This window comes from Odocoileus virginianus, chromosome 19 (assembly GCF_023699985.2).
Source record: "Odocoileus virginianus isolate 20LAN1187 ecotype Illinois chromosome 19, Ovbor_1.2, whole genome shotgun sequence".
NCBI classification, from domain to species: domain Eukaryota; kingdom Metazoa; phylum Chordata; class Mammalia; order Artiodactyla; family Cervidae; genus Odocoileus; species Odocoileus virginianus.
Window position 1 is genome coordinate 53,656,841 of NC_069692.1, and position 144,179 is coordinate 53,801,019.

Here is a 144,179-nt window from a genome sequence, read left to right on the forward strand (position 1 = left end):
CACAAAGGGGAAAGGATAGTTTTGTTAACAAATGGCATCCCACATACAGAATAATAAACCATGTACAAATATTGACTCAAAATACAAACTTTAAGAATTATGATTGAAAAAAAATTATGATTGAGAACGCCTAAAAAATGGGTAAAAATGAAAATTATACTGATTAAAAATTGATATCATGCTTAACATGAATTTGTTAATAAAATGCATTATATGTGAATGCTATCTAAGCCTATCACAGAATTTATCTATTTAAGTGACTGATGGAATTGCTCTCAGCAGAGCTGGTTTACTTGGAATTTCATTTCATTATTTTTTTCTTTTACATTCATCAGCATATACATTATTTTAATTGTTCTTCACAGCATTCTTTGAGTTTCCCTCTTTTTACTTTTTGTTATAATGTGCAATATATTATAATAACTACTCTGTACATAGACATGAACATTGTTTACCACACTCTCTCCAATGGCAAGAGTGTTATGTCTGCCTGCAATTCACTTTCACATTCTATGTGCTGTCATCATATCTATTCCTATGTTCAGACATCCCAAACATTCCCTGTAAAGGCCTGTCTTCCTTCATTTAATCTAGCAAGATCAACTTTTCACAAAATTGTATTCCAAAGGAAGTTGTCTCTATACATATATTTATAAATATAAAAATGAACAAGTATTTTTTAATTATTATTACAAAGGTATTAAGATGTTAGTACATGTAGTGAAAACTGAAATGGAAGGGAATAAAATAAGTAGTTCCCAAAATAATTTGATGATGAAGATACTTCAACTCTATCCCAAGGCACACAATTTGAGAATTGCTCATTTAAGTCTATGTAGACTGAATGTGTATTCTTTTAGCAATTACTTGGTCAGTTTGTAATACTTGGATTTAAAATTTGCCCTATATCTTTCTTTATGTGATTTTATATGTGCATGTGTGTATATGTGTGTGCATGTGTGTATGCTAGGAGATAAAACAATTCTGCCAACAGGAGACTCTTCTTCACCAATAAGAGACAAAACACAGCTTACTACTCTTTGGCATTAACAAACTCACAAGCGTGAAAATTAGCATGAAAGTGGCCATGAAGTTAACACAAAATATCATACATACATTCTAAAAAGAAGTGAAAGTGGATGGCAATTTATTTGTCTTTATATATTCAATATTTTCTATCATTCCACAGGTTTTAAATGCATCAAAGTAAACTATTTCTTGATTTTTTTTCATATTTCTGCTTGATTATTCCAACTCATTTCTGTATATTCTACTTTATTGAACACTATTCTTCACTCAGTACACTGCTATATAAAGTGAACCCTTCATAAATATTGTTCAGTAACTCACCCAATTAAATCCCACTGGGATTAAAATAACAAAGATAAAGGTTTCTTGTTGTTGATAGCAATAATATTAATGAATAGCAACAATATATTATAATTATATAATACAGTTATATTATTTGATTGATATATTAATTGATATATTATTAATAGTAAAAATATAGCATTATTTACTATAGATAGCTCTCTAATAAAAATTAATCCAAAATCTTGAAGCATAATGTAGATGAAAAGTAAACCATTCCCCATTCCACATTAAGAGTGAGATAATATAATTCTCATTATATTAGATTATTATATAAAGTGTCAATAAATTAACCAGAGATTAAGTCAACAAATGAAGCTTGTATACCATATATTCTAGGTGACAATTACACATTGCACTATCACTGGTAAGTCTTTTTGAGTGAATGAAATTATCCAACAAATTATATTTAAAGTGAACACATTAGACATGTTGGAAAAAATAAATACTAAATAATATTAATTTTCATATGATAAATGATCTGCTCTTCATAATTTAATTACTGTAAGCATGTACCAATTGTCAATACATTTAGTTTGCAGATAATATAAATTCAGGAAGCATTGGACCAGGAAACAAGCAGGGAGTGAAATTAAAAAGAACTACGTCCTTATCTACTATGTAGCTGCTAAAACAAGATACTACAAATGTTGGAGAATTGTCAGGTTGGTTTATTTCTCTCCCATGGTTATTGTCTCGTTATAAGAAAAATTTGAAACAACACACTAAAGGGTTTAAAACGACAGACAAGTTACAACTCAGTTACAGTTCAAACAGATCTTATATTAAATGGCCTTTTTCAAGACAAGACAGCAGGTCAAACCCAAAGGAGTTGTCATAACCATCCCTCCTGGCTTTCCCATTTTTATACTTGCCTCTCCTCCTTTTGGCTGTGCTCTGTGCAAAACGGGGCTTGTGTCCACTACAAGTCATGAAGGGGAAGGCAAATAGACATACATTCAAGGCTGAAAGACATTGCTAGTTGCATAGCAACAAATTTGTTGTGATGTCTTCTCATAATTCAGTTTATTAATTGTTTTTCAGTCCCTCAGTCATGTCCAACTATTTCTGACCTCAGGCAGCAAGCCGGCCTTCCCTATCCTTCACCATCACCTGAAGCTTGCTCAAACTCATAACTATAAACTTGGTGATGCCTTCCAACCATCTCACCCTCTGTTATCCCCTTCTCTTCCTGCCTTCAAACTTTCCCAGCATCAGAGTCTTTTGTGATGAGTCAGTTCTTCTCATTAGGTGGCCAAAGTATTGGAGCTTCAGCTTCAGCATCAGTTCTTAGAATTAATATTTAGGATTGAAATTCATTAGGATTGACTGATTCCATCTCTTTGCAGTCCAAGGGACTCACAAGAGTCTTCTCCAACACCACCATTCAAAAGCATCAAATCTTTGGTGCTCAGCTTTCTTTATGGTCCAACTCTCACATCTATGCATGACTACTGGAAAAACCATAGGTCTGACTATATGAACTTTTGTTGGCAATGTCTCTGCTTTTTAATAGGCGGTCTAGGTTTGTCATAACTTTTCTTCCAAGAAACAAGTGTCTTTTAAGTTCATGGCTGCAGTTACCATCTGTAGCGATTTTGGAGTGAAAAAAAGTAGAGTCTGTCACTCTTTCCATCTATTTGTCATGAAGTGATGGGACCAGATCACAAATTTTCCAGTTTGTTGCAATCTACACAGTCAAAGGCTTTAACATAGTAAATGAAGCAGAAGTGTATGCTTCTCTGGAATTCTCATGCTTTCTCTATGATCCAGTGGAAGCTGGCAAGATAGCATGATCTTACCTTTTTGAATATTGAGTTTTAAGTTGGCTTTTTTTCACTCTCTCTTTCATCTTCATCAAGAGGCTCTTTATCTCCTCTTTGCTTTCTGCCGTAAGGGTGGTGTCATCTGTATATCTGAGGTTATTGATATTTCTCCCAGAAAACTTAGTTCCAGCTTGTGCTTCATCCAGCCCAAAATTTCACATGATTCATTCTGCATGGAAGTTAATTAAGCAGGGTGATAAGATACAGCATTGACATACTCCTTTCCCAATTTGGAACCAGTCCATTGTTCCATGTCCAGTTCAAACTATTGCTTCTTGATCTGCATACAGGTTTCTCAGGAGACAAGTAAGATGGTCTGGTATATCCATCTCTTTAAGAATCTTCCACAGTTTCTTGATATCCACACAGTCAAAGCCTTTAGCATAGTCAGTGAAGCAGAAGTGGATGTTTTTCTGGAATTCTCCTGTTTTTTCTATGATCCAACAGATGTCAATTTGATCTCTGGTTCCTCTGCCTTTTCTAAATCCAGCTTGAACATCTGAAAGTTATCTGTACATGTACTGTTGAAGCCTCACTTAGAGAATTTTGAGCATTACTCTGCTAGCTTATGAAATGAGTACAACTGTGTGGTAGTTTGAACGTTCTTTGGGATTTCCCATCTTTGGGATAAGAATGAAAACTGACCTTCTCCAGTCCTATGGCCATTTGCTGAGTTTTCCAAATTTCCTGACATTTTGAGTGCAACACCTTCACAGCATCATCTTTAAGGATTTGAAATAGCTCAGCTGGAATTCCATCACTTCCACTAGCTTTGTTCATAGTCATGCTTCCTAAGGCCCACTTGACTTCACACTCCAGGATGTCTGGCTCTAGGTGAGTGATCACACCATCCTGGTTATCTGGGTCATTAAGATCTTTTTTGTATAATTTTTTTTTGTGTACTTGACACTTCTTCTTAATACCTTCTGCTTCTGTTAGGTCCACACAATTTCTATTCTTTATTGTGCCTACCTTTGCAAGAAATGTTCCCTTGGTATCTCTGATTTTTTTGAAAAGACCTCTAGTGTTTCCCAATCTATCTTTTTCTTCTGTTTATTTGCTTGTTCACTTTGGCAGGTTTTTCTTTATCTCTCCTTGCTATTTTTGGGACTCTTCATTTAGATGAGTACATAGTTCCTTTTCCCTTTGTTTCTCTTCTTTTCTCAGCTCTTTGTAAGACCTCTTCAGACAATCTTTTTGCCTTGTTGAATTTCTTTTTCTTGGGGATGGTTTTGATCACTGCTTCCTGTACATTTTACAAACCTCTGTCCATAGTTCTTCAGACACTCTGTGTATCAGATCTAGTCTCTGGAATCTCTTTGTTACTTCCACTGTATAGCCCTAAGGCATTTGGTTTATGCCATACATTAATGGCCTAGGGGTTTTCCCTACTTTCTTCAATTTAAGTCTGAATTTGTCAATAAAGGGTTCATGGTGAGAGCCAAAGCCAGTTTCTGGTCATGTTTTTGCAGACTGGGTAAATCTTCTCTATCTTTGCCACAAATAATATAATGAATCTGCTTTGGATATTGACCATCTGATGATGTCCATGTGTAGATTCATTTTCTGTATTGTTGGAAGATGGTGTTTGCTATAAGCAGTGTGTTCTCTTGGCAAAATTCTGTTAGCCTTTGCCTCGCATCATTTTGTTCCGAGGCCAAATTTGTCTCTTACTCCAGGTATCTCTTGACTTCCTACATTTGTATTCCTGTCCCCTATGATGAAAAGGGCATTTTTTTTTTTTTCGTGTTAGTTCTAGAAGGTCTTGTAGGTATTCATATAACCATAACCATTCAACTGAAATTTCTTCTGCATTAGTGGTTGGAGCATAGTCTTGGGTTACTGTGATACTGAATGGTTTGTCTTGGAAACAAACAGAGCTCATTTCGTCATTTTTTAGATTGGACCCAAGTACTGCATTTTGGACAATTTTGTTGACTAAGAGGACTGCCCCACTTCTTCTAAGGGATTCTTGCCCACAGTAGTAGAAATAATGGTCATCTGAATTAAATTCTCCTGTTCTTGTCCACTTTAGTTCACTGTTTCCTAAAATGTAGATATTCACTCTTGTCATTGCCCATTTGATCACTTCCAATTTACCTTGATTCATGGACCTAACATGCCAGGTTCCTTTGCAATATTGTTCTTTACAACATCAGACCTCACATTCACTACCAGACACATCCACAACTGGATGTTTTTTCTGCTTTGGCTCAACCTCTTCATTTCTTTTGGAGCTATTTCTCCGCTCTTCTCTAGTAGCATATTGGAGTGAGGTGTTCATCTTTCAGTGTCATATATTTTAGTATTTTCCTACTGTTCACAGGGTTCTCAAAACAAGAATGATGAAATGGTTTGCCATTCCCTCTCCAGTGGACCATGTTTGTGAGAATGCTCCACAATAACCTGTCCATCTTGGGTGGGCCTACATGGTCTGGCTCCTAGCTTCACTGAGTTAGACAAAGCTGTCATCCGTGTGATCAGTTTGGTTAGCTTCCTGTGACTGTGGTTTTCATTCTGTATGCCCTCTGAGAGAGGAGGATAGGAGGCTTGTGGAAGCTTCCTGATGGGAGGGGCTGGCTTTGGATAAAACTGGGTCTTGGTCTGGTGGGCAAGGCTATGCTCAGTAAATCTTGAGTCTGGTTTTCTGCTGATATGTAGGGATGTGTTCCCTCACTACAGTTTGGTCTGAGGCCAAAACTACAGTTTTGGTCTGGTAAAATTATTGTGTAACGCAGTCAGGTCCAATCCAGGCTACCCCATGGCCTGTAGCCCACCAGGCTCCTCTGTCCATAGGATTCTTCAGGCAAGAATGCTGGAATGGGTTGCCATGCACTCCTCCAGGACATCTTCCCAACCTGGGATCAAACCCAGGTCTCCCACATTGCAGGCAGATTCTTTACCCTCTGAGTCATTAGGGAAACCTAGGTGTATTTACATATAGAATATGTCTGAGCACTTAATTCAGCTGCCTAAGTTTACTTGAGAAAAACCTCTGGTTAGTTAGGGCTTGCTTAGGGCACATGTGCTGGAGTTGGAGAAGCCCCTTGATTAATTTGTATCCACTGTATGCCTAGGGTGCATGCGGAATAGCCAGAAAAGTTTCTTTGGTTATTTCTGTAGCATATCTGTAAGCTCTCCTGGGTGTGTCTGGATGGAGTTTAGAGATCAGCTTGCGTCCTTTTCAGCCAGGTGACCCCTCATTACTCATGCCTAACTTCCTACCTAATGATTGTGATTATAAATAAACCATTCACAAAATTTAGGGTGCTTCCACATTTTGAGGAAAAAAGCGGATTTGAGGTCACTCACTTTACAGGGAGTGAAGAAAAGGGGAAAAAATTGAGGGAGCTTTTGCACACACCAATTAATGAAACTTAACTTTTCTTTTGATTAGAATCACAGAGGTGACTGAAGTGATTGAAAAATTGTCATGTATTTTATTTATTTATTTTTAATTTATTTTTATTAGTTGGAGGCTAATTACTTTACAATATTGTAGTGGTTTTTGCTATACATTGATATGAATCAGCCATGGATTTACATGTGTTCCCCATCCCGATCTGCCCTCCCACCTCCCTCCCTGTCCCATCCCTCTGGGTCTTCCCAGTGTACCAGCCCTGAGCACTTGTCTCATGCATCTAACCTGGGCTGGTGATCTGTTTCACCCTTGATAGTAAACTTGTTTCAGTGCTATTCTCTCAGAACATCCAATCCTCACCTTATCCCACAGAGTCCAAAAGTCTGTTCTGTACATCTGTGTCTCTTTTTCTGTTTTGCATATAAGGTTATTGTTACCATCTTTTTAAATTCCATTTATATACATTAGTATACTGTATTAGTCTTAATCTTTCTGGCTTACTTCATTCTGTATAATGGGCTCCAGTTTCATCCATCTCATTAGAACTGATTCAAATGAATTCTTTTTAATGGCTGAGTAATATTCCAGAGTGTATATGTACCACAGCTTCCTTATCCATTTGTCTGCTGATGGGCATCTAGGTTGCATCCATGTCCTAGCAATTATAAATAGTGCTGTGATGAACATTGGGGTGCACGTTTCTCTTTCAGATCTGGTTTTCTCATTGTGTATGCCCAGGAGTGGCATTGCTGGGTCATACGGCAGTTCTATTTCCAGTTTTTTAAGGAATCTCCACACTGTTCTCCATAGTGGCTGTACTAGTTTATATTCCCACCAACAGTGTAAGAGGGTTCCCTTTACTCCACACCCTCTCCAGCATTTTAAAGGAACATGAATGTTATTTATCTTGATGTGTAACAACAACAAATTAAACAAAGAAATTAGAAACTCCAGGACCTAAAATTGACCCCAAATCATACAGCTTTTATCAGATTTTTGTATTCTATATATACACTACCATTGTAAGGATTAATATGAAGGTTGAAGCTCTTTATGAATGCCATCAATGGCATATTTATGTATGAAATTACAGATGGTAATGGGATATTAGCAATAGTCAAGTCTGATGACTTGCATTTTTATAAGCATCCTACAGGTGCCTGGGTATCAATGACCCTAAGAAGAAAGGTGCTGTAACTATTCAGAATATGAGTCATTTTTTTTTCTGATATTTTCATTGCATTTTAATTAAAAGATAAGATTATCCCCTGAAGGTATTCATATTTATGAATTAATCTGATTATGTCCACTGTCTTTCCACTATTTATTTGAAAATTATGATGTATACCTGCTTATCATTTTTATACTACCTCTTCTCCTTTGGGTTGTTTATTAGTTACAACCTCATTAAGTTTTTTTTTTTTTTTTTTTTTGTACTATTAACTCTCAGAAATTGAAGAGTTTGATTTCTGATGCTGTTGGGAAGAAGATTCAATTTACATTACAATTGATTTTTCTGCAGATTTTCAATGAAAAGTTGTGGAGAAGGTCATCAAACTTATTTTTAAAAAATTCTCTTTGATGGAGTCAACATAAAATAGAAATAGTACAAACTGAGTATCAGAGAAACCTGTGAATATTTGACTTCTTCTGCAGTGAATAGAGTTCAAGCACTAGTTGTGCAATAGGCTCTGTGCTAAATGGTATGAATATGAAAATTTAAAAAAAAAGTACAAATTACAATCAATATTTTCAATGCAAACAAAATAAGTTGGAAAGAGACCTATAGAACAGATCACTACTATTCAACATGCTAAGTGCAGTGTTTATAAAAAAAAAAAAAAAAGCTAAGAAAAATACTGACAGAAACTAACTACACATAAGTATTATTGGAAACGAGTGACAGGGAAGTTATGTCAGATGAGCTATGAAGATAAATAAGAATTTCCCAGTCAGAGAAAGGGTATCAAGGAAAAGAAATTCAATGAAGAGAATTGCACACACAAAGCCTCCCACAGTAGAGAAATATGAATTGATTTTTTTGAAAGAGCCACAGAAGGAGTTGAATATGTAGACCTATTAGAGAGCTCATATCTTAATCTCTGAGAGATTTCCAAATGTGCAGAGAATTTGAACTAGGATATTCATGATGACAGCTCCTAATATGGGTTTTTTAAGGCACTGATATTTCACAGAATCAAACTTTGTATTTTTATTCATTTCTTCAGAACCATGGAGATTTCCTACTGAATTCAGTGTTTTGTAAACTTTTAAAGTTTTTTGTTTGTTTATTTGTTTTATTCATTCATTACTTATTGAGAGAATGCCAATTGTTGAAGGCAAATGGTGGTCCAACTTTCTTTTATTTGTTTTTGCTTGAGTCAGAGATTCAGCGTATCTAAGAGTATGTTGAATAATTTAAAAGTACAGATTTAAAAAGTCACAGTCAATGAGAACTTTTATTAATTTTTAACTCACAAAATTAGTAAAATTTTTCAATTCTCAAACATGCAAGTACCAAAAGAAATGATGAGTCTGATATTTAAAGTTAGCTTTGAACCTCAGTTGAATACCAGAGATTATAACTGAGTTATTTAAGGTATTTCTCTCTGAGAGATTTCACTATATACAAACTGGTGTCCTTGATTGTTTCTGATCAGGAGAATGTGCGTATTCTACTAAATACAGATCTGAAAGAACTAAGATTATTTCTTGAATTTCAGATAAGCACATAAAAATTGAATATTCATGATATTTCTTTTCCATTGAAAGACTCATATGTGAATGATACAGTGCTAACATTTGTAATAGGATTCAAAATGCAGTTATTGAAATACCAACATTTTAGAAGACAATTTGCTTTAAAATTTATTTGCATCAAGTTATCTAATAAAGGAAGAACAGAAGTAAAAAACTGATTATGTATACATCATCACATCATATTAATATTTATTTCTTGTTTCTATAGAAAATCATAAATATATTTAAAATAAAGCATGACAGCCATCTTAAGAAAATGGGTTTTCAACATAATCCTCCTTAATGGAAAAAAAAAAAGAAATCCAAACTACACTTCTCTTTGACTAACACATCAAATGAATGAGAATACAAGTATTACACAACTTACACAATTCAAAATTAAGCATGCTTCTTATTATTAAATTTTCATTTTAAAAACTTTAAACACAGTCATTATAAACATGGTGTTATCATCTTGGTGACTTCACAAAATGTTCTCTTTTGAAAATAGCAATTATTACTATAGTATACAGTTTATGTAAGCATTTACAATTAGCACAAAATGATCAGTGTAATTGTAGAATATGTTCATCCAAAACAAGAAAATACAAATGAGAAAATTTGTTTTTCAACCTAATTTTCATGGCTCTGACTTAAGTACATTCTCAGAAACAAATTACAATCATACAATTCTACCCTTCGATAAACAATTTGAAGACAAATCTATTAATGAAAAATATTAGCTTAATAAATGTTATATTCACGTATTGATATACAGTTTTAAGTAAATATTTGAATATATTCTTCTAAAATGCAGTTAACATAATTAAAACTTCCTTTTTGGTTGACAACTTCCATTTTTCAAACAAATCTAATATCTAATCATAAAAAGATAAATCAAATTTATTTTCACCAGTATAAAGAGTTATGCAATCTCTTTTAAAGAAATAACCTCACTTCAAGAATACAATTTTCAAGTCAAAAGTATAAATAATTAAACAAATTAAAAATTGTGATGTTTATGCTTAAACTTTTCCCAAAGATCATTTATTAAAGAAATATAGTATGAAAAATCTGCCCGGCATTTTCTAGATTATTTTATGCTTAAATGAGATAAGATTAGGTTTAACTCCTATCCACCCAATAGGAGTTCTTCTACTATAAAAGTCAGGAAGTCTAACAGTTTTAGATAGTAGATATACTACTAAGGATACATGGATTTTTAAATAGTAAAGAATACAAGAGAAAAATCAGTTTGTTTTTATTTCCTTTTAAGCATGAACCTGGCACTGAAATTTTAAAAAATCTTGCCCTAGGGAACAATTTTGGACTAAATATGAAATGTTATATTAACATTTTTTAGATTGCATATTTTTCTTGAGAATGGGCTTATTTTTTTATTATTTTGTGGAAGACTCCCATAAATCGTTTATATTTGAAATGCTGATGTAACATCATAATCACTTTCCAACTCCCAAGAATGTCCTCAAAACTAACTAAACAGTAAATTCATCTTTGGTTAGTTATGCTTTTACAAGTTAAATGGCTGCTTTGATTTGACAAGTTAAGTACTTCAGAATTTATTATTGAGTCTTGGTTTTAATGGTGTAATTTCATTGCTGTTCTTTCAGTGATCATATAAAAGATAAACTGTTTTGATGTTTTATATAAGATTAAAAAGTTAAAGTGTTGATCATACTATCAAGGAAGATAGCTAGTAAACAAGCAGGATTTTTGAAGCAAACAGTTGCATCTTTGTAAAGTTTTTTCTTTATAAAAGCAATTTTATGTCATCAAAATAACTAAAAGTGTAACGTATAAAATAATCTAAGGTTGATTAAATTCATATGATGAATTAAATAAATATATCTTAATAGGCATCATGAGTTGAAATCACATTTAATTAAACCTGAGCTTGAATATAAACCTAGTGTAACAAACCTGACTCTCTGTTGGATCTATTCCTTTAGCTCTAGCTTTTGTGGGCTGTTGCTTGTGCTTCTTTGTGCTGGCTCTGAGCCTTTGTAGAAGAATATTGCCTATAGCTTGAACTATCCATGATAGCCCATTCTCAAGTTTCTGATCTTTAAATGTATAATACTTTCCCATTCATATAGAGGCAAAATGTTTCAAAACAGAGAATGGCACTGATTTTGTTGGAGTTTCATAGGAACATCATGACCTGACCTGTGTGAACAGCTGTAAGAAAAAGGGTCCTAGCACCAAGAAGTTTGCTACAACCAGCAACACTCCCTCCCCTTTTAATATTGAGGTGGTCTTTGGGCACTAGTCCACCATCTTCTTGGTCTGCTAGCCTTCTGAATAAGGTCACTATTCCTTGCCTTAGCACTTTGTCTCTCAGTTTATGAGCTATGTATGATCATGGACTTGGTAACAATAGAATTCATTTTCTTAGGACTCCAGGGTTCAGTTTACCTTGATTCTCCAAAGTCATCAGGGGAGAAATAGGTTCTAGTAGGGGAAATACTCTACTCTTACGTAACTGTGTGTATGTAACTACATACATAACCTTAATTTTTACTGCATTTCATTAGCTAGAAACAAAATGTGTCTTTCCATATACACTCAAATGGGAGGTACCATACAAAAATCACAAACACAAGGAATTGAGGTTTACAGGGGCTATCTTAAAGCTTGTATACCACACTTACTAATTTGTGTAAGATTCTGAGAAACTTTTATAATGAAAATAATTTTATAAGAATATGTATGTTTAATTTATTATACTGAAAGCTACTAGAACTTTCCTATTATGTTAGGGTTTATGAAACTCATTCACATAGCATCTTATGAAGTAAAAAAGCTGATTATTATATTTTATCCTCAGTTCAGGACCAAAAATAAATTTAGGTTTAGAAAATGCAAATGATTAGCATGAAAGGATGTAGCTTGTTACTGAAGAGGTCTTCTGGCTGTCAATAAAATGATGCAGCTCAGCCTTGGATACCCTGCATCATTGATCCTGCATTTGGGAAAATTTTAAGCAAATACATATTTCATGTTTTTCTTTTAAAGGTGACACATTTATTTTACTTATAATTGCTTAATACACTGCAAATTTCTTGGAATTCCTTACTTAAATTTTAACTGTTTAGTTGTGTTTATAACATGTTGTTAAGTAAAATAATATAAATAATAAGAATACTTTCATTAGAAAAGATTTTTCACTTTAAAAGCTTTAGAATATATTCTATATGACAATTGGATTACAGAGTATTTTGACAGGAGCAAGTTCAGCTTCATTTTCCAAAATAATGAGAAAAGATAGGGATAGAAACAAAGACATCTCTAGTTCCCCATGCTAATTTGCAGATAGTTAATTATGTGATAACTCCCTGAATGAATCGACCTTGTTTGGGGGCTCTTTGCATAGCCAGGGTGTTTGTATAATCTGACTTTTTGGGGTGCATTAAATTAGATCTCTATTATGGGAAAAGTTAGTTAAGCATTCAAAGCAAAAAAGCTAGCAAGAAACATAATTTTACAAGATAAGATCCTTTTGTATCTAAATTTGTAATACATATAAGCATTGTCATAGCCATCTCTGGTAAACATTTTCTTCCCATGTGTTTCATTAATCTTGGGTTTTGGGGGCACTTTAAAAGCAACTGAATATAATAATTCAGGTTGATTTTTCTATTTAAATTGTTAAACTTGGATTCATTTGGTGCCTCAGTTTCAGTGTTTGTGAGGAAACTATCAATATATTGAAATCAGGCCAACTTTCCGAAAAGCTTCTAAACAAAGATGCTATGCATGGCTCCAACAGGAAGATTTCAAGCTTATGTGGTGTGTTCCATTCACATCTCCCTTCAAATCTCCCACAGAAACTGCTTCTTTCAGGATAAGTCATGGTATCTAGATAGAAAGAGAAATAGAACATTTTTACTGAAGAATGACATAAAACAACAGGAAAATATGCAGCAGTCATGTAGCCAGAACTCAGATGGACAAATATAACCTGCAAACACCCTTGAAAACATTCTGTGTCTGCCTTATTTTGTTCAAACTTGTACTAGTTCCATTCATGTTCTTGCATATAATTCTAGAGTGTGTATCCTCATTGATATATCAGTTCAGTTCAATTTAGTCACTAAGTCTTGTCCAACTCTTTGTGACCCCATATGCTGCAGCATGCCAGGCTTCCCTGTCCACCACCATCTCCCAGACTCAGGTCCATCAAGTCTGTGACAAAGGAGAAAAGCATGGAGGGAAAGCAACAGAAATTTAAATAATGAATTATTTTTATTTTTTTCCATGGAAAAGGCTGAATCTCATTGCCACAAGAAGAAAACCAAAAAAGCACTTACCTATGGGACTCTAAGTATACAGGAACATTAAAAGTTGGGGTGGAATGACAAACTTTGGAATTAGAGTTTCTTTTTGAAACCCAGATCCTTTTTCTCCAACACCACATATTGTTGTTAGAATAGTCACCCACCATAAAAGAATAGCAGATTTTTTTTTCTTAAATTTTTGGAGTAGAGGGACTCTGCCTTTGAAGACTCAAGCCACATATGGAGAGTTTTCTTAAAATCAATAAATGCAAGAGTCTCTATTATAATTAACAGTATGATTCCCACCCATCATACTAGTCTTAGTTATCATGCGCAGGTATGGTAAGCCAGTTATGTCATGTCCAACTCTTTGTGACACAATGGAACATGCCAGGCTCCTCTGTCCATGGAATTCTCCAAGCATGGACAAATAAAATTTGCATAAGTGCATGAAAACACATTTATATTATTGATAACAGCTTTATTTGCATTAGTCTCTAGGTGGCGACTACCTAGACTTCCAGATGTTCAAGCAGGATTTAGAAAAGGCAGAGGAACCAGAGATCAAATTGCCAACATCCACTGGATCATAGAAAAAGCAAGAGAATGCCAGAAGAACATGACATCCAACCAGCTCATCCACTGTTGTCCCCACTTCTCCTACCTTCAATCTTTCCCAGCTCAGTCTTTTCTAATGAGCCAATTCTTTGCATCAGGTGGCCAAAAATTGGGGCTTCAGCTTCAGCATCAGTCCTTCCAAAGAATATTCAGGATTTATTTCCTTTATGATTGACTGCTTTGATCACTTTGCAGTTCAAGAGATTCCCAAGAGGCTTCTCCAACACCAGTAGATTCTTGCCTGCTTTAAGTTTGCTTGTTTATTTGTGTTTAATTTAACTAATAACTTATTTAAGGGAAAGGGTGACATTTCCATTGTGCTTTGTGATCACATTTCCATCAAAGGAATTTCATCATTTCTTAACCATGCTTCATTCAAACCTAGATACTCCAATAGTTATGTTTTTTAAGAACAGATTTTTTATTGTAACAATATGTAAATATTGTCATTATGATACATTTAGTTTTTGATAAAAAGTATTGAGTATTTCCATGAAAGTGTAAGATCTCAGCCTATTCCTTCTCTATTAAGATTCCCAGAATATCTTTATTTATCTTTCTCTTCCATGAAAGCATACACATTATCCTATTTCAAAAATAATTCTTCAAGTGTTCTATGAGACTTAATTTCAGTATATAAAAGAATTTTCAAAAAAAATATGATATAACCAATACTGACAAACATTTTGATGACTATGATACTATAGAAAGATATGTAAATGTAATGTTAGAAGAAATTATTTTGATGAAGAAGTAATTAAATTCATTGATTATTCATTGGAATATTCATTGTAAGGACTGATGCTGAAACTGAAATTCCAATTTGGCCACCTGATGTGAAGAACTGACTCATTTGAAAAGACTCTGATGCTGGAAAAGATTGAAGGCAGGAGAAGAAGGGGACGACAGAGGATTAAATGGTTGCAGGGCATCACTGACTCAATGGACATGAGTTTGAGTTTCAGCAGTTACTCTCTTTGCTCACACCAGTTATTTGCACATGGTAATATTAATAATTATGTATATACATTGCATTTGATTATTGTATGCATTTTATATATTTATTATGACCATTTCCCTTGCCCTTCCAGAACTGTTAACAATACAATTGATGATAAGTTAGGATAAATGAATCCTAAAGTTGGAATAAACAAAGTATGTGACTGAGTGGATACTTGAAGTCAGTACTGAATCTGCCATGCTTTTACGTGTCATACACTGCTAACAAAATAATATCTTCTTCCTCTCAATGAAAAGTGTGTCAACATGAACCTTAGCATTTTATTGCTCTGAATAGCATGACCACTCTGAACACAAATACCATGGAATTTACCTTGAAGAAGACACAGTAGAATTCAGGCATCTTTAATACTAAAATGAGAGGGGGTTTAGCTCATTGCTGAAAACATTTTGGTGGAGCAATCCTTCATTTAACTTGTAGCAAAAACAACAGAATACAACGGTTACAGTAAAGGAAAAAAACACAATGTAGAGTGAGATTTGTTCATCCCTATTGCACTCCCATGTGAAATCAGGTCTGGATGAAGCACAAGCTGAAATCAAGAAAGCCGGGAAAAACACCAATAATCTCAGATACATAGAAAGTGAAGAAGAACTAAAGAACCTCTTGATGAAAATGAAAGAGGAGAGTGAAAATTTTGGCTTAAAATTCAACATTCAAAAACTAAGATCATGGCATGTCGTCCAATCACTTCATGGCAAATCAATGGGGAAAAAATGGAAACAGTGGCAGACTTTATTTTCTCAGGCTCCAAAATCACTGCAAATGGTGACTGTAGCCATGGAATTAAATGATACTAGCTCCTTGGGAGAAAAACTATGGCAAACCTAGACAACACATTAAAAAGTAGAGACATTCCTTTGCTGACAAAGGTCCATCTAGTCAAAGCGATGGCTTTTCTAGTAGTCATGTATGATGTGAGAGTTGGACCATAAAGAAAGCTGAGTACCTAAGAATTGATGCTTTTGAACTGTAGTGTTGAAGAAGACTCTTGAAAGTCATTGGACTGTAGGGAGATCAAACCAGTCAATCCTAAGGGAAATTAGTCCTGAATATTCATTGGAAGGTCTGATGCTGAAGCTGAAACTCCAATACTTTGGCCACCTGATGTGAAGAACTGACCCATTGGAAAAGACCCTGATTCTGGGAAAGATTGAAGGTGGGAGGAGAAGGGGATGACAGAGAATGAGATGGTTGGATGGTGTCAATGACTGGATGGACATGAGTTTGAGCAAGCTCCAGGACTTGATGATTGACAAGGAAGCCTGGCATTCTGTAGTCCATGGGGTCACAAAGAGGCGGACATGACTGAGTGACTGAACTAAACTTACTGAGTGGCATAAAGTGAAGAGGAACTAAAGAGTTTCTTGATAAGGGAGAAAGATGACAGTGGAGAAGCTGGCTTAAAATTCAATATTAAAAAAAATAAAAAACAAACATGAAATCCTGTCCCATCACTTCATTGCAAATGGAAAGGGGAAAGTTGGAAGCAGCAACAGATTTCCTCTTCTTGGGCTCTAAAAATCACTGCAGATGGTAACTGCAACTATGAAACTGGAGAATCGTTGTTTCTTGGGAGGATAACTATGACAAAACAAGCAGTGCATTATAAAGCAAAGATATCACTTTGAGGCAAAGTTCCACATAGTCAAGGCTATGGTCTGTCCAGTAGTCATGTACAGATGTGAGAGTTGGACCATAAAGAAGTCAGAGAAGAAAAGAATTGATGCTTTTGAACTGTGGTGCTGGAAAAGACTGTTGAGAGTCTCTTGGAGAGCAAAGAGATCAAACGAGTCAATCATAAAGAAAATTAACTCTGAATATTCATTGAAAGGACTGATGCTGTAGCTCAAGCTCCAAAACTTTGACCACCTGATGTGAAGAGCTGACTCATTGGAAAAGACCCTGATTCTGGGAGAGACTGAGGGAAAAGAGGAGAATGGGGCAACAGAGGATGAGACAGCTGGAATGCATGACTGATTCAGTGGACGTGAGTTTGAGCAATTTCAGGGAGATAGTGAAGGACAAGGAAGCCTGGCTTGTTGCAATTCGTGTAGTCAAAGAATTGGACATGACTTGGTGACTGAACAATAACCTAAAACAACTGCTTTGCCTTTTTGCATTTCTTTTTCTCTGTTATAATTTTGGTCATTGCCCCCTGTACAGTGTTATGAATCTCTGTCCATAGTTCTTCCGGCTCTCTTTCTATCAGATCTAAACCCTTGAATCTATTCATCACATCCATTGTATAATCATAAGGGATTTGATTTAGGTCATACCTTAATTGTATAGTGGTTCTCCCTACTTTCTTAAATGTGCTGCTGCTAAGTCACTTCAGTCGTGTCCGACTCTGTGCGACCCCATAGACGGCAGTCCGCCAGGCTCCCCCGTCCCTGGGATTCTCCAGGCAAGAACCCTGGAGTGAGTTGTCATTTCCTTCTCCAATGCATGAAAGTGAAAATTGAAAGTGAAGTCGCTTAGTCGTGTCCAACTCTTAGCGACCCCATGGACTGCAGCCTTCCAGGCTCCTCCCTTCATGGGATTTTCCAGGCAAGAGTACTGGAGTGGCGTGCCATTGTCTTCTCCATCTTAAATGTGAGCCTCATGCAATAAGGAGTTCATGATCTGAGCCAAAATCATGTGTTGTTTTTGCTGACTGTATAGAGCTTCTCCATCTTCAACTGCAAAGAATATAATCTCAGTGTATAGGAATGCAAGGGATTTCTGTGTGTTAATTTTATATCCTGCAACTTTACTATATTCATTGATTAGCTCTAGTAATTTTCTAGTAGAGTCTTTAGGATTTTCTATGTAGAAGATCGTGTCATCTGCAAACAGTGAGAGTTTCACTTCTTCTTTTCCTATCTGGATTCCTTTTATTTCTTTTTCTGTTCTGATTGCTGTGGCCAACACTTCCAAAACTATGTTGAATAGTAGTGGTGAGAGTGGGCATCCTTGTCTTGTTCCTGATTTTAGAGGAAATGCTTTCAATTTTCCACCATTGAGGATGATGCTTGCTGTGGGTTTGTCATATATAGTTTTTATTGTGTTGAGGGATGTTCCTTCTATTCCTGCTTTCTGGAGAGTTTTAATCATACATGGATGTTGAATTTTGTCAAAGGCTTTTTCTGCATCTATTGAGATAATCATATGGTTTTTATCTTTCAATTTGTTAATGTGGTATATTACATTGATTGATTTGCAGATATTAAAGAATCTTTGCATTCCTGGGATAAAGCCCACTTGGTCATGATGTATGATCTTTTTAATATGTTGTTGGATTCTGTTTGCTAGAATTTTGTTAAGGATTTTTGCATCTATGTTCATCAGTGATATTGGCCTGTAGTTTTCTTTTTTTGTGGCATCTTTGTCTGGTTTTGGAATTAGGGTGATGGTGGCCTCATAGAATGAGTTTGGAAGTTTGCCTTCTGCAATTTTCTGGAAGAGTTTGAGTAAGATAGGTGTTAGCTCTTCTCTAAATTTTTGGTAGAGTTCAGCTGTGAAGCCATCTGGTCCTGGGCTTTTGTTTGCTGGAAGGTTTCTGATTACAGTTTTGATTTCCTTGCTTGTGATGGGTCTGTTAAGATCTTCTATTTCTTCCTGGTTCAGTTTTGGAAAGTTATACTTCTCTAAGAATTTGTCCATTTCTTCCAAGTTGTCCATTTTATTGGCATAGAGCTGCTGGTAGTAGTTTCTTATGATCCTTTGTATTTCAGTGTTGTCTGTTGTGATCTATCCATTTTCATTTCTAATTTTGTTGATTTGGTTCCTTTGTTTCTTAATGAGTCTTGCTAACGGCTTGTCAATTTTGTTTATTTTTTCAAAAAGCCAGTCTTTAGCTTTGTTGATTTTTGCTATGGTCTCTTTAGTTTCTTTTGCATTTATTTCTGCCCTAATTTTTAAGATTTCTTTCCTTCTACTAACCCTGGGGTTCTTCATTTCTTCCTTCTCTAGTTTCTTTAGGTGTAGAGTTAGGTTATTTATTTGACTTTTTTCTTGTTTCTTGAGGTAAGCCTGTAATGCTATGAACCTTCCCCTTAGCACGGCTTTCACAGTGTCCCATAGGTTTTGAGTTGTTGTGTTTTCATTTTCATTCATTTCTATGCATATTTTGATTTCTTTTTTGATTTCTTCTATGATTTGTTGGTTATTCAGAAGTGTGTTATTTAGACTCCATATGTTTGAATTTTTAATATATTTTTTTTCCCTGTAATTGAGATCTAATCTTACTGCACTGTGGTCAGAAAAGATGACTGGGATGATTTCAATTTTTTTTTTTTTTTTTAATTTCCCAGGGTTAGATTTATGGCCCAGGATGTGATCTATTCTGGACAAGGCTCCATGTGCACTTGAGAAAAAGGTCAAGTTGGTTGTTTTGGGGTGAAGTGTCCTATAGATATCAATTAGGTCTAGCTGGTCCATTGTGTCATTTAAAGTTTGTGTTTCCTTGTTAATTTTCTGTTTAGTTGATCTATCCCTAGTTGTGACTGGGGTATTAAAGTCTCCCACTATTATTGTGTTACTGTTAATTTCCCCTTTCATACTCATTAGCATTTGCCTTATATATTGTGGTGCTCCTATGTTGAGTGCATTAGAAAAAATAAGAATGTAATCAATCTGATTTTGGTATATACCATATGGTGACGTCCATGTGTAGAATCATCTCATGTTTTTGGAAGAGTGTTTGCTATGAACAGTGTGTTCTCTTGACAAAGCTCTGTTAGCCTTTACCCTGCTTCATTTAGTACTCCAGGCCAAACTTGCCTGTTACTCCAGATATCTCTTGACTTCCTACTTTTGTGTTCCAATCCCCCGTGAAGAAAAGGACATCTTTTTTTTCTATTTTTTTTTTTTGATGTTAGTTCTAGAAAGCCTTTTAGGTCTTCATAAAACCAGTCAACTTCAGTTTCTTCAGCATCAGTGGTTGGAACATAAACTTGGATTACTGTGATGTTGAACATTTTAGCTTGGAAACAAATTGACATCTTTCTGTCTTTTTTAAGATTGCACCCAAGTACTACACTTAAGGGGCTTCCCTAATGACACTAGTGGTAAAGAAGCTGCTTGCCAATACAGGAGAGGCAAGAGATGTTTGTTAAATCCCTGGGTCAGAAAGATTCCCTGGAAGAGGGCATGGAAACTCACTCTAGTATTCTTGCCTGGAGAATCCTATGGACAGAGGAGCCTGAGAGCATACAGTTCAGGGGTTGCACAGAGTCAGACATGACTGAAGCAACTTGGCATGCATGCATGCTCTGCATTTCAGACTCTCGTTGACTATGAGAGCTATTCCACTTCTTCTAACAGGTTCTTGCCCGCAGTAGAATATATAATGGCCATCTGAATTAAACTCTCCCATTCTCAACTAAATGTTGGTGTTTACTCTTGTCATCTCCTGCTTGACCATGTCCAATTTACCTTGATTCATGAACTTAACATTTCCTGTTCCTATGCAATATTGTTCTTTACAGCAGCAGATTTTACTTTAACCACCAGACACATTCACAAATGCATGTCATTTCCACTTTGGACTATCTGCTTTATTCTTTCTGGAGCCATTAGTAATTGACTTCCACTCTTCCCCAGTAGCATATTGGACACTTCTGAACTGGGGGTCTCATCATCCTGTGTCATATAGTTTTGCTTTTTCATACTGTTTATGGTGTTCTCTTAGCAAGAATACCAGAGTGGTTTGCCATTCCCTCCACCTTTGACCCATTTTTGTCAGAACTCATCACTATGACCTGTCCATCTTAGCTGGCCCTGCATAGTATGGCTCATAGTTTCATTGAGTTACACAAGACGCTTCACTATGACAAGGCTTTGATGCGTGAAGGGGACTATAGTGTGTGTGTATGTGTGTGTGTGTGTGTGTGTGTGTATATATATACTCTCACTGTATTAGAAATTAAAATTTATTTTGGAAAAAATAAAATAATTTTAAAATTATGATAAGCTCATTTCATGCTAACATGTATAACATGTTTATGAAAAAATAACTGTATTTTCCAGTAATGTTTAGTTATATGGTTAGCATTATTTTACAATGTTATAAATATCTTAAATATCTGACTTAGTATATCATAATTGGATTCTTTTCTCACTTTCTGCATTGACTCTTTTGCTGTATTTTGTTTTAATTAAAGTTCATGAAAAAAATCTTATCTGTTTTCAAAAACATGCAGTTGGAAAAAAAAGAATAATATTTTCATGAGCTTTTTGCACAATCATGGATATTCTCCTTTGTTCATGCTCATGCTCAGTTCATGCTTATGCTCATTCACTCATTTTTGTTCTACTCTTTGTGACCCTATGCACTGTATTCTGCCAGGCTCCTCTATCCATGGGATTTTCCTGCAAGGATACTAGAATGTGTCGCCATTTTTTCCTCTAGGGGATCTTCCCAACCAAGAGATTGAACTTGAGAATCTCTGTTCTCCTTTGTTACTGTATCACAATGCAATCTATGGTAGTTTTTTTAATGCTCAGTTGCAATATGAAAAGTGACATTTGATTAATTATGTTTCATTTTCTGTAACAATAAAAATTACTTGCTCTTTCTCACATTTTAACATCCCTTTTCCATGCTTTGATTGCTTGGGAAATAAGATTCAGTGAGTTATTTGATGCAGTTTTCCAGATGTTCAGACATCCTTTATCAGTATCAAAAATTCACGTTCATTAATATCACCATCAAACTTATCAGAAAGTCTTTGAAGTGTTGAGAAGCTGTCAAGCTCATAGTTTTAGATACAAGTTTTGCAAAATTCTAATTTAGGTCTGAATCTTGAGTGTTACCATTGGTAATGAATAATGTTATTCTTTCAAGTTTGAGAAGTGCCCAGTGATAAAAGTGTGTAGTTCAAATAAAAAGTTATTACACTACTATGAACTTAAACTAAGCAAGTAATGAAATAGTTGCAGTATAAGTAACTATAAAACTTTTAATATTCTCATTGCATAATGCAATTTGTAAAGGTCATCTATGTGCTTCCCAGATGGTGCTAATGCAGGAGACTCGAGTTCAATCCCTGGTTGGGAAGATTACCCTGGTGGAGGGCATGGCAACCCTTTCCAGTATTCTTGCCTGGGAAATCCCATGGACAGAGGAGCATGGGAGGATACAGTCCATAGGGTGGGAAAAAGTCAGATATGTTTGAAGCACCTTAGCACAGCACAGCACAAAATTCATCAATATCAACATTTTTGAAGTATGAATGAAAACAAATGAAAATAAAATTTCCAGTAAATATATATAATACTTAACCCACTATTACACTAAAAATGTTAATTATTTCCCAATTAAATACATATATAAGTTTTCCTAAATTGCCCAAATTGAGGTGTACACACACACACACACACACACACACACACACACATATGCATGTAACTGTGTGGAACACAATAAACTGGAAAATTCTGAAAGATATGGGAATACCAGATCACCTGACCTGCCTCTTGAGAAAACTATATGCAGGCCAGGAAGCAACAGTTAGAACTGGACATGGAGCAACAGACTGTTTCCAAATAGGAAAAGGAGTATGTCAAGACTGTATATTGTCACCCTGCTTATTTAACTTATATGCAGAGTACATAATGAGAAATGTTGGGCTGGAAGAAGCACAAGCTGGAATCAAGATTGCCAGGAGAAATATCAATAACCTCAGATATGCAGATGACACCACCCTTATGGCAGAAAGTGAAGAAGAACTAAAGAGCCTCTTGATGAAAGTGAAAAAGGAGAGTGAAAAAGTTGGTTTAAAACTCAACATTCAGAAGACTAAGATCATGGCATCCAGTCCCATCACTTCATGCCAAATTGATGGGGCAACAGTGGAAACAGTGGCTACCTTTATTTTTCTGGGCTCCAAAATCACTTTGGATGGTGATTGCAGCCATGAAATTAAAAGACACTTGCTTCTTGGAAGGAAAGTTATGGCCAACCGAGATAGCATATTAAAAACAGGGACATTATTTTGCCAACAAAGGCCTGTCTAGTCAAGGCTATGGATTTTCCAGTAGTCATGTATGGATGTGAGAGTTGGACTATAAAGAAAGCTGAGAGCCAAAGAATTGATGTTTTGAACTGTGGTGTTGGAGAAGATTCTTGAGAGTCCCTTGGGCTGCAAGGAGATCCAATCAGTCCATCCTAAAGATCAGTCCTGGCTGTTCATTTGAGGGACTAGTGTTGAAGCTGAAACTCCAATAGTTTGGCTACCTGATGTGAAGAGCTGACTCATTTGAAAAGGCTCTGATGCTGGGAAAGATTGAGGGCAGGAAGAGAAGGGGACAACAGAGGATGAGATGGTTGGATGGCATCACTGACACAATGGACATGGGTTTGTGTGAACTCCAGGTGTTGGTGATGGACAGGGAGCTCTGGTGTGCTTCGTTTCAAGTGGTCACAAAGAGTCAGACATGACTGAATGACTGAACTGAACTGAACTGATACATACATATATGCTGTTGACATAGCTCATACATATATAGGTATCTCAAGGAAAACCACATGTTGATAATTTTGTGAAAATTCGGCTTTCAAATTTGTATGGCATTAAAAATGAGAAAATGTCCATAGGCAGTTCAAAATTTGTAAAAAAAAAAAAAAAAAAAAAGAAGAAGAAGAAGAAGAAGAAGAAGACTGTTTTATTTGACTCATTAATTACATTAATTATATGAAATAAACTGTGTATTAAAACATGGTTACCCAACCTCAGGCCCAGACTGGTAGCAGTACCTGTTAGGAACTGGGCCACACTGCAGGAGGTGAGTGGCAGGTAAGCTAGTGAAGCTTAATCTGAAGTTCCCCATTGCTCTTCACCTCTCACATTTCTACTTGAAACTTCCAACCCCAGTTGGTGGAAAAATCATCTCCCATGAATCCAGTCCCTGGTGCCAAAATGGTTGGGGACCACTGTATTAAAATATGACATTGCTATATATATTTAATATTAACATGACCAAAATATTATGTGGTCTTTAGAAATCTTGTTTTTTGATAGACAAACTTTTATTAAATACGTACAATAGTAAAGAAAATCAACCAGATTGTCAAATACCATTTTCTCAAGGAAACCCTCTAATGTATATAATAGTGACTCATAATCAGCTTTGACATCTATTTAAGTTTATCATGACAAAAAAAGTGTTTCTTTGTTTATTTGAAATATTTTTCTCAGGTAAATATAAGTTTCATGAGGAAAAGTATTTTTACTGTTTATTCCTTTATTCCTAGCAGATACATAGAACCTGGTATCTGGTAGAAAGAATTGGAAGAATTGTTATGTTAATGATTAGATAAAAATTAACATGATATAAATTTGGGAGTGATAAAATTTTATTTTTTATAGCTTTCTGAGTTTTTTTTTTAACAAATTATTTCTCAGTACACTCTTTCACGCTGCAATTACTAAAACTGTATGTTTGATAAAGCACAATTTTTCCAACAGTCATTCCGTATCTTAGGCTTTTTTTTTTTTTTCAAATTGGAAAATTCTTTTATTACTCAGCGTAGGGGATGTTTGATTTCTAATGGAGCTCTTCTATATTCAACGTAAACACTTTAATTCTGTCTGTATTTAATTCCTACCATGCTTGTGTTTTTGCTTTTGTTTTTTTGTTTGTTTTTAGTTTGTTTGTTTTGCTTCTCAAAGGAGACGATTCTGTTTTTGCCATGAGGTAAGATTTTCTATAGCTTCGGAATTGCCCTCCTGAGTATACTTTCTGGAATGTCAGGTTATTATTGATTTCTAAACCTTTGCTAGGGCATTTTGAAGACATAAAGCACTGTGAATTTTTACTGTAATTACCCTGTGGTGTCTTTATTTTGCTTAGAAGAAAACCCCAGGTGGCACAATGGCCCATTGTTACTTCTCTGAAACACTGCTACATAACAAATGAAACTTCACACAAACTGACAAAGAGATCTTACTTTAATTATATGGTCATCAGGAACATTTTAAGCTTTATTTATTGCCTTGACAATATCATTTCTTATTAATTACAAGATAGTTTTGTAACTCATATAGATACAATGTTTTCCAAATTATCTCTTTGATATCCAGGGCATACATAGATTTAAAGGGATGTTTAAAGTTTATGCCATGTGTTAACTATCATGTTGCACTCAGATTTTACTATGTCACCTTCTTTAGAACACTGTTTCACACAACCCTTCCCCATAAAAATTCTAGAAATTCTAGTTGTCTGTATACTAAGCTGAATGTATTGAGGGATGGAGTGATCAAAATACTATAAAGTGGTCTGCCTCTTTCCTTATAGAATTTCCAGAGTTATATGCAGGGTCATCCTGTTAAAAACAAAGAAGAGAAACAAAGAGAGAGGCCTCTGAGCTCTGGACTTAGTGGACAAAGAAGCATCTTGAAACTGTCATCTGTTTCTGGCATGTGACTTAGGGCAGGTTTTCTCTGTTTCTATCATATTAACATTTTTGTAAAAATGATTGCTTTTTATAGGACCTGAATTATACATTACAGGCTATAAAGATTCACCCCTACCCACTAGATAGAGCAGTATTTCTTAACCCCCTGGATGGCAACCAAAATAGACTCTAGATATTGACAAAAGTTCCCTGACAAGCTCTTACAGCACTCCAGGTGAGAATCTCAACTTTAGGCATTAAAACACACAACAACAGCAAAACAAACAAACAAACAAACAAAAAAAAAAACTTTCATAATCACAAGGGTTTTCAAACTGAGGACAACATCAATTAAAGGTAAAATCACCATGGTTTCTTGGCCAACAGAATTTTTCAAAAGTTGGATCCAAGTATAGGGTTGAAGGTCCAGGTTTTGAAACTTTAATGTAAATACAACTTATCTAGATTTTTGTTTAAAATGAAGATGCTTGGACTTCCATTTGTAAGAATTTGCAGTTCAATAGCTTTTCAGTAGAATCTATCAAATAGAGTATTTATTTTTAAATAATGGGATGTATAGAATCATAGTGTAAATGAGTCACTTCATAGAAAGTTTAAGAAATTGAATAAGAGTTATTAAAACTGAAGATAAAAATTAGTGCAGTCAATAAACTGTGGGATTGGGTGGAGGTTCAGAGAAGAAGTGCCCTGCTTTAGTGGGTAGAAAGATTTGTTTTGTTTGTTTGTTTGTTAACCTGTGCATGAAGAAGTCTCAATAAATATGTTTTACTTCTATTCCTCTGGAGTAAACGAGGTGATTTAGAAATACAAGTCATGCACAAACAATGAACAATGATTTCTGTGGGGAAAATGATGGCTGTTATCTTGAAAGGTAAGATTTTCTTGACTACATTTAAAGTAACAGAGAGTGAATTGTCTTTTACACAAAGCTTTAGTTAGAAGCTATATCTTGTCATTGCAAAAGATTTTGAAGTTGAAAAGATATAACTGAATGCAGCACTTGCCAAATTAGTTACATTTCAGTGGGACATAAAAATAAACCAGTGGAGGCTTTACCTTGATTTTGTCTGACCATTCTCAGGAAGGAGCTCACTGACTACATTTGGAGTATTCAGTGTTCCTTCCCAAACCCCTGCTGACACAATCTCGTCAGCTCTTCAGAAATAGTGATCACTACACACAATCATCTCTGTCAGCTGAATACAGAGTTCTTTTAAAGGAAACATTACCCAAGATATTTCCTTCATGCTTCTTTTTTTCAGCAAGTAGTTATGCTGAAATTTCAACAAAGACAAATAGGACTACACTGAAGTGACTTTCTTTCAAGATATTGGACTAACAGTGTAGACTTTTCTTATTCCTCAAATTGTTTTTCAATTCAATAGCTTTGTTAAAAGGCAAACATCACGAGAATAGCATTGCTTTTAACCTGTTTTGTTTGCTGCTGTGTTTGAAGCTGTTAAAAAGAGTTCTAAGGCATAGAAGTTGCTAAAAAGAAAAAAAAAAAAGTGCTGAAGGAACAAATAAACAAACTCATTGTGTTGGATTGAAAAGGGGAGAAGTTATTTAGGTATCTCTCAAGCATTTCTGAGCAGACATAACTACAGATAAATACACTATGTGGTCATTTAAATCCCACCCTCCACTGGTGCCTGTCTCTTTGTTTGGAAGAAGGCAATGTTTTTATCCTATTGTGAAAAGAATTCAGAGACAATACAGGGAGATCAAGAAAGTAAAGTGAGGATTTATTTTTGCAAGAATACACTCAGAGGAAGAGTGAGTAGACAGGTGAGGAGATGCTGTCCTCCAGGGTTTTTGTTTTGTTTTGTTTTTGACAAGCCAGTTATGAGGGGTATATAAATGAAGCGGGGCTTCCCAGTAGTTCAATTGGTAAAGAATCTGCCTGCAATGCAATAGTCCCCAGTTCGATTCCTGAGTTGGGAAGATCCCCTAGAGGAGGGCGTGGCAACCCACTTCAATATTCTTGTCTGGAGACTCCCCATGGACAGAGGAATCTGGCAGGGTACTCTCCATAGGGTCACAAAGAGTCAGACATGACTGAGTGACTAATCACAGCACATAAATAGAAGGAGTGGATATTCACTGGAGAAGGAGGGGTTTGGAGGTTGTACTCCTTCATTTTCACCCCATCTCCACCTTCCCAAGGGGAGGAGAGACTCATCCTTATTTAGCTTTTATTGGAAGTGAAGTGGTGTTGGTGCATGTTGGAAATTTCTTATCTGTAAGGTTAATTTTATTGTAATGAGAGCATAATGAGCAATGGGTTATTCTTTATTTTTTTTCCTAATTTTTATTGGACTACATCTGCTTTACAATGTTGTGTAATTTTCTATTGTACAGCAAAGTGAATCAGGATGTATGTATATATGTATATCCATATGTATATCCATGCATATACAGGATTTTCTTCCCATTTAGGTCATCATGGAGCATTAAGTAAAGTTCCACTACTGGGTATATAGCCAGAGAAAACCATAATTCAATGAGACATATGCACCCCAATGTTCATTGCAACACTATTTACAATAGCCAAGACAGAAGCTATCTAATTGTCCACCAACAGAGGAATGGATAAAGATGTGGTACACACACACACACACACACACACACACACTGGAATATTACTCTGCCATAAAAGGAATGAAATTGGATCATTTATAGAAATGTGGGTGGACTTAGAGACTGTCATACAAGGTGACATGTTACATTGTGATGCAGGGGATTCCCCCCTCTCCCACCTTTCTTTATCTACCTCTAAGACCTTTTCACCCAAAATGTGTGGTTTCCTATCAGTCTGGAGGTTCCTGCTTTTCTTTGTCTGCTCATGGAAGCCTGTTGTTCAGAAGATGAGTGATTTCCTGAAACCTGGCTCCTGCTTCCCTTTCTATGCTTTTTTAGCTACCTGCTTACTATAACATCCTCACTTACACAAAGACATTGATTTCTGTCCCCTGATGCATCACTATCCTTTCCTTTTCTAGGGACCATCCAGATAATATACATGTGGGCTGTTTTACATCCTTGTGGGAAAAAAATAAAATAAAAGCTCATATAAGAGAAAGGAAAGACAAACCTTTCTCTTGTCCTCCCTTTATTCTCCGACTACATTCTCACTTCTCGTTCTATTTACAAAAAGAAGTGTTTGAGCTTTCAGTTTTAATTCCTCCCTACTTAGTTTTTCTTGAACTTTCTCTAGTCAGGAATTCACCCTTACAAATTCACTGAAGGTGCCAGTGTAGGTCAGCAGGTATGATGCTAAATCCTGTATGCAATTCCAGTTCTAACCTTACTTGGTGAAGTAACAGAAATATTTGTCAAAATCAATTTTTGTTAACCCTCTTCTCCTTGAAACATTCCTCACCTGGTCTCTAGTTCACAGAATTGTTAAATCTTACCAGGTTCTTCTCAACAACGTTTCTTGCTTCTACTTATCTCCCAACAGGTTAAATGTTCTAGCCCTCACTCCCTGGACATCATTTCTTTCTCTACTTGATTGCTCTACTTTGAAATCTTCATATTTTTCTGGTTTCCAGCTTCACTTATACACTGATGTCATCGCAACTTTGTCTACACCAAAGGGCTCCCCAGTGAATTCTTGGCTGTCTGTTGTGATGCCCACCAAGAACTGTGCCTGCTTCCAGATAAACTTTCAGATTCACAAGAATGTCTTGAACCTTAGCTGGCACCTACCCACATGGAAAGATGTGGGTCAGCTACCTCAGTTGTCCATCAGGAGTCTCAAGATCTTCAGAAAGATGTGCCCAGTAACCCCCCTTACTGGAGACAATTTATGTCCCCCTTTCTCTCACTAGTCAATCAAATCTCATATTCTATTAGGTTTATCTTCAAAACAAATCCAGAATTTAGTCAGTTTGTAATTTTTATCTCACCTGAATGTTTGCAGTATCCCCTTCAGCCTATTATGACTATTGCAGCTATGATGATTCTCTTAAAGTATCATCAGATTTTCCCTCACCTTCTCAGAAGTCTTCTGTAGCTCCCATATCACTCAGAGTAACAATCAGAGCAGTTAAACTGACTTTTAGGATCATAGGGAAATTTACCAGCATAGCTTCTTTAACCTTAACTCTTAACTGGGGATGGTTCCCCAACACCTCTTTGTGTTCCTTTTGAATGATCTAGTAATTTTTAATGAATAAAGAGGAGGCTCAAGAGGGAGAGGATATGTGTTTATTTATGGCTGATTCACATTGTATAGCAGAAACTGTCACAACACTGTAAATATTTAAACCAGCAAACAAAAATGATAAAAGAGTAAAGGATCAAAAGTGAAGTGAAGTGAAGTCGCTCAGTCGTTTCCGACTCGTTGCAATCACATGGATTGTAGCCTACCCGGCTCCTCCGTCCATGGGATTTTCCAGGCAAAAGTACTGGAATGAGTTGCCACTTCCTTCTCCAGTAAAGGAGCAAAGATTTTCTTAAATCTGGGGAAACAAACCATTTTAAAAGTCAACAATGTTTCAAGTTTAAAAATTCATAATAAATTATGATCATTTTCTTCTGTTTGCCTAGTTTCACGTAATTAGCTGATGTTTCACTTGATCTTTTGCTAGAAGTTTGATGAAGCAATCCATTTTTTATTAGGATTCTCTAACTTTTTACTCAGTTTAACAGTATGATTTGGTATTCACCAGAAATTTGTACTGTAGAGTGCTTATGGAACTTCTTTCCATGAATTTCTATGAAGGTGAAGCACGTGCACAGAGAAGGCAATGGCACCCACTCCAGTCCTCTTGCCTGGAAAATCCCATAGTCGGAGGAGCCTGGTGGGCTGCAGTCCATGGGGTCACTAAGAGTCAGACACGACTGAGCGACTTCACTTTCACTTTTCACTTTCATGCATTGGAGAAGGAAATGGCAACCCACTCCAGTGTTCTTGCCTGGAGAATCCCAGGGATGCGGAGCCTGGTGGGTCGCTCAGAGTCGGACACAACTGAAGTGACTTAGCAGCAGCAGCGGCAGCAGAAGCACTTGCAGGTAGACTTTGCAAAAGCATCTGAATAAAACAAGGTCTTTAAATTGTAAAAGACTCACATGTACATTATTAAAGATCTGACATTATAATGGAATTAGCAAGGAGCTTTGGTTATTTCTGTGTCAAACCTTTTACAGTAATTACTCGAATTATGAATGGGGAAGGAAATGACAACCCACTTCAGTATTCTTGCCTGGACAATCTCATGGACAGAGGAACCTGGAAAACTATAGTCCATGGGGTTGCAAGAGTTGGACACAACTAAGTGACTAAACCACCACCATGAATGATAACATACTAGGACATGTCCACATGTTAGGAATTTCATATACATTTCTAGAACACTTATGATATTTTGATAATATTTTACATGCAGTTTAACATACAGAATAAGCCTAATTAGTTTAAAATTTAACTTTTTTAAAGAGAGAAAAAAAGTCTTTTGAGGTGTTCCAGAAAGTGGTCTGGAAAATCCTAAAGTTATTTCTAGATCAACCAAGATTCATTTAGTATTTAATTTTAGAAAACTTTGTAGAAAATATTTTTTTAAAAATGCTTGACCCAATAAGATTATAAATAACTCTTAAACAAGATAGTCATCTATTTTATCAAAGTTACAAGGACTTTGCAAGCAAATATAGAAAGTTAAATATCAGTTAGCCCTTAAACAATATGGAGCATGGGGTTGAAGATCCTGCACACAGTAAAAAGTCCACATGTAACTGATGGACCTCTATGCATGCAGTTCCTCTGTATCTGCAGTTTTTCATGTCCACAGATTCAAACAAATGCAGATTGTGTGGCACTGTAGTATTTATGACTAAAAATATCTGCATAGAAGTTGAACCAATCAGTCTTTATTTTCCCTGTAGATAGAAATTATTTGTTTACATTTAGTAAATTTAATTGCTTGTTCTAGAATTCTTAACCATTAGAAGCGCTTCCCTGGTGGTCCAGTGATAAAGAATTTGATTGCTAATGCAGGAGATGCTACAAGATGGCAGGGTAGAAGGACAGCCTGTGTGCTCATTTTCTCCTGTGAGAATTCCAAAATTGCAACTCGCTGCTGAACAACCATTGACAGGAGAATGTTGGATCCCACCCTAAATAGACACCCTATGTCCAAGGGCAAAGAAGAAGCCCGAACAAGACATTAGAAGGGGCAAAATTGCATTTATTTATTTATTTATTATATTAATCTTTATTTATTTGCATACAAATAATTATATTTGTGTTTTCAGATTCACATTTATTAAATTCCTGGCAGAGTTAAATATATTTTTGTGGCTTTAGGCTGATTATTATTTCATGACTATTCTTTTTATTGATTGATTGATTGACTAATTGGTGGAGGCTAATTACTTTACAATATTGTATTGGTTTTGCCATACATTGACATGAGTCTGCCATGGGTGTACGTGTGCTCCCCATCCTAAGCCCCCCTCCCTCCTCCATCCCCATCCCATCCCTCTGGGTCATTCCAGTGCACCAGCCTTGAGCACCCTGTATCATGCATTGAACCTGGACTAGCAATATGTTTCACATATTATAATATACATGTTTCAATGCCATTCTCCCAACCATCCCACCCTTGCCCTCTCCCACAGAGTCCAAAAGACTGTTCTATACATCTGTGTCTCTTTTGCTGTCTCGCATACAAGGTTATTATTACCATCTTTCTAAATGTACTTCTTTCTAAATATGCATTAGTATACTGTATTGGTGTGTTTCTTTCTGACTTACTTCACTCTGTATAATAATCTCAAGTTTTATCTACCTCATGAGAACTAATTCAAATGTACTTTTTAATGGCTAAGTAATATTCCATTGTGTATATATACCACAGCTTGTTTATCCATTCGTCTGCCAATGGACATTTAGGTTGCTTCCACGTCCTGGCTATTAAAAACAGTGCTGCAATGAACATTGGGGTATACAGGTCTCTTTCAATTCTGGTTTCCTTGGTATGTATGCCCAGGAGTGGCATTGCTAGGTCATATGGCAGTTCTATTTCCAGTTTTATAAGGAATCTCCACACTGTTCTGCATAGTGGCTGTACTAGTTTGCATTCCCACCAACAGTGTAAAAGTGTTCCCTTTTCTCAACACCCTCTCCAGTATTTATCGCTTATAGACTTTTGGATAGCAGCCATCCTGACTGGTGTGAAATGGTACCTCATTATGGTTTTGATTTGCATTTCTCTGATAATGAGTGATGTTGAGCATCTTTTCATGTGTTTGTTAGCCATCTGTATGTCTTCTTTGGAGAAATATCTGTTTAGTACTTTGGCCCATTTTTTTTTTTTTTTATTGGACCATTTATTTTTCGGGAATTGAGCTGCAGGAGTTCCTCGTATATTTTTTAGATTAATTCTTTGTTAGTTGCTTTGTTTGCTATTATTTTCTCCCATTCTGAAGGCTGTCTTTTCACCTTGCTAATCATTTATTTTGTTGTGCAAAAGCTTTTAAGTTTAATTAGATCTCATTTGTTTATTTTTGCTTTTATTTCCAATATTCTGGGAGGTGGGTCATAGAGGATCTTGCTGTGATTTATGTTGCAAAGTGTTTTGCCTGTGTTTTCCTAGGAGTTTTATAGCTTCTGGCCTTAAGTTTAGATTTAATCCATTTTGACTGTATTTTTGTGTATGGTGTTAGAAAGTGTTATAGTTTCATATTTTTTTCCAAGTCATTGTCCAGTTTTCCCAGCACCACTTGTTAAAGAGATTGTCTTTTCTGCATTGTATATTCTTGCCTCCTTTGTTGCAGATAAGGTGTCCATTTAGAATCAAGCCCCACACCCAACAGACATGCTTGGAGGGCTCAAACAAAACCTTGTGTGCACCAGGACCCAGAGGCACCACAGAGACTGAGCCAGGCCTTCCCTTGAGGGGTAGAGTGTCTTAAACTATTTATTCATTTTGTATGAATAGTAAATCATATTTAGTTAACTTATATGCAGAGTACATCATGTGAAATGCCAGACTGGATGAAGCTGGACTCAAGATTGCCAGGAGAAATATTCATAACCCTAGATGTGCCAATGACACCAGTCTTATGGCAGAAAATGAAAAGGAACTAAAGAACTACTTGATGAAATTGAAACAGGAGAGTGAAGAAGCTGGCTTAAAACTCAACAGTCAGAAAACTAAGATCATGGCATCTGGTCCCATCACTTCATGACAAATAGATGGGGAAGCAATAGAAACAGTGACAGACTTCATTTCCTTGGGCTCCAAGGTCACTGAAGATGGTGACTGCAGACATGAAATTAAGATGCTTGCTCCTTGGAAGAAAAACTATGACCAAACTAGACAGCATACTAAAAAGCAGAGACATGACTTTACAGACAAAGGTCCATCTAGTCAAAGCTATGGTTTTTCCAGTAGTCATGTATGGATGTGAGAGCTGGACTATAAAGAAAGCTTAGAAGTGAATTAATTCTTTTGAACTGTGGTGTTGGAGAAGACTCTTGAGAGTCCTTTGGACAACTAGGAGATCAAACCAGTAAGGACTAAAGGAAATCAGTCCTGACTATTGGAAGGATTGATCCTGAAGATGAAGCTCCAATAGTTTGGCTACCTGATGTGAAGAACTGACTCATTTGAAAAGACCTTCATACTGGGAAAGATTGAAGATAGGAGGAGAAGGGGACGACAGAAGATGAGATGGTTGGATGGCATCACTGACACAATGGACATGAGTTTGAGTAAACTCCAGGAGTTGGTGAGGGACAGGGAGGCCTGGCATGCTGCAGTCCATGGGGTCGCAAAAAGTCAGACATGACTGAACTACTGAACTAAACTGAATGCAGGAGATGTGGGTTCAATCCTTGAGTTGGGAAGATCATCTAGAGGAGGAAATGGCAACCCACTCCAGTATTCTTGCCTGGAAATTCCATGGACAGAGGAACCTAGTAAAATATAGACCATGGGTTTACAAGTGCCTAAGCAACAATAGCAGCAAACCATTAAAAATTTCAATTTCTAATAAAAATGAAGTAAGCCAATGTGAACTGTTCATTGCATAAGGATTCTTTAGATTGTCATGTTTCATAATTTTCAGTAGCATAAATTTTCTCATAGATTTTTAAATGTGGTATGAGGGGTCTTTATTAGTAAGTCAATACACCATTTGTTCCTCTTAAGATGTCAAAAGTAGATAACAAAAAGATAAAATTAGGTTTATTAAATAATCAATGTTTCAGTATATTACATAGAAATGTTCTAAACCTTCAATAAAGTTTCATTTAATTTAATTATGTTAGGTAGTTAGAATAGTAAAAAGGAATCCAAAATGGCTGTGGCTAAAAGACAAAGAAGGGAAAAGCCTGTGAAAATGAAAGAAAATCCAAGGACCGGAGTGGAATGAGAACTTCAGGTGAAAAAAAATCCTTCCTGCTTAGCCTAATTTACATAGGGCAGGGTCAGGGGGAGAAGACAAAAGGTATAAAATGAGGAAGTCAAGATGAATTGAGGCCTCTCCCTTTTGGGTTGGCCCACCCACATGCCTCCAGGGTGTACTATCCATTGCTTGCTGAATAAAAGTGAGCTGTGACTGATATGTAACACTGGTCTACCACTTGAATATTTTTTGCTGTGGTGAGACAGAACCAATGAAATTACACATGTCACCAACAATTCTAAGGGATCTAAGAGGATAAGTTACTGAAGAGATTTGGGAAACTATTAGTAAACATACCATAAAACAATCGCTGCTAAAAAATTCACCCCAAAACTCGTATCTCAGTTCCATCTATTTAATTCATTTCTTAACAATCAGACTACTTGTGAAATTTGCATAATATATTAAAGCAATTGGTCTTTTTCTTAAGGATTTTTTTTTTTTTTGACAAGCATTGCAGCAGAGAAAAACATGAGTCCATTTAACTAGTAAATTCAAGTAGAACAAAGATTGTTTAACTGAATTATATTTACCACTGATGCTCTGAAGATACAGCCATATTCATCAAACCAACAAAACTTAAAGTTAGCTTTTATTTACCAAAGATTATCATAGATGGCATGAACTTAAATAGGGAAAAAAAAGCATTTAGATTAACTTTTATTATATCTCTGACAATTAGAAATAATTTATAATTGATTTTTATTCTCATTGAACAAAGTTCTTTTACAAGTTAATTTGGCAATGCTATCTGAAAGTAGAAAAAAATGTCTTATCTATAATGTACATACATAGACATACTTAAACACAGATGAGGGACAGATATCTCCCATTTTTATTTTAAAACTTTAGTCATGAATCTTATACAATGTACAACTCATGATGAATTTGGGGGATTATATAGTTGAGGGCTTGAAGTTAGGGGTAGTCAGTGAGGAACAAAGATTTAAGGATCTCATATTCTTCCTCTTTCATTGCTTCAAAATCAATCATAGGCTGGCATCATATAGTCCAATAAAGGCTACTGGCAGTCCAGTAGCCTGGTAGTTGAGTCCATTGTCTTTTGTGTATTGTATTGGAGCCTTCTTTCTGCAGAAAGAGAAAAACTACAAGGAGTAATCTTCAATAAGAGTGCTGTAAAGGTGAGCACCAGATACAGAATGTAATTAGCATAGAATTAAAGGATAATAACTGCAGAATGTAGCTCACAAAGAGTTGGGGGCAGAAAAGCAAACTTAGTTACAGACTGCAGAGTGAGCAACTGAACTGAACTGAACAGACTAGGAACAATTAAAGTGAAAACTATGATCAGGACTGTTCACTCTCCTTTATCTGCTTTGTTCTCAGAAAATAAAAAAAAAAGAGTGCATTCCTCTTTTTTTCCTTTCCACTGCAACAATTTTGCTTCAATATCCTGATCTTTCATATCTATAAGCATTTTGAGGGAAATGGGTGAGGTCTTTGAATTGATAAAGATAGGTGGATTTTGACTTATTTCTGGAGTTGCATTTTTGTTTTTGTAAAGAGTTCCAAGACAAAGACAGTCAGCTTCTGTTCGTTGTTGAATACTGGCTTCTGCTGATATATTTCTTGATTTTTTGTAGAAGAGTAGGAGGGCCTGGGGAATTATGAGGAAGTGGAATATTTTTATTTTTAATTTTCAAAGGAATTTATATTGGATCTTTAAGGCAAGTTTTCTTTATTTATTTCTTTCTTTTTTCCCACTTAATAAAGGTTTAAGCAGTAAGGCTAGCCTTTATATACTGTGTGTATGTGTGTGTGTTCTACTTTCAATCTGGTCCTCCTATAAGTACCAGTAAAACAGCTATTTAGGGTAAGAGTCTCAGGTTTGTTTGTTTGTTTTCTCTTCAAATATAATAAATTTAAAGAATCTACTACCAGTCCATTGATGAGTAGAAACTGATATCAATTTCAAATAGAAACTTAATCTGATATGCTTTATTTATAGCTTAACCAAACACACAAGAGGCATTTTACAGGAGTCTAACACTAAGTCCAGCACTAACAAGCAATGAAGGTTGAAATGATAAAGGCCCTTCCTTATGGACTATGATGCCGTATGGCCAATACCCAGAGATCTGGCACAACTGGACACAGTGCGCTTATGATTTTGTGTCTTGAAATCTCGGTCTATCTGACTGAGTAGACCCTGGTAAGTGCACCTTCTGAATGGTGGAGACTGGAGAAAATAGTCTCATTGGTCACAAAGCCAGGTCTTGAGACATAGAATAAGATGTAACAAAACACCTCATCCAGTTCCACATAGGGGGTCCTAAGCCTGACTTTCTAAACAGACACCAGTCTGTGAGGCTGGCTTGATTAGCAGGCTCATAATAAAAGGCCTCTGCCTACTGTTCTTCCTCATGGACATCATCCCCTTCCTTACAACAAAGAGCACAAGAGAGAAGAAGAAAATCAGTGATCATCTCTGGGAGAAAAGGATTAATCAAAAGTACTAGTTTACCAAAAAAAAGAGTTCTACATCTGAAGGAACCAATTCCACAAGTATTTTCTCCTGCTAATCTAAGTTTAGAAGAAGAGAAAAAGGACTCTCATTGTTACAGCAGGCAAGTAGCTAGGTATAAGCAGAGGCAGGTATCTCTGGGTTGTTTACAGTGGTGAAGGTGGACAGTGGGGAGTGGAGGAAGTCAGCAACTTTGTCCACTGAGTACTGATGGTCTCCTTCTTCAGGTAGGGAGGGTTGAAATCTCTGATACAACTTCATTTGAAACTAGAGTTGTATTCGAGAGGATGGATATCTAGCTAGGCAGTTAAAAATACAAGGGCCAGAGAGAAGGATGAGAATTACAGTCATTACAGAACCGAGAAATGGGAAGAGCCAAGTACATCCTGGGAACGACCCCCTTAACATCTTCAGTCCATTTTTGTTTCCCTTGATTATACCTACGTAGTGAAGAAGCCTGTTTGTAGAGTTCTTTCACATTTACTTTTACTTAACCTATGACATTATATGTGCAGCACGTTTTATTTATGACAATGTAAATCCCTCTTTGACTTGCTAGGAGATTGTCTAGGGCTTGATGGTTGTCAAAGGCCACCCTGCCAAGGAATCCAGGTATTTTTGAACAATTTTGAGAGTGTCTCCAGTTTTCTTTAGTGCTCTATCTAGGGAGGAGATTAGTTCCTTCAAGTTTTCCTCATGGTAGGCAAATTTTTTCCTGGGGGGCAGCTGTAGTTTCCATAATCCCTGTTAGCACCAGACCAAAGCCTTCCCTCTTTTTACCTTACATGGTAAATGTAACATGGTAACACTGGACTGGAGCTACAGATCCCAAGGTGCAATTCCATAATGAAGTGTGTTGTCTAGATGTAAGAGAGCTATGGCTTAGATCATTATGAGGTGGTTGTCTAAGGTCCCATATAGCCATAATAATCCAGGCACTGCTGGTAGGACAGTGTGATTGGTTTGGTTATACAGCTGTAAAAACATTCTGGGAGGTAGGAGACAGCTGAGGAGGGATCTCAACCATATTTTGGATTTAGTCTCTGATTTGGAATGTCAAAACGTGGGGGGAGCCTGTATTCAGAAAGAATTGTGGTCAGAGGGTGTTATATAATAGCTGGCACAAGATGTTTGGTTGGCATTAGTTTTTGATCTATCATAACATACATGCTTGTTGTTAAGGGTGCAGGGTGATGTGTAAATAGCAACTCACTATGTCACTCTAATTTATAGGCTTAAATGTATCTAGGGGCAGGCTTATGTTTCTGTTAGAGAGAGCCTCAGGGTCTAAAAAGAAGTCTATGTTACACCAGTGGGTATTTTTGCATCAAGGGGTGCATTTTAGGGTTTGATTGAAGATTAGGGATATTTTGGCAATATTTATAGCCTTTGGATTAGGAGGCACATTGTGGTGACAAAGTGGAAGTGCCCTCTCCCACATAGCAATTAAAAAAAGAAAATCTTGTCTAGAGTAATTAAAAGAGGATTTTTTAAAAGATGAGAAGACTTGGTTTTTGACTGGGTAAGCTTTGAGGGTGGTACGTATGTCTCCCAGGATGGTGAGTTGGGGATGGCAAATCCAACAGAAAGAGAGATTTTCCAGTTTAGTAATAATCTGGGAGTTTTTGACTATTATGTTGTCATTCCATGTTAAATCTTGGAACCAAAGAGATTGATAGAGAAGATGAGGACAAGCAAGAGTGGAGGTAGGGTCCCTGGCATCTTTCAGAAACGGAAAGGGGTTACAGCTTTTCTTGGACCATCTTTTAGGTTACAGCTTTTCTTGGACCCTGATGATTGAGCAGGTATCAGAGGCAAAGGGCCCAGCATAAGAAGTCAGGACACAGTAAGTGGCTCCATGGCCACTAGATATTGGACAAGCTTACTCGCCATGTTAATGGTCACCAGTGGCCCCTCCTGTGTGATGGTGTTTGTCTTCTCAGAAGCCTTTGAAGGTCCCAAGTCATGTCAATCAATCACCGCCATGACTGGTGTAGGGAGATTTCCTCACTTATTTTGTAACTGGGGGCATTTTCTCTTCTACCTTTTTGCATAGTGGGCATGGAATTTTGGGTGAAGACTGGGACCTGTTTTCTGAGCATTTTTTGGTCCAGTGTTAGGGGCTCCCACAGTTAAAAGTCTCCATTCCATGCGAGAAGTCTTCTAGGTGTACTTTTAGGGTGACTAAGAGGTGAGTCAGATCTTGTCAAGACAGCTGCCAAAATCTAAGCCTGTCATATTCCTCCTTTAGGTCATGTTCCCTCTTTTTCTCCTCAGACTGGTCTGATGCTAGCAGGAATGGTGGGAACCACAGCTGCAGCTGACCCCTGGGCAGAATTTGCCTACCATGAAGCAACCTTGAGGGATCTAATCTCCTTCCTAGACAGCACACTGAAGAAAACTGAAAACACTCTCAAAATTACCTAGATTTCTTGGCAGGGTTAATCTTTGATGACCAAGCCCTAGACTGTCTCCTAGAAAGCCAAGGAGGGGTTTGTGCTGTCATGAGTAAAACATGGTGCACGCGTATTAATGTCACAGGAGAAGTAGAAGTAAATCCTAAAGAACTCTACAAACAGGCTTCTTTGCTACCCAGGTTTAATCAAGGGAAACAGGAATCGAATGAAGATGTTGAGAGGTGGTTCCCAGGATATACTTGGCTTCTCCCATTTCTCGGTTCCGTAACAACTGTAATTCTCATCCTTCTCTCTGGTCCTTGTATTTTTAACTGCCTAGCTAGATATCTATCCTCTAGAATACAACTCCAGCTTCAAATGATGTCATGCCAGGGATTTCAAACCACCCCATCTGAAGGAGGAGACCATCAACACCTGCTGGACAACATTGCTGCTTCCTCTACTCCCCACTCTCCACCCCCACCACTGTAAACAACCCAGAGACTCCTCTCTGCTCACACCTAGCTGTCTGCCTGCTGTAGCATCACTTTTCCTTCTATCAGAACTTGCAAGCGGAAATCTGGGAGGCCGATGTGGTGAGAACTCCGACCCTCAACTGGCCTTTGTCAGAGGCCCCAGGTCTTTGGTTGTACAGCTTTAGGGCAGGGAGGAGCAGATCCATCAAGTACCCTGCTGACTAGACCAACTGCCGAGGAGTGAACACCCCGCCCCCACCTTGAGTTCTTTTGATGGTCTAATGATAATTAAATTACTCACTTTAAAATCAGGTTGATAGAAGAAAAAAAAAGAAAGGAATGTGCATGCTTCTTTCATAGAAATGGGACACCTGATATGGCCAAAACAAGACTGTTATATACCATTCTTAGATTAAAAAACAATTACTTGTGAAGGTTTAGCAAAACACGGCTTGTGCTTAGGGTAGTAGACTAATGAAGAAGTGATGCAAGTTTGCCTTCTTAGCCTTAAATTCCCTAATTCTGGTGATCATGAAGCTTTCAAGCCTCCTACTGTGAAAAGGGTATCTTTATGTGGGAGATTTATTCCACACTTACAGGTGGAAAGAGATGATCAGAGTGTTTTATTAAGTATTATTTTTTTCCACTGTTGTTTCTCAAGTAAGTTTAATTCAAAATAATTAGATATAGCCTTAAGGCATATTTAGGGAGAACCTGACCTGAACCCCAACCCTCCTCTACCCTCTCACACTGCCCTTCAGCCACACTGGCTTCTTGGTTTATCTGGAATATACATGAGAAGTTCCAGACTTATGCATGGCTGGCTACTCTACCTCTCAAATCATAGCTTGTTGTTTTCCCCACTCTACTAGCTGGTCTCTCCTTATCTCTCACTGCTTTGCACTCCTCCTTAGCCTTTATATATGTTTCTTGTTCCATATTTATTTATTTTTGTTTATATGCATCATATTGTATCTACATGAGGAAGGACCTTTTCTTTCTGTTGCAGGATTCTATGTGTGCCTGGGATCTATTAAGTGTTTGTTGAGTGGAGTTTCTGAAATTAAAAGTATATTATAGTGTTTAGCATACGTATATAATACATATAGCATGAATGAATAATATTGCCTGCCATGCCAGTAAACCCAAGATGTAGTGGACATCAAGCCATCATATTGCAGTTGTTGTGATGGTGAGCCCTGTGCCAACTCAGGAGAGAGACAAATGATCTGCCCAGCTGCCAGACACTCAACCACTGCAGACACATTCAACTGTGGATCCCAAGGGAATACAGGATGGAGAAAAGCAGAATTCTAGACCAGACAGCTGAGGTGCATATCAAAGGAATGATTTCAGTGAACCCAGACTCTTGAACCTTCCCATACATAGAAAAGTGTTAAATTATTTAATTTGAGATATCTGGTTTCCTTTCATTAATAATAATCTGTTGATGTTCTGACTGCCTGTTCTTTGTTGCACAAACTTACATATCCTGGCTCCCCTATCTTGCCTTGTCACAGCAGTCTCTCAGAGTTATCTGAGATGCAATGTGGTATCTTGGGCTTAAGTCCTCATCTTTGCCAGCTAAATGAAATATGTCTCAACCTCTAGGCTGTGCATTTTTTTTTTTCCAGTCAACAATAGTATAAGGGAAAGATGATAATAGTCTCAGTATAGTTGTAGCTTTAAATACCATGTTAATTGAAAGCATATTTACTATTATTATCATTTTGCTAATGTGTAATACAACAGTTAGTGTTTCTGTATTCATGAACATGCATATAATAGCATTAATCATTATGATTAGGTGCTGCCTAACATTAGAACCAGTTGTCTCTCATGGTCATAGGTGATATGTCAGGGCAAAAAGACAAACTTTGATACAGAAGAAGATAATTTCTTAGTGAAAGTGAAAGTGTTAGCTTCTCAGTCATCTCAGACTCTGAAATTTGATTCCATGAATTGTAGCCCACCAGGCTCCCATGTCCATGGAATTCTCCAGGCAAGAATACTGGAATGGGCACCATTACCTTCTCCAGGGGAACCCAACCCAGGGATCAAACTCAGGTCTCCTGCATTGCAGGCAGATTCTTTACCACCTGAGCCACCTCATTAAAGTTATGATTTTCCTTCATTCCAACAAAGATAGCAGATTCATGTTATGACCAAGCGTGCATGTTTATGTCTGTTCATGTGTTTTATGTGTGTGCTATCTTGCTGTAAGTGCTTATTAAAAGTGCACAAACCAATTATTAATGTAAGCATTAGAATGGCAAAGGTAAAAGGAGAAAGAGCACTAACAAAGCAAGCAAATTCTAAATTTGGGAACATGAAAACTGATAATAAGATTACATACAGTTGTCAAAAATATAACAGAAACCAAGTATCCCTTGACTTCTGATGTTTGATAGCTTTATAATGAATTTAAATTTTTCTTTTCAGGTGGACTTGGAATGTGTCTAAGTATATCAAGTATGCCTTGTGGAAGGCAGTTTTTTATCAAATGTCAGCCAGGAAGTTCACATGGCCATATGAACCATACAGGTAAATTTTCTGGGTAGGCAGAGTTCTCTGACTTCCAGTTTAAAACTAGATTTCCTTCTCATGCTAGATTGATGGAAGTGTATCTATGGACATCCATAGAAACCATGACTTATTGCATATTGGGTTCCATTATTCTCTGGATATAGATCTTAATGAACTACTGCTGCTAGAGAACATGATATATCTGACAATCCAACTAGGACCTAGACACACTGCACGTACTATATCCTGAGCATTTTTCTTATCATACATAAACCTGGCCTTAGGCCATGTCTGTACAATAGAATTCTGCCTCACTGAACAATTCATTTGGTATGATTTGTTGTGATCTGTCTGCACAGCTCTTGGGTAGAGGATGTCTTAATGAGCCACAGCAAATTGGAAGGACCAATTTCTAGCTTCTGTCACATACTATAGCCATGGCTGTAATTAAAGTTATAGATTGTTTCTAAGCATTATTCATTGTTAGTGACTCAAGCCATAGCTTGGCAAACTCTCATTAGTACCTTGATCAAATGGAGAACATACGTATCAGACAGTTCTGCACCAAAGGTATTACTCTACCTATTGCAATATTGTATAATTTGATTGACAGTAATTGCTGCCATATGCTTCCAATTTTCTAATTAGTGATTGCCACTACATATGCTACCAATTACATAAAGCTAGCATTGCTTTAGAGCTTCCATTCAAAACTGTCACTGAATCTCCGAATGTTGCACTGAGTCTGCCTTGAAAAATGCTTCTTGAATTGATGCATATGTGGACTATGAAGAGTTTTATTTGAGCTAATAATAATATTTTAAGCTAGCATAACTTTTTAGTTAGCATAAAATTATTGAAAATAAAATTTGAAAAGTGAAAGAGATGATACACATATTAAAGATAAATTCTAAAGCAATCTCAATATCTGTTTAACAATCCATAACACTAAGATTTCTGCCTCAGTTATTTTAATTATGGAAGAAGATTAAGGGGTTATTAGAACATCATGTTTTTCTTTTTTAATTTATTGATTTAATGAATGCATATTAATTAGGGATCATTGCACACAAAGTATTAGATATAAAAACAATAGCAGATATAAAGATTAAAGACAACTTTGTAACATATTGGACATCAACGCACAAATGTTATAAATCATGATGCAAAGTTTTAAAGATACAAGTACTAAACTATAGTCATTAGAGATTAGATTTAGCTTTATGGAGAAAAATATGTTTAAACTGATAGTGTAAAATTTCAATTCATGCTTGAAAAATAAAATTCCATTTGCTAAAAATAGGAGAAGATGAAGGTTGCTTCACCAAAAGGGAATAAGAAGGCAAAGGTGATTCATTTACAAATGATAAAATGACCCTGAATCACATATTCTGCCTAGCATATCAACCTATCCAAATAGCAACATTTTAGTAGTCTGCAAATCTAATGCTATTTATTTGAAAATTTTCTCTTCTTCATTTCTACTGTGTCTTGGGGAAATACCAGAAATATACAGTTGGTTTTTCATACTAAAAGCCAGTAAAATGTACAATATAAATAATAAAAATTGTCAGAAATCCTTGGGAATAGTGACATATATTCATTTTTATAACTGTTTTTGTTTTCCTTTTTAATTGGCATCCACTTATGTAATTCCAGTGTATCATAGCTATTCACTAAGAGACCATTATTTTCCTATTTCAATTCATATTTTATGCCACTTCCTGATTAACCTTTTAAAATAGTTTATGTGTTCATTTATACAACACTTATATACTGATCATCTATTGTGCAGCAGCTCTTTGCTAAAACTGGGAGGATTATGGCCCTGGTGGGCTAAAATTCTACAACTTGAACTTGCCATTCTCTTACAACAAAGGCTAAAATGGACTATCCTTGACTAGAGCAGTATTTTCCAGCATCAATTTCATTTTGAGTCATACTCCTGAAAATGTTTATTTTTAATAAGGCTAGTGGGTATTTTATTATGTGAACAACTGAAAAATGCACAACTTGGAAGTTGGGAGTTATGTTTTATTTAGTGTAAAGTAAATAGCCTCCAACTAATAAAAATAAATGAATAAATAAATAAATAAATAAAATAGGGAAAAAAAAGTCTGGGCTCACTGACATCATTTTTTTGATGTGCACCTCAGCTGTCTGGGGCCAGTATCCTATGCTTTCTCATCCTGAGTTTCCTCAAGATGCACCATAGAGGATGGTTTAGCTTGATGACTGCTAGATGGAAGGCATCGTTGGTTTCCTTCCTTCCTGTGTTCCTTTAGGACTCACAATCAGGGCAGCCATAATGTAATGGCTTGATGGGCATAGCATTCTCTGATTACTGATATGCTATGCAATATTTTAGTTTTCATAAGAAGGTTAGAGTTTTAATCTAATTAATAAGCTCAAACTAGGACCACACAACTTTAAGACTTTCATGCACAATAGGGCCTTCCATTTTATTTGCGTATGATATAAATTAGTTCAAAGTCAGTTTTGATAGATAGTTTTAAAAATTCCAGGGTATAAATTCCAGCTGAAGGGAAAGCTAATAATGCTAAAAGTTTTGGTTAGATAGGAAGGACTGTATGGAAAAATAATCATTTGGACCTGCAACAAGTGAGGATATTATGACTAGTAGCAGATACTAAGTTGCAGTCTATGTTCCTACACCAGGACCAATTGCTTCACACTCTGCCAGCTCAAAAGTCAATTCAGAAAGAACTTTTTGACAACACAATTATATTAAATACAACACAGGAGAAAAGTTAAAATAAATAATTATTTGATTTCACTGAAGCACAATTTCAAGAAATCTGAAAAACATCAAAATTATTAGGGGAACCACTGACTGAAACCACCCTCCCGAGCCAGACACAATAGTAACCACATGCATGAGTTTTCTTACAACAAGGTCCTGCTAAGGAACTTGAAAATAACAAGGTATCAACCAACCAGAAGAATTTGAGAAAGGTCTAAAGGAGAGAGGAGAGACAGTTTATATGTCTTACCAACCTCCCATCATCCTTCTCACTGGAATTCATCTTGGTTGAGTGAAGTATGCATCACTGAAAAGGATGCTGAGTCAGAATGAATGATCAGAAACAACCAGGAAACTAATCTTATTACCATAAAGCCCAAGACTGTGAGCCATATGGCAGAGTATTTCTCCTGAGTTCCCTCATCCTGTTCTCTGCCTGGGCATCCCTTCCTAAAAGTCTCTTGCTTTCTCAGCATGTGAGTCTCTTCGGAAAATTCATTTCTGAGTGTTAGGTAAGAGTTCATTCTTGGGCCCTGAAAAGGGTCCTCCTTCTTCGAACAGTGGCATGAAGCTGAAGGTATTGCTATGGACTGAATTGTGTGTCCTTATAATCTCAGTTATGCAGATGACACCACCCTAAAGGCAGAAAACAAAAAGGAACTAAAGAGACTCTTGATGAAGGTGAAAGAAGAAAGTGAAAAAGCTGGCTTAAAATTCAACATTCAAAGACTAAAATCTTGGAATCCAGTCCCATTATTTCATGGCAAATAGATGGGGAAAAAATGGAAACAGAGAAAGACTTTATTTTCTTGGTCTTCAAAATCACTGCAGATGGTGACTGCAGCTATGAAATAAAAAGACACTTGCTCCCTGGAAGAAAAGCTGTGATAAACCTAGCCAGGCAGAAGTCTGTAGAGTCAAAGCTATGGATTTTCCAGTAGTCATGCACAGATGTGAAAGTTGGACCATAAAGAAGGCTAAGTGCCAAAAATTTATGCTTTCAAACTATGGTGCTAGAGAAGATTCTTGAGACTCCTTTGAATAGCAAGGAGATCAATCCAGTCAATCCTAAAAGAAATAAACTCTAAATATTCATTAGAAGGACTGATAGCTTCAGCATCAGTCCCTTGGCCACCTGGTGCATAGAGAGGACTCTTCAGAAAAAAAACCCTTTTGCTGGGAAACATTGAAGGCAGAAGGAGAATGGGGTGATAGAGGTTAAGATGGTTTGATGGCACCACGAACTCAATGGACACGAGTTTGAGCAAACTCCCAGAGTTGGTAATAGACAGAGAAGCCTGGCATGCTGCAGCCCATGAGGTTGCAAAGAGTCGGACACGACTGAGTGACTGAAGAGCAACAATAAAATTCATATGCTGAAGCCCAAGCCATGTCTACCCACCTTTAGAGGTGACTCCCTGATCACTCAGATGATAGAGAACCCGACTGCCAGTGTAGGAGACATAAGAGATACAAATCTGATCCATGGGTCGGGAAGATTCCCCTGGAGAAAGAAATGGCAATCCTCTCCAGTATTCTTGCTTAGAAAATGCCATGGACAGAGGAGCCTGATGGGCTACAGTCCATGGGCTTACAAAGATTCAGGCATTACTGAGTGATTAACACACACTTAGAGGTGGTTAGATTTAGATGCGGCTTCCCAGGTGGGTCAGTGGTAAAGACTCTGCCTGCCTATGCAGGAGACATGGGTCTGATCATTGGTCTAGGAAGATCCCTAGAGAAGGAAGCAGCAACTCACTCTAGCATTCTTGCCTAGGAAATGGACAGGGAGGCCTGGCAGGCTATAGTTCATAGGGCCACAAAGGAGTTGGATACAACTGAGTGATTAAAAAACAGCAAAAACAGATTTAGATGATGTCTGGCATCTGGAACCTTCAACAGGCTATCAGGCCCATGTAGGAAGAGACACCAGACAGCATTCTCTCTCTCTCTCTCTCTCTCTCTCTATCTCTCTCTCTCTCTCTCTCTGAGAGGTGAGGACTCAAGAAGTTAGCTATGTGCTGACCAGGGAGAAAATTCTCAAAAGAACCTGATCATGCTGGTACCCTCACCTCAGATTTCTGGCCTCTAGAACTGTGAGAAAATAAATTTCTGTTTTTGAAGTCACCCAGTCAATGGCATTTTTATGGCATCCTAATTAGATTAATATAATTTTTATAATCTGGGATATGGCAAAGACCTGGAGCAAATATGTTACATTCTGTTTAAGATAAAATATTTAAACTTGAAAATAGATAAAATAATAAATAGCACTATTCTTGCAACTGCAAGAAAAAAATCAATCCATGTTTAGATGTAATGGGGAGAGAAGGATGTGACTAGTCATTAACAGAAGCATACATTTAGTTGAAAGAAAGGAACCACACACAATTATGCTGTAAAGATGCTACACCTTTAAGAATAAATTGAAAAGGAAAACAAAAATCAGTTTTTACAATAATAACAGCAACTAATATTTGCCAACTCAAGTTCATGAATGTATGGCAGGAAATAATCATAGTTATATATGCTTGAATTTCCAGTGATTTTGCTTTTATGTCAAGGTGCCAATTATGTGTTATCAATTTTGATCAAATTGTAATGCATTAAAATTATAATTTTTATTTTGTTAGTGAAGTGTATTTTAAGAAAGACATGAGATGCTATTTAACTTTTTTCTTCAAAATTAATAGATAAGCAATTTATTTTTTAGCAATTTATTTTTTAGCAATTTTAGTAATACTGAAGCATAACAGATGTTTATAAAATGTATCCAAAACCTCAAAAGTTGTAAGGGATTATTGTTTTAATTACTATAAAACTGTTTTTGAAATTTACATTGTCATTGGGGGTAAGCATTCTACATAATGGCATCTATGTTAGTCTATTATTTTCTAAAATGAAGAGCAGGCAGTGCTGAAAAATGTGTGGAAACTACATGAAAGTAAAGCACACTAAAAATAAATTAGGCACGAATGTGCTATATACTGATTATAACTTCATCTGATATTTCCTCTAGAAATTGAAAGAATCTAAAATATGCACAAACTTTTAGTCAGAATTATTCCTTGGAGAAGAGATATGTCATTCCCAGTTGGCAAAGTGGTACAGATAAGTACAATAGTCATCAATCTTTTGTTCTGCTGAGAGAAAAATCTCTTGGAAATATGCTATGTTTGTAGAAACATAAATTAGGTACATTTAAAAAAAAATGATGTGTCTAATGTATTTGATATGTTTCTTTTCCATGTGAAAATGCAAAGAAAGTGCTGTTCCTCATGGTCTCTTTTTATGTAGAGTATCTTCCATTTGTTGTGAGCATGTGTATTACAGCCTACCCCCTTTATGCATGGTCTCATGTTATGAAAAAGTGTACTGAATGTGTAGTTTTAAAATGAAAGAAGAATTATGTTCAGGAATTAGAATAAATTGAATCAAGAGAAATTGTACTTATTAAAAAAATGTTCACTTCTAAAGCAAATGACTGCAACCAAACAAAAAAGAGATGGGTGTATGTATTATATTGCAATAGGTTCCACAATTTTAAAGATGGTCAAGTTTAATTCTGAGCTTGTTGAATCTGAAAACAAGGTTGGAAGAAATTTTAGCTAATAACATGTAAACATAGAAAGTCCATGATTCCTGTAGGCCAAAGATACATAAAGCTAACTATCACATTTTGCTCTAACTCTGTTCATTTTCTATTGTTTTAGCATTATATTATTACTATTAATTTGAATAATTCAAGAGCCTTGTACATAAATAAGTTTGAATTTTTTTTTCACATTTTGTCAATAGAGTTAACTTTCCAAAAATTATTTTGATTAAATCTAATTTAAGGTTGAGAGACATTTTTTAATCAAATCAAGGAGGTTTCATTAATGACATACCTCTTATTATGAATAATAAATATATCAAATTATTTATTAAAGGAAAGTTTTTGCCAATATTTATGTTATTTTCTTCATTATTTCCATAAACTCAAAAAGTATTAGGTAAATATTTGTGTAAAATTATAAAACATAATCTTATTAAATACACCCTAATTACCACTGAGTTTGAGAGAGGGGTGTGTGTGTGTGTTTTAAAGAAGAATGGGAGGAAAGAGGAGAAAGACTTGTATAATACTGTAAGACACAATTTTGAGATTCAAATTTTAACTCACTATACATTGTACATAGACAAAAGACTCAGTCTAAGTGACTTAATATCAAAAAGGCAGTTTGCAAGTGGTTGTATTCAGTTTTCTAGAAATGATTTGCAGCAATTACTGCAAATTTGTCAAAGAAAATCATAGAAAAATCTCTCATTGAAAGTATTGTCTTGAACAAAAGACACTTAACTAATGTCCTCTCTCCTTGATGTAAGCAGGATATTGAACCATAGAGTCCATTTGCTAAGCATACCAAGATGCCAGGACAGTGTAGGGAAGGGTTGTGGCTGGGTTTCACTTTTGACATTAAATTGTCTTTATAATAAAGAACGATCTCCATGTAGACCTTAATATACAATAGCTTTATTTAAAATAACTAAACCACAAGACACTCCAAAAGTCACAGAAAGATACCACAAAAAATGCAGGGAAATTACATGATGGAGAGGAACAATAGCAGTGTTTATAAAATAGCCCCACTCTAGGCTTTTCCCCTTTCTTTCTTTGCAAGTGTTTCTTGCTAGGTTTTATTCAATCAGAGTGAAATTTTCAATTTTGTTATACTAAGTTATTACAAGTTGCTTAGCAAAAGCCAAGCTAACAGTAATCATATGGGGTACTAGCTAATGATGCTTTAATGCATGTTTTACTCTTTACTTGAATAGACAGATTTCCTCTCCTACCCTACCACTTTGTTTATTTATTTATTTTTCTTTTAAGTTATGTTTATCACTAGTTATTCATTTACATACATTAAAATTTGATTTCTGTGCCATTCATTTCTATGAGTTTGACATATAGACTTACAGGTTCATCACCACAGGCATGATACAGAATAGTTTCACCACATCAAAAATTTCCCTGTGAATCTCATTTTAACCAAACATCAATCATATTTACTACCTCTGGCAGCCATTAATCTGCTTTCTGTCCCACAGTTTTGACATTTTTGAAATGCTAGACAAATAGAAGCAGGCAATCTGGAGTCTTTTGGCATTGGCTCCTTGCATTTAGCAAAATGTACATTGTTGCATGCATTAGCAGTTTTTTCCTTTTTATTGCTAAAAATTATTACTATGTATAGATGGGTCATAGTTTTGTTAGGGGAAGCACACTGACTGAAACTGCCCACTCTGACCAGGCACCATAGTAACGATTTGCGTTAGTTGTTTCAGGACAGGAGGTCCTGGTAAGGAACAGGGAACTAATAAGCCACCACCAACCAGAAGAGTTCTAGGAAGGTCAAAAGGAGACACCACATGTCTGACCACCACCCCCCCAGAATCCTTCTCTCTGGCATCCATCTTGGCTGAACAAGGCTACACCACCAGGAAGGACTCTGAGTCAGAATGATGGGTTAAAGACAACCCAGAAACTAATCCCATCACTGTAAAACTTGAGACTGCAAGCCACGTGGCAGAACTGTTCTCCTGGGGTTCCCTTACCCTCCTACTCTCTGCCTGGGCACCCTTTCCTAGTAAAATCTCTTGCTTTTTCAGCACATGTGTCTCCTCAGAGAATTCATTTCTGAGTGGTAGACAAGAGCCGAGTTTTGGGCCCTAGAAGGGGTCACCTTCCTGCAACAGCTTGTCCATTCAGTAGTTAAAGGGCATCTGTCTTGTTTCCAGATTATGTTAACCATGAATAGAGTTGCTATAAACATTTAAGCACAGTTTTGTTTGTTTGTTTGTTTGTTTGTTTTTTCTGTAAATCTGTTCATATTTTTTTTCAAATGAATTTCTGGAATGAGATTATAGAGTTATGTGGTAGGTATTTGTCTAATTTTGTAAGAAAGTACAAAACCACTTTCCCAAGTTGCTGTACAATTTTGCATTCTCACTCACAAGGTAGGAGAATTCCAGCTGCTTCATGTCCTTTTAAGTATTGGTATGGTTAGTTTCAATCATTTTAAGTGGCATCTATTTGTGCTTATTTGGATTATCTTTATTTTCCTAAAAATATATGATGTTCAGCACTCTTATAACAGGGGAATTGGCACCCTGTCCAGCTCATTGTGTTCTGAATACATTAGAGGAATTTCCAGTGATTGCTTTGATTTATTTCTTATCAAATATATATATATATAATACATTTTCAAGAGAATTCAGTGTCTTAAAAATTACTAGATCCTTAAACTAATGTTGATAATTATTTAAAGAGATAATATAGTCAATAGGCAAAGCTATATTTTTGTAATTATTTTTTTCTCTCTTTTATTGTGCTATGGTTGATTAACAATTTTGTGTTAATTTCTGCTGTACAACAAAGTGATTCAGTTATATATGTATATACATTCTTTTCAAATACTCTTCTCCATTATGGTTTATCATAGGTTATTGAATATAGTTCTTTGTGCTATGGAGTAGGATCTTGTCATTGTTAATATGATGTCATATTGTGACAATATCATTGTTATGTTATACTTTTGGCATGCTGACTCTTAAGTTACAATGGTTTAAATAATTAATTTCCTGACTAAGTTAAAAGCATGCATAGAGGCTTGAGTCTGCTAGGGAATTCGAAAGCCAAAAGAGAGAATATTATTTCCACCTTAACAATGAGAGCGTCAAACAAAATACAAAGTAAGAGGTTTCAAACTACTGTTCTGGAGAAGACTCTTGAGAGTCCCTTGGAGAGCAAGGACTGTCATTCCTAAAGAAAATCAACCCTGAGTTTTCATTGTAAGAAGTGATGTGATGAAGTGATGAGACCGGATGACATGATGTTAATTTTTTGAATGCTGAATTTAAGCCATTTGCTTACCTCTTCTTTTCCACTCTCATCAAGAGACTCTTTAGTTCCTCTTCACTTTCTTCCATTATAGTGGTATAATCTGCATGTCTGAAGTTGTTGATATTTCTCTGTAAATATTGATTGCAGCTTGTGAGTCATAGAGCCTAGCATTCCCCATGTTGTACTGTACATATAAATTAAATAAGCAGGGTGACAATATACAGCCTTCATGTACTGCTTTCCCAATTTGGAACCAGTCCATTGTTCCATGTCCAGTTCTAACTGTTGCTTCTGGCCCTGCACACAGGTTTCTCAGCAGCCAGATAAAGTGGTCTGGTATTTCCATCTCTTTAAGAATGGTCCAGTTTGTTGTGATCCTCACAGTCAAAGCCTTTAACATAGTCAGAAAATAAGTAGATGTTTTACTGGAATTCCTTTGCTTTTACTATGATCCAAAAGATGTTGGCACTTTGATCTCTGATTCCTGTCTTTTATAAATCCAGCTCATACATATGAAAGTTCTAGGCTCACATATAATGAAGCTTAGCTTGATGGGTTTTGAAAATTACCTTGCTAGCATGTGAAATGAGTGCAGTTGTATGGTAGTATGAACATTCTTTGGTATTGTCTTTCTTTAGAATTGGAATGAAAACTGACATTTTCCAGTCCTGTGGCCACTTCTGAGTTTTCCTAATTTGCTGGCATATTGAGTGAAGCACTTCAACAGTATCATCTTTTAGGATTTTAAATAGCTCAACTGGAATTCCATCAACTCCACCAGCTTTGTTCATAGTAATGCTTGACCTGACTTCACAATCCAGGATTTATCTGGTTCTAGGTGAGTGACCACACCATCTTGGTTATCAGAGTCATTAACACCTTTTTTTTGTATAGTTCATCTGTGTATTCTTGCTACCTCTTCTTAATCTCTTCTGCTTTTGTTAGTTGCTTACCATTTCTGTCCTTTATTGTGCCCATCTTGGCATAAAATATTCCCTGGATAAATCCAATTTTCTTTAAGAGATTTCTAGTCTTTCCCATTTCATTTTTTCCCTCTATTTCTTGCATTGTTCACTTAAAAAAGCTTTGTTATCTCCTTGCTATTCTCTGGAACCCTGTATTCAGTTTGGTACATTTTTTTCTTTCTCCTTTGCCTTTTGCTTGTCTTCTTTCTCAGCTACTTGTTAGGCTTACTCAGACAACCACTTTGGCTTCCTACATTTCTGTTTTTTGGGACTCTGTCTACCAGATCTAATCTCTTGAATCTATTTATCAACACCACTGAATAATCGTGAGGGATTTGATTTAGGTCATACCTGAATGGTCTAGTGGTTTTCGATACTTTCCTGAAAAAAAAAAAAAAAAATAGAGACACAACCCAGAGGCTATCAGCTAATGTCTGCTTTTAATATTCTAGGACTTAGATAGAATAAGTATTGCAAAAAATAACATAATATTAATCTATCTTCAGATTTTTTAAATATTCCAATATTATCCTTCATTCAAATTTCTGAGAAAGACAGTTCATGAATTTCTATTTTTTGATCCTTTTGGGTTAGACCATCTAGAGTAAAGATTGGGGTCAGGGAACTCTACACTGCTTAACTTTTAAAAACAGTTTTCCTTTAAGTCATTGCATATTTATTTAGAGTGGATATGTGTGTGTGTGTGTGTGGTTTATGGTGATTTGTGGGAGGACACTTTTGTCTCCTTCTATTATTTTATGATGAGACACAATTGTCTCTAGTTTTGTAGTCTTACTTTTGTAGTTCTTCATCTAAAGTAAAACAAACAAACAGAAAGCAATTTCATACAGGAATATCTCAGAAATAAATTACGATTGTCCCAGACCATATCATGTGCCATTATCAGAATTCTAGGAGAGGGTTGCTATGATTGATTCTCCTAGGGTACCCACATAGCTTTGGCAAAGATTAATTCTCAAAATGAAAGAGATATGAACAGAAGTGATAGCAAAAATATAGAAGGATTGATGGACAGATTAACAGTGGGTATATACTATCAGTGATGCTTTCTTTTTAGAAAGCCATATTTCCCATGCTTTTCAATCTTGTTAAATTCCTTTTCCTTATATGCCTCAACCCCTCTCCTGGGTTGTGTTACTTGGCACCAGAAGAAGCTCTCTCCTCCAGGCTTCTTTATCAGGTGTCTTTGGAAAGAGTTTAATCAAGGCACTCACAAGGAATAGGAAAGCAGAAGAAAGAAAGAAGACTAAGGATTCCTCTCCTTCTCTCTTTGCTGTACTCAAAGTTCCTGTCTCACCCCTAAGGTGACCTTGGATCTCTTGGACTTTGATACCACTGCCTGGTTCCTTAGGTTTTTCAACCTGATGATGACAGTGACTTCTTGTTGCTACTGATCTCAAAGTTGCTTCACTATCTGGGTTTAATTAGCAACTCTTTTTAAAGGATAATCATTTCAGTAATTACATTTCCATTTTCTCATTAGATTGTGACTAATGTTATATATATGTTTTATTCCATAAGAATATTATCCATTCTTTAAAGTCCAACTTAAATATTTTTTTTTGTTAAAAAAAATAGTCTCTCTTAGCACTTTGTTCATCTCTGTGTTAAGATGAACACTTATGTTCATCTTAACACAATCTCATATTCATGCTAGTTTTGTATAAGCCTATTTTAATGACTCTTTGAAGAGAACTATACTTCACTTTTCTTTGTATCTCTCAATATGCAAAAATTATGTCAAAGTTGTACTGTCTTTCCAAAACTACATTCTTATATATAGTGTAGAGTTAACAAATGTGTACTGTAGCAGTGTATGGTACATATCCATTATATGCTGATGTCATAAATGAATGATAAATGATGCCAAGTTTGGAATTTCTTGAAGACAGAGACAATCATCAATTAGATTATGGCAATACCTAATTATGGCAATGTCTAATAATATATCAATATATAACTCAGATTATAATTTTACTTAGGATACTTTCAGTTTATGCTAACTTTTGCTGCCTAACTGGTAACTCATTTCATTCTCAAAAGTGTCCCATTTGGGCAGTAAAAGTATATATTACCCCACTTATAACCCAGAGCATTAAGTCTAATAGAATTCAATTTTATGTACAATATTTATACACCACAAAATGTATTTTAAAATCGTAAGGTCTGGGATCATGTTCAAGAATGGGCAATGAGAGAGAAAGATAAGAATAATGATTCCTATTTGTTGATGATTTTTCAAAACTTCTGAAGCTATTTAAAAACTCCTGAGTAAACTGAACAAAGAGAGAAAAATTGCTGTTGTAAATAGTTCTGATAAAGAGTATCTTCTGTTCATAGTAGATGGGAATTGTGCATTTGACTGACCTGCATATGTAGATGGCTTGGACAAGATTTGGGGAAAACAATAAATCAGAGAAAATTGAGAGCTACAGCACAGACCATGAAAGTGTTCCCTTACTGGATGAGGCAGTATTTATGAGTATCCCATGGATATGGAGACAGAGGTGAGGAAAAAATTAGAAAGTATAAGTGATCAATTCTAAGAGTAACTGTCACTCAGGTAATCTTCTTAAGATGTTCAATAATATCTAACATTCTGATAAATTCAATGATACCATTTCTATCATTCAATGAAGATTGTATGCCTACACAGAAGATAAATATGATGCCAGATGCTCAGTGTAGAGTATTGAATAAAGCAAGAATGATACCTTTCCTAGAAATTACCATCTCAGGCAGAAAATGTCACTGAATCAATAAACAAAGCAAAAGGAGTGATTATAGAATATGAAATGTACCTTCATATTTCATTTTAGTTGTTAACTTTCATTGATTAATCTTTGAATTGCCATTTGCACTTGGGGATTAAAAATAAATGAGATTCATTTCTCACACTGGTGATGCACATGTATGGAAAAAGTTTATTATAGAGTTTTTTAATTATAACATTGAATTTATTGAAATAAGAAATGGAGAAAAGACCATTTAAAAATATCTAGCAGAAGTGAAAATTCATATAAGGAATTCAAATCGATGACAGTTTTGGAAAAATAATGTAGTAGTATGATTTCCCAAGTTTCTGCATAAAATAAGGGCAAACAAAAATAGGAAGCATCTGCTCCAGGCACTCCCAGGATGTATGATGCCATGAAGAAGTAGAAGCCCATTTTAAGATAAAATTTGTTGAAAATAAGAAGTCCCTTGCCCAGAGTAAAAAGATAGATAGATGAATAAATAGATAGAGATTTAAGCAATGACAAAGGGATGCTTGTTTTGTGAAGAAAAGCTGAGGACAGAAGATAATGAATTTCGATACTAGTTATTAAGAAAGTTAACTTTACCCTTCTTTGCCTTCACTTTTTCTCCTGTCCAATCGAAACATCGATCTTACAACTTTTAGCTTTACCAGTAAATTTCAGAATATCTGTAGGGCAAATCCTCTGAATTTGATTTACTCAATGTTATTCAAAGACAAAGTCAAGGAGTTGGATCTCAAATCTCCTTTCCATTACATTCAGATGATGAGGTTTATTCAGAACTTCAAAAACAAAATACCATGGAATTAGATCCTCTTCTCTAGAACTCTGAAGTTCTTATTGTCAGGTTAAAATTGGAAAGTATTAGTATTTGAGTACCAGATAAAAGTGAATTTCCATGGATCTTAACTCAATTTGTATAGTCAATTTCTCCACTCTGACTTCTCCATCCTATACATCTGTTGTTGTTGTTTAGTCACGAGTCCACTTCAGTTCAGTCGCTGAGTTGTGTCTGACTCTGTAACCTCATGGACTGCAGCACACCAGGCCTCCCTGTCCATCACCAACTCCCAGAGTTTACTCAAATTCGTGTCCATTGAGTCAGTGATGTCATCCAGCCATCTCATCCTCTGTCATCCCCTCCTCCTCCCACCCTCAATCTTTCCCAGCATCAGGGTCTTTTCAAATGAGTCAATTCTTCACATCAGCTGGCCAGTGTATTGGAGTTTCAGCTTCAGCATCAGTCCTTCCAATGAATATTCAAGACTGATTTCCTTTAGGAATGTTTGGATCTCCTTGCAGTCCAATGGACTCTCAAGAGTCTTCTCCAACACCACAGTTCAAAAGTATCAATTCTTCAGCCCTCAGCTTTCTTTACAGTACAACTCTCGCATCCATACATGACTATTAGAAAAACCATAGCTTTGACTAGATGGACCTTTGCTGGCAAAGTAATGTCTCTGATTTTTAATATGCTGTCTAGATTGGTCAGAATTTTTAGTTTAGTCACTAAGTAATGTCCAATTCTTTTGCAGTTTTATGGGCTACATTCTTCCAGGCAATCTTGCCTCTTATGGAGAGGCAATCTCTCCATAAGATTTCCCAGGCAGGAATACTGGAGTGGATTCCCATTTCCTTCTCCAGGGAGTCTTACCAATGCAGGGATCAAACCCACATCTCCTGCATTGGCCCGGAGATTCTTTACCACTGAGCCATCAAGGAAGCCCCCCATACATCGATTTAGCCCATAAAATTGTTTCAAACCATTCCATCCCACAGGGCCCTTGCTTTATCAAAATATATACATAGCATTTACTATTTACATAGTATGTAAAATATGTTCTTATTCTACACATTTTTACACAGCATGTAGAATATACTCTTAATCATGACTCTACCATTTTTACTCATTGCTGTTCCATATATAATAAATTAATTTCAAGTAGGGTAGAATTCATCATTAATATTTTGGGGACTTATTTTTATCTATTAAGCAGGTACATTAATTTCAATCCAATTTTAAAAATATAAGTAGGAGTCCATGTATTGTTACAAGCTAATCAACTTCATTTCTTAGGTTTAACTTAAATCTCTTTAAAATTGTGTTCATTTTCACTTTTCTATTTATCTGCTTTATGAATTTAAATATATTTGCATTAAGATCTGTTTTAATGCAATATAAACATGGCAGATTACTCGTCACAACCGTTGACAATTTTGTAGTAATAAACAATTAAAGACAAGACTTCTCTGGTGGTATAGTGAATTAGAATTCACCTGCCAATTCAGTGGATATGGGTTCAATCCCTGGTTGGGGAAGATTTCTCATTCCACATACCATGGAGCAACTAGGACTGTGCGCTGCAACTATTGAAGTCTAGGAACTCTAGGACCCTAAGGTCACTACTACTGAGCTCAGATGCTGCAACTACTGAAGCCCATGGTCACGTGGAGCCTGTTTCCTGCAGCAAGAGGAGCCACTGCAATGAGAAGCCCGTGCAACATAACAAAGATTAGCCCCCGCTTTTCTCAACTAGAGAAAAGTAACGCACAGCAAAAAGACCCAGTGTAACCAAAAGTAAGTAAAGAATTAGTTTTTAAAAATGAAAAGCAAATTTGTGCTTTAATGGTAGCTGTTAAGTATTTAAATACCTTTTCTCACCACTTATCCCTCACATCTAACATGATGGTATTTTTTTCTATTTTTTTCTTATGCAGAAGTATATTTTTTTCCTTTTATTTTCTTTTTCTCAAATGATAAATTGACTAGAAAGTATGCATGGACAGTTGCATAAAAACATTAGCGACAAACATAAGTATAATTTCCTTAACTTATGCAGACACTCATGAATTCTGAGTGATTATTTCTGTTAAGTAGGGAGAACAGAACAAAGAAAACCCTCTGTAAATTATTTTAGTCTTATTTAGCAACTAACATAGCAAACACTGTTTATCTCAGATTATCATTCATGATTGACTTATGGTAGCAATCTAGCAAAAAGTGTCAGTAATTCTTTTGGTTTGAATCTCCTTTCCCAATAAGTTTCTTGTGGGAGCAGAAAGGTGCTGCCTTGGTTAGAAACAACCACAAAATCACAAAATACATTTAATCTGTATTTCATTTTATTACTCGGCATCAGTTACCATTTTTATAAAAAGTTCTTCATCATAGAGAAAAGATTCTGTTGTTGCTAGGTTTGCAATGTGATGTTTGATTTATTTATAAACATGTTTGTCATAATTGTGGAGCATATTTCAATATGATTATGACTGTGTATTTAAAGTATATTTTGTTCATTTTGAGCTCTTTGCAGCTTTAAAATATTAATAAATATAAAAATTCAATAAAATTGTTTTCAATTTTTCTAGAGAATGGCTTATGTGAAGATATGACAGCCAAACACATCTGTGAAATTTTGCCTAGTGGAGAGAGAAGTCAAGTGTCTTCCTTCTTTTTAGCAGGGTCCTTTCCATCATCACATTATGGAATATTCTTGATGTTATTGAGCAAACTTCCATCTTCAAACTTATCCAAACTGATTTTTAATCTCTTCCATCCAGCTCTGGATATTTTAAAGAGAAAAGTCAGTCAGTGATACACTGGTGCCAGCGCCCTTAGTATGGTCCACTCAGGAAGGAACAGAAATGCACTGCATCAAAGGGCCACCGTACCCAGAATATAGTTGCAAGCTATATGATTCTATAGTTTCACTGAGTTAGACAAGGCTGTGATCCATGTGATCAGTTTGGTTAATTTCCTGTGACTGTGGTTTTCATTCTGTCTGCCCTCTGATGGATGAGGATAAGAGGCTGAGTAAGCCTCCTGATGGAAGGGACTGGCTGAGGGGAAAACTGAGTCTTGCTCTGATGGGCAAGGCCATGCTCAGTAAATCTTCATTTCAAATTTCTGTTGATGAGTGGGGCTGTGGTACCTTCTCACAGTTTGGCCTAAGGCCAAATATGGTAGGGGTAATGGCAGTAACGGTGATAAAGTTCTTCAAAAGGACATATGCCAGCACACCTCGGCTCCCAGGACTGTTTTAGTCAGGGCCCTGACCTCACGGCAGGCTACTGTTGACCTACACCTCCACGGGAGATCCCTGGACCCTCAGAGGCAAGTCTGACTCAGTCTCCTGTGGGGTCACTGCTCCTTGTTCCTGGGTCCTGTTGCACACAAGCTTTTTTTGTTCCCTCCAAGAGTCTGTTTCCTCAATCCTGTGTAATTTCTGTAATCAAATTCCATTGGTCTTAAAATTCCACTGGGTGTTCCCAGTTCCTTGCTGGGTCTCCAGGCTGGGCCCTAGAACTTTTTCAACATGGTGGAAACATCTTTGGTATAGTTGTTCTCCAGTGTGTGGGTTGTCTGCATCGTGGCTCTATAATGGAGCTCATGGTGACCTCCTCAAACAGGACTTACGCCACATGCCACACCTCCTAGGTGTGCAGCATCAAGACCTCCTCTTCCTGTTGCAGGTTCACTGCTGACCTGGGCCTCCAGAGGAGACACCCAAACACTCAAAAGCAGGTCTTCTCAGTCTCTTGTGGAGGTCACTGCTCTTTCCCCAGGTCCTGGTGCACACAAGGCTTTGTTTGCACCCTCTAAGTGTCTCTGGTGGGTCTGAGATTTTATTTTAAATGTGATTGCACCTTCCTACCATTTTGTTGGGTTTCTCATTTGCCCTTGGACATGCGGTATCATTTTTTGGTGGGATCTAACATTATCTTGTCATGGTTGTTCAGCAACTAGTTGTAATTTTGGTGTTCTCACAGGAGAATATGAGCACATATCCTTCTACTCTACAATCTGATATTAGACATTTTCTAATGGAAACAGTGACAGACTCTATTTTGTTGGGCTCCAAAATCACTGCAGATGATGATTAAAGCCATGAAAGTCAAAGACACTTGCTGCTTGAAAGAAATCTATGACAAACCTAGACAGCATATTAAAAAAAAAAGACTTTACTTTGCTGATAAAGGTCCATCTAGTCAAAGCTATGGCTTTTCCAATAGTCATGCATGGATGTGAGAGTTGGACCTTAAAAAAGGCTGAGTGCCAAGAATTGATGTTTTTGAACTGTGGTATTGGGGAAGACTCTTGAGAGTCCCTTGGACAGCAAAGAGATCAAACCAGTCAATCCTAAAGGAAATCAGTCCTGAATATTCATTGGAAAGGCTGATGCTGAAGCTGAAACCCCAGTACTTTGGCCTCCTGATGCACAGAGCTGACTCTTTAGAAAAGATCCTGATGCTGGGAAAGATTGAAGACAGGGGGAGAAAGTGATGACAGAGGATGAGATGATTGGCTGGCATCACCGACTCAATGGACATGTGTTTGAGCAAGCTCTGGGAGATGGTGAAGGACAGGGAAGCCTGGCGTGCTGCAGTCCATGGGGTTGTAAAAAGTCAGACACAACTGAGTGACTGAACAACAACAGCAATATTTGATTCCAGGCTATCCTTGACCAAATTGCAAAATAAATCCCTTATTAGAGTGTTGATGAAGTTGAAGCAACCTGTTTAGATATTTTTACTTACATTCAAAGTTCATTAGAATGACCAAAGTAATTCTTTTATTAAGATTGATCATCTTTGACAATGATGGATAAACAAAAGTTTTATTTGTTCCTTGGATGTACTATATGTTTATGGGAAATAATATTAGACATTTGTTAGTAAATTTATGAAAGGGGGGACGTATCGATGACTCTGAAATGAAATATGACTACCACTTTACTGAATTTTTTTAAATTTTTGTTTGTTTGTTTGTTTTTTATTTCAATTCAGTAACAACACAGTGTAGGATTGTGTGAGGGAGGCTCAAGATGGAGAGGCTATATGTATATGTATAGCTGACTCACGTTGTTGTACAACAGAAACAAACACAACAGTATAAAGCAATTATCCTCTAATTAAAAAAAGAAAAGAAAACAATGTATATTAAGTAAGAAACATTCCATTTACTCACATTTTTATAGTAGATAACACCACAGAAACCAAACAAATGCAAAATAGATTTGCAAGTGAAATTAGTTATTGAAGAGTTTTTCTGCCAAAAAATGTTAAAATATTGACAATTTTACACCTTTCTTATCCCACCCTGAAAAATCAGTGCACTGGGATTTTTATCTCAAAAGACATATTAAAAATGCCAACATAATAATACTCTAAACATTTACATAAAATGTAATAGCTCATTCTGGATTATAGACCATGATTATGTGATTCAACTTTGATCCTAAATTCCAGACTTAAAAGAGCTTCTTTATCAAATACAGGGCTGCACTGATGTAGATATCTGTGAAGGATGGACACATCATTCCCAGAAGTAATAATTCATTTTAATGAGCCACATTACTGTGGTTAATTATATGTGTATCAGTGTGGTACTGTGAAAACTTCCATGAATCTTGTTGCTAATCAGAGTTTACTTCCACAATGGGCTCTGTCAGTTTTAAAATGATTGCCTCTTTTCAAATTTTCTTCCTCACTGGTGAGTTTCCCTGTGGTGAAGTTGAAATAACCTTTCCTTAAGCATCTTAATGCAAGTTAAGTTTTATAAAGTATTTAAAATGTCAGGCTCAAAATATGCTCTTAGCAAGTAACACTGTATTATCTTTTTACTTTATGAAAACATGCATATATTTAATAATTAAATTTGTCAGTCACTGACTTTCTAGGTCCTGTTAATGGCTGTATTTTCCTATGAGTTTGTTTCAAAAAATTAATTAGGAAGTAAGGTATTTGTACTAGAGAGTAAAAAGTTCCCAAAGCCCTTGGAATTAGTTGTTGAAACTGATAGCTGCTGAGAAGATGATATAAACTTGTACCAAGAAGGAGGGTGACAACTCTTGTGTGTATATGATGTGTATCTTCATTGTAATACAGGCATCAATTTCTCGAGTTAATAATAAGAAATCTAAGCAAATCAGTAATAAAGAATTTTATGAAAGAATTTTATTTTTACATGATACTTCTATGTCTGAATAAAAAGTAATTCCACTTGTGAACAAAATACTCAGTGAAGAATCAAATGGTTGTTATTTTAAGACAGGAATCAACATTATTTAGAAAAAAAATACATATTTAAGCAAATAGGAATTTTTTATTAGGGTGTAAAGTGATCAGTAATCACGGATAAACTAAAATTGAGCCAGATAGCTAGAATTTTTTTCAGCATTCACTTTGATTTCCTTTCTGTAGCCCTTTCTTATCCTGATTGCATAGATGTTGTGGGTGAAAGCACGAAAATGTGCCCCTCTGAGAGTTGTAATTCAGTGTAGTACATAATTGCAGTGTCCATCTGGCACAGTATCCAAAAAAAAAAAAAAAAAAGACACATTTAGCGGTTTAGTTATAAAAATATTCAGGTGACAGGATGCCAGATGTTTTGCATGGTTGTCATCTTTGTTTCCTCTTATTTTATCACCTAACAGAAGCTTAGTATAATGATCTTCATGTTCATATGCTTTCTACGCTTTCTTTTGACCTCCACAACATCAGAAAAATTAGCACTATGAAGGAAACATTTAAAATACAAACCTCCAGGCACATGTGATTCTCTTATAGCTCAGTCGGTAAAGAACCTGCCTCCAATGCAGGAGACCAGGGTTCATTGCTGGGTCAGGAAGATCCCCTGGAGAAGAAAATGGCAACCCATCCCAGTATTCTTGCCTGGAAAACCCCATGGATGGAGGAGTCTGGCAGGCTACAGTCCATGAGGTCGCAAAGAGTTGGACTCATCTGAGCAACTTCGCTTTCCTTTCCAGTATCCTTGCCTGGAGAATTCCATGGACAGAGGACCCTGGCAGGCTACAACCCATGGAACAGCAAGAGTCAAACAGGACTTAGTGACTAAACCACCACACTAGGCAGAAATCCTTACAAGTAGAGAAATAATATAGCTTATATTATTATATAACTTCTTATGTACTCTTGTATATATTTAATCATCCTCATTAAGAAATATGCTATTCCTTAAGTGGAAATGCAAAATGAATTAAATGTGGTAAACATTCTTTGTTGTATCCATATATCCCTGTGAAGTCACCTGAGTCTGGATAATTCTGGTAGTGATGTGCAGATAAAGTTTTGAATTTCGATCCTATGCAATTTTTCTCCAACCCTTTTTCTTTATTTTTCATCTTTGATCAGTATCAATAAATTTTATATAGCCATTATTAAGTCTATCACTAAGACCTATTCAAAACTAGAGTCTTAAATAGTCGGAGTCATGATGTTCCCTTTGCACAAAGTACCATCTACATGGGGTTGACTAGAACAGAATTAGCTGTCTCAAAGGAATAACAAATGTTATAGTGATCATAATTTATGTTTCTTTGTATTTAGATCACTAGCAATATATCTAGGAAACACCTTATGAGTTTTCCAAGTTAATAGTAATGAAATATTTTTTTTAATAAATTGCATCACTTTGCTTCCAAAGTTCATTCTTCATTTTGACAAAAAAGTCCATCTGGGTTATAATGGATTCCTGAATGCCTTTAGGCCTTCCACTTTCTGTACTGAAAATGGTGGCTGCAGAACTCACTGAAATGTTGAACTTAAAAATGGTCCAGCAGTCAAAGAAAGTGACACCGATAAATTTACTCTGTTTCTCAAGAATCTTATCTTGAGAGAGACACTGGTTATCTGATACTGGTCCATTGAAGGACAGTTAGCCCTATCAATCTGGGCAGAAGAAAAAAATAGTAGCTCCATACCCATCCATCAAGGGCTAGAAGTGGGTAGTGGTTTTGCTCTCACAGATAAATGTTATAAATGGTGAGTTTGTTCTTTCCTTTCTCTAATTCCACTTTTCATATATCTTAGGTACAGAACTGCTCTTCTTGCAGATGCTGTTCTGCTCACATTAAGTTAAAATAGAGAACAGTTTTGGGGCCTTGGAGAGATCAATAGTCTGCTTATTGTGTTTCTCTGATTGTTTATAATAGCCATGAAAATTTGGAGAAAATACTAAGCTTTACTAAGCATAATTTTTCCATCACAGGGAATATTTAATCAAAATAATACATTTATTTTTCACATAAATTATGTGTCTAAATGTTTGTTAGTCGTAGAAAAATATTGCAGCAGTGCCCCTGTGATATAAATATATCCTTTATACCTTCATTAGATTGCAAGAATTAATGAGCTACAGGAACATCAACCTAGAGCAAATTGTCACCTTTCCAGAGAATTTCCAACCTGGGTTACAAGAGTAACCACGTGAACTGAAATGGTTTATACATCTAGGGAATATATTAGGCTAACATACATTTGATTATTATGAAACTAAAGATTAATGACTTTTTCTAATCATTAAATTTGACCTAACAATAGAGGTTAATTCACCATAAATATCTATATAGTACAGTGCTTTAAAATTTATCTTGGGAACAAAAAAATTTCTTCAATTAGAATGGAACAAAGTAGGCTCCAGAAATTTGTAGCATAAGACAAATATTAAAACCAAAGCCAAGGGAAGCAAATGCTTATCAGTTGATATTAGGGTCTGAAAAGTGTCTTAACATTAAAAATCAAGAAAAAATGCTTCAAGACACAGGATCATCCATCAGTACTCTATTTGGAGCTAAGATACAAGTTCCAAGACTGAAAACATAATTTTAGAACACTATGAATTTTACCAAATAATAAATCCTACTCTAGAATAAATGTATTGGCTTGTTCCAAATCATACAGTTATTAATGACAGGATTGAAAGTAAAGCCTAGATCAACCAATTCAGATTCTAGTATACACTCTGCTATAGCATACATCATTCCAAGAAAGAAATGACATTCAGAATGGGTCCATCCCAAGTCTGCTACATGTAAGGGAACCTGAGTGGTGATCAGTTTGAAGACAAGGAAAATCTAGGGTAGAGGGCATGGAAAGGAAAAATAAGAACTTGAAATGATAGTTATTAAAGTGACTCTTAAAACACAATATAATTTTTACTAAGACTGTCCTGAAGTATATCACTTACCATTTGTTAGAGAATGAAATATATTGATGTATTATTCCACATTCTTTCCTCTTTTGTTCAGAGGTACTCTGCAATCCCCAGTAATCACAGCATCAACACAAATACCAAAACCCATATACTCATTTCCCACACATTATTTTGCTCTTTATGAAGCAATATTTTCCTGTGCCTAATTGCACATTTATAGTTAAAGTTTTACTTTTTATCAGTTTTATATCTGTGGCACTGTGGGGGAAAGGAGGATATATCTTCTTATCAATATATGTAATATAGTGGCAAGTATTGTGCTTGTGTGTATGTAGGTGTGTGTATATGTGTACATACTAGAATGTGTTTCTTCCAGTTATCTTTTGTATTGCATGATTTTTGAGAAAAATAGTTTTAAATATTGGTATGACAGCTTGCATTGTGTTATATATAAATTATGGTAGAGGGCAGTCTTATTTAAGAATATAATTACAATTAAGTAAATAAATTAAATAACTGATTTTTTAAAAAGTGACTAACACTTTCACTTTCAAAAAAATCTTTACTCCAACCAAAACACACTTTTATGTAGGGAAAAAAAAATTGAGGGCTATAAATCATGTTGAAAATTGGTTGAAGATGCCAAAAACATATATCTCAAAATTAATTTTGTATTTTTAAAACCAGGCATTATATTAAAGTATAAGTAAAATTATTCTATATAATAAAGGAAAACCTGCCATAAAGAAATTGTGAGTTGTACTGAAAGTCAGATTTACCTGGGGGAAAAAAATTTTTTTTTCTTAATTTTTCATCTTCAGAAGTCGAGTATACACACTAGGGATATAGACGACTATGTATTTTTTTCATGCGTTATCTAAATTCTTGATTCAAAGGGAAAACCTAGAAAGAAGGAACACTTCCAGAATTTGTAAACCTTTCTGTGGAATTTCAGTTTCATAAAACCAGAATATATTGTTCAGGTCTCATTTAAAAGCATGATACTCCTGTTTAATAATTGTGCATCATTTTAAATATAATTTTGTTTGTAAACTTTAACAAATCAGGGCAATTGATTTTACAGAACTAAAGACTTTGAAGAATGACATAAATATTATTGAATTACCGCACTTTCTGAAGAAATCTAATGCTTTAATTTGACTTTTTTTTTATGATTCTGAACATAAAAGAATAGTAAAGGAAAGGAAAGAGGAAAGTAAAAGGGATAGATATTTACAGGAATATGTTGAAATCAATAATTCTCTAGAATCAAAGGAAATAACTCAGGGAAAGTTATGTTTCAGGATAAAAAGATAAAAATAAGAAGACATAGGAAGATATAAGCTCCCAGTTTGATTAAAATCTACATCCATCCATGTACAGTAATTCTTAATTCAAGAAGAGGTTACATTTTAAAATATCAACTCTATTATTAACAAAATACAGAAAATGTAACTAAAATAAAAGACCAAAACCTTAAGCAAAGAGTAGAAGAGGAGAGTGCAGATAAAAAGGGTTTAACCATCATCAAATTACCAAGATGATTGTCCATAACATTATTATTATTATTATATATATTTTTTAAGATATGCACCTCCTTCTCATTACCACCACTTTGAAAAAAGGGCTTCCCTTGTGGCTCAGTTGTAAAGAATCAGGCAATGTGGGTTTGAGCCCTGGGTCAGAAAGTACTCCTGGAGAAAGAAATGACAACCCACTCCAGTATTCTTGTCTTGGAAGTTCCATGGACAGAGAAGCCTGGTGGTCTACAGTCTTGGGGTTGCAAAAGATCCAGACGTGACTTAGTGACAAAATAACAATAACTTTGATTAAAATATATTCTGAGAGATCTTCACAGCATTAGTCTATAACATTGTTTCTTGTTTTCCAAAAAGTGTGGATGAATTTCCCATGAAGAGCTCTGAATTAAAAGTTCTCGGGAATCTATAAATATTTTAAATTTATCAGACACAAAAGTGAGTAATTGGAATCATTCCAGAACTTGATTTCTCATCTAAATTTGGATTGTGGGGAAAAATACTTATTACTAGGTGACTGGTTAGAGTGCCAACAACAACAAAACAAAGCCAAACAGAAAAAGGGAAATGATTTTAGAGTGAAAATATTATACATGCTTCAGACACTGTAGTCTCTTCCTAGTACTGTGAAAGAATCTGCCTGCATATCTTAACTTACCAAGTATAAGAAATGAAAATATTTGTTAGGATTTGTCAGCAATCAGAACAAAACACACAGACAAACACACACTTAATGGGAACAAAACTTTGTTTTCTGGGTGTATTATTTTCAATATGCTAAAATGTTTTAATCAATATTTCCAAAAATTATATAGTATAGAATTTTATGGTCTGTATATTTTCTAATCGTGGAATATCCAGTATAAACATTTACTTATTCTTCCAGATGTATACAGAGATATACCCATACCCCTCTACACACAATGCATACATATCTTAAATACTCATCTATCAATGCATAAATACATGCCATAACAGGAATTCCACTCTATGTGTTAGACAGAGGAACTGGTTTGATATAAATTTGGATGTGAAGCTCAATTTTCAGTTGTGGAATGGCAAAAATAAACACCATTTAGGGAAAACTATTTTTTTAATTGTTAATTTCTGGAGTTATCTTCTTTATTTTTGTTCCAGTTTTGTTGAGGTTTAATTGACCTCAATTACAGCATTAAGTAAAATTGAGATGTGTAGTGTAGTGATTTCACTTAATACATCATAAAACAATTATCACAGTAAGCTTGGTGAACATGCATCATCTCATATAGATACACTGACCTGTATCTGTTTAGTTATGTTTGTTCATTTATTTTGTTGTTTAGATCCACATGTGAGTAAAACCATACAGTATTGATCTTTCTCTGACTTATTTCATTCAGCACACCAGGGCTCCCTGTCCATTACCAACTCCTGGACTCCACCCAAACCCATGTCCATTGAGTCAGTGATGCCATCCAGCCATCTCATCCTCTGTCGGCCCTCAATCCTTACCAGCATCAGGGTCTTTTCAAATGAGTCAACTCTTCACATGAGGTGGCCAAAGTATTGGAGTTTCAGCTTCAACATCGGTCCTTCCAATGAACATCCAGGACTGATCTCCTTTAGGATGGACTGGTTGGATCTCCTTGCAGTCCAAGGGACTCTCAAGAGTCTTCTCCAACACCACAGTTCAAAAGCATTGATTCTTCAGTGCTCAGCTTTCTTTATAGTCCAGCTCTCACATCCATACATAACTACTGGAAAAACCATAGCCTTGACTAGACGGTCCTTTGTTGACAAAGTAATGTCTCTGCTTTTTAATATGCTGTCTAGGTTGATCATAACTTTCCTTCCAAGGAGAAAATGTCTAATTTCATGACTGCAGTCATCATCTGCAGTGATTTTGGAGCCTAAAAAAATAAAGTCAGCCACTTTTTTCACTGTTTTCCCATCTATTTGCCATGAAGTGATGGGACTGGATGCCGTGAGCTTAGTTTTCTGAATGTTGAGATTTAAGCCAACTTTTTTACTCGCCTCTTTCACTTTCATCAAGAGGCTCTTTAGTTCTTCTTCACTTTCTTCCATAAGGGTTAGGGTTAGGGTTAGCACGGCAACAAGTTATTTTTTTATAAATGAGTAATATTCCATTGTATAGATATATTTTCAAGTTAGGTGATTTAGTGTTTTGTTTGTTTGTTTGTTTGTGTGTGTGTTTTTCAGATGAATACCCAGGAGTGTAATTACAGTACCTAGTGGTGGTCATATTTTTAATTTTTGGAGGAGATTCCATACTATTTTCCATAGTGTCTGTCCCAGTTTACATTCCCATCAAAAGTACACATGTTGACTTTTTCCTACATCTTTACCAGCACTTGTTATTTGTTGTCTTTTTCATAATAGACAGTTTGATTGGTATGAGGTGATGCCTAACTGTCATTTTGACCTGCATTTCACTGTTGATTAGATATATTTAGCATTTTTTAATGTACCTATTGGATATCTCTGTGTATTCTTTTGAAAAATATCAATTCATGTTCTCTCTCATTTTTAATTGGTTTGTTTTCTGATGCTGATTGTATGAATTTTTTGTATAATTGAGATAGTAACCCCTTTCAAATATAACATTTGCAAGTATCTTCTGACATTTATTAATTAGCCTTTAAAGAAATAATCTCCTTTGCTATGCAAATCATTTTAGTTAATGTAGTCATATCTGTTTATTTTTGCTTGCGTTTCTCTTTCCACCATAGATGCATCAGAACAAATATTATTAAGACTGATATTAAGACTTATGACTAAGAGTTTAAAGCCTATTATTTTTTCCTAGAAGTTTTATGATTTCATGCCTTACATGTAAATCTTTAATCCACTTGAGTTTATTTTTCTGTATGAGGCAAAAAAGTAGTTCAATTCCTTTCTTTTCATGTAGCTGTCCAGTTTTCACAGTGTCATATTTTGGAGAAGATATTTATTTCTCATTATATATTCCTGGCTCCTTTATCACATATTAACTACACAGATAAGTTTGGGTTCATTTCTGTGCTCTCTATTTTTTTTTCCATTGAACTGTGCAGCTGTTTTTGTGCCAATACTATATACAATACAATACAAAGTAATACTTTTTATTACTGCAGATGGTGATTGCAGCCATAAAATTAAAAGATCCTTGCTCCTTGGAAGAAAAGCTATGACAAACCTAGATAGCACAATAAAAAGCAGAGACATTACTTGGCCAATAAAGGTCTGTATAGTCAAAGCTATGGTTTTTCCAGTAGTCATGTGAGAGTTGGACCATAAAGAAGGCTCAGTGCCAAGAATGGATGCTCTTGAACTATGGTGTTGGAGAAGACTCTTGAGAGTCCCTTGGACTGCAAGGAGATCCAACCAGTCCATCCTAAAGGAGAGCAGTCCTGGATGTTCATTGGAAGGACTGATGCTAAAGCTGAAGCCTCAATACTCTGGGAACCTGATGTGTAGAGCTGACTCTTTAGATAATACCCTAATGCTGTGAAAGATTGAAGCCAGGAGGAAAAGGGGATGACAGAGGATGAGATGGTTGACTGGCATCACCGACTCAATGGACATTAGTTTGAGCAAGCTCTGGGAGATGGTGAAGGATAAGGAAGCATGGTGTGCTGCAGTTCATGGGGTCACAAAAGTCAGACATGACTGAGTGCCTAAACAACAACAAAAAGTCTAGGTTCTTTTCTGTGCTCTCTATTTTGTTCCACTAATCTTTATAACTGTTTTTTTTTTGCCAATACCATACTCTTTTGGTTACAATAACTTTGAAGTATATTTTGAAATAAGAACATGTGTCACCTACAGTTATGTTCTTTCTGAAGACTGTTTTTGGTCATTAAGGGTCTACTGTATTTTTATACAAATTTTAGAATCATTTGTTCCACTTCTGTTGAAAATGCCATTGGTATTTTGATGAGCATAGAATTGAACTTGTAAATTGCCTTTGGTTGTATGTATATTTTAACAATCTTAATTATTATAAACCATGAACATAGTATATCTTTCCACTTGTTTTATATCATCTTTAGTTTCATTCAACAGTATCTATTAATTGTCTAATTACAGATCTTTTACTTCTTTAGTTCAATTTATTCATAAATATTTTATTAATTTTGATGCAATGCAAATGAGATTAAACATACTTTTTCTGGTAGTGTATTTTTAGTGTATAGAAACACAGACTTCCCTGTTAGATAAACTGGTTAAGAATATACCTCCAATGCAGGAGACCCCAGTTTGATTTCTGGGTTGGGAACATCTGCTGGAGAAGAGAATGGTTACACCCTCTCCAATATTATGGCCTGGAGAATTCCATGAACAGAGGAGCCTGGAAGGCTACAGTCCATGGAACCACGAACGGTTGGACACAACTAAGTAATTTTTGCTTTCATAGAAACACAGCAGACTTCTGTATATTAATTTTTTATCTCACAACCTTATTAAATTCAGTGATGAATCCTAGTGACGTTTTGCTGATATCTTTAGGCCCTTCTCTCTCTCTTTTTTTTTTTCAATGAGTCCTATTACTATTATGTCATTTGTACAACAATATTTTACTTCTTCTCTTCTAATGTGGATTATATTTATTTCTTTTTCTTTCCCAATTGGTGTTCCCAGAATTTTCAATACTATGGTGATTAATATAGTATTTTATTGGTAATCTTTTGTTAAGGATTTATATCTGTGTCCATGAGTGATATTGGTCTGACATTTTCTTTTACATTATATATTTGCCTGGTTTTAGTGTCAGGTTGGTCCTGGACTCTTAGAATGGGTTTGAAATTGTTCCTATCACTGCAGTTTGGGGAGATATTTTGAAAAGGATAGGTGTTAACTATTCTCCAAATATTTGGTAGAATTCTACTGTGAAGCTGTCGAGTCCTGGACTTTTGTTTGATGGTAGTTTTATTGATTATATTTTATTATTGGTGGTTGGTCTATTCATATTTTCTATTTCTTTCTAATTCAGTTTTAGGAGCTTGTATTTAATGTCCATTGTTTCAAGGTTGTTATTTTTATTGGTATAAAGTTGTCTGTAGTAATAGCTTATGATTCTTTGCATTTCTATGGTGTCAATTGTAACCACTCTTCTCTTATTTCTAGTTTTATTCATTTGGATCTTATCTCTTTTCTTCTTGATAAAAAAGGCTTAATGTTTATCAATCTTTATTATCTTTTCAAAGAATTAGCTCTTAGCTTCAATGATGATTTTGTTGCTTTTTTAGTCTATTTTTCATTTACTTATGATATCATCTTTATAACTTCCTTGACTATGCTTGGATTTTGCTTTTTCTTCTTTTTCTAGTTCCTTTTCCATCAAGATTAGGTTGTTTATTTTAGATTTTACTTGTTCCCTGTACGTTTGTATCACTATAAACTTTCATCTTATAATTACTTTCAGTTTGTAATATATATTTTGGACTTCTGTGTTTCATTTTCATTTGTGTCCCCATATTTTTATTCCCTTTGTGATTTTTTCAGGGCTCATTGGCAGTTTAGAAGCATATTGTGTAGCTGTAACATATTTGTAATTTTTGTATTTTTAAATTTTTTTATTTCCAGTTTTATAGGGTTGTAATCAGAAAATATTATTGATATCATTTTCAATTTTCTTAAATTTTCTGAGTCTTGTTTTGGGGTCTTGCATGAAATCTGTATCGTAGAATATAATCTGCTGCTTTGGGATGCAATGTTTTATATATATACATACATATAGCTATTAATTTATCACATTTAATGTTTCATTTAAGGCCAATTTTCATTATTGATTTTCTGTATGCATGGCCCATCCATTAGCATAATTTTGATTTTACTGTCCCCTACTATTACTATGTTTCTGTCTGCTTCCAAAGTCTGTTTTTAATTGAATTATGTACTTAAGTACTCTTATTTGCATATATATTTACATGGACTTCCCTTGTGGCTCAGCTGGTAAAGAATCTGTCTGCAATATGGGAGACCTGGGTTCGATCCCTGGGTTGGGACAATCCCCTGGAGAAGGGAAAGGCTACAGACTCCATTACACACACACACACACACTCATATATATATAGATATAGATATAGATATACCTGTTATATCCTCTTCTTAGGTTTATCCTTTAATTGTTATGAAATATCCTTCCTTTTGTCTTGATACAATCTTTGTTTTCAAGGACATCTTTTTCTGATATAATTATTGCTCCCCCAGAATTTTTTGCTTCTATTTTCATGGAATATGTGTTTCTATACCTTCATTTTCAGTGCTTGTGCTTATTTCAATCTGGAGTGATTTTCTTGTAAGCAGCATATTTATGGGTCTTCTTGTAATCATTCAGCTATTTGATGTATTTTGATTATATTTATAGGGCTTCCCTGGTAGCTCAGCTGGAAAAGAATCTGTCTGCAATGCAGGAGATGTTGGTTCATTTCTGTGTTGAGAAGGGCCCTTGCAGGAGGACATGTCTACCCACTCCAATATTCTTGCATGGAGAATCCCCATGGACAGAGGATCCTGGTGGGCTACAATCCATGGGGTTGCAAAGAGTCAGACAGGACTGAGCGACTAAGAACACACATAGTAATTATATTTAAAATAACTTCATTTACAGCCCATTATATTTAAAATAATCTTGACAGGTGTGTACTTATTGTCATTTTGTAGTTTGGGGATTATTTTTGCAGTTCTTTTTGACACTTTCTTCTTTTGCAGTCTTCCTTTCAACTTGATGTCTTTGTTCAGTAGAATTTGGAACCCTTTCTTAGTTTCTTGTATGCATACTTGCAATAAACTTTTACTTTGTGGTAACTGTGGAATTCATATATAGCAATCTATATATGTATGTAATTCTTCAAGTTTCTAATCCATTAAATTCAAACATACTTTAACATTCTTACATTTTACTCTTACCCTATGTAAGAGTAAGTTTTCCACATTCTATTTCATATTTTATGCTTTATATATGTTTTAACTACTTATTATGGATATAAATCATTTAATTGGTTTTGTCTTTTAGGCTTCCTGCAAACTTTATAAGAGGCTGATCTAGTACCTTTAATGTGTATTTGCCTATACTGTGTATTTGCTTTTATCAATGATTTTATTTTCTTTTATAACTTTTATATTTTTGGTTGTGGCCTTTACCGTTTTGAGAAGTCCTTTCAACCTTCCTTGTTAAGTTAGTTCATCATGCTAAACTGTTAGTTTTTGCTTGTCTATAAAACTTTTTGCTCTTTTAAGATTTGGATAAAAGCCTTGTCACAGGAGTATTCTTGATTGCATTTTTCTCCCATTGTCACTTTAATTATATCATGCCACTCATTTCTGGCCTTTATCATTTCTTCAGAATGTTTGTGGACAGAGACACTGTCATATTAATTTCTAAGAAGTATTTTCTAACAATCAACATAATAGATGCAAGTATTTGCAAGTTGGCAATGATCCAAAGAAAAATGATGAAAGCATTTATTCCTTAAGCTTTCATTTTCTTAGAAAGCTCACATCTACATATAACCTTCACATATGAATCAAATTAGAATATAGATTTTAGCCTTCACATTACAACTGTTAAATTTGCCATTGCCATCCACACATAGCTGACTTTTACACTGCATCCCCTGACAGAAATTTCTGGCATAAATTTTGACAAATGGATACTCTATGGAATCATCAATGTAATCACATGTATACAATAGTTCCATTAGTGCACAGATTCCCTCTTGTAAATTTGCAGTCACTCTTCCCAAACACAAAGCCTATGGCAACATTTGATATTTTTTCTGCCTTCATAATTTTGATAATACAAAATGTTTGTAAACAGAATATACATATTATATTTATGAAAATTATATATATGTGTGTGTGTGTGTGTGTGTGTGTGTGTGTGTCTGTGTGTGTGTGAATCACTCAGTAGTGTCCAAATCTGCTGGAGTAAGAATACTGGAGTGGGTTGACATTCTATTCTTCAAGGGATCTTCCCAACCCTGGGATCAAGTCCCGGTCTCCCACAATGCGGGCAGATTCTTTACTGTCTGACCCAACAGGCAGTTAATATGTACATATGTTCATATAAAAATGGGCTTCCCAGGTGGCTCAGTGGGTAAAGAATCAACCTGATATACAAGTCATACAGGAGACATGGGTTTGATCTCTGGGTCTAGAAGATTCCCTGGAGGGCATGACAACCCATTGCAGTATTGCCTGAAAAAGCCCATGGGCAGTGGAGACTGGCAGGCTGCTGTGCATGGGATCACAAAGAGTCAGACAAAACTGAAGCAACTGAGCATGCATGAACATGTATAAATATATGTACATATATATATATAGCCTTTTCTCAGCTCGCTTTTTCACTTGTAAAACTACTCTCTTTTCATCCATTTAAGTTATTTTTTGGCTTTCAATTGTTGAATAATATTCCATAATATGGATGTATCCATTTGTTTAACCATTTACTAGATTAAGATTAAGGACTTTTAGACTGTTTCCAGTTTTTCATGGTTATAAATAGCATCATTGTAAATATTTGTGTTAATGGACATATTTCCTAGTTTCTAATTTAAAAACATTCCATCATTCATTACAAATTTTTATATTAGCCATAAAATTCACTGTTCATGTCTCTTATAATGTTAAAGACATTATTTTTTCCTATTTTCCTTAATGTTTTTATTATGATTGGATGTTCAGTTTTGTCAGCTATTTCATATTCCTCCACTGAGATGTTCATGTACTTACTTTCTTTAGTCTATTGATGCAATGTTAGATAGATTTTTAAATGTTGAATTAGCTTTGCATTCTCAGAATAATCCTCATTTTTTCTTGCTGTATTATCTATCCATAAATTTTGGAATTCTATTTGCTATTCTTAGTTGATTTTTGCATTTAAATTCATGAGGGATATTAATCTTATAGATGTATCTTTTTAGAATATTTTTAAAATTTTCATATCAATATGTAGTGGGCTCAAAAAATAAATTTGTATAGAATTGATATAATCTCTCAAATATTTCATAGACTTCTCAGATGAAGTGATTTGGACACACACACACACACTCACACACACACACACACACAATTTTAAACACCATCTATGAATTAAATTTCTTCAACAGGAATAATTACTTAAGATTTCTATTTAGTTCTCACTCTTCAGTTCAGTTCAGTCACTCAGTCTTATTCAACTCTTTCTGACCCCATGGGCTGCAGAATGCCAGGCTTCCCTGTCCATCACCAACACCCAGAGCTTGCTCAAAATCGTGTCCATCAGGTCAGTGATGCCATCCAACCATTTCATCCTCTGTTGTCCCTGTCTCCTCCTGCCTTCAATCTTTCCCATCATCAGGGTCTTTTCCAATGACTCAGTTCTTCGCATCAGGTGGCTGAACCACTGGAGTTTTCAGCTTCAGCATCAGTCCTCCAATGACTATTCAGGATTGACTTCCTTTAGGATGGACTGGTTGGATCCCCTTGCAGTCCAAGGGACTCTCAAGAGTCTTCTCCAACAACACAGTTGCAAAGCATCAATTCTTCTGTGCTCAGGTTTCTATATGGTCCAATTCTCACACCTATACATGACTACTGGACAAACCACAGCTTTGACTAAATGGAACTATGTTGACAAAATAATATCTCTCCTTTTTAATATGCTTTGTAGGTTGGTCATGACTTTTCTTCCAAGAGGCAAGCATCTTTTAATTTCATGGCAGCAGTCACAATCTGCAGTGATTTTGGAGCCCAAGGAAATAAAGTTTTTACTGTTTCCATTGTTTCCTCATCTATTTGCCATGAAGTGATGGGACTGGATGCTATGATCTTAGTTCTATGAATCTATGAATCTTGAGTTTTACACCAAGTTTTTCACTTGCCTCTTTCACTTTCATCAAGAGGCTCTTTAATTCCTCTTCACTTTCTATCATAAGGGGGGTGTCATCTGCATATCTGATGTTATTGATATTTCTCCCATCAATCTTGATTCCAGCTTGTGCTTCATCTAGCCCATCATTTCTCATGATGTACTCTATATGTAAGTTAAATAAGGAAGGTGACAATATACAGCCTTGACTACTCCTTTCCCATTTGGAACCAGTCTTTTTTTCCATGTCCAGTTCTAATTGTTGCTTTATGACCAGTCTATAGATTTCTCAGGAGGCATATAATGTGGTGTGGTATTCCCATATCTTGAAGAATTTTCTACAGTTTGTTGTCATCTACACTGTCAAAGGCTTTGGAGTAATCAATAAAGCAGAAGTAGATTTTTTTTTTTTCTGGAATTCTCTTGCTTTTTCTATGATCCAACGAAGGATGGCAAATTGATCTTTGGTTCCTCTTCCTTTCTAAATCCAGTTTGAACATCTGGATGTTCAAGATTCATATACTGTTGAAACCTGGCTTGGAGAATTTTGACCATTACTTTGCTTGCATGTTAGATGAGTGCAATTGTGCGGTAGTTTGAACATTCTTGGGATTGCCCTTCTTTGGGATAGGAATGAAAACTGACCTTTTCCAGTACTGTGGCCACTGCTGAGTCTTTCAAATTTGCTAGCATGTTGAGTGCAGCACTTTCACAACATGATCATTAGGATTTGAAATAGCTCAACTGGAATTCCATCAACCCCACTAGCTTTGTTCGTAATGATGTTTCCTAAGGACCACTTGACTTTGAACTCCAGGCTGTCTGGCTCTAGGTGAGTGATCACACCGCCGTGGTTATCTGCGTCGTGAAGATCTTTATTGCACAGTTCTTTTGTGTATTCTTGCCACCTCTTCTTAATATCTTCTGCCTCTGTTAGGTCCATAATATTTCTTTCCTTTATTATGCCCGTCTTTGCATGAAATGTTCCCCTGTTATTTCTAATTGAAGAGATCTCTAATCTCTCCCATTCTATTGTTTTCCTGTATTTCTTTGCATTGATCACCGAGGAAGCTTTTCTTATCTGTCCTTGCTATTCTTTGGAACTCTGCATTCAAATGGGTGTATCTTTTCTTTTCTCCTTTGCCTTTAGCTTCTCTTCTATTCTCAGCTATTTGTAAGGCCTCCTCAGACAACCATGTTGCCTTTGTGCATTTCTTTTTTCTTGGGGATTGTTTTGATCACTGCCTCCTGTACAGTATCATGAACCATGGTCCATAGTTCTTTGTACACTCTATCAGATCTAATCCCTTCAATCTATTTGCCACTTCCACTGTATTATCATCAAGGATTTGATTTAGTTCATACCTGAATGGGCTAGTGATTTTCTCTACTTTCTACAATTTAAGTCTGTACTTTGCAATAATGTATCTCTCTTATGCTCTCTTTTCTTCTGTCTTTCTTTTTGAATGGATGCTGTGTTTTTTGGCAAAAAAAAGCATACTACAAAATTTATTGGCATAAACATAGTTCACATTGTTCTCTGTTTTGCATTCTATAGTGTTTGTAGTGATTAGGAAGATGGTTTGGCTAGAAGTTTATCAAATGCATTAATTTTATTTTTTATTGATATTTTTATTATTTTCTGTTTTTATTTTTATTATTTAATTCTTATGTTGATTTGGGTTCAATTTTCTTTCTTATTCTGATGTGTCAAAAGAGAAATTTAAATAGTTGACCTGCAGATCCTAGGATGAGTCTCTGTTTCTTTTCCTATGTTTATTACATGCTTCAATTGGATTCATACTTGGAAAGAGTTAACAGTCATACTAAAATATTTTTGACATCCCTAGGTAGCATAATTCTATAAGTCCACATGGTAATTACATAAATATAAGCTGTCAGTATATGATTTCTTCTACCTGTAATATTTGGTAATTACATAATTTGGCATGATTGCAATTATAAAAAGAGTACATAGTAATTGACTAAAATTATTTTTTAGTTTTTTTCTAAAACTGAAAAGTTTTCTATATTATGAAAAGTAACAAAACATGCAATTAGAAGAAAATGCAGAGGAATAATCTATTATTCTTCAAAATGTGAGAAACTTATTTTTTCTTTTTATAATATTTGATCAAATGTATAACTGTGTGCTACGTCTATCTAAAGTTATGCATAATCTAATAAAATTTGCATAATTGTTCAAAACTTTGTTTTATAGAAGGAAATTTTTAACTTCTTGACTTTTTTTTTTTAACTAATGTAAAATTATTTTGGCATCTCAGAGAAACAAATAATCCAAAGAAAAAGCAATGATAAAGTTGACATTGTCACCGATAGCCACATGTTTTATACTCCTCTCATGAAACTTAAGGTTAACTAGTAACAGACATTAAATTTATCTATATAAGTCCTACTTGACCTTTAATATTATGTATTTGATGACTGGAATGGCTTGATTTTTAAATAAAAAATTAATTAAAAAATATTTGTTATAAGCAAAGGCAACTTCATGATTCTGACTTGCAGCTTCAACAAATAATTATGGACACACTGGAAACACACCAAAAAAAAAAAAAAAAACCAATATTGACAATGAATTGGAAGGTCTCTAAGAGGACATAAAATATATAAAGCAGAATTTGATGAAAACTTTATAACTAAACATGTGAGATATTTGAAGTAGATTCAACAGCATAATATAAGCAATAGAGGAAAATAAATGAATTGGCAGAAAGTTTGAGATCATCTATTCTGAATGACAAAAGAAAGTTGACTAGAAACAAAATGTACAGATCCTCAAAACCTGTGGAACTACAACAAATGATATGAAATTATTTTTATTGAAGTCCACAAACAGAAGAGAAAAAAAAGTACACTTCCTATGTTTAGCAAGAGACATAAACCAATTTATTCAAAAATTAGTTGAATATCAAACCAAAAGAAAATCCGTATCAAGACACTTCATAACTACTTACTTACATATATTACCTGAAAACTAAAGACAAATAAAATACATGGCGAAGAGAAAATGACACCTTATCTATAGGGGAAATCAATTTGAATGATAGCAAACTTTGTGGCAGAAAACAGAAGCCAGAAGGAAGTGGGAGAATATTTTTAAAGTACCTAATTAAAAAAAAAAAATGTCAATCCATAAATAAATACCAAGTAAAAAATATTCTTCTGAGATAAAGAATAAAACCAGATATTTTCAGAAAGAGAATTTATCACCAATAGAAGACACAGGTTCAGTCACTGGATCAGGCAGATCCCCTGAAGAAGGAAATAACAATCCAGTCCAGTATTCTTCCCTGGGAAATTCTATGGACAGAAAATCTTGGTGGGCTACAGTCTATGGGGTCACAAAAATATTGGACACAATTTAATGATTAAACAACAGCAACACCATCAATCAAATGAATCTAATCAGCATTTATAAGGAAATCTCCAAATCCTTGGCAACTTAGAAAATTCTGAGTAATGCTGAGTCAAGCAAGAATTTTTCAGATGTTATGAAAATAATATCATATTGTAAATTAACTGTACTTCAAATGTAAAAAAAAAACAGTGTATATAGATAGATAGATGTATATGAAAGGAAAAGAAAATATATCAAATTTGTGGAAACAGCTAAAGTTGAAAGGATCATTTATAGTTTTAAATACATATATTGAAAATAGATGAGAAGTGTCAAGTCAATATTCTGAACATTCCACCTCAAAACCTAGAAAAAGAAGAACTAGCAAACCCCAAGCAAATCAAGGAAATAATAAAAATAAAGGCAGAAATAAAATTATAAACAGGAAAATAATAGTGAATATCATATGAACAAATAACTAATATTAAAAAAAATGAAAAAAAAATTCTTTCTAGACTGACAAAGTTAAAAAGAGAGACTATGAAATTACAAAATATGAGGAACAACACAAGATATATCATGACAAGCTTTACAGATGCTAAAAGAATAACTAGGGAATACTAAGAAGAGCTCTGTACACTTTGACAGTCATGATGAAACAGACAAATTACCAGCAAAAATAAAACCAATCACACCCCACTTAATAAGAACTAGATAATCAGCATATCTCTGTAACTATTAAGAAAATTAGACTCCTTATTTTAAAATACCCATGAAAGAACATCACAGACCCCAATGATCTCACTGGAAAATTCCATCAATTGTTTGAAGGATTAACAGCAATATGGTACAATCTCTTTCAGGATACAGTAGAGGGGAGATATTTTTAAATTTATTTTCTGAAGCTATTATTACATCAAAATCAGATAAATGAAGTACACAAAAATGAAGATAAAAGAACATTTAAAAAGGAAGATATCAATGCCCTAGCTAATAGGGACAAAAATTCTTAACAAAATATCAGCAGAATGAATGAAAGATATAAGAATAATTATTCACTATGAAAAAATGGGTTTTATTCCAGAAATGCAAGACTGGTTCAATATTGAAAAAAATCAATCAGGACAATTACACAAGATTATTTTTTAATATATTTTAATTGGAAAATAGTTGCTTTACAATGTTGTGTTGGTTTCTTCCATAAAGCAACATGAATCAGCCATAAGTACACATATATCCTTCCCACTCCCCACCCCATCTCATCCCTCGAGATTGTCACAGAACACCAGGTTGAGCTCCCTCTGTTAAACAACAACTTCCCCCTAGCTATTTTACATATGGTAATACCTATGTCTCAATGCTACTCTCTCAATTTGTCCCACCCTCTCCTTCCACTACTCTGGCCACAAGTCTGTTAACTGTGTCCACATTTCTATTCCTGACCTGCAAATATGTTCATCAGAAATATTTTTCTAGATTCCATATATATGCATTAATGTATGGTACTTGTTTTTCCTCTTTCTGATTTGTTTCACTCTCTATGACAAGTCTATGCAAATGACCCCATATCTTTCCTTTTTACTGCCAAGTAATATTCCTTTGTATACATACACTATGTCTTCTTTTTTTATTTCTCTTTTGATTTAGGTTAGTAACCATTTAGGTTGCTTTCATATCCTATATGGTAAACAGTGCTGCAATAAACACTGGGGTGCATGTGTCTTTTTGAATAATGGTTTTCTAAGGGCATATGCCCAGAAGTAGGATTGTTAGGTCACATGGTAGTTCTATTTTTTTTTTTTTTAAAGGAATCTCTGCCCTGTTCTCTAAAAGGGCTGTATCAATTTACATTCCCATCAACAATGCAAGAAAGGTTTATTTATTTATTTTTAATTGGGTTGTTTGTTTTCCTGATGTTGAGTTGTATGAACTGTTTATGTGTTTTGGAGATTACTCCTTTTTCAGTTGATTCATTGGTAAATATTTTCTTCCATTCTCAGTATTATCTTTTCATCTGTTTGAAGTGCCATTTGCTGTGCAAAACTTTTTAATTAGGTCCCCTTTATTTAATTTTGTTTTTTTTCCACTACTCTAAGAGGTGGGTCAAAGAGGATCTTGCTGCAATTTCGGACAATGAGTGTTTTACAATTTCCTCTAAAAATTTACAGTTTCTGGTCTTACATTTAGGTCTTTAAACCAATTTCAAGCTTCCCTGATACCTCACTTGATAAACAAACTGCCTGCAATGCAGGAAACCCTGGATCAGGAAGATCCACTGGAGAATGTAGGGGCTACCCACTCCAGTATTCTTGGGCTTCCCTTGTGGCTCAACTGGTAAATAATCTGCCTGCAATGCCCAAGACCTGGGTTTTATCCCTGGGTTGGGAAGATCCCTTGGAGAAAGGAATAGTTACCCACTCCAGTATTCTGGCCTGGAGAAGTCTGTGGACTATGTAGTCCATGGGGTCATAAAGAGTCAGACACGACTGACCAACTTTTACTTCCACTTTCTTTCAAACCATTTCCAGTTTATTTTTGTGTATGGTGTTAGGATAACAAATAAGAGCATGAACAAAATTAAATATCACTAAAATTCAGACTTAAATTGATGAAAAAATGTAAAACCACTAGACCATTCAGGTATGACCTAAATCAAATCCCTTATGATTATACAGTGGAAGTGAGAGACTAGATCTGATAGACAGGGTGCCTGATGAACTATGGACAGAAGTTCATGACATTGTACAGGAGAGAGGGATTAAGACTATCACCATGGAAAAGAAATTCAAAAAAGCAAAATGACTGTCTGAGGAGGCCTTACAAATAGCTGTGAAAAGAAGAGAAGCGAAAAGCAAAGGAGAAAAGGAAAAATATTCCCATTTGAATGCAGAGTTCCAAAGAATAGCAAGGAGAGATAAGAAAGCCTTCCTCAGCAATCAATGCAAAGACATAGAGGAAAACAACAGAATGGGGAAGACTAGAGATCTCTTCAAGAAAATTAGAAACACCAAGGGAACATTTCATGCAAAGATGGGTTCAATAAAGGACAGAAATGGTATAGACCTAACAGAAACAGAAGATATTAAGAAGAGGTGGCAAGAATACACAGAAGAATTGTACAAAAAAGATATTTACTACCCAGATAATGCCTTAGAAAGCATCACTATGAACAAAGCTAGTGGAGGTGATGGAATTCCAGTTGAGTTATTTCAAATCCTGAAAGATGATGCTGGGAAAGTGTTGCACTCACTATGCCAGCAAACTCAGCAGTGGCCACGGGACTGTAAAAGGTCAGTTTTCATTCCAATCCCAAAGAAAGGTAATCCCAAAAGAATGCTCAAACTACCGCACAATTGCACTCATCTCACACGCTAGTAAAGTAATGCTCAAAATTCTCCACGCCGGGCTTCAGCAATACGTGAACTGTGAACCTCCAGGTGCTCAAGGTGGTTATAGAAAAGGCAGAGGAACCAGTGATCAAATTGCCCACATATGCTGGATCATCGAAAAAGCAAGAGTTCCAGGAAAAAAAACAACATCTATTTCTGCTTTATTGACTACACCAAAGTCTTTGACTATGTGTATCACAATAAACTATGGAAAATTCTGAAGGTGATTGGAATACCAGACCACCTGACCTGCCTCTTGAGAAAACTATATGCAGGACAGGAAGCAACTGTTAGAACTGGACATGAAACAACAGACTGGTTCCAAATAGGAAAGGAGTATGTCAAGACTGTATATTGTCACCCTGCTTATTTAACTTATATGCAGAGTACATCATGAGAAATGCTGGGCTGGAATAAGCACTAATTGGAATCAAAATTTCCAGGAGAAATATCAATAACCTTAGATATGCAGGTGACACCACCCTTATAGCAAAAAGTGAAGAAGAACTAAAGAGCCTCTTGATGAAAGTGAAAAAAGAGAGTGAAAAAGCTGGCTTAAAGCTCAATATTCAGAAAACTAAGATCATGGTATCTGGTCCCATCACTTCATGGCAAATAGATGGGGAAACAGTGGAAACAGTGTCAGACTTTACTTTTTGGTCTCCAAAATCACTGCAGATGGTGATTGCTGCCATGAAATTAAGAGACACACTCCTTGGAAGGAAAGTTATGACCAACCTAGTTAGCATATTAAAAAGCAGAGACATCTGGGTTGCTTCCATGTCCTGGCTATTATAAACAGTGCTGCGATGAACATTGGGGTGCACGTGTCTCTTTCAGATCTGGTTTCCTTGGTGTGTGTGCCCAGAAGTGGGATTGCTGGGTCATATGGCAGTTCTGGGAAGACCCAGAGGGATCGGGTGGAGAGGGAGATGGGAGGGGGGACTGGGATGGGGAATACATGTAAATCCATGGCTAATTCATTTCAATGTATAACAAAAACTACTGTAATGATGTAAAGTAATTAGCCTCCAACTAATAAAAATAAATGGAAAAAAAATAAAAAAAATAAAATGGGAACTATAAGTAAGCACTTTAAAAAAATAAATAAAATAAAAAAACTCTACAACTAGAAAAAAAATAAAAATAAAAAGCAGAGACATTACTTTGCCAACAAAGGTCTATCTAGTCAAGGCTATATTTTTTCCAGTGGTCATGTATGGATGTGAGAGTTGGACTGTGAAGAAAGCTGAGTGCTGAAGAATAGATGCTTTTAAACTGTGGTGTTGGAGAAGACTCTTGAGAGTCCCTTGGACTGTAAGGTGATCCAACCCATCCATCCTAAAGGAAATCATCCTGGGTGTTCATTGGGAGGACTGATGCTGAAGCTGAAACTCCAATACTTTGGCCACCTCATGTGAAGAGTTGAGTCATTGGAAAAGACCCTGGTGCTGGGAGGGATTGGTGGCAGGAGAAGGGGATGACAGAGGGTGAGATGGCTGGATGGCATCACTGACTCGATGGGCATGAGTTAGAGTAAACTCCGGTAGTTGGTGATGGACATGGAGGTCTGGCATGCTGTGATTCAGGGGATCACAAAGAGTCGAACACGACTGAGCAACTGAACTGAACTGAGACATCTGCAAAATGGAAATTCAACCTGCAATGGAGATATAAACACACATCACTGATATGAGAATGGAAGGCTAAAAGAAAAAATGGTGACAAAACCATATACTGACAAGAGAGTAAGTGACCAGGATCACTTATGTATTGCTGGTAGGAGTTGAATATGCCACATTCACTCTGGAAAATTATTTGGTGATTTTTTTTTGGTTATCTGGTTTTGATTTATAAAATTATATATGCATCCAAAGGCACTCCTGGGCACTTATTCCAGAAAAATGTGGAAATATAATCTCATAAAATCTGAAATATGAAAGCACTTCTGTGTAAATTCATATAACCATATATGAATTAATATTTATCATTAAATAACTGTACAATTTTAAATTTTAATTATTTTATTTATTTGGGCATTTTAAGCAATATACTTCCCAAAGTGATTTTTATCCTAGGCAAGATTATAGATTCACTTATTAAGAGTGAAATCTGGTTAGGAGAACTTAGGAGGAAAAATGTGATGAAAGAAACCAACAGAATGTTAATGGGACCACATCATATTCATTGAAATTAATGTGTTTTTTTTCTGCAAAATTTAGTTATATATTCATCAGAAGACAGCATTTGAATATGTGTAAGGATAGTATCTGTCAATAAACTATAGATGATAAGATAGAAAAATGCCAGAATTATTTTATAGCTAGTGATATCTATAATATTCTGATCTACTCTCATGGGAAGCTATTTCTAGAGAGATCATTCCAGCACACAAATGTATCACATGATTATATTCACTCTTTCTGGTAAGATGTTTTCAAATAATTTGATAAAATATTTAGGATACTTGTATTTGATTAAAAGAATGGGCAAAATAATGAATGCATTGAACATAATGTCATGGTCCCAAGAGATGTTAAATGTTTCAATGATCAGTTAAAACACAAGATACAATTAAGAGGAATAATATTAAACCACATGAAGCACCATACTATATTAAAAGTAGAAAGTAAATGATTAAATATCAATATATGTGAAGAAAATTAAGATATTTTAGGCTTCTAAAAAATATAAGTAAGTCACTATATATATTATGTTGCCCTTAAAAAATTAGGCAATTTTCTGCAATCTTAATCTAGAGCAAGAGAAGTACTGATCTCACTCTATTCTTCAAGCTTACTATTATCCAGAGCAGTACAATCATTTTTGGAACTTAGACTTAATAGAAGTCAAGGGGCAGCAATCAATCAACTCACCAACCAAAGAAATATATCTTGAAATGCTATGGCAAGGGGAATAATGGATAGAAGAGTATGCAAGAAGATTCAAGGGAACAGGACTTGAAGAACCACCACATAAATGCCTTTTTTATTTGTTCTTCATATTCCCAGGAGTGTAGGTTGGAATCAGTGGAGATGACATACAATAAACAGGCTTTTCACCCTACAATAAGGAAGGACAACACTAACAAATGGATATTTCCAAAATTATTTGACTTGAACTATCCAGAAATATATTATATCCCTTGTTATTAAAGTTAACTGAAAAGTCAGTTGAGGAAGATATAATCAGGGAGAGTTTAACTGAAACTGGGTGCATCTCTTCCAGGTGTTTTTTTAAAGGTTAACTAGTCACAGAGCATGCTAATTTTTCTACTAAAAAAAACAAAAAACAAAAAACAAAAAACCCTCACTCTATTCTTCATTCTATATATTCCTCTCCTGCTTTTTCCTCATAGAATGTATAACTGATCTACATACTATAGATGAATCATTGAAAAAGCAATAGAGTTCCAGAAAAACATCTATTTCTGCTTTATTGACCATGCCAAAGCCTTTGACTATGTGGATCACAATAAACTATGGAAAACTCTGAAAGAGATGGGAATACCAGACCAAGTGACCTGCCTCTTGAGAAACCTGTATGCAGGTCAGGAAGCAACAGTTAAAACTGGACATGGAACAACAGACTGCTTCCAAATAGGAAACGGAATATGTTAAGGCTGTATATTGTTACCCTGCTTATTTAACGTGTATGCAGAGTACATCATGATAAACGCTGGGGTGCAGGAAGCACAAGCTGGAATCAAGATTGCCAGGAGAAATATCAATAACCTCAGCTATGCAGATGACATTACCTTTATGGTAGAAAGTGAGGAAGAACTGAAAAGCCTCTTGATGAAAGTGAAAAAGGAGAGTGAAAAATTTGGCTTAACGCTCAACATTCAGAAAACTAAGATCATGGTATCTGGTCTCATCACTTCATGGCAAATAGATGGGGAAAAAGTGGACACAGTGGCTGACTATTTTTCTGGGCTCCAAAATCACTGCAGATGGTTACTTTAGCCATGATATTAAAAGACGCTTGCTTATTGGAAGGAAAGTTATAACCAACCTAGATAGCATATTAAAAAGCAGAGACATTACTTTGTCAACAATGGTCCCTCTAGTCAAGGCTATGGTTTTTCCAGTGGTCATGTATGGATGTGACAGTTTGACCGTAAAGAAAGCTGAGTGCCGAAGAATTGATGCTTTTGAACTGTGGTGTTGGAGAAAATTCTTAAGAGTCCCTTAGACTGCAAGGAGTTCCAACCAGTCCATCCTAAAGGAGAATAGCCCTGGGTGTTCATTGGAGGTACCAATGTTGAAACTTAAACTCCAGTACTTTGGCCACCTGAAGCGAAGAGCTGACTCATTTGAAAAGACCCTGATGCTGGGAAAGACTGTGGGCAGGAAGAGAAGGGGATGACAGAGGATGAGATGGTTGGATGTCATCACTGACTCGATGAACTTGAGTTAGAGTAAACTGCAGGCGTTGGAGATGGACATGGAGGCCTGGCGTGCTGCGGTCCATGGTGTCACAAAGAGGTGCACATGACTGAGTCACTGAACTGAATTGAACTTATACTATAGATTTTACTTATCTTTAAATTCTCTGCCTCTCCCTACAAAATGTAACCCCTTTAAAAATAGTTTTGCTTATTTGTCCTCTGCAGTACCCCTAGAAATTAGAACAGTACTTGACACATATTTTATATTTTTAATAAATGTAGGCATCCACAAAAGAATGGAAAATTAATGAATAAATACATACATAAATAAATAAATGGGATAAAAAAAAACATTAAGCTCCATTTCAGGTATGAAATTCTAAGATATACTTATTTTTAAGTTATTTTTTAAATGAAACAGATAATTGTTTCTTTTTTGTTGTGAATAGATCAATCAAAAGTTGTGCTGGTTATATTTTCCAAAACAAAAATATCTTGGAATAAAAATTATGCTTCTACCTATAATATATATGATTATGTATAAGATTTTGTGAAAAATAGATGTACAGATAAACATAGGCAATCATAAGAGTTTTGGAGGCTAAGATTGTATTAAATTCAGTATCTGTTATATGTTTATTAGTATATTCTATTTCTGTGTCTTTTTAATTATATATTTTATTTTGAGAAAATTTCTCATTTGTGTTTACTTAATGTAATGATATACTGATGCTGTTTAGTTACTAAGTCATGTCCAACTCTTTTGCAATGCTATGGACTGTAGCCCACCGGGTTCCTCTGTCCATGGTATTTCTCAGACAATAGTACTGTAGTTGGTTGCTATTTCCTTCTTCAGGTGATCTTCCAGACTCAGGGATTGAATCCATGTCTACTGCATTGGCAGGTACATTCCTTACCACTGAACCACCAGGGAAATCTAAAGATATCTATCTATCTATCTATCTATCTATCCATCTATCTATCTATCTATCATCTATCTCTCTCTCTCTCTCTATATATATATATATATATATAACATATATATACTATATATACTATATATATATGTGAATATTTAATATTTCTGCATTTACATAATCTTGTTATAGACAATTTTATACATATCTCTGGTATACAAATTTTCTCTGGCATACTTTAGTTTTGAGCCTACATTCCTGCTAGCATTCTTGCCATTATGCTTAAATATAGTATTAAGGAATCTTTTATTTTCATTAAATACTGTGTTTTAATGAACATTTATGTGAACCCTTTATGCTTCTTAGATTAATAATCTTTTCTTTGTGATATTCTATATATCATTAATCTTGTTTTAGCTTCTTTTCTTTTTCATAGGTCATGATCAAATGCTGTTGTTGATGAGCTAAAGAATCTGAAATTAGAATTTGTAAATGATTCGAGTTGTAATATACAATCATATTGTTAGCATGCATTTCTTAATTACATATATAGTTTCATTTATTTTATTATATTGGTGATGCATGTACATATGGAAGTGCAAGCTCAAGTAATGCTCAAGTATTTGAAATATAAGGTAAATTTCAACTTACTTACCAACTCCACAACGAATTGATGAAGAAGAAAAAGAAACTGAAAAGATTGGCCTAACTCTACATCAACATATACTTTAAATTTGCCATATTTAAGGTGGTGTGACACAGGTAAAGGCAGATCAATCAACCAACAGAACAAAAGAAAGGATCATAAGCATTTTGATGCCAGGATCTGTTTATATTCTTGGAAAATTACTGAAAAGTTAGAGAGTCTTTTTTTTCCCCCTCTATATTCTTTATATTCAAAACTAAGATAGATAAAAATTAAAACTAAACTTTCATTTATAGATGACAGTATGTATCCAAATGTATTGTCACCAATAGCATTCTTATAAAAATAACTGCTTTCCATAACAAAATAAACAAACATTTAAAAATTTTTGCAAATCTATTCAATGTCTACGTTAAGTGAGGTCTTAATAAGTGGCTCAGGGGTAAAGAATCCACCTACCAATGCAGGACACACAGGTTCCATCTCCTGGGTCAGGAAGATCCCCTGGAAGAGGTCATGGCAACCCACTCCAGTATTCTGGCCTAGAGAATCCCATGGACAGAGGAGCCTTGCAGGGTATGGTCCACAGGGTCACAAAGAGTTGGACATGATGACTGAAGCTTTTAGTACACAATGCACAGCTTAAGTGAAGGCAGCTAAATCCTTGTATCTATTTGGCATTTGTCAGCTGCTGTGTATTGTTTTGTTCAAAGTATATGAAGAAAATCTGGGCTCACAAAAAAAACATGTAATTGGAAAAAGAAAGACTATCTTAATAGCTTTTCAGATAATTATGAATAGTCTCCTTTGTTACCACAGGAAAATATAACCCACAGTACTTTCTTAATGGTGAAATGAAATAAGGAATCTTAAGCCCCCATAAGCTTCTATGACAGTAGTGGGAAAGTTCACCTTGTGAAAGGGGTCATCCTTGAAATAAATCACACAAAACCACCTTCTGATGTGGTTGACAGTTTCATATCCACCCTAATGTTCAGCTTAGGAGTTCTAATTTCCATAACAAACAGAAGGATTAAGAAGGCATTCATATTTTAGAAAGATGTCCTTCAGAGCTCACAATCTTCAGCAGAGGTATGCCCTGCTCAGCAGATGATTAAGACTGAAAACAGAAATTTTTAATGTTTGGCTTGCATTTATTTATTTATTTATTTATTTAAACTTGTGAAACACAGTTAGACTGCTCACAACAACAGAGGTACCTTTTTCTGGTATTTGTGTAGCAAATATAGTCTGCAAAGTAGAATGATACATGATTAGTACCATTCAACTTCTTAGCATCATTTCAGTTCACTCACTCAGTTGTGTCCAACTCTTTCTGACTGCATAGACTGCAGCATGCCAGGACTCCCTGTCCATCACCAATTCTGAAGCTTACTCAAACTTATGTCCATTGAGTCAGTGACACCATCCAACCATCTTATCCTCTATCATTCCCTTCTCCTCCTGCATTCAACCTTCACAGCATCAGGGTCTTTTTCAGTGAGTCAGTTCTTCACATCAGGTGGCCAAAGTATTGGAGTGTCAGCTTCAGCATCAGTCCTTCCAATGAATATTCAGGACTTATTTCCTTTAGGATAGACTGGTTGGATCTCCTTGTGTCCAAGGGACTCTCGAGAGTCTCCTCCATGAACATAACACAGAAGCATCAATTCTTCAGCACTCAATTTTTTTACAGTCCTACTTTCACATCCATACATGACTACTGGAAAAACCAGAGCTTTGACTAGATAGACCTTTGTCAGCAAAGTAATGTCTCTGCTTTTTAATATGCTGTTTAGGTTGGTCATAGCTTTTCTTCCAAGGAATAAGCGTCTTCTAATTTCATGGCTGAAGTCACTATCTGCAGTGATTTTGGGGTCCCCAAAAATAAAGTCTCTCACTGTTTGCTTCCCCAACAATTTGTCATGAAGTGATGGTACCAGATGACATGATCTTTGCTTTTTGAATATTGAGTTTTAAGCCAGTTTTTTCACTCTCCTCTTTCACTTTCATCAAGAGGTTCTTTAGTTTTTCTCTTTCTGCCATAAGGGTGGTGTTATCTGCATATCTCAGATTATTGATATTTCTCTGGGAATCTTGATTAGACCTTGTGCTTCATCCAGCCTGGAATTTCATGTGATGTACTCTGCATATAAGTTAAATAATCAAGGTGACAATATACAGCATTCATGTACCCATTTCCAAATTTGGAACCATTCTGTTGTTCCATGCCTGTTCTATTGCTTCTTGACTTGTATACAGATTTCTCAGGGGGCACATAACATGGTCTGGTATTCCCATCTCTTTCAGAATTTTGCATAGTTTATTGTGATCCACACAGTCAAAAGCTTTGACATAGTCAATAAAACAGAAGTAGATGTTTTTCTTAAACTCTCTTGCTTTTTCTATGATCCACCGAATTTTGGCAATTTGCTCTCTGGTTTCTCTACTTTTTCTAAATCCAGCTCAAATATCTGGAAGTTCATGGTCCATGTATTGCTAAAGCCTGGCTTGGAGAATTTTGAGCACTATGTTGCCAGCATGTGAGGTGAGTGTGATTCTGCAGTAGTTTGAACACATTTTGGCATTGCCTTTCTTTGGGATTGGAACAAAAACTGACCTTTTCCAGTTCTGTAGCCACTGCTGAGTTTTCCACTTTTGCTGTCACATTGAGTGCAGCACTTTCACAGCATCATCTTCTAGGATTTGAAATAGCTCACCTGGAATTCTATCACCTCCACTAGCTTTGTTCCTAGTGATGCTTCCTCAGGCCCACTTGACTTCATATTCCAGGATGGCTGGCTTTAAGTGAGTGACCATCACGGTTATCTAGTTCGTGAATATCTTTTTTGTATAGTTCCTCTGTAAACGCTTGCAACCTCTTCTTATCTTCTGTTTCATTTAGGTCCATTCCATTTATCTCCTTTATTGTGCCCACGTCTGCATTAAACTTTCCCTTGGTATCTGTACTTTTCATAGAGATTTCATATCTTCATAGTGTAGAGAATCCTAAAATTAGAACATTTGTTTGGGGAGAAGATTGATTAGGCCATCCTACCTGCCTCAATTTACCTTTTTTTTCCCATTACTTGGTAGAATGCAATTATGTTGAATACATATGAAATGTCTTAGGTAGTTTTTACTTTCCTCCCTATTTAATGACTGTGATTTGTATTTGCCAATTTCTTTAATTATTTAGATGGAAAATGCCATCAACACTTACAAAATTTTTGCATATACCTCCATATAACACAGTTGTAAAGCTAAATATGTTGATCTATTTTACCACAGTATCTATATATATACACACAATAATTATTAAAAAGCTTTTTTCCTATATTTATTTTGTAACTGGTGAAGTTGAAACCAGCAATGGCATATAAACTACTGTCTACATGTGAGTAATATTCTATTTATTTTCTTAAAATTTCTATAAAATTTTAACATAACACAATTTTAATTCTTTAAAGTTTATTGTTTTACTATATGAACAACATACTACTACTGCATAAATATGTAGTGGTAGGTCAAACATAGCCCTTATTTAATATTTGTGAGATATGAGCCATTCCACATGTAGAAGTTTTAATCTATGTACACTGGCAGGACAGGTTGAAGCAGTGATATAGAAGGAAAGAGAAAAAAAAAAAAACTTAAAATGTGAGCATATATACATATACAAGTAAAACATTTGAGATGAAAGTAGTTATAGTTTGCATAACTTTGAAGAGAGTTACAATTAAGGAAGAAAACATTGCATTTTGACTATTGCAGGAGTCCTTCATGAAGTGTAGTTTATATTCATTCTCTGCCCAGTACAAAGCCCATAGTAGGCCACTTCCACTATTCTGCTACCTGAACTATGAAATTTCTTTGCAATTATGCCTGCTGTGGAAACTATCAACACTACATAAGGCTTATTTTAGTCAAGGAGTAGAACAGAGCTGTGTGTGGTTCATTGGGTGACTGGGCTCTACCCACTTGTGTGAGCTGGTTATGTGGGTCCATATGAGTTTGCTGCATCTGGCCCTCTAGTACAGGAAAGTTAAATCTTAAAAGGAAGTGATCAGGAAGAAAAGATGCAGATGAAACAAGACAAGTGACCATAACCTGGGTCTTATAAGATGAGCTATAGTTTGTGAGGATGGATAGGTCTCCCCAGGCCTCCAGACCTCCAACTTTGATGATGGGGATGTCTGGCAGAAGTTGGTGATACTTATCAAGGCACAACTGGCTCAAGAGTAGAAGATGCTGAAGTAGGATTTGGCAGGATCTATGGAAGTTGTGGGCCTGGATTTTGCCTTTGTAAGTGGTTATGTGTGTGGATAAGCAATAATATCTTGTGACTTGCACAGACTTTCAGAGCTTTATGTATAGTTAGTTCAGTCACTCAGTCATGTCTGACTCTTTGCAACCCCATTGACCACATCACGCCAGGCTTCCCTGTTGGTGATGGTGGACAGGGAAGACTGGCATGCTGCGGTCCATGGGGTGGCAAACAGTCAGACAAGACTGAGCAACTGAAATAACTATATATAATTTATGTATATAATTACATCTATCTGTAAATATATCTGTTGCTTCATTGCTTCATTTTCATTCATTCTTTGAAATCTTGTGCAAAATGTCTCTTGTTCATACTAACATGAAATTATTCAGGGTAAGACATTTTGGAAAATGTAGTGTCTATGTAGCTAACATGACAAGATGCAAATATTCATATATTCTGTATTCTATTATGTGTCCTGATATCACAGCAGCTATTCACTTCCTGGTGGGAGGAGGGGGCAGAGGGCAAAGAATTAGAGCAGTATCATTTCTGTCTAGAATGCATGGTTTCTAAACTTAACTGGGTCCTCATCACCTTCTTTACTATCACTGGTCTCATTTCTCCCTCTACAGACCTTTATGATTCATCAAATTCTACCTACAATTTTCTCAACACCCCTGCCCGGCCAAGAACAGATGACTTTGTTATTTTCTGATGGGCAAATGGAAATCAGGAAGGACTTCAAATTCCTACACATCAGTGAAAATTTTTGTCAGTATTTGTACATTTCACCATATAAGATTAAGAAAATATTCTTCTTCTCCATTTCATAGCCATTTCCTTAAGGTTTCCTCTGTACAAATTCCATTTTTTTCCTGCTTTTTGATATCCACAATCTGCAATTAAATACTATCAATCCTGAATTATATCAACAGGTAATATTATAGTTATCTGAATATAAATTAAATTAAAATATTAAAACAAAATCAATGCCTGTGGACTGGTCTTAAGCTAACACTATCTTTGGTTGGGATTTAAGAATGCCACCTTTCAGGTAAAATATCTCTGAAGTCTGTCTGCTTTGACCAGGTTAGGTATAAATTACTCTGCCTGGCATTCAGAGCTATTTACAATATTGCAACATCCTAGATTCATGGACTTATTTTTAAGTGTGTATTTCACAATCACCAGTCAAAATCAACTTACTGCTCATCAGATATGGACCATGCTTTTTTTATCATAACTTTTGGCTAGTTGTAATGTGCCAATATTCATTCTTTAGCCAACAGACATTTATCAAATGCAAAGTGGCAAGTACTGTAGGCTGCAAAATGAACAGGGCAGAAATCTTGCCATAAGAGAGGTAACTGTGCAGTGACAAGTTATTCCTAAACGGAGTTGTCATTTAAAGTTTCTCAGACTAGTTAACTCTTGGGCTAAGTACACTACTAAGTTCTGTTTTGGTAAGCAAGGAAATTGGTAACAGACACTCAGTGTTTTCATCTGTGGGAAGTTTGCTTGGCTTATAATTTCTGTTTCCAGTATTACCTACTTTAGACACTTTTTCCTATGTCATTAATTCAGCAAGCATTCTCTCTATGTTGATTCCTTGTGACCTAACTTCATATGACCCTCTGACATATGTTAGCACTTGGCTGCATTTACCTTCTGATGGGTTGGAAACACACTGAAGCTCTTATATCAATTACCGCCCCAAATATTTAATAACTGAGCTCTTTTGTAAGTGTTCCTACTTATTCTTTTCACATATCACTTTCTAGTTTTTCTAGAAAATTATGCAATGTGTGAATGCAATCTGTATAATATTATGCACCACACAGGTGATTTGAATTGATACATTGTTTTTTTCAAAGTCAGTGTTTAAGCCTGAGGAAGAAGACTCTGAATAAGAAAATATAACAATTAGTTCAGGCAGTGAAGCAGGGGGTCTCCTGTAGCCTTGAAACACATGATATTAAGAACAGGCTTGTGTGCCTTTGTTACTGTTCCAGTGTGTTAATAATAGGAAAGTAGTGCTTCCATTGTTTTGCTTTGGTGTAAAATCCAGCATTTGAGAGTCACTGGAAACTGCTGAATGTGTTTTCTCACTTTTGTGTGTGTGTGTTAGTTTCTTTTTTTTTTCCCCCATTTATTTTTATTAGTTGGAAGCTGATTACTTTACAATATTGTAGTGGTTTTTGCCATACATTGACATGAATCAGCCATGGATTTACATGTGTTCCCCATCCCGATCCCCCCTCCTGCCTCCCTCTCCATCCCATCCCTCTGGGTCTTCCCAGTGCACCAACCCTGAGCACCCGTCTCATGCATCAAACCTGGGCTGGTGATCTGTTTCACCCTTGATCGTATACTTGTTTCAATGCTGTTGTCTCTGAACATCCCACCCTCTCCTTCTCCCACAGAGTCCAAAAGTCTCTTCTGTACATCTGTGTCTCCTTTTCTGTTTTGCATATAGGGTTATCGTTACCATATTTTAAATTCCATATATATGCATTAGTATACTGTATTGGTCTTTATCTTTCTGGCTTACTTCACTCTGTATAATGGGCTCCAGTTTCATCCATCTCATTAGAACTGATTCAAATGAATTCTTTTTAATGGCTGAGTAATATTCCATGTTGTATATGTACCACAGCTTCCTCATCCATTCGTCTGCTGATGGGCATCTAGGTTGCTTCCATGTCCTGGCTATTATAAACAGTGCTACAATGAACATTGGGTTACATGTGTCCCTTTCAGATTTGGTTTCCTCAGTGTGTATGCCCAGAAGTGGGATTGCTGGCTCATATGACAGTTCTACTTCCAGTTTTTTGAGGAATCTCCACACTGTTCTCCATAGCAGCTGTACTAGTTTGCATTCCCACCAACAGTGTAAGAGGGTTCCCTTTTCTCCACACCCTCTCCAGCATTTATTGCTTGTAGACTTTTGGATAGCAGCCATCCTGACTGGTGTGTAATGGTACCTCATTGAGGTTTGATTTGCATTTCTCTGATAATGAGTGATGTTGAGCATCTTTTCATGTGTTTGTTAGCCATCTGTATGTCTTCTTTGGAGAAATGTCTGCTTAGATCTTTGACCCATTTTTTGATTGGGTCATTTATTTTTCTGGAATTGAGCTGCAGTTTTCTCTATCAGAGTTGGATTTACAAGAGTTATTGAGGAGAAGGTTCAGGACACTCCTTTGCTTAGAGCTCTTCCCAAGACATTGGGGTGCTCTTTGGTGGGCCCACTATGGCTTAAAGCTCCAGTTGGTCAGGATTATTGTCTCTTTCTACCCCCAATGTATTCACTGTACCATTTTCCCTCAGAATTGAAATGTATCAAGACTTTGTGTGTGTGTGTGTGTGTGTGTGTGTGTGTGTGTGTGTGAGTGATATGGAAAAGGGAAATTTAGTGTGGTTTCAGTGAAATATCACTAGCAGTTCCCATTTTGCAAATACTTACTGTTAACCCTCCAGGTCCAGGTAGGGGACGGCTCCCAGGATACCTTGGCACTCACTGGGATGACTCACTGAGAATCATAATAGGAAAGTGAAGGACACGAAATTGAGAAGGATGAGAACAGGCCAGACTACACTATACATATTTGTGAATTGGAGAAATAAGGTCTGAAAGGTATGGAAACAGTAAATACCCCATGGGAATTTTTCCAGTCCTCAGATGTAAAATTGCAAGCAGATGATTATGTTCCTAGGAAGATTCTGTCAACTTGAATGTTCTCTCCTGTCAGAAAAATACTCAGCAATGGGGAATAAACAATCACAAACACGCCACATATTTTTCTTTGCTTTTTAATTGAAATTTCCTAAAATAAAATTGATAGATTTTCTATGATACCAGGATACATTTGAAACCATCCTATATACGGCAAATATGTTGGTGTGTAAACATACATATTTTATACAAGCCGAAGTATCAGGATTATTTTATAGAATACCTGACATCTCTTGTTGTTTTTCAGTTGCTAAGTCTTATCCAACATCTTTGTCACCCCATGAACTGTAGCCCATCAGACCAGAATACTAGACTGGGTGCCATTTCCTTCTCCATGAGATGTTTCCAACTTAAGGATCAAATCCATGTATCCTGCATTGGCAGGGAGGTTCTTTCTCTCTGAGCCACCAGGTATATCTCTTAAAGTCATTAAACAAAAGACAGCCATGAAAATTGCCTCTGAAGTAACGAAATAATGCAAAGAAACAAGTATTCCACTAACAAAATTTCTACACATATTCACCAGGAATTCAGTATAAGTATTGTAATTACTCCTAAGCTTAATACAACATGGCTTAATTTTAAAATTCACTAAAACTGGTTTTAACTGATTATAATTAATTTACAATTAATTTGGCATTTTTATCAGAATTGTTGGAATGTAGAATTATTTTCAAAGTTCTGATATGGTAGAAAAAGAAGAATCTTACTGGGAGAAAATATATAAATATAAAGAAAATACTTCCACAGAATAAAATTTCTAATTTTGAATCATTTCATCTTAAAAGAGCTTCCACAAATTATATGATAGTTCCACAAAACCCAGATCCAACTATCCTAATTGTATGTCTTTCATGTTTGATATTAATAATAAAATTAACTCTCAAAATTTGACTGACACATTAATCCCACTAGGATAGTGATAGAAAAATCAGATTGACCCCAATAATTTAAAAGAAATGAGTTTTTTGAACATTAAATTAATTTGCCATATCTGATTGCATTTTTTCTAAAAGACTCTTTATAATACAAGAGAAAAATCAATCATAGAACAAAAGTAAAAGAGACATATACACATATTTTTATTGAATTTATCAAAATTATGAATCTTTGAGTTTAACTTGAGAAAATGTTAAATTATAATATTGGCTATTTATTAAAGATCTTAAAGAATATTCTCAATTTAAATTTTAAAAATATACTAGTTATTTTAAACAAATAAGATATAAATAGGTTAAAATTACTTTGTTTTAATTCACTGTCTTTTTATTTTATGAAAGTGTTAATTGCTCAGTCGTGTCTGTCTCTTTGCAATCTCAAGGACTGTAGCCCACCACTGCCACCTGTCCATGGGATTCCTTAGGCAAGAATACTGGAGTGGCTGCCATGTCCTTCTCCAGGGATTCTTCTGGTCTCAAAGATTCCTCCCACTGCAAGGATTGAACCTGGTCTCCCACATTGCCAGCAAATGTTTTACTGTCAAGTCAACAGGGAAGCCCAATTTTATATTATAATTAAGTATAAATTTATTATCAAAAACATATTTCAAATACATATTTTTCTAGACTATTAATGTTAAAGTAGTTTATAACTGTTTCTTTTATTTTCTGTAAAATCTGGAGAAGAAACTCTATTTAATAGTAAAAATGATTTGGAATATAAAGAATGCTGTCTAATATTTTTTAAAACTAGAAAATCTTAGAAAGGTTCACAGTTTAAAACTAAATCTGTAACTTTTGAAAAATTGTTCATTTCCATTGCTCCACATGTGCCTTATTATGCTGAACTACTCAAGACACCAGCTTGAAGGAAGAGCTGTAAAAATTCAGCTTCCCAGCTAAGGAGAAGCATTAAATTTAAAAGTACTATTAAATTCAAGAAGGTTGTATGCAAAGAATTATAAAGAATACTTTGAAATGTGAAAATAGATCAAGATATTACAAAAACATTTTTTCTGTGATTTCATTGACAGGTTTCAAACTATGATACACTAATCAACCTGAAGTCTCTTCCAGAAATTAAACACATTGACAAAGCATTCTCTTGAAATTTGCCTTATGCATAAAAAAATAATCCAGACACCAAGCAGCACTGCATTTACCTATCCTCTTGAGATCCCTTCATTTATTTATTTATAATTCCTTTCCCACTTTTGTGTCAGTTTTTGTTGTTGTTGTTTTTCTTGATGTTAATTATTCTGAGCATTTGTATATTTTATTGCCTAAAATTTCTAAATTTTCAAAGTTTTCATTTTACAGCAGTCAGCCACTTTTGTGATTACAGATGTTATTGCATTCAGTGATTATTTTGGAGTTTGGACATCTTGGGTCTCTGATCTTATATGTTAACTTGGCATAATATCAAAGATGTCCCCTACTGTTTCCATGTTTCAGATCTTTAAGACTTATATTTCCTTTTTAAATTTTTGAATTTGCTTAAATTTATTTGCCTAATAGTTGATCATTGTAGTGAGCCTAGAGGATGTACACACCTGCACACCCAGGGAAGATATCCTGAGAAGGAAGTGAGAAAATCAGGGGAAACAGATGAGCTTTTGTCTGGATTTTCATTTGATTATCTGATAGGCAATTTCATTGAAGGCTGTCCTTTTCTTGCTACAATTTGGGCCAAGTAGATTTATGTACAATATGATGTGGTGTGTGTGTGAGAGAGATACTACTCAAAAGAGAGGAGATCTGGGAAAGCTTGAGATTTAAATAAAAGATGTTCACATTTTCTACATGTTCAGAGAAATCATGTTGAGAAAATTTCAGTATAAAACCTAGTTGTGGTGTGAGCTTAGTGATCCTGCAGCCTGAGCCTCTTGAATTCACCACTCAAGACAAAACAAATGAATAAATAAAAAAACAAATAAAAGATATAATCCATATTATGTCAGAGTCAGTAAGAGCTGAAGAAGGTCCAACATGGGGGAGACAGTCATCAGTGGATCACAGAACAACTGAAAAAGAAGACAAGTATTAGAACTCATATTGCCCAGAATTCAGCATCAGGCACAGAAGAATCCATTGATACAATTCAATGTCAGACACCAGTATAAAATTCACATGTTTAAGCAAATCACACAAGGGTCAACTAACCCAATATCCAGAACACTAAAAACCAAGGATCCACTGAATAGTCCATCTTTTGGGCTAGATGGTTACACACAATAAAAAGTCACACACAATGAAAGTGTGTAATTACTGGTGAAAGGGAGATAGTTTTTAGGTGAGTGCAAACTGGGCTTTAAGAATTAGATATAACCTCAGCTTTTTAGAACTAACAAAGCTTTAACATCCATTTTATCTAAAGAAAACAAAGCAAAAAAAAAAAAAAAGATTGGAATTAACATGAAGATAAATTTTAGCTTTTTTTCAAATCATCTTCCAAGTGTTCAGCAAATGAAGGCAAGTACATATTTACTTAACCATTTCCAAGAAAATGATGACTTTTAAAGATTCCTAATTCAATAATGGAAGCATATAATGTGCTACAAAGGATGCCACTTAAGTGAGTTTTTTTCTTTCCTTCCCTCATTGTTTTCTTTACTCTTACTTTTCTTTGCATTTTCCTTTTTGTTCCCATTTAAAGTAACAAAAAAGGAAGAGCTACTAATTAAAAAAAAAGTCTAATTTTATTTTTAAAAACCAGATTATAATTTTCATAATATTCATTGTTGGAAATATTTGCTTCTCATTTTTTTTCCCCTTGTGGGAAAACTCAGAACAAATATGACAATACTATCTCAAATATTTACTGGCTTTATCATATCTCCTCTGTATTACTTTGCTATTTGGCCAGGGGTGCCATAACAAAATCAAAGACTCTGCTGCTTAAAAAAGAGAAAGCTATCTTCTCATAGCTATTTTTTCCCTTAGTTTGGATATAATTGCTTTACAATGTTTCATTCGTTTGTGTTCTACAGCAAAATGAATTAGTTATATTTAAAGGTCCATCTGGTCAAGGCCACGGTTTTTCCAGTGGTCATGTATGGATGTGAGAGTTGGATTGTGAAGAAAGCTGAGCACCAAAAAATTGATGCTTTTGAACTGTGGTGTTGGAGAAGACTCTTGTGAGTCCCTTGGACTGCAAGGAGATCCAACCAGTCCATCCTAAAGGAGATCAGTTCTGGGTGTTCATTGGAAGGACTGATGCTGAAGCTGAAACTCTAGTACTTTGGCCACCTCATGCGAAGAGTTGACTCATTGCAAAAGACCCTGATGCTGGGAAGGATTGGAGGCAGGAGGAGAAGGGGACGACAGAGGATGAGATGGTTGAATGGCATCACCGACTCGATGGGCATGAGTTTGAGTAAACTCCGGGAGCTGGTGATGGACAGGGAGGCCTAGCGTGCTGTGATTCATGGGGTTGCAAAGAGTCGGACACGACTGAGAGACTGAACTGAACTGAACTGAACTGAACTGAATACATGTAGATTCTTTCTGTCTTGGACCTCCCTCCACCCCTACCCCATCCCATTTATCTAGGTCACCATAGAGCACTGAACTGAGTTCCCTGTCCTATAGAGCAGGTTCCCACTAGCTATCTGCTTTACACACAGTACTGTATATATGTCAATCCTCACCTCCCGATTTGTCCTCTTCTCCTTCAAAGCCAAACAAAAGGACAACCCTCAGAATGGGAGAAAATATTTGGAAATTGAGCAAGTGAAAAGGGTCTAATCTCTAAAATACAGCCCATAAAACTCAATATCAGGAAAACAAACAAACTAATTTAAAAAAAAAGGCAGAAGACCTTAATGAACATTTCACCGAAGAAGACATACAGATGGCCAAGAGGCACATGAAAACATGCTCAATATCACTAATAGAGAAATTCAGATCAAAACTACGTGAGGTATCACCTCACAATGATCAGAATGGCCATCTTGAAAAAATTTGCAAACAGTAAATGCTGGAGAGGGTTTGGAGAAAAGAGAAACCTGTTGCACTGTTAGTAGGAATTTAAATTGATAAAGCCACCATGGAGGACAGTAGGGCTTCCCAGGTGGCACTAGTGGTAAAGGACACACCTGCCAATGCAGGAGACATAAGAGATGCAGATTTGATCCCTGGGTGAGGAAGGTCCCATGGAGGAGTAAACAGTAATCCACTCCAATATTTTTGCCTGGAAAATCCCATGGACAGAGAAGCCTGGAAGGCTACAGTTCATAAGGTCCTGAATAATTGAATACTATTGAATCAATTTAGCACTCATAGAGAACAGTTGGAAATTTCTTAGGAAACAAAAAAATAATAATCTAAGCATAGAGCTACTATACGACCCTACAATCCCACTCATGGCTAAATACCCTGAGAACAACATAATTCAAGGATACATGCATCCCAGTATTCATTGCAGCACTATTTACAATAATCAGGACATGAAAACAACCTATCCTTTGCCAGATGAATGGATAGAGAACATATGTTAATATATGCAATGGAATGTATACAATGGCTATATATATATAGTATTATTTGTAGAGATGTGGATGGACCTAGAGAGTGTCATACAGAGTGAAGTAGTCAGAAAGGCAAAAAACAAACAAACAACAAAAAAACTTATATTAACACATATAATTGAATTTCTCATTGTTCTTGATGATAGAATTCATAAATCAAGGTGACAACAGAGCTGGTTTCCTCTGAGGCTTCTCTCCTTTGTGTGCAGACAGCTGCCTTCTTATTGCTTTGTCCTCACCTGGCCATTGTTTATGCAGGACACTTCCCTGGTGTCTCTTTCTGTATCTGACTTTTCTCTTATAAGATCACATGTCATATTGGATTAGGGCTCCAGTCTAAGGCCCTCATATTAATTTACTTACCTCTTTAAATACCTTGTTTCCAAATATGGTTGTTTCTGATGAACTGAGGATTAGAATTTCAAAAATTATAATTTTAAAATGACACAATTCAATCCCAGACATCCATTCTTAATTTTATCTCCTGCAGGCTATATCTCTTCAGTTCTTTCACCTATTCAAGGTAAAGTTTTAAGGCCTTTTTCTCCCCAAGTGAATTCACTTTTATAGACAAATGATAATTCCTAGTGTCTCTCATATAGATAAAATCATACACAGGAATCTAAACAATACTGATGCTTGATGAGGGAATAGGGAGGCAGCGACTTTTTTACGAGAGTCAATGATTGTATGTTTCATGGAGATAAGCACATTGATGTGATTTTAGTCAGACTTGATTGTGAAAACTTTTTCAGTAATGAAAGACATAAAGAATCAGCAAGTCATTTGGAGTCCTCTAGAAAACAGAAGGTGCACCAACCAACTTCACATGGGGGGTTGCAATCATAATACCTGTCTTGGTGCTTGACACATCATGAATATACCAAAATTAGTGAATTCTTCCACTTCTTTCTCCTCACTTATTGTTACTGCTTTCCTGCCATGTTTCTCTTGATAATTGTGACCAGCTTCTCCCATCTCTCATTCTATTTATATATTTTCAGTGAAGTCAGGCCTTCTCAATCATAAACTTATATTACTTTTTTAAATTAAAGGCAGTTTTTTAATCCTATGTCTTTACTAGTATCTAATGTTATCATTTATTTTATGTATCTATGCTACCACATTGAGGTTTTCATACCTGTGTATTTATATAACCCATGTATACAAATATAACTGTATATTCCTAAGCATGATATTGTACTTGAAAGTTTTTGTTTTGCTTTATTTGTTCAAGTTGAGCAAATCCCCTTGTATTTCCAGTTTTCTGTGAGTTTCTAGGACATACAGGTGTTGTATTTTGACAAATGTTTTTCATATGTTGAGCCAGCCATGTATTCCTGGAGTAAAACCCACTTCGTCATGATACATAGTGTCTTTATACTTTCTTCACTGTGATTTTTTAATAACTTGTTAACAAATTTAAGACTAAAATCATTCAAAGAATCTTTTTCAACTACACTAGAAAAAAAAAAAAAGCATAGAAATTGAAAACAACAACAGCAGGAATACACGGAAATTAATCAACACACTTTTAAATAACCATTGGATCAAAGAAGAAATCAAAATAAATGTAAAAAGAATCTAAAAAATCTCAACACAAACAAAAATAAAGACACAAAATACCAACATTTATAGGGCAGCAGAAGCAACATTAAGAGGGAAGTTTATAGCTATAAACATGTACATAAAAAAAAGAAAGAAACTTAACTAACTGAATAATCTCAAGAAAGTAGCAAAAGATTGAGCTAAGCCCAAAATATTCAGAAGAAAGGAAATTATTTAATTGGAGCATAAATAAATAAAAGGAGGCTTTATAGACAATAGACAAGAACAAAAAACTGAGTTTTGTTTTTGAAAAGATGATCAAATCAACAAACCTGAGCAAGACTGACCAAGAAAAAAGGAGAAGAGACTCACACAAATGAATTTAAAAATGAAAGCAGTTACATTACAATTGATAACACAAAACAAAGCAAACTTTAAAAAATACATATAAGGGCTATTATGAATAATTATACACCAGCACATTAGACAATTGGAATGAAACAGATAAATTTATAGAAACATACAATCTACCAAGGCTGAATCAAGAATAAATAGAAAGCCTGGACAGATCAAGAATGAAAAAGGAGATCAAATCATTAAGCAAAATATCCCAACAATGAAAAGCCCAGGACAAGATGACTCCATAGATGAATACCAAACATTTAAAGAAGAATTGATGCCAAACCTTTTTAAACTCTATCCAAAAATAGTTGAAGAAGAACACTTCAAGACATACATTATAAATCCCGTGTCACCTGGAAACCAAAGCTTAATGATAACAACACAAAAGATAACTATTATACAATATCCTTGATATACCTGAGTGAAAAACTCCACAACAGATTTTAGAAAACTAAATTCAATAAGACATTTAAAGGGTCATTTAATAGACCAGTTGGGATTTATTACTGGGACACAGGATGTGCAGGATGGGTCAAAATCCCTAAATCAATCAGTGTGATACACCACACAATAGAATGAAGGATAAAAGCTACGTGATTGTGTTGATACAGAAGAAGCATTTGATGAAAATTCAACACCCTTTCACGATAAAAGCTCTTAACAAATTAGGCTTAGAAGGAACTTAACTACAACACTCAAAAGGCTGTATATGAAAACCTACAGTTAACATTATACTTAAAGGTGAAAAAAAAAAAAAGCCTTCTCTCTAAGGTTTATAGCAAGACAAAGATATCCTCACTCACCTCTCCTATTCAATATAGTACAGGGTACAAATCAATTTAATAAAATCAGTTTTTTTACATACAATAACAATGAGCAATCAGAAAATAAAATTAAGGAAACAAATCCAATTACTATAGAATCAAAATTAATAAAACATTTAGGAATCAACCAAAGATATAATGTCTTTTACACTGAAAACTATAAAATATTGATGAAAGAAATTAGACACAAATAAATGGAAAGACATCACATGCTTATAATTATTAATAATTAAAATTTAAAAGTTAAGTATTAGTTATTGACTGGGGGAAGTTTTCGGCATTCTAACTGGGAGGAAAAATTAAACAAGGCCCACAGATTACGTGCCTAAAAGCAACTCCCAGCAGAAAAGTACCCCAGACGCCCGTACCCGCCAGCAACAAGCGGGGCGGAACGGAGAGGAGCGGGCGGCATTGCTTAGGGTGAGGACCGGCCCGAAGACCCTGAGAGCAATCGGAGGGAGCTTTTTTAAACTGTGGGATAGCAAGGGACAAAATTAACTGGCCCGAACACACTGCCGGTGGTTCGCAAAACAAAGGAACTGAGAATCTCCAGAGAAGAGCCGGCCCATCCCCGCTGGAGGTAGGAGGTTGGGGGGAGGGGAAAAGGGCAAACTCAGCCCCTGAGAAGCCACCCCCTCCCACACTGCAAACAGGCCTCCGGGTTCTAGCTAAAGACTTCCTGAGACCCGACTGGCAGTGCGTGCTGGGGCTGCAGAGGGAAAAAGCGTGCCGTACCCGGGGAGATTGCGCCCAAGCCTCTGGCTGCCTGGGCCGCTCGCGGCGGAGGGAAAAGGCGCGCTGCACCCGGGAGAGTACGCCCAAGCCTCTGGCTGCCTGGGCCGCTCGCCGCGGAGGGAAAAGGCGCGCCGCACCTAGGGAGAATACGCCCAAGCCTCTGGCTGCCTGGGCCGCTCGCTGCGGAGGGAAAAGGCGCGCTGCACCCGGGAGAGTGCGCCCAAGCCTCTGGCTGCCTGGGCTGCTCGCTGCGGAGGGAAAAGGCGCGCTGCACCGGGAGAGTGCGCCCAAGCCTCTGGCTGCCTGGGCCGCTCGCCGCGGAGGGAAAAGGCGCGCTGCACCCGGGAGAATACGCCCAAGCCTCTGGCTGCATGACCTGCTCAGGCCGGGAAAGGCACAAAACGCAGGAGCAACCGAATCTGCGATTTTGTGGAGTGCCCGAAAACTGGAACCGCACTCAACGCAGGGCCCGCTCCATATAGAGCAGCCGGGAGCCTGAGCAGTGTAGACGGCGAAAGCACTGACACCCGTGAGCGGGGCAAACCCAGTGTGGCCGGAACACGGTGAGTGCTATCCACACAGAGCGGTATCTGTCTGCAGCGCCCCGCCCTCCCCGTAGCAGGACTGAACTGAACTAGAGAACCTAAATAAGAGATCACCTCCGCCCGCCTGTGTCAGGGCAGAAATTAGACACCAAAGAGACGGCAAACAGAAGCCAAATAAACAAAGGGAACCGCTTCAGAAAGGACCGGTGCAACAGATTAAAATCCCTGAAGTGCTGTATAGTTGGAGAAGCCTTGAGACTATTGGAAGAATAAAACTGAAATCCAGAGGCAGGAGACTTGAGCCCAAATCCTGAGAAAACCAGAAAACTCCTGACTACACGGAACATTAAGGAATAAGAGACCATCCAAAAGCCTCCATACCTACACCAAAACCAACCACCACCCAAGAGCCAATAAGCTCCAGTACAAGACATACCACGCAAATTCTTTAGCAACGCAGGAACATAGACCTGAGTGTCAACATACAGGCTGTCCAAAGTCACACCTAACACAGAGACCCATCGCAAAACTCATTAATGGACACTCCATTGCACTCCAGAGAGAAGAAATCCAATTCTACGCACCAGAACACTGACAAAAGCTTCCCTAACCAGGAAACCTTGACAAACCAATCGTCCAACCCTACCCACTGGGTGAAACCTCCACAATAAAAAGGAACCTCAGGCCATAAGAATACAGAAAACCCACTCCAGACACAGCAATCTAAACAAGATGAAAAGGCAGAGAAATACCCAACAGCTAAAGGAACATGAAAAAAGCCCACCAAGTCAAACAAAAGAGGAGGAAATAGGGAATCTACCTGAAAAAGAATTTAGAATAATGATAATACAAATGATCCAAAATCTTGAAAACAAAATGGAGTTACAAATAAATAACCTGGAGACAAAGATTGAGAAGATGCAAGAAATGTTTAACAAGGACCTAGAAGAAATAAAAAAAAATCAATTAAAAATTAATAATGAAATAAATGAGATCAAAAACACTCTGGAGGGAATCATGAGTAGAATAACAGAGACAGGAGATAGGATAAGTGAGTTAGAAGATAAAATGGTGGAAATAAATGAAGCAGAGAGGAAAACAGAAAAAAGAATAAAAAAAAAAAATGAGGACAACCTCAGGGACCTCTGGGACAATGTGAAACGCTCCAACATTCGAATCATAGGAGTCCCAGAAGAAGAAGACAAAAAGAAAGGCCATGAGAAGATACTCGAGGAGATAATAGCTGAAAACTTCCCGAAAATGGGAAAGGAAATAGCCAACCAAGTCCAAGAGAGTCCCAAACAGGATAAACCCAAGGCGAAACACCCCAAGACACATATTAATCAAATTAACAAAGATCAAACACAAAGAACAAACATTAAAAGCAGCAAGGGAGAAACAACAAATAACACACAAAGGGATTCCCATTAGGATAACAGCTGATCTATCAATAGAAACCCTTCAGGCCAGAAGGGAATGGCAGGACATACTTAAAGTAATGAAAAAGAATAACCTACAACCTAGATTACTCTACCCAGCAAGGATCTCATTCAGATATGAAGTAGAACTCAAAAGCTTTACAGACAAGCAAAAGCTGAGAGAATTCAGCACCACCAAACCAGCTCTTCAACAAATACTAAAGGATCTTCTCTAGACAGGAAACACAGAAAGGTGGTGTAAACGTGAACCCCAAACAACAAAATAAATGGCAACGGGACCATACCTATCAATAATTACCTTAAATGTAAATGGGTTGAATGCCCCAACCAAAAGACAAAGGCTGGCTGAATGGATACAAAAGCAAGACCCCTATATATGCTGTCTACAAGAGACCCACCTCAAAGCAAGGGACACATACAGACTAAAAGTGAAGGGCTGGAAAAAAATATTCCACGCAAACGGAGACCAAAAGAAAGCAGGAGTTGCAATACTCATATCAGATAAAATAGACTTTCAAATTAAGTCTGTGAAAAGAGACAAAGATGGACACTACATAATGATCAAAGGATCAATCCAAGAAGAAGATATAACAATTATAAATATATATGCACCCAACATAGGAGCACCGCAATCTGTAAGGCAAACGCTAATGAGTATGAAAGAGGAAATTAATAGTAACACAATAATAGTAGGAGACTTTAATACCCCACTCACAATTATGGATAGATCAACTAAACAGAAAATGAACAAGGAAACACAAACTTTAACGGACACAATGGACCAGCAAGACCTAATTGACATCTATAGGACGTTTCACCCCAAAACAATCAACTTCACCTTTTTCTCAAGTGCACATGGAACCTTCTCCAGAATAGATCACATCCTGGGCCATAAATCTAGTCTTGGTAAATTCAAAAAGATTGAAATCATTCCAGTCATCTTTTCTGACCACAGTGCAGTAAGATTAGATCTCAATTACAGGAAAAAAATTATTAAAAATTCAAACATATGGAGGCTAAACAACATGCTTCTGAATAACCAACAAATCATAGAAGAAATCAAAAAAGAAATCAAAATATGCATAGAAATGAATGAAAATGAAAACACAACAACCCAAAACCTATGGGACACTGTAAAAGCAGTGCTAAGGGGAAGATTCATAGCATTACAGGCCTACCTCAAGAAATAAGAAAAAAGTCAAATAAATAACCTAACTCTACACCTAAAGCAACTAGAGGAGGAAGAAATGAAGAACCCCAGGGTTAGTAGAAGGAAAGAAATCTTAAAAATTAGGGCAGAAATAAATGCAAAAGAAACTAAAGAGATCATAGCAAAAATTAACAAAGCTAAAAACTGGTTTTTTGAAAAAATAAACAAAATTGACAAACCATTAGCAAGACTCATTAAGAAACAAAGGGAGAAGAACCAAATTAACAAAATTAGAAATGAAAATGGAGAGATCACAACAGACAACACTGAAATACAAAGGATCATAAGAGACTACTACCAGCAGCTCTATGCCAATAAAATGGACAACTTGGAAGAAATGGACAAGTTCTTAGAGAAGTATAACTTTCCAAAACTGAACCAGGAAGAAATAAAAGATCTTAACAAAACGATCACAAGCAAGGAAATCGAAACTGTAATCAGAAATCTTCCAGCAAACAAAAGCCCAGGACCAGATGGCTTCACAGCTGAATTCTACCAAAAATTTAGAGAAGAGCTAACACCTATCTTACTCAAACTCTTCCAGAAAATTGCAGAAGAAGGTAAACTTCCAAACTCATTCTATGAGGCCACCATCACCTTAATTCCAAAACCAGACAAAGATGCCACAAAAAAAGAAAACTGCAGGCCAATATCACTGACGAACATAGATGCAAAAATCCTTAACAAAATTCTAGCAAACAGAATCCAACAACATATTAAAAAAATCATACATCATGACCAAGTGGGCTTTATCCCAGGAATGCAAGGATTCTTTAATATCTGCAAATCAATCAATGTAATACACCACATTAACAAATTGAAAGATAAAAACCATATGATTATCTCAATAGATGCAGAAAAAGCCTTTGACAAAATTCAACATCCGTTTATGATTAAAACTCTCCAGAAAGCAGGAATAGAAGGAACATACCTCAACATAATAAAAGCTGTATATGACAAACCCACAGCAAGCATCACCCTCAATGGTGAAAAATTGAAAGCATTTCCCCTGAAATCAGGAACAAGACAAGGGTGCCCACTCTCACCACTACTATTCAACATAGTTTTGGAAGTTTTGGCCACAGCAATCAGGGCAGAAAAAGAAGTAAAAGGAATCCAGATAGGAAAAGAAGAAGTGAAACTCTCTCTGTTTGCAGATGACATGATCCTCTACATAGAAAACCCTAAAGACTCTACCAGAAAATTACTAGAGCTAATCAATGAATATAGTAAAGTTGCACAATATAAAATTAACACACAGAAATCTCTTGCATTCCTATACACTAACAATGAGAAAACAGAAAGAGAAATTAAGGAAACAATACCATTCACCATTGCAACAAAAAGTATAAAATACTTAGGAGTATATCTACCTAAAGAAACAAAAGACCTATACATAGAAAACTATAAAACACTGATGAAAGAAATCAAAGAGGACACAAAGAGATGGAGAAATATACCATGTTCATGGATTGGAAGAATCAATATTGTCAAAATGGCTATACTACCCAAAGCAATCTATAGACTCAATGCAATCCCTATCAAACTACCAACGGTATTTTTCATAGAACTAGAACAAATAATTTCACAATTTGTATGGAAATACAAAAAACCTCGAATAGCCAAAGTAATCCTGAGAAAGAAGAATGGAACTGGAGGAATCAATCTGCCTGACATCAGACGCTACTACAAAGCCACAGTCATCAAGACAGTATGGTACTGGCACAAAGACAGAAATATAGATCAATGGAACAGAATAGAAAGCCCAGAGATAAATCCACGAACCTATGGTCACCTTATCTTCGACAAAGGAGTCAAGGATATACAATGGAAAAAAGATAACCTCTTTAAGAAGTGGTGCTGGGAAAACTGGTCAACCACCTGTAAAAGAATGAAACTAGAACACTTTCTAACACCATACACAAAAATAAACTCAAAATGGATTAAAGATCTAAATATAAGACCAGAAACTATAAAACTCCTAGAGGAGAACATAGGCAAAACGCTCTCTGACATAAATCACAGCAGGATCCTCTATGACCCACATCCCAGAATTTTAGAAATAAAAGCAAAAATAAACAAATGGGACCTAATGAAACTTAAAAGCTTTTGCACAACAAAGGAAACTATAAGCAAGGTGAAAAGACAGCCCTCAGATTGGGAGATAATAATAGCAAACGAAGCAACAGACAAAGGATTAATCTCAAAAATATACAAGCAACTCCTCCAGCTCAACTCCAGAAAAATAAATGACCCAATCAAAAAATGGGCCAAAGAACTCAACAGACATTTCTCCAAGGAAGACATACAGATGGCTAACAAACACATGAAAAGATGCTCAACATCACTCATTATCAGAGAAACGCAAATCAAAACCACAATGAGGTACCATTATACGCCAGTCAGGATGGCTGCTATCCAAAAGTCTACAAGCAATAAATGCTGGAGAGGGTGTGGAGAAAAGGGAACCCTCTTACACTGTTGGTGGGAATGCAAATTAGTACAGCCACTATGGAAAACTGTGGAGATTTCTTAAAAAGCTGGAGATAGAACTGCCATATGACCCAGCAATCCCACTTCTGGGCATACACACCAAGGAAACCAGATCTGAAAGAGATACGTGCACCCCAATGTTCATCGCAGCACTGTTTATGATAGCCAGGACATGGAAGCAACCCAGATGCCCATCAGCAGATGAATGGATGAGGAAGCTGTGGTACATATACACCATGGAATATTACTCAGCCATTAAAAAGAATTCATTTGAATCAGTTCTAATGAGATGGATGAAACTGGAGCCCATTATACAGAGCAAAGTAAGCCAGAAAGATAAAGACCATTACAGTATACTAACACATATATATGGAATTTAGAAAGATGGTAACGAGAACCCTATATGCAAAACAGAAAAAGAGACTCAGATGTATAGAACAGACTTGTGGACTCTGGGAGAAGGCGAGGGTGGGATGTTTCAAGAGAACAGCATTGAAACATGTATATTATCTAGGGTGAAACAGATCACCAGCCCAGGTTGGGTGCATGAGACAAGTGCTCAGGCCTGGTGGGCTGGGAAGACCCAGAGGGATCGGGTGGAGAGGGAGGTGGGAGGGGGGACTGGGATGGGGAATACATGTAAATCCATGGCTAATTCATTTCAATGTATGACAAAAACTACTGTAATGATGTAAAGTAATTAGCCTCCAACTAATAAAAATAAATGGAAAAAAAATTAAAAAAGTATTAGTTATTAGTGATAATTAGTATTTTTTAAATGTTCACACTACCCAAAGCAATCCACAGATTCAATTCCATCCATATCAAAGTTTCAATGGCATTTTTTTAGATAAATAGAAGAACCACTTCCAAATTTCATATGTAATTACAAGAAAAGCCAAATAACAAAGCAATTTTAAGCAATACAAACAAACCTGGTGGTATCACCCTTCTGGTTCCAAAGTACATTACAAAGTTATAATAATAGAAACAATATAGTAATACCATAAAAATAGATATATAGACTAATGAAATAGAATAAATAGACTTGAAAAGACCTCATATACATATAGTCAAATGATACTCAATGAAAATGCCAAGGATACACAATGGGCAAAGGATAGTTTCTAGAATAAATGGTACCAGAAAAACTAGATATGCACATGCAAAATAATAAAATTGAATCCTTATACTATAGGCACAGTTAACTCAAAATGAACTAAAGTTTAAACATAAGTCTTAAAATTGTAAAACTCCTGGAAGTAGACATGGGGAAAAACCTTTTTGACATTGGCTTTGGCAATGATTTATTGGATATGACACCAAAAGAAGAAGAAAAAGCAAAAATAGAAAAGTAGGATTATATTGATCTGAGAAGTTCCTGCTTGACAAAGAAAGCAATCAACAAATTGAAATAACAACTTATGGATTAGGAGAAGATAACTGCAACCATGCTTATGATAAACAGGCAACATCCAAAATATATAAGGTTTTCTCACAAATAAACAGTAAACAAAGTAAACAACCAAATAACCCAGTTAGAATAGGAAAAGTGACTGAGCAGATATTACTCCAAATAAAGCATACATATGTGTAACAAGCACATGAGAAGGTTCTAAATATCACTAATAGTCAAGGTAATGCAAATCCAAATAATTATGCTTCAATAAAAACAATTAATTAAAAAACCACATGCAGAATTTATCTCACATCTGTCATTGTGGCTAGCACCAAAATCAGAACAAAACAAAAAGTTAACATTGTATTGATGAAGATATGAAGAAATTGGAACCCTTATACACTATTGATATGTATGTTTATTGGTACAGCCAATATGGAAAAACGTACAATGTTTCCTCAAAAAATGTCTTGTAAGTCCACATTTGGATATGTATTCAAAGGAATTGAAATCAAGATTTGAAGTGATGTCTGTACTCCCATATCCATTGCAACATTATTCACAATAGGCAGGATAAGGAAACATAACTGTCTGTCAAAATATGAATGGATAAAGAAAATGTTGTATATACATTCAGTGGAATATTATTCAGTCATAAAAAGAAAAATCCTGCCATATGTTACAATATAAATTAAGATGTCATTTTGCTAACTGAAATAAGCCAAATACAGAAGGACAAATACAGCATAATATGTATCCTATGTTGTGTTTTCATCATGAGTAACAATACCAATAATAATAGTAAAAATAAAAATGATGAATGGAAATTTTGAGGTGATAAATATAATTTAAAAAATTGTGTTGATTGTTTAACAGATGTATACTTTTCTCTAAACTAATTCAATTATATATATTAAATATGCCAAACTGTTTGTGTATCAATCTTCTGTCAAAATTTGCAAAAGGAAAAGGAGGTTAAACCTTAGAAATTGTCAGAGACAAGAGACTCACTGTAGCATGGTATCTTGTATGAGATCCTGGAACACAAAATCAATATTAGATAAAAACTAAGTAAATTTCAATGAAGTATCAGTTAGTCAGTCAGTTCAGTCATTCAGTCATGTCTGACTCTTTGAGACCCCCATGGACTGCCCCACTTCAGCCCTCTCTGTCCAATTCCCAGAGTTTACTTAGCCTTATGTCCATTGAGTCATTGATGCCATCCAATGATCTCATCCTCTGTCATCCCTTACTCCTCACATCCTCATTCTTTCCCAGCATCAGGGCTTTTTCAAATGAATCAGCTCTTCCCATCAGGTGGCCAAAATATTGATGTTTCAGCTTCAACATCAGTCCTTTCAATGAATATTCAAGACAAATTTCCTTTAGGATGGACTGGTTGGATCTCCTTGCAGTCCAAGGGACTCTCAAAAGTCTTCTCCAACACATCATCAATTCTTCGACAATCAGCTTTCTTTATAGTCCAACTCTCACATCCATGCATGACTACTGGAAGAAACCATAGCCTTGACTAGACAGACCTTTGTTGACGAAGTATTGTCTCTGCTTTTTAATATGCTGTCTAGGTTGGTCATAACTTTCCTTCCGTGGAGTAAGCATCTTTTAATTTCATGGCTGCAATCAGCATCTGCACTGATTTTGGAGCCCAAAAAATTAAAGTCTGACTCTGTTTCCACTGTTCCTCCATCTATTTGCCATGAAGTGATGGGACCGGATGCCGTGATCTTTGCTTTCTAAATGTTGAGCTTTAATCCAAATGTTTCACTATCTTCTTTCACTTTCATTAAGAAGCTCTTTAGTTCCTCTTCACTTTCTGCCATAAGGGTGGTGCCATCTACATATCTGATGGTAATGATATTTGTCTTGGCAATCTTGATTCCACATTGAGCTTCCAGCCCAACAATTCTCATGATGTACTCTGCATATAAGTTTAATAAGCAGGGTGACAATATACAGCTTTGACATACTCCTTTTCCTATTTGGAACCAGTCTGCTATCCATGTCCAGTTCTAACTGTTGCATCCTGACCTGAGTACAGGTTTCTCAAGAGGCAGGTTAGGTGGTCTGGTATTCCCATCTCTTTCAGAATTTCCATAGTTTATTGTGATCCACACAGTCTAAAATAGAAATAGATGTTTTTCTGCAACTCTCTTGCTTTTTTGATGATTCAGCAGATTTTGGTAATTTGATTTCTGGTTCCTCTGCCTTTTCTAAAACCAGCTTGAACATCTGGAAGTTCATGCTTCACATATTGTTGTAGCCTGGCTTGGGTAATTTTGAGCATTATTTCACTAGTGTGTAAGATGAGTGCAAGTGTGTGTTAGTTTGATAATTCTTTGGCATTGCCTTTCTTTTGGATTGGAATGAAAACTGACTTTTTCCAGTCGTGTGGCCACTGCTGCATTTGCAAATTTGCTGGCATATTGAGTGCAGCATTTTCACAGAATCATCTTTTAGGATTTGAAAAAAGCTCAAATGGAATTCCATCACCTCCACTAGCTTTATTCATAGTGATCCTTCCTAAGGCCCTCTTGACTTCACATTCCAGGATGTCTGGCTCTAGGTGAGTGATCACACCATCATGATTATCTGGGTGTGAAGACAATTTTTGTATAGTTCTTCTGTGTATTCCTGCCACCTCTTCTTAATATCTTCTGCTTCTGTTAGGTCCATACAATTTCTGTCCTTTATTGAACCCATTTTTGCATGAAATATTCCCATGGTATCTCTAGTTTTCTTGAAGAGATCTTGTTTTGCCCATTCTGTTGTTTCCTCTATTTTTTTGCCTTGGTCACTGAGGAAGGCTTTCTTATCTCTCCTTGCTATTCTTTGGAACTCTGCCTTCAAATGGATATATCTTTCCTTTTGTCTTTTGCTTTTTGTTTCTCTTCTTTTCACAGCTATTTGTAAGGCCATATAAGACAGCCAATTTGCTTCTTGTATTTCTTTTTCTTGGGGATGGTCTTGCTCCTGTCTCCTGTACAATGTCACAAATCTTTGTCTATAGTTCTTGAGGCACTCTGTCTGTCAGATCTAGTCCCATAAATCTATTTCTCACTTCCACTGTATAAGAATTAGGGATTTGATTTAGGTCATACCTGAATAGTCTGGCTGTTTCCCCTACTTTCTTCAATTTAAGTCTAATTTTGGCAATAAGGAGTTAATGATCTGAGCCGCAGTCAGATCCCAGTGTTGTTTGTGCTGATTGTATAGGGCTTCTCCATCTTTGGCTGCAAAGAATATAATCAATCTGATTTTGGCGTTGACCATCTGGTGATGTCCATGTGTAGAGTCTTCTCTTGTGTTGTTGGAAGAGGGTGTTTACTATGACCTGTGTGTTCTCTTGGCAAAACTCTATTAGCCTTTTCCCTGCTTAATTCTGTACTCCAAGGCCAAATTTACCTGTTACTCCAGGTGTTTTGTGACTTCCTACTTTTGCATTCCAGTCCCCTATAATGAAAAGGACATTGTTTGAGTGTGTTAGTTCTAGAAGGTCTTATAGGTCTTCATAGAAGCATTCAACTTCAGCTTCTTCAGCATTACTGGCTGGGCATAGACTTGGATTTCTGTGATATTGAATGGTTTGCCTCAGAAACAAACAGAGATCATTCTGTCATTTTTTATATTGCATCCAAGTACTGTATTTCGGACTTTATTGTTGACTATGATGGCTACTCCATTTCTTAAGATTTTTTGCCCACAATAGTAGATGTAATGGTCATCGGAATTAAATTCACCCATTCCAGTCCATTTTAATACACTGATTCCTAAAATCTTGACATGAAAGAGGAGACTGAAAAAGTTGGCTTAAATCTCAACATTCAGAAAACTAAGATCATGGCATCCAGTTCCATCACTTCATGGCAAATATATGAGGAAACAGTCACAGACTTTATTTTGTGGGGGCCTCAAAATAACTGCAGATGATGATTGCAGCCATGAAATTAAAAGATGCTTACTCCTTGAAAGAAAAGCTATGACTAACATAGGCAACATATTAAAAAGCAGATACATTAATTTTCCAGCAAAACTCTGTCTAGTCATGGCTATGGTTTTTTCCAGTGGTCATGTATGGATGTGAGAGTTGGACTATAAAGAAAGCTGTGCACCAAAGAATTAATGCTTTTGAACTGTGGGTGTTGGAGAAGAATTTTGAGAGCCCCTTGGACTGCAAGGAGATCCAACCAGTCCACCCTAAAGGATTTCAGTCCTGAGTTTTCTTTGGAAGGACTGATGTTGAAGCTAAAACTCCAATACTTTGGTCACCTGATGCAAAGAACTGACTCATTGGAAAAGACCCTGATGCTGGGTAAGACTGAAGCGAGATGGAGAAGGTGCCGAGAGAGGATGAGATGGTTGGATAGCATCGCCGACTCAATGGACATGAGTTTGGGTAAACTAAAGAAGTTGGTTACAGATAGGGGGCCCTGATATACTCCAATCCATGGGGTCTCAAAGAGTTGGACACTACTGAGCAACTGTACTGACTGACTGACTCTTACCATCTCCTGTTTGACCTCTTCCAATTTGCCTTGATTCATGGACCTAACATTCCAGGTTCCTTTGAAGTATTGCTCTTTACAGCATCAGCCTTTGCTTCCATCACCAGTCACATTCACAACTGGGTGTTGTTTTTGCTTTGGCTCCATCTCTTCATTCTTTGTGGAGTTATTTCTCCACTTATCTCCAGTAGCATATTGGACATCTACTGACCAGGGGAGTTGATCTTTCAGTGTTCTATCTTGCGTTTTCGTACAGTTCATGGGGTTCTCAAGGCAAGAATACTATGGTTTGCTATTCCCTTTTCCAGTGGACCACATTTTGAATGAAGTATAGACTTTGGTTAATAATAATGTGTTAACATTTACTCATTAACTGTAATAAATGTATTATACTAATGTAAAATAAAACAATAGTATAAATTAATTGTGAGAATATGGGAATGCTGTGCAAAAAAATCCGTGCAAATTTTCAATAAATATGAATTAAGACATGTGCATACATATATATGCTGTAAATATTTGAACACTCTGCAAATGTACACTTACATATCTATCTATCTATCTATCTATCCATCTATCATCTATCTACACTAGAGAGAGTGAAAGTACAATTTTCAGGCTTCGTTGTGGAACTTTCTTTTAACCCCCTTCAAAGACATGCAAAATATTTTTTTGAGTAGTTATGAGCCAGAGATATTCTAATCCATTGTGTGTGCATGCAAGGTTGCTTCAGTTGTGTCTGACTCTGTGAGACCCTCTGGACTGTAGCCTATCAGACTCCTCTGTCTTTGGGATTCCTCAGGCAAGAATACTTTGGTAATCTTGGGGTTGAATATTTGACGTTGTCAGGCCCTCCTCCAGGAGATCTTCCTGATCCAGGGATCAAACCCACATCTCTTATGTCTCCTGTATTGGCAGGCAGTTTCTTTACCACTAGTGCCACATGGGAAGCCCATTCTAACCCAATAAATAAGCCTGAATCCAAAGACAAAATTAATAGAAATACAATTTCAGAAGCATTTTGGAATTTACTTTTCTGTGCCAGTGTTTGGAATAAGCATAATTATTTTTGAAAATACAACATAACCAAATTTTGACTGTGTTTAACATGTAAACTGCCTGTTAAAACCAACATACCTGTCACTCACAAAAGTTCATACAGCCATGAACTTGAATGAGCAAGGAGGAATGTGTGTGACTTAAATAGAGCCTACTTACCTCACTCTGGCTTGATTCCTAGGAGAACGGGCTTCCTCGGGCTGAAGGTTACTGACTCACATCACCATAAATGCAAATTTGCTAAATAGCAGTGTGTATGAGTTTGGACATCAGAGCTGCATGAAGTTGGGAAATATATTCAACCTCCTTGTGCCTCAGTTTAAAATAATGCTGAGCACACAGTAAGTAGAAGTGTTCAAAATTATCTTATGACCTCAATATTACTCTCCCTTCCTGTTGCTACTTTTACCATTTTATAATTTATTTAACTCTTATTTGTCAAATGTTTGTAAGATATCATGTCTGGCACCGTGGTAAGCACTTTCAATATATTAGATCATTTACCTTTATAGGAACCTAGGCAAACACAAACTTGTGAGCTTACAAAACTAATATGCTATACTAACATATGAATTTGACAAAGACAATAGTAAGGGAAATATTCTTTTGTCTTTAAAAGACCTGCAACTTTTCAAAGTGAATTTAGGGTGAAATAGAAATATCCAGAATGAAGTAACTGGAATCAGATATCTGGTTTTAAAATGTGTGTGTGTGTGTGTGTGTGTGTGTGTGTGTGTGTGTGTGTGTTCAGTCAGTCAGTCATCTCCAACTTTTTGCAACTCCAGGGATTGTAGCCTGCCAGGCTCCAGGCTTCTCTGTTCATGGGATTCTCCAGTCAAGAATACTGAAGTGGGTTGCCATTCCATTCTCCAGGGTATCTTCCCAACCCAGAGATCGAACCTGCGTCTCCTACACCCTGCGCCTTGGCAAGCAAATTCTTTACCACTGAGCCATCTGGGAAATCCCAGGTTAAAAATATAATCTACTGTAATTAATTAATAAACTGGTAGTCTGGAGCAAGTCAACTTATCTCTCTGTGCCTCACATGTCCTTTTCGAGAGTAAAGCAAGATAGGGCTGTAGACATCTAGATCAATGGCTCGATATCTAAATAAAACAATAAGAAGACTGCCTGGTATAGAGTAAGGTGGGCTATCATGATTCTTATAAGTCTATTTACAATTATTTAAAGATAAACTTAAGCAAAGAATTAATATACTTATTAGAAAATTGCTGACAGAAAAATACTTTCTGTAGCTTGCCCCACACTTAAAACATATTATGTCATTTCCAACTTGTATGGATTGCTTGTCTATAATGTCCAGTAACTTCCTCTCTACCTTTATATATACTACTATTGTAATTGTCAAGTTCTTCCACAAAAGCCCACACTATCTTGTGTCCTAAATTTATTATATCCCTACAGTACATATGGCCAAAACAACTTCTCATATGATGTTTTTGAATTGCTATGTAAATTTTGGACTGGTATTAAAAGTTTTGAATACATTTGTCATTTCCCCTTTAACATTAAAGGATGTCCTCTGAAGTCAGAACTCTACCTGCTCAATTATACAAACTTTCAGTATTTTGTGTGTGCAAATCAATTGACTATAATTTAATGGTCAAGTCTTAAACTCAAATGGTTTAGATTTTTTATATGTTGTCTTTAACTATTTTAGCATTTATTACATATATGCCTATGAAATAATGATATACTGAATGTAGAAAAAAATTGACTAGAAATAATAAGAATGGTAACAATAGAAATTGTTGCAGAATATTTCTTGATTGCAAAAAAAAAAGAAATCTTTTAGAAACTTTTTTATACTCGTCTCATCAACATCAGAAAATAAAGGCTCTGCAGTGCCCTACTGTGCTTATTCATACGCCACAAGTGACAACTTCAGTGTCAGATACATCATAGATATTTAGGTCAATAAATTGCTCAGTTGAGAATGACTAAAAAATTATATATGTGTGTATACATATGCTTATTATATATGTGTAATATATATATATATATATATATATATATATATACACACACACTTCATTTTGGAATAAATATAAATTATGTGCATATATGTAGGTTTGGGGTTTCCCTGGTGGCTTAGCTGGTAAAGAATCCTCCTTCAATGCAGCAGACTTGGGTTCAGTTTCTGTGTTGCAAAGATCCCCTGCAGAAGGGAATGTCTACCTACTTCACTATTCTTGCCTGGAGAACTCAATTGCCAGAGGAGCCTGGCAGGATGCATCCATGGGGAAGCCAACAGTCAGACATGACTGAGTGACTAGACACACACACACTTATGTAGGTTTAATTTAGAATAATTATCAAAGTAAAATATGTTCAAAATACAGGAAAATATATATAATTGTGTGATAGAAGGAAAATAGATTTTTTTTCTAATCATACTTTTGTATAAGTCTGTAATAATCAACCTTGGGCTTCTCATGTGGTGCTATTGGTAAAGAACACACCTGCCAATTCAGGAGACATAAGAGATTCTGGTTCCATCCCTGGTTTGGGAAGATCCCCAGGAGAAGGAAATGACGATGCACTCTAGTATTGTTGCTTGGAGAATCCCACGGGAGGAGGAGTCTGGCAGAATATGATCCATAGGATTACAAAGAGTTGGACACAACCGAAGCGACTCAGCACATAGTGCAGCACAGTCAGCATGAGACCTTTGAAATTCACTGAACTTTTCTTCTCATGAATAAGTTTCCCTGTTTATACCATGTTTACTGTATGAGTTTATCTATGAGATCTCTGAAAAAGGTCATTTTTTTTCTCTTAAGAATGTAGTAATGCATTCTATCAAATCAGTATGTTTGTTAATTTTACTAAATCATTTCTTAAATTTTGTGATAGTCTTGTCCATATCATTGATATGATAAAACTTTGAATGCTTTGGTTAAGAAATTTTAACATGCCATACAAAGAGAAAACATTTTGTGATTCAAATGAAATAACCAATCATCACTCTGGATTTTATTTTTGCTGTGATCCATGTCCCCATCATCCTAGCATGATGTTCTGCCCAGTATTAAGTCCTACTGAATAAAACCTTTCAGAAAAATCTCCACATATTGAACTTGCTTTTGATATCAATGTATGATAAACAAAATTATAATTTAAAACAAAGCCACATTAAGCAATTATCTCTAACATAAGCAATACAATATCAACTTGATTGAATACATCATAATAATCTATTTTAAAACCTGAAGCATAAATTGAAGACAGTTCTGTTCTCAAACTATTTGGAAGATGAGCTACCCAAATCGGAGCTTGTAGCCTAACTCAATATGTCAAACTTCTTAGATTGCTGATTTTAACATGAAAATATACAGAACCTCTTAAAAATATATCCATCTAAAATCTGCATTTGTGTATTTTTAAAATCACAACTATTTTAAAATATATACTTCCAGATTTGTTAAGGACACTTTTTTCTTGCTGATTTATGTTAACTGCAAAAGTATCAGATGTATAGCACACCATAGCATATCTTTGAGAGCATGTGACCTCAGATAGAATGATTTATATTTCACTTTCATATGGCTGATAATATACAAAGTGAGATTTGTCACTAAAGTGTGCAAATTTTAAGTGTATTCAGGGAATCCTCATCAATAGTATCCTTAAAATATTAGGGAGTCCAACTCCTTAACAATGCCAAGAATGGGGCAGCTCAGTCATGGTGGTGAGGAAATGAACTAAGGTAGCATATTTTCACATCTTCCGGTGCCTCATGAAATCTATAAAGAATTATAAAGGCACTTGATGTTCACATATTTTCAACTTTCACTATATCTCCTACATGAATGCTATGTGATTGAACTATCATCTTGGCCCACATCTCGACTTTAAATTTTAATGTTGTTAACTTTTATTTGGAGTTTGTTAGATTATGGGAATCTAAGTGGGGATAACTTATAATCATAGCAGCTGTCACAGATGGATCTGAGTTAAAACATGCCTTTCCAGCAATATCTATTATTTTTATGTGTATGGACTAAGAGTATACATGCTGGCATCTTCACCAAGTTATTATAAGGTCAATGTAAGTTTCAATGGATGGAGAATGCTCAATATAACAAAAGAGTTTGTGAAGTATCAAAATTTCTTTTGGGCAAGCAGATCATTTTGAATAGACAAAATCTCTCAAGCACAACCTAGGAAATCTGTATTGCACAGCACACTTACAAAGAATGTAGCTTTTAATTTTCTTAATAGTGCAAAATTGAAATATGCAGCAAATATATTCATTCAGATCATTAGTTCCATCTTTTTTTCTGTCCTGGTTCATAGACATAAATAGGACAATAGCTCAGCTTAGTAAAACAGTATGCTTTCTGCATGAAAAGCTTATAGACACTGCTCTAGATTCAGGAATAGTGTATGCTCCCATTCCTAGTGGCTCTTGTTCCTGTGGAGGGAGCAATTATGTTCTGGTCTCAAGTTGCAGCCTCAGAGCTGCCCCCAGACACTGGCAGAGGAACCCAGGTCTTTGCTTGTTGTAAAATCTCTTTACAACTGCTGGGCTTCAAATCCAGATGCTGCACCACCCTGTGGATCTAATTAGGCAAACTTTATTTATATGAATAAACTTTATATATTCAATTTAATTTCAATTTTAGCAAATTGGTGCCTGCTATCTAAGAGATGCATGAAGCTAGGCACTTCCCAAAATGGATCCATTTTTTCAGTTAGTTATCAACTCTACAAACTCTCTTTACACAACTCGTAATTTTATGTGCTTGATGTGAACAAAGGGGTAAAAGTTAAGCCTCTGAGGGTATTGGTGAGATTGTCCTTTATAAGCACTTAGATGAATAATGCAAATTACCTGTAATGAAACAGCTACCTGGTATTTCCTGGCTTAAATGATATTGAACTATGTTACTTGCTTGAGAATATGTTGTTGGTTTAACAAAGTCAAATCATACATCAAAAGCAGTGTTTGATTAACTCTGACATGAATCTCCTGAGTAGTTATCTACAAAATTAAGCAGGCAATGCTTTCTATCTCCACGGACCCAAAATAATAATGATGTAAGATATAATTTATTCAGATACCAGCAGTCTTCTAGCCTCAGTGCTATTTCTATTCCTGTAAGTCCCCTATACATGAATGAATTTTGTTCCAAGAGTACATTCATAAGTCCAATTTCTTTGTAAGTCCAACAAAATTAGCTTAGGTAACCAACTAACATAATCAGCTATATAATATTATACTGCAGTAGGTTTATAATACTTTTCCCACAAATAAAAGATAAAAAACAAACATTAGTAGGAGTTTGATGTATGACACAGGGAACCCAAAGCAGGTGCTCTGTGACAACCTGGAGGGATGGAAGGAGGAAGGAAGTGGTGGGGGAGTTCAGGAGGCAGGGGACACATGTATGCCTAGGGCTGATTCATATTGGTGTATGGCAAAAACCATCACAATATTGTAGAGTAATTATCCTCCATTTAACATAAATAAATCAAATTTAAAAACAAACAAAAAACACTAAAAATAACAATTTTTAAAGTTATAGTACAGTGCCTTAAAAAGTACATTAGTATAGTACAACAGCTGGCATACAGATGCTGGCCTGGCATCATGTAAATAGACAAGAATAGATACTGAATGGAAGAGGTGGGAAATGGTAAAGCTGAAGGATCATCAGCAATAGGAGATGGAGGATAAGCTGCAGTTCATTCATGTCTGACATTGATGGCCCAGGTTCTGGTTCCTTGCTAGATTCAATTCTATCCACACTCTTGAAAAAAACTGAACCAGTGTTTTCTGGGAAGTACAGTACCAGCTACACCATCACTGCTTTTATATTTGCTTCTGGAATCTTGGGCTTGAAATAAAGATACCACACTACGGTACTCTACACAGTATTTTACAGTAGAGTACGATCATTTACAGAGGATGAACTCTTGTGACAATAAATAAACTACATGATTGGGTATGCAAATACATGCATCTTTGAAAGTTCACGACTTGAATGTTCATATGTAGTGGACTTATACTTTTCATTGTTTCAAGGTGCCAACAACCTAAAAGTATATAACAAAATGAATGCACACTTTGCCATAAACATTGATAATAAAATTATTTAAACTTATAGTATATATTAATAAATTGATTGTATGAATAATTATCTTATACCCCTGGTGGCTCAGTGGTAAAGAATTTGCCTGCCAATGAAGGAGACGTGAGTTTGATCCCTAAGTCAGGAAGATCCCCTGGGGGAGGAAATGGTAACCCCCTCCAACAGTCTAGCCTGCGAAGTCCCATGGACAGAGGAGCCTGATGGGCTACAGTCTATGGAGTCACAAAAGAGTCAGACACAATTTGGTGGTTGTGTGTGTGTTTAGTCACTCAGTCATGTCCAACTCTTTGTGACCCCAGGGACTATAGCTCACCAGGGTAAACAACAACAAAGTTGATTATATGAATATTGATATCACATAGAATAGAGCATATAATTACATATGTTTATTTATGCAATAGTTATTATGGAGTGAGACTCAGGGTATAATCCATCTTAAAGCAAAAATTTTATCCATTTATGAACCTGTCATACCATAAAACAAGTTATCTGCTTTCAAATTAGAGCAGTGGGACAGGCACAGAACAGACATGCCCATTCTGAAGTGAAAAATTGGAAGGATAAAAGGGATCATAGATCCCAGGCAAGTCCAAAAGTCAGCAGGGCATATTATTATATTTTAATGTTTGAAAATATTCCTCTGTGGGTTGATGGTCTTTTCTCTGGGCTCACTGGGGAACTGGCCCATACTGTCAGCCCAGAAAGGCACCCTCAGTTCAGCCTTCTGAATCTGTGGCTCTGCCTCTACAGTCTTCCTTTATTTCATCCTAGCTCTGTCCCTTTCTGTCCAAGTTATCAGTGTTTACCCCTGTCCTTCTCTCATGCCATTCCTAGGAGTCCATGCCATTAGACAAGAAGGTCCGTGCAGACTTCTCACGGATTACTGCTTTTATCCTTGGCTTATTCTCAGATGCTTGATCATATACATGAGTCATTCATCTAAAGACTTTAACAAAAGATTTTCCAGCCACACACTTGGCCTTAATTCCAGACCATGCTGTCTGGATAAGCCAATGTTTTTTCAAATCATCAGGTGCTGTTTCCCTCTTCTTTAATAATCAATTCCTCAATTTATTATTCATTTTGCATTTTACTCCAAGAAGCAAAGAGTAAAGATTGAACCTTCTATATTTTGCTTGGAAATCTTCTCATTCAGACATTCTGTTCATAATAACATATGTATTCTCCAAAACAATAAGAACATCAACTACTGCTCTTCCCTGTTCTTTCTGAGTCCTCACCAGAATTGCATTTAACATCTCTATGTCTACCAGTAGTCTCTTAAAGAAATATTGCATTATTTTGGCATTTCCTAGATTCTGATAATAGCTGGCATGGCAAAATGACTCTATGTGGAGGGAAGGCAGAATTATTTATTATTTACAATTTCAAGGAGAAGGTTACCACATACATGGATGGGCATAGGGTGTTGCACCTAGAATGGGTACAGCAAGATGCAACCATAGGCTAGTTAGTGTGGCTAGTGTGGTTGGTTAGCTAGGCTTTGCAGGCTTCTTGTGGACTCAGTATTCTAAATGATTCCACAAGCCCAAGGAGTAAAATGTCATTTCTAGATGTTTGGCATATGTGCCTCTTGCCCTTGAGCTGTATTTTTGCAACCCAAGACTGCTAGAATCTGATAAGGCAAACAGCTGAGGCATGAATTCACAAATTCAGAAAACTGCCCACTAAGGGAACTGAGAATTATTTATCTATGATCTTAAAACAGGGTCAAGATGGCATTCATGAAATATCACAAGGCAATCTAGACTTTTTTTTTTTTTTAATCAAGGGCCTCAAAATTATTCTGGCCTCTATGCATCACTGACAAATGTCTGTATAGTGAAGCTATGGTTTTTCCAGTAGTCATGTATGGACGTGAGATTTGGACCATAAAGAGGGCTGAGCTTTGAAAAATTGATGCTTTTGAATTGCAGTGTTGGAGAAGACTCTTGAGAGTCCCTTGGACTGCAAGGAGATCAAACCAGTCAATCCTAAAGGAAATCAACACTCAGTATTCATTGGAAGGACTGATTCTGAAGGTGAAGCTCCAATACTTTGACCACCTGATGTGAGGAGCTGACTCATCAGAAAGACCCTGATGCTGGGAAAGATTGAAGACAGGAGAAGACGGAGATGACAGAGGATGAGATGGTTGGATGGCATCAGTGACTCAATGGATATGAGTTTGAACAAGCTCTGGGAGATGGTGAAAGACAGGGAAGCTTGACGTGCTGCAGTCCATGGGGTCACAAAAAATCGGACACGACTGACTGAACAGCAACAACAAAAATCCATCACCCAATTTCAAAGTCACTTTTCAATGTTCAGTATTCATTACAATAGCTCTCTATTTTCCAGTATCAAAGTCTTTCCTAGTTCCTGAGGGCTGCTGTTACATGTGGCAAACTCAGTAGCTTAAAAACATTTTTCTCTTAGGTTCTGGGGATTTGACGTTCAAATCAAGTTTCTACAGGGCCATGTTCTCTCTGAAGAACAAAAGAAGAAACTACCCCATGATTCTCTTAGCACGGGCAAGAATCCCTGGTTTGTATCTGTATTATGCCAATCTCTGCCTACATCTTCATGTAGCATTCTTTGTATATCTAAGTGTCTGTGTCCATGTATATAAACAGAAGTATTTTACTTGAGACCCACTGTAATGATCTCATCTTAATTTGATCAATATCAAGATATATTTCCAAACAAGGTCATATTGTGAAGTTTTGGGAAAGGCATGAATTTGGGGGGAACATCATCCAATCAGTGTGTCTATAAATAGATATTTGTCCTTGAAAATATTTTTCAATAGAAATAAAGCACTCAGGTAATTTTAAAGAATGTATTATTTTTCAAGTTTAAATATTCAAGCTGGAAACTCTAAGACCTTGTTTGAAGTCCTATTTGTTTTCACCTACCTTGGGTAACTTAACTAGATCATAGTTCCAATCCATGTTCATTATTGTTGAAAGAAAAAATTATGCATTTTTTGATAAATGCATGTTTAACTTCTAATACTAAGCATTCATTCATGTTTTAGCTGTTACTTGTCACTCACTGAAGACTTTTAGATATTGTTTAGGAAGAAATATTTACAATTACTCAATTAATTTGAAATTTTATTATTTATTGTTTCTTACATATGCACCTATCTTAAAGATTTATGTGCTTCTTTACTGCAGCAGAATCATGAGTTAATCTTAAAATCTTAATATCCTTAAAAATTCTAACGAATTATCAATCTCTATAATTTACAATGACATATACTGAAGTTTGAGAATATATAAAAGTAAATAAAATAACTATTAGAAAGCTTATATTTCTGGATAGCATGTGGATAGACACACTGAAGAAGTAGGGAAAAAGATAGATACACCATCATACCTCTTCCCAACACTGGGAAGCCCAACACAGAGAGACACTGTCCCAGGAGAAGAGGATGAAGTAAGTGACCCACATCAACACAGATGCCAGGCTGATCAGTCCCAACACCTGACTGACTCCTGTGGATTTACATGGCTTTCAACAGACTCATTTAACCCACACCCTTCAAATCACACCCAGCTCTCTACCGTGGCTTTGGAGTGCTCCCAATCAGCATTTCTATATACTAATAATAAACTATCAGAAATAGAAATAAACAAAGCAATGGCACTTACAATAACATCAAGAATAACAAAATACTTAGGGATAGATTTAACTTAAGAGGTGAAAGTTTTGTACATTTAATATTACAACATATTAATGAAAGAAGTTGAAAACATTAGAATAATGCATATTGTTAAAAGTCCATACTACTAAAAGAAATCTACAAATTTCAGAGCAAACCCTGGATTAGATTGACTTTCAAAGTTAATCAATGGAATTTTTCAAAGAAATAGACACACACACACACACACACAATTCTACAATTCATATGTTTTGTGATTACAAAATACCTCCAGTAGACAACACAATCCTGAGACAGAAGAGCAAAACTGGAAGCATCACACTTCCTGATTTCAAACTTTATCACAAAGCTATAACAAATGGAGGGGGGACCGGGATGGGGAATACATGTAAGTCCATGGCTAGTTCACTTCAATGTATGACAAAAACCACTGCAATTTTGTAAAGTAATTAGCCTCCAACTAATAAAAATAAATGGAAAAAAATCATTTACATAAACAAATGGAATAGAATCAAGAATCCAGGAATAAACCCATGTTTATACAAACAACTAATATCTGAGAAGGGAAACAAGAATACTCCTCCAGTGTCCTTGGGAGAGGACATTCTCAGTGGAGTTGGGAAAATGGGATAGTTATAAACAGAAAACTGAAATTGGAGCCCTGTCTTATACAACTCTCACACACACACACACACACACACACACACACACCAGCTCAGAATGGATTAAAGACTTAAATGTAATAACTGAATCTGTAAAACTACTAGAAGAAATCAGGGGGAAATGTGTTCTTGATGTTGATTTGGCAACAAATTTTGGATATGACATCAAAAGCAAAAATAAACATTGGGACTGCATCAAATATAAAACTTATGCACATCCAAATAGACATTTAATTAAATAAAAGGCAACCTATGAAATGGAACAAAAGTTTTCTGATGTGCTAACATACAAAATGTATAAGGAACCAATAATATTCAATATCATAAATGAACAAACAAAAGACAATCTGATTTAAAAAGTGGTTAAATAATTTGAATAGACATTTTTCCAAATGGCCAACATGTACATGAATAGATGCTTAGCATAAATAATCATCAGGAAAATGCAATTAAAGCCAAAATGAGATACCACTTTGTACCTAAGAGAATGGCTATTATCTGATGAAACAGGAGCAAGTGTTTATGAGAATGTGGAAAAAATTGGAACTCTGAGGAATACTGGAAGGAATGCAAGTTTGTACAGCCACTATGGAAAACAGTATGGATATTTCTCAAAAATTAAAACTAGAACTACCATATGATCTAGCAACTTCACTTCTGGGTAATATTTAAAAGGAATGAAATCACTCTCAGGAAGGGATGTCTGCATCCCCTCATACTAACTGCGCATTATTCCAAATAATCAAGGCATGAAAACTACCTAAGGGCTTATGAATAAATGAAAGAATAAATAAATGTTATGTGTGTGTGTGTGTGTGTGTGTGTGAGTGTCTGGGTGTGTGTACTCAGTCATGTTCAACTCTGTGATTCCAAGGACTGTAGCCTGCCAGGCTCCTCTGTCCATTAAATTTTTCAGGCAAGAATATTTGAGTGGGTTGCCCTTTTCTTTTTCTTCTTTTTTTTTAAATGATTTTTTTTCCATTTATTTTTATTAGTTGGAGGCTAATTACTTTACAATATTATAGTGGTTTTTGTCATACATTGACATGGATCAGCCATGGATTTACATGTGTTCCCCATCCCGATCCCCCCTCCCACCTCCCTCTCCACCCAATTCCTCTGGGTCTTCCCAGTGCACCAGGCACGAGCACTTGTCTCATGCATCCAACCTGGGCTTATGATCTGTTTCACCCTAGATAATATGCATGTTTCGATGTATTCTCTCAAAACATTCCACCCTCGCCTTCTCCCACAGAGTCCAAAAGCCTGTTCTGTACATCTGTGTCTCCTTTTCTGTTTTGCATATACGGTTATCATTACCATCTTTCTAAGTTCCATATATATGTATTAGTATACTGTATTGGTCTTTATTTTTCTGGCTTACTTCACTCTGTATAATGGGCTCCAGTTTCATCCATCTCATTAGAACTGATTAAAATGAATTCTTTTTAATGGCTTAGTAATATTCCATGGTGTATATGTACCACAGCTTCCTTATCTGTTCATCTGCTGATGGGCATCTAGGTTGCTTCCATGTCCTGGCTATTATAAACAGTGCTGCAATGAATATTGGGGTGCACGTGTCTCTTTCAGATCTGGTTTCCTCGGTGTGTATGCCCAGGAGTGGGATTGCTGGGTCATATGGCAGTTTTATTTCCAGTTTTTTAAGACATCTCCACACAGTTCTCCACAGTGGCTGTACTAGTTTGCATTGCCACCATGAGTGTAAGAGGGCTCTCTTTTCTCCACACCCTCCTTCAGCATTTATTGCTTGTAGACTTTTGGATAGCAGCCATCCTGACTGGTGTGCAATGGTACCTCATTGAGGTTTTGATTTGAATTTCTCTGATAATGAGTGATGTTGAGCATCTTTTCATGTTTGTTAGCCATCTGTATGTCTTCTTTGGAGAAATGTCTGTTTAGTTGTTTGGCCCATTTTTTGATTGGGTCACTTACTTTTCTGGAATTGAGCTGCAGGAGTTGCTTGTATATTTTTTAGATTAACCCTTTGTCTGTTGCTTCATTTGCTATTATTTTCTCCCAATCTGAGGGCTGTCTTTTCACCTTGCTTATAGTTTCCTTTGTTGTGGAAAAGCTTTTAAGTTTCATTAGGTCCCATTTGTTTATTTTTGCTTTAGTTCCAGTGTTCTGGGAGGTGGGTCATAGAGGATCCTGCTGTGATTTATGTCAGAGAGTGTTTTGCCTATGTTCTCCCCTAGGAGTTTTACAGTTTCTGGTCTTACATTTAGATCTTTAATCCATTTTGAGTTTACTTTTGTGTATGGTGCTAGAAAGTGTTCTATTTTCATTCTTTTACAAGTGGTTGACCAGTTTTCCCAGCACCACTTGTTAAAGAGGTTGTCTTTTTTCCATTGTATATCTTTGTCTCCTTTGTCAAAGATAAGGTGTCCACAGGTTCGTGGATTTATCTCCGGGCTTTCTATTCTCTTCCATTATCTATATTTCTGTCTTTGTGCCAGTACCATACTGTCTTGATGACTGTGGCTTTGTAGTATAGTCTGAAGTCAGGCAAGTTGATCCCTCCAGTTCCATTCTTCTTTCTCAAGATTGGTTTGACTATTCGAGGTTTTTTGTGTTTCCATACAAATTGTGAAATTATTTGTTCTAGTTCTGTGAAAAATACTGTTGGTAGTTTGATAGAGATTGCATTGAATCTATAGATTGCTTTGGGTAGTATGGTCATTTTGACAATATTTATTCTTCCAATCCATGAACACGGTATATTTCTCCATCTGTTTGTGTCCTCTTTGATTTCTTTCATCAGTGTTTTATAGTTTTCTATGTATAGGTCTTTTGTTTCTTTAGGTAGATATACTCCTAAGTATTTTATTCTTTTTGTTGCAATGGTGAATGGTATTGTTTCCTTAATTTCTCTTTCTGTTTTCTCATTGTTAGTGTATAGGAATGCAAGGGATTTCTGTGTGTTAATTTTATATCCTTTTCTACTCCAGGGAATGTTTCCAACCCCAGGGGTTGAACCTGCAACTCTTGTGTCTCCTGCATTGGCAGGAGGATTCATTAACATTTCTATGCTTATTCTTTAGGCATAAAACTTGTTAACACAAAATTATTTCTATATTAACTGGAAAACAGTGAAGAATATAGGTGCATTTGAAAAAGATATCATTTTTTCTTCTGCTGTACTATATTATGGGCAATCTTTTGTTACACAATTTTTTTGTTGTTACACAATATTTTTAAATAAATTTTTAAATAGCTCACTGAGGGCAAGTGCTACTTGATGCAAAAATGCAAATAAAATAAGATTTATTACAAGAGATACATGCAATGTGACATATCACAGAGTTTATATGATTTATATTGGGGTAAGACAAGCCTTCTTAATTGTGAATTTGCTATAGATAAACCTAGACAACTGTAAGTGAATAGTTATTGGGATTACCTATGCTATGAATCTATCAAGCTAGTACAAACATTAACGTATCAAGAATTATTAATAACCTAAAAAATTTAACTTTATTTTGTTTGTTAGGACAAAGATGTCAGAAAATGAGATGGACTCATTTATGATTGTGATTCTTATTAGGTATTTCAAAATAAGATCAGAAGTATACTAGTAATACATAAAAGTATGAAAATATGTTTTATTCCAAATAATGTCAAACTTCTGGATAGGGTAAATGGTTATCAACCTAAATCACTCTTCTGTTTAGTTTTGTATTTTTGGAGTTGAGTGTTATACTTATTACTTTGATTGTGGTGATGGTTTGTTTCATAAAGTGTTTTCATATATACAAACTTATCAAATTACATATATATGAAATATCTTCAGATTTTTACATAATAAAGTTGTGAAAAATCAATATAAAATAAAAAGGATTAGGTCGTGTGGTTTCTAAGACTAATTCCATTTCCAAAAATCATTTAATATGTGATTCTGTAATTCTATTTCTGTGTCAATATCTATAGGTTAGATTTTCCCCATATATCACAAAACCTACCTACCTCTCTGCCATGATGTCCAAGTTGTCCAGTCTTTTCAGAACTGGTTAATATCCAAGAAAGTGTTTAGATATCCTTGAATACTTCCCAGTCCTCCTGCCACTTTTATGAAATATTTCCAGAGTTCAGCTTGATCCATGTAGGCAGATAGACGTTTATTCATTTATGTGTGCACTTGTTTTTTGTTATTTATACATAGATTTGTTTATCTTTCAGTTTTAACTACTATATAGCAGTTAAGCTGCTATATAACTGTATATCAGTATATAACTGCATATGAGTATATAACTGCTATATAGCACTATATATGTATAATGTGTACAGCATAAAAATTTAGCTTACATACATCATGAAATCATTATAGCAATAAGATTAGTGAATATCCATCATGTCATATAGATACAAAATTAAAGAAATGGAAACAAAAATTTTGTGATGAGAACTCAGGATTTACTCTCTTAGCTCTTACATATAACATACATCAGTATTAATTATATTTATTGTGTTGTACATTACATCCATAATACTATTTATGTCGTAATTGGAAGTTTTTACTTTTTAACTGTCTTCATGCAATCCTGCCTTTGTCCAATCCCTGCTTTTGGAAACCACAAATCTGATCTCTCTTCCTATGAAATTCTTTGTTTTTGCTTCTTATTGAAACGTAGTTGAGTTACAACATTGTATTACTCCCTTGTACACAACACTGTGATTGAATATTTCTGTACATTTCAAAATGATGTTAAGTCTAGTTAACACGTCACCATACAGATATATTGCATATTTATTTACCAAATTCCCCACATTATATACTTCATATTTGTGACTCATTTGTTAAGTCTGTACCTCTTAATCTCCTTCACATATTTCTCTTCTTTCCTACTTCCCCTCCACTCCGACAACCACCTATTTGTTCTTGGAATCTATAGCTATGTTTCTATTGTGTTACATTGAATCCCCTTCAATACAGTGATATATCCTTAGCTTGCCATGTATTGAAGCATAAAGGAAATGGGAGTGCACTTATAGGATCATTATTTCTTATTTTTCTTCTTTTGGTACCATTCTATACACTAAATAATTCAGTTTGCTAGTCTGATCAACAATGGTTTTGAAAAATGCTGGCTCAAACCATGTGTGTAATGTGTGCATATAAAAGTTTTGCTTGAATGACTATGTGATGGACAAATCGACTCTCTAGGCTTTACTGTTTAAATTACCATTCCGATAAAAAAGCAGAGAATGAGTGTTGAAACATAAGTATATAGTCAAATAGTGTTTTTCCTCATTAAACTAAAAACCTTGTTTTCTTTTGTTTTTTAACAAGGTTATTTCTTACAGATAAACAACCATATTCTATCATACTAATTTCCTGAGTCTAGAATAAAAGTTGTATTTATTGAAAGAGTGAAGAGATAATCCTTTAGAAGTCTTAAAATACATGCTGAAATTTCAGGGTGGCAAAGGTAATAGCTGGTCCAGGGGGCACGAATTTAAGCATTTGAAATGAGACCAGATATTTTTGTAGAAAGTCTGAAGGAGTATACAGAAGATTGGGATTTTGTGGAAGATGTGTCTTCAATTCCAGTCTCTGCTCACCAAAGAAAAAGTCATTCTTTTGTTTTGCTTCTGATTTTTCTACTTTATTTAGTCAAACTGGCCTATCAGGAATTAAAAAGGAGACTCTGAATGGCACTTTGTCAACTGGCTATATTTGTTCCTATATAAAATTGTTTCCTGATTCACAAAAGACCAGATGATTCTAGAGTGAGGAATCACAATATTTCAAAAATGTTGAGATAAATATTGAATGGACTATATCTAAACTAGATAAATTGCATGTCTATATTTTGTATTATGTTTTCTACTAAATTTTGCTCTTCATTCTAACATACTGTTCATAGCTATCATCCTGGAATTATCATAAAAGGCATGACCATGGAAACAAATGGGAAAAAAACACAGAAAATATAAAATTTCTGTTTAATGTTTACCATTGTGTAGTGTTTGAGAATTCCAGGGAGGGATTTATTAATATTATTTGTTTCATATACAATTTCCTTCCTTGACACCTTGGGAGCTATGAGATGTGTAGTTGTTTCTTCTTCTGTACATGTGTATGTATCCAACTGACAGTAGTCTGGATCTGACATAAAACTAAAATGTTTTCTAATTAATGTCAACTTAGTACAAAGATAGCATGCATAGAGAAGTTCACATAACAAAATGTTTGCTTTAGTCAGATGAAAATGTTGTTAATACTTTTTTATATTTTCTTCATTTTTCAAGAAAAAGGAAATCTGCTGTGCTAGTGACTTTATTATGGTATATTTGCAAATCAATTATGCACAATTGAGCAATACAGCCATGTGATGTATGGTAAAAATGTAAATATGTCTCCTTATGTATCTATATGCATATCCATATAACTATAATATACATACTTTAATATGCATACACAGATTTGTTTGTTATATTGATTTAAACTATGAGGTACACATCATAATTGTGTTATAAATTTCTAATTTTGCTCAACTGTGGGAGTCTTGATTGAGCCTTTAGGGGCTAATGTTGATCTTTATTTTTTCCTGCTCCATTGTGAGGGAAATATAATAAAGTGCTTAAATTTTGTGGGATAAAACATAATAATTTTTCAAAGACTTTGAAATCCAAACAGGATTTGCATTTGTAACATGTTCTTATGTAAGTACTTGCCATATTGATCTTTCATACTTTCATGATTATCCAATTATCTCAAAATGTCTTTCTTTGGTTTCAACTTTTATAGTGAATTATACATTTTTTGCTATTTAATAATACCTTATCTAGCAGTGTGTTGCTTTAAATCATTTTTAAATTAATTAATTGATTACTTTAAAATACATTTTTAGAGTAGTTGTAGGCTCACAGCAAAATTTAGACAGGGAGCGGTCCCATGTACTCCCTACACTATTCTTGAGAAGTCTCCCTCTTATTGACATATCCCACCAGAGTGATACAGTTGTTGGAAATGATAAGCCTATGAGGGCAAATCATTATCACCCCAATGTCATAGTTTAAATTAGGCCTCTATGTTGCTGTTGTATTTCCTAACGGATTTAGAAAAATGTACATTTACATGAATCCACCAATAATATCATATCTTGTATTGTCACTGCACTATAATCCTATGTGCTCACCCTATTCAGTCCCACCTTCCACCTAAGCCTTGGCAACCCCTGATCTTTTTATTGCATTCACACTTCTGTCTTTTCCAGAATTTCCTATAGTTGGGATCATATCACTTCAGTTCAGTAGCTCAGTCATGTCCAACTCTTTGCGACCCCATGGACTGCAGAGACCAGGTTTGCCAGTCCATTACTCACTCCTGGAGCTTGCTCAAAGCTTGTCCATTGAGTCAGTGATGCCATCCAACCATCTCATCCTCTGTCATCCCCTTCTCCTCCTGCCTTCAATCTTTCCCAGCATCAGGGTCTTTTCCAATGACTCAGTTCTTCGCATCAGGTGGCCAAAGTATTGGAGTTTCAGCTTCAACATTAGCCCTTCCAATGAACACCCAGGACTGATCTCCTTTAGGATGGGCTGGTTGGATCTCCTTGCAGTCCAAGGGACTCTCAAGAGTCTTCCCCAACACCACAGTTCAAAAGCATCAATTCTCCAGTGCTAAGGTTTCTATATGGTCCAACTCTCACATCCATTCATGACTACTGGAAAAACCATAGCTTTGACTAGATGGACGTTTGTTGGCAAAGCAGTGCCTCTGGTTTTTGTTTGTTTGTTTGTTTTTTAATTCTGTGTGGGTTGGACATAACTTTTCTTCCAAGGAGTAAGTGTCTTTTAATTTCATGGCTGCAATTACCGTCTGATTTTGGAGCCCCCCATAATAAAGTCTCTCACTGTTTCCATTGTTTCCCCATCTATTTGCCATGAAGCAATGGGACTGGATTACAGGATCTTTGCTTTTTGAATGTTGAGTTTTAAGCCAGTTTTTTCACTGTCCTCTTTCACTTTCATCAAGATGCTTTTTAGTTCCTCTTCACTGTCTGCCATAAGGGTGGTGTCATCTGCACATCTGAGGTTATTGGTAATTTTCCTGGCAATCTTGATTCCAGCCTGTGTTTCATCCAGCCCAGCATTTCACATGGCGTACCCTGAATATAAGTTTAATAAGCAGGGTGACAATATACAGCCTTGATGTACTTCTTTCCCAATTTGGAACCAGTCTCATTTGAAAAGACCCTGATGCTGGGAAAGACTGAGGGCAGGTGGAGAAGGGGATGACAGAGGATGAGATGGTTGGATGGTATCACTGACTCAATGGACATGGGTTTGGGTGAACTCAGGAAGTTGGTGATGGACAGGGAGGCCTGGCATGCTGCAGTTCATGGGGTCATAAAATGTCGGACATGACTGTATGACTGAACTGACTGACTGTTGATCCATATCCGGTTCTAACTGTTGCTTCTTGACTTTGATAGAGCCCACATGGAGGCTCATTTTTAAGATAGCTCATTATGTTGACCTCACAAACAAAGAATAAAATCACAGTGGCCCTTGAGACTTACCAAATTGCCCAAAGGACATTCTGTTTTCTCACTGTCCTATACTTTCTCAAAGGTATGAGACCACCAGATTCCAGACCTCTGGCTACATGACCACAGGACTCAACTACAGGGTAAAAATTAAGCATTCCTTCAGAAAATTTTTGGCAGGATGTAAGAAAGGATATAATGATATAAGAAAGGATATAAGAAATTGGCAGGATATAAGAAAGACCCCATAAGAAAGGGAGGATACTGGTTCTCCTTAAGAGCTAGTTACCCACTTGTTTCCCACTAATAATTTTCCCTTTTCTTGCCTGACTGCCCGGCTCACTCTCATTTCTCTGCATTCACTGTGCATTCTGGAGCCAAAACCCAGGAGGGAAGATACACTAAAACTGGATGGGCTCCTCTCATGAGCCCACCTCCAGTGGTGCCCTCCCTTGGACCTTGCCCAGAAACTGAAATGAGCTCTGGAACGGGACTCTCCACTTGCCTTACTGGACTGACATCCACACCAGCCCACATTTCATCCATTGGTTACAAGGGCAACCCCATTCTGTCAGACTCTCGCTCGCTTCCTTTCCAAGTTCTAGCGCTAGGTGGGAGGATCCCCATGGCCCTCGGACCCTTGGTCTTGTGCCCCATCTGATTTGAAATAGGGGATGCCCATTTCAAAGCAGATTATTATTACTCTCTGAAGAAGTCCTGAGAACAGGGATGTCTTCTCTCAGTAATTTCTCCTCGCTTTTTCTTGCCCTTACATAACCTTCCTATTCAGCTGCAATGGGACATTCTCAATCCCAGCCCCCAAAATCTCCTTCTTTAGGATGCCTTCTCCAAAACCTAAAAGCCTTGGACTTCCAAGGGGAGATAAGACCAAAAACACTTATTTACTATTCTAACATTGTCTGACCACAATGCAGACTTTATAATAGGTCCCAATGGCCAGAACGGAACTCTCTCAATTATAATACTCTACAGGACCTTGATAACTTCCGCTGCCCCAATGGCAAATGGTTAGAAATCGTCATGTTTAGGCTTTCTTTTCTCTTCGCTCTTGACCCTCTCTCTGAGAACCCTGTTCTACTTCTCAAATACTCTTAGCCCGCTCTCGGGCACATTCTCCTAATAAAAAGTCTCCTGATCTCTATTCAGATTTTTCTTATTCCTTCGACCCTTCAGACCAGAGTCCACCCCCTATGGCTCCTAATTCCGTTGCAGCCACTCCAGATCCAGTTCCACAACCTCCACCTTATACCCTCTCTTCCCTCCCTCCTTCTCAGGCACAGGTCACTGCTGCAGCTCCCAACCCTCCCCCAGCCCCCCACCCCCCCAACTCCTGCCTGTGCTGGAGGCAAGCTCTGAGACTTCAGCCCCACCCTCTACCCTAAGGTCCCAAGGCTTTACCCTGACCTCCCTAGATCCCCTCCCTGTATCTGGTCCCAAACAACTATTTTTTTTTTTTTTCATTTATTTTTATTAGTTGGAGGCTAATTACTTTACAACATTGCAGTGGTTTTTGTCATACATTGAAATGAATTAGCCATGGATTTACATGTATTCCCCATCCCGGTCCCCCCTCCCACCTCCCTCTCCACCCCATCCCTCTGGGTCTTCCCAGTGCACCAGGCCTGAGCACTTGTCTCACGCATCCAACCTGGGCTGGTGATCTGTTTCACCCTAGATTTATATATGTTTCGATGTTGTTCTCTTGAAACATTCCACCCTCGTCTTCTTCAAAACAGGAAACTTCACAGCGGGACCCGCTCCTTTCCCTGTTCCATTCCTCCCTTTATGGATAGTAGCTGGAGCAGAAGGGTTCATGTCCCATTCTCCCTCACCAGTCTAGCTCAAATTGAAAAGTGTCTTGACTCCTTCTCCTCATACCCTGATAACTATTTAGAATTCAAATATCTTAATTAAATAATTAAAAAGAATTCAAGTACCTAACCCTGTCTTATGACTTAATCTGGCATGATATTTACATCATATATTCCTCCACTCTTCTCCCAGAAGAGTGTGGCAAGTATCGCAAGCCTCTCAGGCTCATGCTGATGAGATACATAGGACTTACAACACTAAGCCCACACGGACAAATGTTGTCCTCCAAGATGATCCCAACTGGGATTATCAGGCAGGGGGACCTGGATGAGCAGCCCATAATCAATGATTGCTTGCCTCATCATGGGCCTTCAAAAGGCAGGGCATAAAGCTGTCAAATTTGATAAAGTCCAGCTAATAACTTAAGGACTAGAGGAAAACCCAGCACAATTTCTAACCAGGTTAGTGGAAGCCCTACAAAAATATACAAAATTAGACCACACTTCAGCAGAGGGCACCGTTTTATCTCCCAATCATCCCCAGATATCTGGAAGAAGCTAAAAATCCAGAAAAAGGCCCTCAAACCCCCAACTAGACCTTTTAAATTTAGCCTTTAAGATTTTCAATAACCAGGAAAAACAGGTAAAGCTAGAGAAGGCACAACGAGATCAGGCTAAATACCACGCTTTTAGTCACTGCCCTACATGGTTACAAGCCTCCATCAACCAACAAAGAAAGCAAACCACCTGGGTTCTGCTTCAAATGTGGCAAAGAAGGCCACTGGGCCCCCTCCAAGTCCATGTTCCAGCTGTGGCATAAAGGGACATGAGAAGGTAGACTGTGCAAATCTCCCTCTAGGGACCTGGACATCCCCTTCTGGTCTTTAGAAGGAGTCCTCTGGCTCAGCTCTGTGCAACGTCATCAGATTGACCATTGAAGACTGAAGGTGCCCAGGGCCCCAGGCCCCGACTCTCAGCACCTCTATGGAGCCTGAGGTAACTCTTACTGTGGCAAGTAAGCCGATCTTTCTCATCGACACAGGGACCACTTTCTCTGCTAAGCCTGCCTACTCCCGAAAACCAAGGATTCTCATGTCTCTGCTATGGGGGTTGACAGTTTAATATCTACACCACGAATAACTGAACCTCTACCTTGCACACTTCAAGATACTCTGTTTCCCTCTTATTTTCTCATACTCCCAAAATGCTCCACTCTTATTCTTGGGAGAAACCATCCCTCAAAATTCAAAGCCTCTATTACTATCCCAAGTCCACCCTCTGATCTAGCCTGTTTACTGCTCTTCAACCCCACCTCCTCTTCCTACACTCCATTACCTTTCTTGTCTGTAAACTCCATGGTTTGGGATACAGACAACTCATCTGTTGCCTCTTACCATGCTCCAGTTCATACCCATCTCAAAGACCCCTCTAAATCCCCCAATCAACAACAATACCCCATGTCCAAACACATCAACAAGGGTTAAAACCTACGGTCACTAAATCCTATGTTAGGGCCTCTTGCACCCAACCTACTCTCCCTTTAACACCCCTATCTTATCTGTCAAAAAGCCAAATGACTCCTATCACCTGGTCTAGGACTTGAGACTTATCAATGCAGCTGTTAGCCCCATATACACAGTAGTTCCAAATCCCTATGCTCTTCTCTCTCTCAGTCCTTCTTCCACTACCCACTTCACTGTTCTAGACCTCAGGGATGCCTTCTTTACTACCCCTTTACACCCAGAATCTAAAGACCTCTTTGCCTTTACCTGGACTGATCCAGACAATCATTGCTCCCAACAGCTGACATGGACAGTCCTTCCACAAGGCTTTTGTGACAGCCCTCATTTCTTTGGCCAAGCTCTAGCATCAGATCTAACTTCTTTTGACCTTACTCCGAGTACTGTCCTCCAATATGTAGATGATCTCCTCCTTTGTAGTCCTTCGCTTACACACTCTCAACAATACACTATACAGCTCCCCAAATTTCTAGCTAATCAAGTTTATCGAGTCTCTTCCACCAAGTTTCATCTCTCTGTTCCTAGAGTCACCCATCTCAGAGTCCTTTTAACACCAACAAAAGATATGTTACTACTGATAGAAAGTCGCTTATATTTACCCTACCATTCCCTACATCAAAACAGAGATCCTATCCTTATAGGGGTTAGCTGGATATCTACACCTCTAGATTCCTAATTTTGTCTTTTTGGTACAACCCTTATATCACACCACCTTAGGAGGTCTTTCAGAATTCCTAGAGCTAAAATCAAATATCCGTTCAGCCTTTAGCACCCTTAAGCAACAATTCTCTCAGCTCTGACACTTCCTGACCTTTCTCATCCCTTTATATTCCACACTACTGAGAGACACAAAATTGCCCTAGGAGTTTTGGGACAAAACCAGGGCCCCTCCTTCACCCCTGTCACTTATCTATTTATCAAAGCAATTAGATCCCACACTCTGAGGACGGCCAGCCTGCCACTGTGCTCTGCAGCAACTGCCCTCCTAGCTCAGGAAAGTAAAACCTGACTTTCGGAGCACCCACTGCCATTCATTCACCACATGACTTTAAGGGCTTACTTTCCCACATACCCATGACCCTTCTATCTCCTTCATGCGTCCAACTAATCCATGTCACCCTTCTCGAATCTCCTGAGTTCTCCTTTGAACATTGTCCTACTCTCAACCCCACAACCCTTACCCCTAATTCTTCTGAGTCCCCCATCCATACTTACAAAGAGGCATTAGAAGACCTGATGCCCATTTCTCTAATATTTCCTCAACCCCTTAAATAACCCTGATTTTACATGGTATATTGACGGCAGCTCCTTTATGACATCAGAAAGAAAAAAAAAGTACTTGGATATGCAACTTTCTCTGACACTACAATTATTGAATCTCAACCTATCCCCTTGGGAACCTCTTCCCAAAAGGCAGAAATTATTGCACTAATTAGAGCATTTACCCTCACAGCTAACAAAAGAGGAAACACATACACAGATTCTAAATATATTTTCCACATCATACACTCACATGCTGCCATCTGGAAGGAACAAGGGCTCCTATCTATGAAAGGCATAACTAATGACCTGCTTATACACCAACTTTGAAAAATAGCTAACATGCCAAGTAAAGTAGGCGTCATACATTGACAAGATTACCAAGTGGTCTCAGACCCCATTTCATGGGGCAACCATGCCACAGACAGAGAAGCAAAACAAGCCTCACTCCAATCATCAGCTCAACAATGTATAGTAATCCCCAACATAAAGCCCTTTTACCTCCCCAAAGAAAAAACAAGATTGTTACAAGAGGAGGCACAACCACAAGGAGATTATTTGCAAAAACAGGGCTTCTATGTCCTTCCC